Here is a 144,179-nt window from a genome sequence, read left to right on the forward strand (position 1 = left end):
GCTTTAATATAGTGACTGTATGCATTCTCAATCTACTTCCAGAGCACTTACTTGGTACTACATAAAATATTGAGCTAAAAGAGAACTATTGATGTAGATGTAATGGATGTATAAGCAAACTTGCTTTTTGTGTACATCTTAAAAGTAATTTAAAGTCTCATATGTCAGGAATTGCTGAGTCTAATTTTCAGCCTGGAGCAAATTTTTATAGCCAAGTAACAAACACTAATGATAAGGATTTCTAATGGTCAGACTTAACTGCTCTTCTGTAGCTAGGTATTCTAATGGCACACCCTAGCTTTGATAGCATTGGTTCCACAAAACAGTCCATTCACCCACTTCGCATAAACTGTAAGTTTCTGCAACTTGAAATTAGGCATTATTTGGATACCTTTAAAATCTCATCAGTTTTAATGGAGAGCTCATTTTCTTTCAAGCTACCTTTGAGAGCATCATGAAAAAGCAATTAAAAATGGTTCTCTAAACTTTTAGTTGACGTTTCAGTTCCCAATAGCTATGACTAGGTTAAAATTGTTCTCTTTAAATGAGACAGACATATTTAAAACAAACAATTGTGAGTTATTAAAGGATCTTAAAAAAACTGAAATCCCGAGTGCTCTTCATTTCATTCACACAAGAATAACTTCTCTAGACCTCTAAGTTTAAAACAACCACTTTTCTGCAGTTGTTGTAAACCAAACTGCCAAAGCCTTTGTGCTTTTTACCAAATGAAGGCAGAAATCCAAATACAATTTCTCAGTATTCACACTTTCTGATGACCAGCTCAGAATGAAAATACTGCAATTCCACAGTGTCATTAATTCAAAGAAAGGACTAATTCAGACATCATTCTATGAAAATGTTATTAGAAACTTGTTGCTTATTCCACACAGAACTGTATTCTTCTAATCTTGCACAGGTCACCAGAATTGGTAATAAATCAGAGAGAGCCCAGAAGCAGCGACCTGCTGTACCATAGGGACAAAAAAAATCAGGGAAAGACAATGTTGCAGGATGCAAGGTTTCCACAAATGGTGAATCATGGTTCTTTCCTCATCAGTAACCTAGCCAATGCCTCAGATTAGGGACAGAAATGCAGATAAATTCAATATTTCCTAACTTTCTACTGTGTCATACACAGCTAACGTCCACAGAGCTGCCAACTGATGAAGATATTCTCTGAGAGAACTTCCCAAGACATAAGTTGATGAAAAATATGATGCCAGTCCAAATGCTCAGCTGACATAATTTAGAATAGAAGTCCTGGATGCAGGTCCAATTTTTAATACCTTTTTAATCTAATCCAAAATATGAAGCACACAGACAGTAGATATTCCTGCCTCATTTTTTCCATTAACTACTGTTGACTAATTGAGTAGTAATTTGGTTTGATAATCAATGGAATGTACTAAGCTTAGCAACAGTATGACAGTGTACTGTTATGCCTTAACACCTAATAAGGAATGAAAAATAACAAAACCTAACCTCCCTCTAAATTGTCAGAGGATTAAAAGAATTACATTTTTTTAAAAAAATGTAAATGCTTAAAATGATAAATAGAACTGGAATCCAGCACTGGCTAAACAAATAGAATTATTTCAGGGAAGTAAGTATGATGATTGCAGAATTAATTGTGTTTGCATAGTGATGTTCAAGCACTGGAAACTGCAAAAGGAAAACTTCTGAATATCAATTATCATAATTATGATTACAGACTATTGAGAGAAAAAAGATCAGTCTTTTTTTCCTTTATTTTTCTTTAGTATGTGTTTTTCTGTGCACAGTGGTAGGATGAGAGCTCCAGTTCCTGTAAAAACTTAACTCTTTATTATAATCAACAGTGATCTAAATTTAATTGCCTTTCTGCCCTTATAAACTGATAAAATAAACAGCAATTGTGTGGATTCCATAAATCTTGTTACTAAAAAACTATGCAAAATCTCAAAACAAGCTGGAGTATACTTACACATTCGAATTAGTCTGAAGTTGTCCTTCACTTCCTTGCTATGGCAATGTACAACTCAAAATGCTTTACTTTGTTCACAAGCACATGTGCCATGGGACAGCTATCCTCTGATGAAATCTAAAACTAAAAATAAAACAGAATTAAAATAATGTATGAAACAGCAAATTAAAATAATACTGTTAAATGTTAAAATATTTTTTCTGATTGTACAAGTATCCCCACTCCATACAAAAGAAATCTTACTTAGGTCAGCAACAATAGTTAAACTGGTCATAAAAAATAATGAAAACGCTTGAGTGGAGAGTGATTAGAAGACCCAAGGTACTTCAAAAATCTAGTGATACAGAGAGATTAATTTTACTACAAAGATTATTACAATCTATATCACAAACCATAAAAATTTATATTCATTGCCTCAATAATGTTTTCTTTCTGTAATCAACAAAATCATATTTGAAAATGGGAAAGATGTTAGCATTCTTCACAAATGCTCTAATTCCTGTCCTGTGGGATCAGAATAAAATTAAGTCTTGCCATTTACCCATGAATTACGATGCTGATATGTACTAACAGGCGTTGTATGTGACACCATAAACAAACAATCACAGAAGAAAAACAGAACTATAATATCAGTATCAAATACTTCAAAGTTAAACAGAAAATTAAAAGGCCTGCTATATATGGTACAGAAAGGAAAGAAATGATGCAGCATCAATTCAGATAACTGATTCTTTCTCAACAAAAAGAATGTAGGACCAAAACATATTTAAGGTAATGTACATTCTTAGTCAGTGTTCTTCCCTCATGCCCTGCATCTTTTTTATATTCTGGGAACTTGCAAATACTGCAGCAAGAGCTCATAACAATACTCAGAACAGAGCGGGACAGCCTGAGTTGCAGCTGTGCATTACCTCATTTTCATTTATGCAGAAATCTCAGAAAACTAGTTAAATGCAATACTGGAAGCTAAAGCTACAAATGAGCTGGCCAGACCAATTACAAATGGACGGACAGTACAAATGATTCTGCCAGAGCCAAAAGTTTTGGCAAATTATTAACCTCAAAGATTTTAAAGATACAGGAGGTGCGTAAGAAAAATCATAAAGCTGGAATTACATAGTTTTCAAACTATAGTTGCAGCTACAGACAAGCCCTAACACAGAAAGGGGCAGTCTGCTGCCTACGGATCAGTTTACCTGTTCTTTTCTTCTTTGCTAATGCTTTCTTCATGGCAGAGCAAGCGGCGCAAAGAGCAGTCTGTGGCGAGGCCATGTGCTACACCAGCCTCCTCCTGTCACACTCTCTCCTTCAACTGCCTCGTGCCCTGCCATGCCGCGATGGACACCTTCTCATATGCCTCCCTATGCAGCTATTGCAACCACCGAGCTCAAAGGCTGGTTTTTAGGACCCTAGTCAAACAGCAGTCTTGATTATGTGCAAAGGAACTGTAATTTCAACAGTACTATGAAAAATACAAATCACATATATTAGACCTAAAACAATAATAATAATATTGAATCCACTAAGTCATGCTGTTTCCTGTTGAATGATGCCTGTTTTCAGACTTAACCTACTAATGTATTGTATGTTGTTCGTCCATCTGTTATTTACTGCTGATTAATACATTACACATAAACATAGCAAATCATAAAATATTAGCTCAGTATAAGCATTAGGTCAGGAAAGAGAAAAATCAAATCCTCCAATCCTATCACACTGTAGAATAATCAAAACTATACTGGTATTTTATGTATTTTTAAGCTTTTTATCTGTCTTTTTTTTCTATTTCATTTAATGCTCAGAATAATTCTAATGAAGATTTACATGCTAAAAATCATACGAAGACATCAGAATTTAGCCAAGAAGTCAGTACATTCTAAAAAAGATTGTGCTAAATTTTTTGACAGCAATTACTTAGTAGTTTTATCATAAATCAATAATTCTAAAGCATAATCATAAAATAAGAACAACTGATAGTCTTTCATAAGGCCCAGCATTGCAGAATACGCTGCATACTGAAGAAACAGAATAAGCTTTGACTTCAGTTCTAAAAGTAGCATTTCATAACTGAGCAAAAAAAGCTTGCTTTTGATCTTAGTTTATTAGATCCAGATCAGAGAATAGAATGAACTATTTATCTTTAAAAAGTAGTATCTTTTTTGATTATATGTCATAGCAAAAAATCTTATCTTTGTCTTAGAAGCCTGAGACTAATGACGACAACATTAGGAGTCTTGTGAACCTTGACAGCAGTTCAGCCAATTATGTGATGAACAATGAAGAGGGACTCTTCTCCACTCCTTTGCAACACTTCTAGAAAACATAATTCTGAAAATCTAAATGGAGTCATTGCTTTTCACTCCTGTGGGCAGAGATATAATTCTGCAGATATGCATTCTAACTGGGTTTTCTAATGACTCCATTCATTTCTCAATCTTTTTAATAGGATTGCCAGAGAGGACAGCTCTCATCTCTGGCATATTTCTCTTCCAAAAGGACAAACTCATCTGCGCTATTATTCAAGCCTTCCAACACCGCATTTTGGTCATCGCAACTTGTCAAATTAAATAAACTAATACTGCAATTTAAAAACAAAAAAGACAAAGACAAAGAAGACACTGTGTGATTCCTGAATTTCCACAGCACAATTTGTGAAGTCAAACCTGTTTTTAAAAGTAACTCCTCACCTCCAAAACATAGAAGGATACATACTAATCTCAGGCCAGTAACTGTCACTTACTCTGGAGACAATTTTGCATTTGATTTAGGAGGGTAAGGAAATAATGAAGTACCACCACACATAGTATTTCTGAAATACAGATATTTTCTATTGAATGAGTAAAATCAGTTTTTGAGCAGGTCACACACGTATTCATGCAAAAAAATATGCCAAATGATTTAGCAAATTCTTAGTTTTAGAGGTTGTAAACAGGCTTTTAACAACAAGAGGAGTATAAGGAAAAGAAAAACAGCATGAGAATAAATGGATTTTCTATCAGTTTAAGGGAAATCTCTTCTTGATTACCAATGATATATCACCACGGTGCACAAAACTGTAACTAAGAATAACAACATGAAATTGCTACTAAACTTTATTTTTTTAAAAAAAAAGCACAGCTAGTGAGAAGTTTAATTTCTTTGCATATATGTGAAATATGTATGCGAGTTCTTATCTGAAAGAAAATGGCAGGTTTGCTCCCTCCCAGAACTTAGATTAAGGAGTAACCAGTGGATTACAAAGAGACTCCCGAAACAAAGGAGTCTGCTTGAGAAGAACTATGAAAGAAGCATGAAAATTTGTTATGGGTAAAGGCCTTTGAGTAAAAGAACATAGTCAAAACCTGGTCTGGCATTTCCAAAAGTCGCCTTGTCAGCAGCTTCAGGGACTTGTTAAATGTTGTGACTCACATGGCTAACAAGTGTTTGGACAAACAGCAGGGGCTTTGTGTTCAAATGCTGTCACTCGTATCGATAGGTGAAAACTGTAATGTGCGAAGCCTCACACAACTCTTACGTTCAACTCTGTGTGCCAGTGCAAGATTCACGTTTCACTTAATTATTCTAGCAGCAATAGACATGAACAATAAACATAGACTGATAAACAGAACTACATCTCTTCATAGCAGTAAAAAAGTTATTAGAATTCTCAAGCTCTACAACTGCGTGAATTCAAAGGCTAACGAATAGACCTTATATATAAAGGATCTGCATACAGTTTTTCTATTACTCAGTCAATAAATACGTATCCCTCTATGAATTAAGACATTCCGAGCCGATTCATTTGATCATAATTGCCTCAAATGTGAGAAGTGAAATTATTAAAGCTAAAGGAACATATTTCACCGCTGTAGTGATTTCTTCTTAAAGTCTTCATCTGCCACCGTTTCCAAAGTGTCTCCATTTTAACAAACTCTTGAGGAAACAGAACAGCATTATAAATGTAATCTGCCACCTGCTCCTACAATAGAAAATTTAATTGTCTCACAGCTTAAAGAAGAAAAGAAATGGCCAGATTCATTATTCATTTGTAAAGAGCAAGTGGAAAAAAAAAACCTGAAGACAGGGCTTGGACTTTGATAGAGTCAACTTTCTTTAAACAAGAGAAAATATCAGAAAGAGTGAAAATACTTCAGTGAGTGAAAACAGGGTCCATATCACAAAGAACACTTGTTATTTGATAGAAAGCCTTCCTTTGAACACTTAGTAAACAAAATCAAAAGCTTAGATTTTGTCTACAGATATCATTGGTACTAATCCAAACCATCCAATTCTTTTAACACACTAATTTCAAATTCATTGGACTCAGAGGCAGTGAGTGCAGTTCATTTGCATGACATTTTCTGACAAGCTACAAAATGAGAACTAAATCCATTTACCAATGGGTTTAGTAACAATGTCCATTGAACATGATTATTCAGCGATCCTACTGAACATCATCATCTATCGATAACTGAGTGCACAAAGCCAAGGGACCAGATAGTCATGGAAGGAGAGTGAACAAACAGGTCACAGCCCCTTTACTAATTTACTTAACATATTATCTATTGATTTCAACTGAGTGATTTGTCTTAATGTGGATTTCTTATTTAGGGAAATATTGATTAAAAAATACCAACAAACTGACCCATTTCTTCTTGAGGAAGAAACAGTTATTCCCCAAATTCATAAAAAACCCCTATTCTTAATATAAAACAACTTTCCTGGGACTCATAGAATGAATCCATCTGAACATACCTTTTTTCTGTCATGCACTATTTGCATCACTCTCAACACTATACATACATACTTCTTGGGCAGCTTCGTATCTAATGATGACAGCTTTGCAGATTGTGAACAGGCAGCAAACATTCAAAATCAGTTTTAATGAAAAATAATAAACTTAATCTAAAATCATTAATTGAAAAATGTTAATCAACATACCTCAGTTCAGAATTTATTCTGAACAGCATATGACACTGTTTGTGGTCTTTTATTGGGTACCTCATTAAATTGGTCCACCCAGGCAAAGTCATGATTTTTAATATTACAAATATTTGTCTTGGGCTAATTTTTCATAATTTGAGATTAAATATTCACCTCACTAAATTCATCCTAGGAAAACTGAACCCTTCATATATTAGCCAGTATATACAGAATCATAAGAACAGACACATGAAAAATTTCCTTACAAGTCCAAACACATATTTGAATGGCAAATATATTGATTATCTGAAGCTAACAAAACTCCTCCTTTTGTTTCCCTCCCTATGTGTCTCTCAGTGCTTTTGTATAGGTACTTGACAGCTATTTGCATAATATTTTTTATTACACACAAAATACTTCAAAGAAAAGCTAGCCACACTTCAACTTTGCAGTTTCCTTTGTTCTGCTGAAGTAATACCAGAAACTATATACCTCTATCAACACCTTTTGTGAGATGCAAACACGTGGTTATTTGAAAGTTTTCACCATCAGCAGCGCTGGCCTCAAATGACTAAATTTAAGCTTTTGGTACCATTTGGCTCTTCCGTTGGCTTGCATTGCCACCAAAGGTAAGCACATGCAGAAAGAACTGTGGGACAACAGAAGTGAGAGCACCTGCCCAAGAAGAGCAAACTGTAACTCTCCTTTAGTCTTGAAAGATAAAGGATGATTCAGACCTCTTTTATATTGGCATTGATCAGAAGAAAATTAGCTCAAAAATAAATGGATATACAGCAAGAATCAGACCTCCTGAGCTATAAACCACATTCTCTTTCAAAATGAAGATACATTTCTCTTAAAGCCCTCTTAATTTTCACATCTTTTTCACAACGAACCACATTGACTATGAATTTAAGTGTTGTATACAACAAATGCAGCAAACAGCAAAGCAGTGGTAGAGTGGTAGAACCCAGACGGCTTATCTTTGGTCCCTTCCTGCCATTCAGCCAACAAAAAGTATCAAAAAAGCCATTTATAACATGATATTCCCCAGAATAGTTGGAATAATAATACCTCTAGTATCTTTAGTTCCAAGGTGAAGCAGCCAGTTAACAAAAATACTGTTGAACTGCTTTGATTCTTGCACCTTGTGCTTCATGTTATATTTGGCAAGAAAAGCAAAGACTGTATTTCACCTATTACATTATTCTTTTACATGTGATACATTTTTTCATCCACAATGGTTTACTGAAGTATAGAAATCTATTAGTATTTCCTATTCCCACTATAAAAAAAAAAATCCCTCAAATCTTAAATTACATTGTTTCCACCTAATGCATACTAAAACTAGGTTAAGTAAGATTAGTACCAAAAACAAGTTAAAAATAGATTTATTGACAAGAGAGAGATGGATTTAAATGTTATATATTCTGGAGGTTGGGTAGGGGAAGAAGAGACTAAGAGGTCTCACAAGGGGATTAGACTTCGCTACTTAAAATATTAAGTGACAATCAATCAAACAAGAATGTGTGGGAAGCACAGTTTTGCACGACTGCTCTTTTAGGATTTGTTTTCTTCAAAATTTGCATTCCTTCCTGCATGCATTCCAGATATACGTATGTTGGCTTTTTAATGATTAGAAATGGCTTTGATCTTGACTACTTGAAGAAACATAAAGATATAAACAGTGTGAGCGGATATGATTAATCCTAGTAATGACAAACATAACAAAAATCCAAGATAAGCTTTTCTGAATTTTTCAAACATACCTTCGAATATTCAGTCTTTAGTTCATGCCAGTCAAATAAGAATGATATACAGAAGAATTCAGAAATGTAGGAGCATTCAAGGTCCCCAAATACCACTAGTGCCAACTTATCAAAGATAAAAAGCTAGGAAATCAGAAATATCAGCTTTCTGCTTGCATAGCTGCCACTCTCCTTGTAGATAGAAGAAAGAGCAAGAAAACATCATTCCTGCTGCAAAATGACTGTCAAAATAATGAAATAATATGCAATGGCCAGGTACAATAATGAAAATACTGAACTGTTTTAAGCAATTGTCACCAGTAGATAATAAGAACTGCCTTATAGCCATGTTTTGATGGCTCATTATAAGGTATGAAAATATAACTCTTTTAGAGGAATTTTTAATAGGACACCTTAGAAATGTGGTCCTAAGTCTTCATCAAGAGGAACCAATTTTCTGTATGTGTGTGAACAGGGAGATAAAGGGAAACAAGAGAAATAGCTGTTACAGTTAAAAGAAGAATTTTATAAATGCTTTAAAGGCAAAAGAAGAAACGCCCAAGACATCACCAACATCTTATCTTTAGACCTCAACCTCTAAGAAGCCAGCAACTCCAAGAGATATCTGACACACAAAATAGTAACTTTTAAGGTCCTGAGTATTTTAGGGGAGCACTGCAGAAACCTGAGCTCTCATCTCCTCATGCACATAAAATACATCATATATGCATATATATGTAATCTGACCTAAACGCCTAACCTTTTTTTCAAAAGCAGCTTGGCTACCTTCTATTTAATCTATCCATTTGATTCTTTATAGCCAAACTAAAGAAAACTAAATGGAGTATCAGAGTAAAAAGGAAAAGTATGGCCTCATTGCTCCAACAAGTAATATTTCAGAGAATTCTGTAGCATTTTTCAGTACTCAACGGGCTTCTTAAAATCCTGGAAGACAAATTTCCTTTCCTGCCATTACCGGTCATCCAATACTTTTCACAGGCTTTTTGCATTCTTCACTGGCTGTTCAACTATAAGGAAAACTAACTTAAAAAATAAAAAGGCAGTATAGCAAAAGAGAATAAAGATTTAGGACTAAACAATTAAACACATGTACACTTTTCAATAAAAATGTCAAATTCATGGAGGCAAGACTGTATAATGTCACAGGGAAGAAAGTTTCCAAAATTATTTATTTTAGTAGTTTCATAATGAAACACATGAACACAAAGCAGTTCATTAGTTACTTTACTTCCTCCCTTTCCACTTATTTTTTTCTTCCTCTCCACCAGTATTTGTCCTGACTTCTCATCAAAAATACAAAAAACCCCAAATACATACACTCCACCATTCATAAGCACATGTGTGGACTGAAACAATTTCATTTCTTCCAAAATACAGTTTTCTATTTTGATCGGCTATACAAGCTATTCATGAGAAAAGTACTTCCACTAATTGCACAAAATAACTATACTACGTCTTGTTACTCAGTGAAGCCTGTATTTCAGTAATAATCTTCTGATACTAATGATGTTTCTACTCAGTGGAGGAGTAAAAACACCTCATTAAGTTAACCATGTAATTCTTAGATATTTCCAATAAATTGTTAAGCTTTGATCTTCTGAAAAGCACAGCAAATAGTAACTATATGATTGTTATTTTCAAAACATTTGACAAAACTTTTATCCACACAGAGTGCATATACAGTAGAAAAATTGACACATATATAAAAATACATACTTCAGCATCCCATTGTGACTGAGAAAATGCACAGAATGTTAGTACCAGTGCTTGACCCCTAGACTGGTCAAAAATAAGGTAAGTAATGCTCTGAAGTTTTGCTTTAAAAGCTGCATGTATCTGGAGAAGGGGAGGCAGGCAGGTTTGTCCTTAACATGATTTATCTTCAGCTACCTCCTTGTTACACAAGCCTAATTATTTTTCCATCTATCTTCCTGACTCTGACATTTTGAACTGAAGAGACACTGGATAATAAAACTTAGAAGGACAAAAAAACAAGCTGATCTCTAAGCTCCAAACTAAACAAGTGTGCATGCACACACAGAAAAATATAAAATTGAACAGCCAGCAAAAAAAGCAAAATATTCTAACAGGTTTTTTTAGTTTTATTTTAGCAGTTTCTTACTTGGGTCAACACACGGAGACCATCTGGAAACTTCAAACAGCACAGCAACACACCCAGCTATCAGCTCCATGGTCTCCAACACAGCAAGACCTCTGTCAGCCTTTTAGCCTGTTTACAACATTAGTATTGCTAATTCTCATCTCAGATCTGGCAGTTGATACTTTTTACTAGCTTCCAGATCAGATTCTCTCTCTATCTGAAACTGTCAGAACTTTTGCAACTGGACCTTATATAGAGAGTAATTAAAAACATTCCTTTTGAGACAGAAGTACCATGAGGGACCAGGATGAAGGCGAAACCTTCCTGCAAGACATGTTTGTAGGCAGAATCAGCACTGGCACTGAGCACCCCACGCTTTAAACAGCCGAGGTACTAACTGTGCCTAACAACAAGGAAAACTCTAAATGAGGTATACACCGTTCACCACTGCAACACTGGAGTTTGCTGACCCACAGATGCTCCTAATTAGTTCCGCAGACCTATTTATTTAATTAAGTAAATGGGAGTGCAGCTGAACGTTGTTTGAACATACTGTGCCAGTACAAAAAAAAAAAGAAGAAGAAGAAGAAGAAAAAACACCCCCTGTATTTATCTAAGAGGATGACATACATATGCAGTTTGTCTCCTGGAAAATTTGAACAAATCTGAAAGAATTACTGAAATAAATGTATTTATAAAGAAAGCTTAACAAACCACACAAAAAAAGGCAGAAGATATAAATCTGCATTTTTTTTTTCTCTTAAGGCATGTATTAAAACCCTGATGAGGAGGTAGCAGAGCGATTTCCAGCTGACAGCTGACACAGCTTGGTGTCTCCATGGTCACCTTTGGGCCAGCAGCAAAAGGGACCTGTGCCATTGGCCTGAATATGCTTTTAATACGTGTGCTTTGTAGCTTTCAAAACCCAAATATGGACTTAGAAAGTTAAAGATTACCTCAGCCACCTGCAGAAGGAGGGGTCAGCATACAGATGATATAAAGACAGCACGTAGCGTGCACATGGTGGCTCTCTAACATTAGGAGAAAGCTTGAAAATCATATCCATTCTTGTTTGCACTCACAGGGTTTGGGACTTCAACTATCTTTTGCAATTAAATCTATCAAACTTCAAGCTCCCAATTAAAAATTTTCAAATGCATCATGCTCCAGGGTGTCTGAAATTAAAAACCACTTTACATGTTTGTCAAGTCCTCTTTTGTAATTTTGTTTTACAGCGTTGCTCTTTCTGCTGTGGTAAGTGCTGCCAACCCCTGAAGAAGGAGGAAAAAAGCCTCTCAGCCGGCTCCCTCCGCAGGGCGCCGCTCCTGCCCGCGGCGTCGCACTGCCCTGTCACGGGCGCCCGCTCCGGGCGGGGGGAAGGGGCAGGGCGGGCGTCGCCTCGCCGCCCCTCCCAAGCGACGAGCCGAGGAGGCCGCGGCGCAGCACCGCCTTCGCGCCCTGTCTGTGGGCGCGGGCGCTCGCGCCAGTAACGGCTCGCGCCAGTAACGGCTGCGGCCGCACCGCCCGCGGCGCCGCGGCTGTGGAGCAGCCCCGGATTGTAATTCCTCTTGTCTTTCAAGTCTCGGCTGAATTTTCAGCGTTAATTTCTTTCAGTGAAAAAAACAGCATGTTCAGCCAGGCAAAGACATTTCATCACCTCCCTCCTGAAGTGGGACTTACGGGGCATGGGCTGGTGGCACCCCTTTTCAACCATGGTTAGCTAACCATAAAACCTGAAAATACCTTTGTAAGCTTTGTAAGCTCACTTTTAAATATTTTCAATGAAAAAATCAATTTATTGTCAGTTTTTCATTCTGTGTCCCTTAGTTTATGTATGCAGATTTGAAATGAAACTTTTCAGGTTGCTGAAAAATAAACAAAAAGTTTCCGAATTATCGGAAGACAGGAAAAATAATTATCTGTAGAGCTGAGAAGCAAGCAAAGAATATGCCGTACTCTTGTGGGCCTGTATATAGCCACTTCAGAAATACACTTTTCCCACATCTTCACATTTTGCTTTCAGTTGGCTCAACTGTGATAAGCAACGCCACTGTTTTATGTTATGCCTTTTTCCAATTTATATTCGTATAAGTTACAAACTATGTATTTCACTATATTTATCTCTCCTATAGTATTCTGAAAGAAACCGCATGCTTTTTATTACTAGCTGTGGCATCAGTTGTGAAGAGACAGGGAGCAACACCCAGCAGGTACTTCCATCTTCAGAGCGGGACTGACGCTTCCTTTCGGAGTAGGATTTATACTTCTTTCATTAAGAAACCTCTTTCATCCATAGTAAATATTTACTTGGACCCTCATAGGGGAGGCATTCATGCCTAGAAGAAGGGTTTGTTTGGGAAACAAACTGTAAATGTTTACTGGCCACTCAGATTATTAGAACCGGTCATTTTGTTTCTTTCAGGTGCTTAGGAAAAATTAGCCACTGACCCCAGCCCCATGCTAAATTCAAAGACAGTTGTTCATTTTTTCCCACTTTTAATAATGAAAAATGGGAGAAACAGAACAGCTGATTTGTTTTATTTAGTCTCGAGCTGCCGATGAAACTGTAATTCCTTTTTCCTCCCCAGTGGCTTCATTAGCCTATAGAGAAAGGCAAAAGCTATGAAACAACCTACATTTCAAATACAAATGTGCTGAGGTTGAGAGAGAGAAAATGTCCTACCCCAAGCCTTCCTTTGCCATATACCGATACTGTAGGTCACTATTTAAATTAACAGCTGCCATTTTAGTTAACTTGAATTCCTGTTTTATCTTTCAAAGGAGGACCCAGGGACTACAGACAATGCCATACTAGCTTTTCTCTATAAATGTAATCCATTTAAAATATATATTTAGGACTCAAATAGAAGTTAAAACAGAAGCATGAATGCAGTTCACAATAAAATTGTACAGTACAAGTCAAAGTCACATAGTAGGCATAAAAGTAATATGTAGAACCTTCAGTACGAGTTACATTTGACTGGTGCAATGATAGGGGCAGATCAGAATCCTGTGCTTTTCTGTTTCCATCAGTTATGTAAGGGACGATTTTTTTTTTCCATTCAACATCAATTCTGCAATCAACGCTTATAATATGGGTAGTATTTTATTTACTTAGTTTTGCAAAACATCATGTTTTGATATTATATTCCTTCTGCAGGCCCTTGAAAATTAAAACGTGTTCAGAGAGAAACGTAAATACTTGACATTGATCTGTTAACTTTGTAAGTGCTCACTCTTACCCTGAACCCAGCATCAATACTAATACTTAAATTTCACAAACTGCGTACTATCTTGAGAACAAGACAGAACCATGTCTGGTTGTTGTGTTAGCTTTTATACTTTGTAAAATAAAATCTGCATTCTTTGATGAGACAAAGGTAAAGTTTCTGGGAATACTCTGGATTTATTCTACCAGAACAGGGACTATGAAGACATCTGGAAGACAAATAGGAATCTACCCTAACCAAACTCAGGTTAGCACCCAGGGAGATATTTCTAATGCTTCCTTTGAAGAAGCATAAGCATTATTCTGCGCAAATAAATAGTTGAAGGGAATAATCTGAATCACCATTGAAGAAAATGTAACGAATTCCTCCTCTTCAAGAAGTTATGAAATATTTCTTTGTGTGTTTTCCTGTATTTTTCCTCAGGGTAAAAATTATTAATTCACTTTCTACCTAGAAAAAGTTCCCAGGCAGGCTTGTGGAAGGCACTCTAGCAACAGTCAGGTCCCCAAAATCAGGTGATCAAGCGTTTGGTTTGGTTTTGGTAAACCTATGTCAATTTTGTAATACCTGCCATACACTATGGAGTTTTTACATAAAGTGCAAACTCATGAAATAATAGAACAAGTTTAGTCATAAAATAGAACAGGTTTCATTATTGCTTTTCCATATTTAAACAGGTTCCATATTTTCAGAATTGCCTTGGAAACAGTCATATCAGGCGCATGATAATCATGTTTTAAAAAACATATAATTTTAGGAAAATTTCAAGATAAATTAACTGTATAGGCAATACACTCAAAGTATTTATAATCAAGAATACTCCGTTACAAAATTAACATAAAATTATTAATCTTTAAAAAAAATTATCATCACAAATGACACCACCACTTTTTGTCACTGACAAAAACTCCTAAGTAACTTCTAAGAGTCTCACTGCAGTTAGGTACTGAGATACATTTTCAGATCTGGCCATAAGTTTACCAGTGGGCATGAAAAGAATCACGAGGGATGACAGGAAGAAATGACCTCTCACTTGCCAGTAAAGAACTAAATAAACTAAGTCATGCGCTTGCTATGCTTATTATGACAAGTCAGTATCTCCTTTGGGTTTCGGGAATTTCTTTTTTTCTTTTGCTGCCATCAAACTATACACTTTACATTTTAATGCTACTACACTTCTTAACACAACACTCTTTAACTAGTAAGTAATTTCATTTCCTGAATGCAAACTAGATTGCAGAAGAGGTTAATAAGTAGAACACAGAATTATATATTTCACATAGGCAAAAAAATTAACAATGTGCTTTTGTTTTTCTTTTTGGCTTGTATCCAGTTACTCATCTTTGTACATACAGCCTTGGTCCCTAGCATACCAGTATTTTTTTTTTTTCTAACAAAAAAAATGTTCTGGAACCTCTTAAAAAGAGAGAAAAGCCACAACAATTAAAAACATATATTGAGCTATTTCATATACAACTGTTTCTCACAGAGCTGATTTGATTGCACTTCAAAAATGACTCAGTCAAGTACAAAAAGACAAGTCAGTGCAGTAAATAGTGTTCATGGCATATATTTAAGCCAACTAATTTAAGACAACCCATTCTACTTTTGTATCAATATCCTACCTACGTCAGGATTAGTAAAGAGGCCGTCAGCCTCATGTTTTCTCCTGAAAGTTAGCTTAAATGCTACCAATGTATATCTACAGATCTCAAGTACAACCAGTCTGTCTTGGTTTATTATTTTCAACACATACTTTGTATGTATCTAACTTTGATCAGAGTAACAAAAAGTCTTAATAGTAGTATATACCTGCTGTAAAACAAAGATCCATAACGGAGCAGGGCGATTTTAACTTTGAACTGCCTACAGACAGTCCACTTCAAACTGGAAATGCAGTAAAGTGCATCAGTCTGCACCCAAGGACCATAGGTCAAGTCACAGCATGTGATGGGACCAAGGCAAACATGGTATAGAAAAAAGTCATGAGTGCACACTACTCAGCTGAACTCAGTTCAAGCATCTTCTCAGGTTTTTATGTCCTTTCCTTTTCCTTTTTTATACGGCGTATTACCATGGATCTGAACTGGAAGCCCAGAGGAAGAAGATATATTCCCCCCAGCCCGCCTCCGTTTCCTCACTAAAGGTAGAGAAAAAAACCCAGTAACACGTATCTATGGTCCTCACATGCTGTGTATCGAAAAATACAAAGGAACAAACACTTCACTTCTCCCTTTCCCTTTCTCTCCTCAAAAAGACTCAAAACAGGTCCCCTTTTCAAACAACACTCATTTTTTTCTTTTCATTCAAGACAGTTCTTAGAGATAAAACAACAGCTTTTTAAAAACTATAAACATAGTGGGAAACACTGGGGAACTGAAGAACTCCATATCCTTGAGGAATGCAAATACAATATAAATCCAAAGCTTAGGAAGAAGGGGAGATCAAGATGAGGATGGCTGTTTAACTCACGTACAGTAGCTTCTTTTAGTTCTACCACAGAAACACTGAAAGTCAGTTTTTGAAATGCTGATTGACTTTCAGTTATTTTATTTTAAACTCTATCCACAGTTTTTAAATCTTACCTCTTCAGCTTCTTATTTGGGGTTTTGACACAGCAGGGCAGCCAAGTTTAGATGAACATGAGAACAAATGCTTTCAGGAGCTCCTGTTCTGCTTGACTTACTCACTTGGAGAAAATTCAAACCAATAAAAGAGAACAAAAGGGTATGTTTTTCCCAGGCTACAGTTTCTCTGTTTGACTGATTCCTGACCATCCTATTAAGAAAACTTCCAAGCTTACCAGCAAATGCACTAAATGTTAGACACACTACTACTTCAAGAAGTTCTACAAAGTTTCTCCCTTAAAAGTTTATTGATTGTCTCTGTGTTGGGAGGCCAGGGGGAAGCTTGGTTTTGTTTTAATTTCACATTTCTTGGTGGTGAATTGCGTTAAAAAGGTATTTGGCGTGCAATTATTTATTACTAGTTACAGTTTTGTCTGTATATTTGCAGCTTTCTTGAACTTCAGACTCACTTATTAGCTGGCTACTGTCAATGCTTACTTTCAAACCTTCCATTAAAGGCTTTAACCCTTTCTTCATGCAAAATCCAGAAGCACAGCCTATTTCAGCCAGGTCTTGCAAGGCTGCCCATGCTTTAATGAACAAGAAATAGTTATCCTGGTCAGGTCCACTAACTGATTTGATCATATACAATATGCATGCAACATGTTTTATAAAATTATTTTCTAATAGTTCTCATCAGATTTCTCTGCAAGAGCACACTCTTCTGTTAGGCGAGTAGAATTCAGGAAGAGTAACAATAGTCTGATGGCTAACCTGCTAGCAGAGACAATTTCCATATACTGCTTGATATGCAAGGAGTTTTGTAGATATATTGTTAAGAATGAGGTGTTAATGGTCCTCCTCTATGGGAGTTGGAAGCAAATATGTTAACTGATCTCATTTAAATAAATGAATACTAAGCACTCAGATTAAATTTCTATAGTAGTATCACAAAAGAGGATACTGAGGCCTGGTACTACCACCTGAAAGAAGGTAGTGAGAGAGGCATATGGAGCTGGCAGGTGCAATTTCTACCTTTTAAACATGTACAGAGGAGAAAAACTCTCCCACAAATCTGGGCAGGATCCTCCCAAGGAGCCTGAGCCCAGAGCGTAGTACAGAGCCCTTCCAGGAAAGAGGAAGAGGAACGTTGTTTCTTGCTGCTTGCATAATTTGTTCCTGCTTCTCCAAGAAAATAGAAAACATACCTTTTTCCTGACTAAATGAATCACAGTAAGAAAATCCCCCAACTTACTGTCACTATTTCTCAACCAAAAACAACCAGCGGACACTTGAATTTGGCTGCTGTTGGGCCAAGCAGACTCAAATATCTCTATTTGACAACTGATTTGAGCCCTGAGACCCTCTTAAGACCCAGTTACCTTGTGGTTGTGACTTCCAGCAGGTTCTTCATTGAAGGAAACAAATTTCCTTGCAGCAGCTATTCATCTTAAAGAGCATTAAGGAATTCTAGTGTTCAGGCTAAAAAGTGACATTTGACAAGTTACTCCTCAGTGAAGCATGACTGGCAGGGTTAGTCAGTCAGCAGTGAGGTTGTTCCCTAATTGCATAGGAGAGGAGGTTTATGCTTCTTGAGTGACAATATTGCCAGGCTCTCCAAGACAATCCCTTTATTAGGGTATTTTTCTACCCTGAAGAAACCATAAGTAAAAGTACAGTACCTGATGCACAGAAATCTTGGGATACTGAGTAGATTAAACTGACCTAAAAATACATGGTTTTGAAACCCAGTGTTATTGTTTAGTATCATCAGTGAAGTATGTGAAAGCTAAAATTCTTACAAATAGAATTATTTCCTTCATTTTTCTGACAAAATAAATTCTTTTAGCATAACAGAGTCTTGCTAAATAAGCTCTCAAGAGAGGACTAACTTGTTTTTTGCAAAGGTTTTTTTCTGGTATAGAGAAATATCTCAGGCTGTTCTCATCATACTTTGCAATATTTGCCCTCATTTTTCACCAGAAACCCACCACATATTAGAGTTCTTCACTTAGACACAGCTTTTGTAGGCTAATGACATAGCTAGCATAGCTGATCAGAATATTGCAACATCAAATAGATGTTGTCCTTTTCGTTATTACTTTACATTCAAAGGTCTTCATACATAATTTTCATCATTTGAAGAAAAATGGCTTCTCTGGGTGCTAAGTCGGCTGTCGCTACCTTTGAAGTTCCTCATGAAGAATAACAGTTTGAGTTTTGTCTGACTGTATCAGATAGACTTTTCGCCATAGCTATGTCAAGAAACACACCTTGCAGTATATCAGTGCTGTGTGTGATGAGGGTACGGTCACAGAGCAGACAGAACAGATGAGTTTCTTAGCATAGTTCAGAGATGCTCTGCGTCATGGCTTGCTGAGAGACTTGCCAGCTGAACACTAAGGTAATCCTAAAAATAATATGGATTATTATTCTTCACTCTTCCTCACACATACAGTATTGAATAGGCCAGGAAGCTGGAGACGCGTAACCCAAGCATTCAGCATACTCAGATGATCTTACACCTAGCTCTCCTGCAGCTGCTGCCTGCTCCTTAGGAGTTTAGGATGTATTTTTAACCAAAGGGATGAAAATGCCAAGATCACAGGAAGAAAACCGGGGGGGGGGGGGGGGGGGAGGGGGGGGGAATCTACAAGGATGAAGCTATTAGCATCAGAAAGCATTAAGCATTAATAAGTATATAGGGTGATTTAGAAGGTGTCTCTGAAATCCCTCATGTTCTCCCTTTCTTGTAACAAACAAATGACTAAAGCTGAACAAATAAAATCTTACGTGAATTTTTAATTAAAATTAGGGCAAGAAACATTCAATGCAAAGCAACCTTTTCTTTGAACATTTTAACATTAAAAACTTCCTAGTAGTTAATCTATCTGGATCATGATAACAAGTGATGCACTCAGCATTGAATAGCACAACTAGTAAAAAACCAAAAAGCCTGCACTCGAAAAAGGAGCCCCCACCAAACGCACACACAGACAAATATATTTTCCCTAAGCACCATTTCTAAGATATGCCTCTGGGGAGAAGTTTCTCACCAATTTCAGAAAGCTGCAATTTTCCAGCAAACCTGTTGTCAAAAGAAAGAAAACATTTATATACCTAAGATTTATTTATTCTGCTCTACATTTAACATATTTGTTTGTACACACTCCTTTGAGCTTAAGAATATGCAAAAGAGATCCTCCTAATATTTAATACAATGTTTCCTCATGGTTAAAAAGTGCTTTTGAGTGTACAAGGCTGATGATGAGTTATTAAATGAAGTATTATGTGACATTGCAGAGACCCACAGCAGAAAGGACAAGGGCCATAATACAGAAGTTCAAAAAAGGAGTGAAAAAAATCCCATTTTTCTCTTTTTTTCTGGCTTTAATAAGCTTAGGGGGCAGCTATACACTGCACAGATAAGGACAGTTCCTTGTATTATCAAAAAAATGGCAAAGCAGAGAAAACAGCTTCCTTTAAGAAGGTAAGCTGAGAAGGGAGTAGCTATGATGTCCAGTCTATAGCTGAACAAATGCATGATAAGACAAAAGAGGAGTCTTTTGCTCCCTCTTTTGCATATCGTCATGCAAAAGCCATTTCGCATTCTTCTTTAACCATCTCTCACACTATAGAGCCATCTCAGACCTTAACTGCAGAATCCTTGGTTAAAGCCTGCAGTCTAGCAGTAAAAGATCACCTTCTCTCATTAATATAGCATATCAAAACGATATATGAGTCTTAATTCCTGTACAGGAAGGATATAACAAAAGATAGAGAATATTCATAGCTTGCTGTTTGTGCACCTTGTGCTGACCTTGTTTAGTATGCACATTTTGCCCGAAAAGTGTATAAAAGTATATGAAGAAAATAAATCACAGAATTGAAAAAAGAGTCATTTTTATAATAAGCAACATCTGATTTTCCTAATTACATCTTAGACTAATCTGGTCCTTCTATTATATATAAAGGTTTGAAAGGTCCTTGAATGATGATCAGAGGCAGAACTTTTGAAAAGATAAAATATCTATGTAGTTCATCTGGTAGCAGAAATGAAGGGATACAGAATGAAAATTTCCATCACAGCTTTTTAAAAAAGTTTATTCTAAATGTACCAAGGCCACCTATGTGCCACATTTGTCACAAATTGTTCAGGTTTTATAATACTCCTAAACTTCACAAGTAAGCTGGCTTATTGCAAGAGCAGTAACCCCTTTTTAACTTTGTACTTCATGTAATAAGAGTATTATCTGCAATCTATTTTTGATTGAATTCCAAGTTTTCTGTTATAAGAGCTTTACAAAGCCAAATCATGTATTATCAGCATTCTTCTGACCCTTATTGCCCTTTTATTCTGAAGAACATTCACTAGAATTTCCCAAATAATTTTATGACATTTAGCAAGTCATCTCAGCACTGAAGTGAAGGTTTTTAAGAGAGTAGTTGAAGAAAATGATAATTTAAGGGTTATTATAAAAGAAAAAAAAAGTGATTTCAATATCCAAGAGTATACAAACAATTCAATACCAACAACCTAAAATACTGAGATATAAGATGTCAGGTTTCATGTTAAAGAAAATTGGAAGAAAACATTTGGATGAAGAGGAGGAAGAAATTCTAAGAAAGAAGGCTTTTCTGAGGCATTTGGGGGAGGCCCAAGGAAGACTGCAAACTTTTTATACCAAGAAATAAACTACTTTTTGTGAGGGATTTTCCCAGTTTTACACTGGAGTTTGTGAAATCATCCTGTTGCAGGACTGAGGAAAGCAGCCTTCGGTGAAAGCTGTTTCTCCCACACTGCCCTTGCAGGCAGCTCTGGAGCCACCATCTCCACCAGATCGTCCTCATCCAGGCCTTGCCTAGCTGAAAAGAAAGAAAGTGAAGAGTTCACACATAAAGAGAGATGATTCTTAGTTGATGGGGAAAGAGTGAAGCAGTGCTGCAGCTGGGGTAGATGGAGGTCTGTGCTACAATGGTAGACCATCTGCTTCTATTTTTGGTTTGCAGCGTGTTAAATAATGCTGTCCCAGGCTCTCTGCTTCAACACAGAGCTAAAAATCAACTCAAAATGGCTGAAAGAGAGAGAATGGTTCCTGCCTTCTCTCTCATGTTGATCTTATATTAGTTCCTTATTAGTTTTTCCCCCTTTCTCTCCTTTAATCTCAAATAAAAGCAATTCTGAGAGAAAGAGTGTTTGCTCAGCGTAAACCTTGTACCAGAAACTTGGGTTATTCAGGAGCTGAAAGAAATGATGGCTGATAGGAAGTGAAAACAATAATAATTCATTCAATATGTGCTCCAGATCCTCTGCACAGTGCATTAATATGAACCTTTTAAAATGCAAGCAATAATTTTGTATGGCTTTTTCCTTCTAGCCTGTGTGAATCACCACCCTCTCTTGGACTAAGAAAAGAAGGTAATATTATCCACGCTTTATGGATGAAGTACGGAAGATTAAGTGTCATGCCACAAATCAAACAAAAGTCTTGAGGAGAGCTCCTGAACCAAAGTCTGGTACTTTAACCATATGATAATTTTCTTCTGCCAAGTATTTAAATTTTACCCCAGTAGTTCAGGAGTTCCCATTAGCACAGAATTCATTCCAGCACCTGTCATCAATGAAAGTGAAAGAGATTAGAGTTCATGAAGAGGATCCCATCTGTCTCCTCATTATCATATTTTCCCCTTACTAAAGATGGGACACGACTACAGACTGCTGCCGAAGGAACTGAAAATGCGAGCCGAAGGGAAAGAGCAAACAACACATTGCAGAGGCTAGAGCAATTTTCATAAAACAATGCTGACACACAGAAAGTCTTTGTAGTTTTGCTTGGCTCTGTGTAGCCACTTGTACTTTCTGGACCCAAGAGATAATAAATATGAAAGACCTGAAGGTAAAGATATCACAGGACTGGTTTCTGGAGAATTGCCATGCTGTCCTGGCATACATTCATTAGGGTTTAAACCAAGGTGACAGAAAGGATTAATCTATTTCTAATATTTTTTGTAAATAATATTTCATTACTATCCTCATGCACTGAATTTTACACTTTACAGTTGATTTGCAGTTACTGACTTTGCTTTCCATGCTTGCATTGACACTGTTTAAGGTACTATACTTGCCCTCTCCTTAACCCTTAAGGAGAGAACATGGGCTGATTTAACCCAGATAAGAATCTCTCACGTATCAGAAAGTAGCAGCATAAAATGTGATATTTGAGAGGAAACCTGATAAAATACTACAGGGAAACCACAGGTCCCAGAATACCTTGCTTCATCTTGATCAGAGGCTTTTCTCTGTACAGGCATAATAGTATCACAGCAATGTGGATTATCTAGGCTGTTTGCTATGCTGCCTCAATACAATGGCAAAGGTTGTCAAGGTATAAACAGTGACTCCTAAGATATCCAATGCCTGTGGACTACACCTTAGAATTACATGAGAAGGAAGTTATTTTGAATCTGACTTTGTTATTAGTATTATATTGTTACCTGCTAGTCAAATAATGCTTAGCATGTTAAACATAGAGAGCACATGGTGCTTCTGCATTTTCCAAAAATAAATACCAGAAACAAGGATGTACAATGTACATGTATGGATATACACAGACGTATTCATGCACCTTACTACACTCAGTACAGAATTACTAGAACTACATAGTTGATATTTTCCCTTCTTTCAAGTCCTATTTCCAGTTTTAATCTGTGGATATTGATAATATCTGCCCAGTAAAACCTATTCAAAATCAAAATAGTTTCTTGAGTAAATACAGATAAGATTTGATACTATATAGATACATACCAAGCATTTCTGCTAGCAAATAATATGCATTCCATTAAGTCCACTTTTTGTTCATTTAAACTGATCATTAACATGTTCCTAACGAGATCCTAGGAACAGGATTCCTTCTGTGGGAGCCCACAGAAGGAATAAAACTTTCATCACCTTAGTCTGGAAACACCTTTAGCTGTACTGGGTTTACAATCCTCAGGTATGAAGCCTAAGTTTTAGTGTTCTGAAGACTCGTGAATTCTGATCTTTCACTGGCCAGTCCAGTAGGGTCATGCATGGAAGATGTGACCAACTAAATTTAATCTCAAACTGGAAGATGCTCTAATACCAAGTAAGCATTGAGGAGAAGCTGACTACTCAAAAAAGTCCTGGTGACCTTTGGGGCAGTAAAAAACCTGTATCTTCTGTGACCATATAAGCCTGGATAGTTTGTCTTTATTACAGGAATGGGATAAGCACCTTGAAAGCCTACAATCTGGAAAACTGAAAGCCTATATGAACACATGACTCCACTGAAATTAATTTCAAAACTCCTAGTGACTTCAGTGGGGCCATGATTTCATCCTGGAATTTTCAACAAATGCATGCAAATAGGTCAAGCCAATGCTTTGCAGAAGAAGGCTTTTCTCAACACGACCCATTTATGCCCTGACCAAGCTAGCAACAGCTTAGCTTCCTAGCACAAGAGGAGTGTGGTGCATTCCTATCAAAGAATGAGCTATAGATCAGTAGGACAGGAAGGTTCAGTGTTCAGGAATTAAATAATCACTGTTTTCTGAAAATTCTATTTCAGCATTAAATATCAGTTGCCAATCTCTGCTGAATCAGCAACATATAGCACAAAGTTAAGCCATGAGAAGGAAAAAGAAAGAATAAATGACTGGTATCAAGACCAAAAGCAAATGGCATGATCTACATCTTATGCCCAGAAAAAAAAAAAGTCAGTCAGAAGTTAATGCTGCAAGAGTCATTCCAACAGAAGTATTTTTTCATTTCACAGCTTAGTTTTAATATTTGACAATACATTAATAATTCTCACATAGCTTACACATTATGATAGACAATTAATTCCTTGACTATGTAGGTGGTCATCCCTCTGATCATTTCCATGCTGAAGTAATAACATTAGTGTATATAGATGCTCAGCCACAGGAGTTAATTTTATATTGTAAGCAAAAGATATTTTTAAGTGCTGATTTATAGACTCCCTTAGAAATAAATTACTTGTAAAATGCATCCATATATCCAAAAAAGATGATTAAAAACAATAATCAGAACTTCAGAATTACAGTAGAGTAATGCAGTTAAAAGTCCAGGATTCAGAAAAGTTTTATGCTGCCTTCAAAATCTATAAGGCTGTATTGCAATCCTTTGCATATTATGAATTACCAAATAAGCTTTTAAAATGTAACATCAGCATAGCGAGGGGCAGACAGAGTCAATTTCATTCTTTAGTAATATTTGGGCTTGAAACTTTGAGGTCTTTTGGTTTATTGTTGTTATTTTTACTGCAAGACTTTAAGGTCAGAAATGACTATTATCTCGTCTAATCTGACTTCCTGTCTATCACAAGTAGGTAAGTCTCACATCTCAGCCAGAGAATCTTCTCTGTGAAGAGCTCTAAGAGCAGCATTACAGTCCTCAAGAAAATGTCAGTGATCGAGCTGCCAGATATGCCAGGAACTCCTACAGTGGAAGAAGGTACTGATCAAGTGATGAACTCACAAATACCACATGCTGTGTGCCATGAAGGGAAGGAAGTAAACTTCCTATTAACCTGGAAAAATGCTTCACAGGCCTTACCCTTCTTTATTTGTTTTTTCTGTATGTCCACAAGCATTCCAAATACAAATAACATTTATATACAGAGCTCTGCATCACGTGTTTAAGGAGCACATTCATGTTTTAATCCCCTCCTCCCTCAATCCATTAAAATTTAAAATAAGTCTCTCAGGAATCTAGTACAAAAATAATATTGAGAGCCATCTCACACCATTCTGGTCACAACAGCAAGTGAAGTTCCTGCCAGCAATAGGGAGTGTATGAAAAAGTGAGGTCGAAATTTAAGTGTATGTCTAGTGAAGCCACAAGGCAGCAGCATGGTGGGAGGCCGAAGGCACTGACTCCCCCTCACGGAGCGAGTGACTGTGGCCGTGTAGGGCCTTACTTCCCCCAGCAGCGCAGTATCACTCAGGCAGATGTTACCATCCCCGCACCAGAAAACTCAGAATGAAACATGTGACCTCACCTTCTAGCTTTCAGTGCTATTATTTGACATTTTGGCACAAAGTTACTCTGACTGACAACTAAAGCAGTTGGACTATGAATGAAACACAGACCCCCATTTCCTTATGCTAACTATTACAGAGATGTTAACCTTGAGCAAACGGATAGACCAGAACACCGGGCATGCTAAGTCACATTATCTGAACCAGATTTACCATCAATCCACTTGAATCTGGTTGCATTTGCAATAGTAGAGTCTTTTCTACTCCAAGTTCAGCCACACACAGATAACAGGGTGTAGTGAGAGCACCTGCAGAAGATCTGGCAAGGAGTCAGTGACTGGCAGAGTACGTGACAGCAGGCCCAGTGTGTGAAACTGCACACTGCCCGAATTCCCGTCAGGGCCAGGCATGCATATTCCGTTTTGTCAGCAATGTCTAGCTGCTTCCCGGACAGGAGCTACTCCAGGTTAGCACAGCTGAGATACGGAAATAGTTCTAGTAGATTTAAGGGGCCCTTAGGATACAACAAATGGAGTCCTGCCTGGACATCCAACCCGTATGTCCGACCCATGCCTCCAGCAGCCTCCCATTGTCGACCCCTCCGCGCGGTTCCCAGGGCTCCCCATGCATCTTGTAGTGTAAATAAGTCCTTTATTAAATCTATCCTGTTTTACCCCTTATGACCCTTGAGTGTCTCCGCTGGTATCCGACGTTCTCTTGCCCACCTTGCGATCACACAGGGTAACAATTTTTTACCTGTAGGAGAGCTAGCTGCTAACTATATTAAAGCTAGGAGAACTCATGAACATAATTTTGACAGATTGCTCAGAAAATCCCAGTCTATCTGGCTTTCCTTAAATTGGTGTGCATTGCATGGCTTCCCAGCATGACACTGGTCTATGATAGTCACTGCTGACTTTAATCCGCTTCAATCAATTTTTGTGCCTACACTGGAGTCTAAGTAAGGTGAGCAGACAGTTGAAGCCTTACAGTAGCATGATACTGCTTTACTACTTGCTATGATGTCTGAGGGTCTTTGGGATCTGAATTATAACAATCTAATTTTTCTCTACTCCAACTAATAAATGGGCCTTTGTAAAGATAAGACAAGACTGGTGTTACGTGAACTTTTACAGATGTTAGTTGTTTTAATATCAGTCTCCACAGACAGGAGGAATTAGATATTCCAAGATCAAAGAGTTCTTTTTTATCTAGCAATTAATCATCTTCTCAGCATATTCACAAATAAGAAGCATGGTTAAAATCTTAATGCTAAGGTATTACAAAATACGCCTACGTATATCTTTACTGCTCTCCCCTTACAATCTCAGTCTTGGAAATTGCTTCATCCAAAGACTTAGTGATACTGGTACCAGTAATACTGTGATACCTGATATAGCCTAATTAATGTAGACTTCTGGTCCAAGATACTATTCAATATTCAATAGCAGCAACAAAATCAGAACCCTATCAAGATATCTGAAAGAGAGAAGTGCACAAATCTTACTGGCTATAAACTGATCTAACTGCTTTGCCTTTCAAAGGAACGATGCTGATTTACCCTTACAAAGAAAATGGACCCAAATCTCTTCAAATGTTTTCTGTAGATTTCACCCTTCACCTATCCTTCCTGACTCTCACGATAACATTCTCTCTCCACTTACAATATTTCCCTCTTCTCTTTACTGTATGTTTTCCACCACTGGATTTCCTTCCTCCTAGACTCTGTCTTATTTTCTCATCCCTACACCTCTTTGCTAGAGCTTCAGTGTACATGTTTATGTTCACTTTTTTTTCCAGAAAGGTCTCTACCTCAATCAGAAAGGATTTCTTTTCCTTCTTCCACCCCTCCATACATTTTTCTCCCTTTTTCCCCTGATTTCAGCTTCTTTGTCATTTTCTTCTTTATATAAATATCTCTAATCTTTCCATCAGAAGTCTTACTTTCTCTCCTCCATTCAATCTTTCCTGCCTTAGGACTCTCAGTCATATTTCTTCCATAATCTCTCCACTCCTTGAAGCTATTTACACCCCCACCTCCACCCCTGACCTTTGACCTTTCCATGCATCACTGGCACAGTGCAGTAGTGTAGCCACTGCAGGAGTAAATAAATTATTCATCAAATAATCAAGAATTCCTATACACTTTCTGATACTGCTAAGCAAAAAAGCCTTTCCCCAGTCTATACAGCAATGAATAGAAAGTTTGTCTTCATTGAAGCCATCAGTCTCTCTTCAGATCTGATGATGAAGATGCATAAGATTTGTAAATTGTAGGAAACGTGAGAAATTTAAGGCAGAAAAGAGAAAATTGGCAGCAACATAATAAAAAACAATTTTCTTGCAAATGAGATGAGGGATAAGGACAAACAGAAATCAATTTACATCCTTGTTCATGGCAGTAAAGCCTGCCCCCCTTTTAAGGGGTTTGTTACAACCTCAATAAAAGCTTAGGTGACCTCTAAAAGGATTCAGCAGAGAACTAAGCACCCAAGCCAAGGATTATGGTAGAGTGTTTCAAGAATCATCCAAGGCTCAGATGCAACTTTCATCTCTTCAATCTGCCCATGCACAGTCACTGAGTACTGCCAATCTGGACGTGTGTCACAGAACAAGCTGCAGGACAGATTTATATCTGGAGTTCATAGATGAGCACATAGATGAGTGTTGGTATAAGGGAGCTTGTCAAAAGTAGGAGAATGAAGTGCAACAACAGATGTAGGAACAAAGCACTTACAATGTTTGTGTATAAAAAGCAGGAACAACCAACCAACCTCTACATGAAAAGTGCAGTGTGGTAGATGGGAATGAGGTGCTCATTAACTGTTTCTGTTCCAGAAGAATACATTTTTGCATCTATTCATACATAGAAAGGGTACAGGCTATAAATGGTTTGGACTTAGTTTGCATTTACCAGCTTTATCTACCAAATATTAATGAAGCTTCCCCTCCTTCAAACGGAATAAGACTTTTCATGGAGAGGATGGTACACAAGAAGAATAAAGATTATGTATTATTTAAAAAATAACAGCGAGGGCTCCTACAAAGTCAGAGGAAAAATAATTGCTTTTAGTTATGAATAGTCAAGAGCAGTGGTCAGTGAATACATATAGATACCAACATGCACACCATGAGCATGACACTGTGCATAAGGCATGGATAGGGTGGCTGAGAGCAGAAAAAAAGAAAAGTACTGCTTGATCTGTCCCAGGCATATTAGAAGATGAAACTAGAAGAGGACTGCAAAAAATATATATATTGCTATATACATCCACAGGCAATTGTTCCAGTATATCAGTTTAACACAGAAAATGTCAGCAACATCTGAAGTTTTCCAGATAGCCACAGAAAATTGCTCAAAGGATATCCTGAAATACTGTAATGAAGAATAACAACATCTTCATTGCTGGCAGAAGTGATGCTGAATATTTGCTATCCAGCTTGGAGTGGAAATATTAGAATCCCATTTTTCACCTGGCCATAATTTTTGCTGTTGTTAACATAATTTTTATATACAAATAAAATTTTAAGAAAAAAAAATCAGGTCACTTAGAATTATTTTTCATTCCTTTTTGCTACCTAAAATCTTGCTCAATATATTTCCCTGTGAGAAGGAATGTGCTTGGAGGTTCTGAAGCAAGGGGACCTCAAGTAAGACAAAGCACATTATTTTTGGAGACCAGAACTAGCCTATACCACAGGTAAGGATGAAATTCCCCCTGCAGCAGACAAGCTGAACATGCCCAGGTCCCTCAAAGATTCTCTGAATATGCCCATAATTCTATTAAGTTACAATTGTAGGATTCACCAAAGTATTTTAACTCCTTTTAGAGACTTCCACCAACAGCAACATTTTCAGGAGCTGAAAGAGCTATTTAACTTTTAATAGCCTTTTAGTCATTTTTACCCCATCTGCCATCCATGCAGCTGCTGTGCTGTTTGATGCCGCTACACTGGGAATGGCTGGGACAGAAAAGGTTCCACTCACACACGGACCCAATGGCTACATGTATACTATCGAATTTAACAGCACAAAGGAACAAACAATTACTGGGACCGGAATTCAATTGCCTATACTATGAAATTGCTAAAAATGTTCTGGTACAGTTACAGTTTAGGCCAACAAGAACATTCTCAAAAACATCCTGTATCCTTTAGCTCAGGCCAGGGACTATTTCCAATAGATTTTGCAACTCTTCTGCACCTGTTCTGCAAGCTCATTGAGGCTGATGGTATGAACACAGTCTGTTCCACGCCACTGACTTACCAGTATAGAAACAGCCTATAGGTCTATAAATTACAGTGGTGGTGTAGAGGGAATCAATCACAGCAAATGAACATTCAGAATGCTAAACATGCATGCATACATTTTACTTTACTATACACAGCCTTTCTGAGCAGGATACAGTATATTCAAAGTTAGAATGTAGCAACTGCAATTGTCCCAGTAGGAAGAGCTAGTGGACTCTTTAAAGAAGCAACAAAGTCGAATTAACAGAAGAAGGAAATGTGAGGCTATCACAGAGGAACAATATTTTGCAACAGGAATAGAGTTGGAAAGACTGCATAAAGTCTTGGATACACTGAAATGGTCATCACGAACTGATTTGGTTAATGCAAACTATTAATAAAATGTAGTTACATGCCATCTTTCATTAGTTTCTGCTTTTTTAAGGGAAAAAATCTTCTAACTCTAGGATAAAGTGGTAATTTCCTGACTAAAAGTCTAAGAATAAAAAGCTTGTTTTTGTTGAACTGAGTAGTCTTTAAAAAAAAAAAATCACACTTCATCATTCTACAGCAATTCCACATCACATTTTTCTAATCATCCTTTTATTGCAATACACTAATCTCTTCTTAGCTCCACATGAAGAGAAATTACCAATAGATACATTCTGAGTCACACTGCTTCCTCTTCCCAACTTCTCCATTTTTTGCCAGAGTCGAGCAGGCTTGGCTGAGGAAGAAGCCCTTGCAACCAAGAATGGAATAAGAAATCAAACAGAATTATTATTTGGATAAATACAGGATCTCTTGTCCTTCTGAAAAATTTTCAGAAAACAAAGTTACTATGAGGGTCTTCATCATATGTTTAGTTCAAAATGAAGGTGAGATAGGGGCATACGCTGCTTTCAATACCTCCTGAAAAAGTTAATTAAAACTATCACATAAAAATACACTTGTCAACTAAATCAGCATTAAAATAGTTTCTAGGAGATAAATAATTTACAGATTTTCACAGTTAACAATCTGCTTTCTGGAAATAAACTTCACAGTTTACTATAAAATGATCAAAGAGGGATTAGGTAGCTATTCAATTTACTGGAAAAATGTTACAGTATATCACTGAGATTGAGAAAATGACTAGGGAGCTGAACATGTTAGAGTAGATGTAATGAATCTAAACAGTGATAGAAATTCACTGGGTATGGAATCATTAATGTTAATTTTATGAATATTAAAATCACCAAGGGGAACAAATTTGCTGGCATTAAAGCTGATAACAGCTAAACAGTCCAAAAGATCGCATTTCTAAAAAGTTTAACAGATGCATTTTCACCTCTGAATTTGGAGATTCTTTGCAACACATGATATAGAAAGCGTAACTTACACAAGTTCCCTTCACTTTCTACAGATTTTTCTACACAGTCAAAATAATTTCAGGCACGACTGTGTCTCCTTTGACAGTAGCGTGTAAGCAATAAAAGGCAGTGAGGGTAGAATATAGACTAAGGTCTTTGAACTGGACAGGCTACTGAAATCCCATAGATTGGTGCCACTCAGAAAGTGCAAAGGACCTACTAACTACAGTGGAAAAGTCATTTGTCAGTGGAAATATCTGTCTGGCATTTTAGTTTTTTTCTCTAATCCTGGGCCTGTTGCCAGAATTATGCGCCCCCCCCCCCCCATTCTTTGGGTAGAGGACATGGTAGGAACATTTCATGAGAGCAACCTCATCTGTACCTATACATTGATATGCTGCATACGGCACACAAATATAAAAAGGTTTCTATAAAAGAAAGATTGCCATGGAACTGATGTCGCATGGGAATAACAACGTTCAGTTTTAAATTATTGCAATTTATTATGAAAAATTCTGTACATTCTCTAACTGCCTCAGGACATGGTCTTATTTATAACCTTATTTGAACCCTACTAGTGATTCCAGGAAGATTCGAGACAGCAAAATTATGCATGTGAGCATGCCACATGCACAGAAACATCAACTGGGAAGTGAGTGAGCATGGCTAACTCTGCACTGAAGCAGCTGAGTAAAGTTCATATAGGCAAGAATTAAAAATCCATCCCATCTCCTTCCAGCAATCTTAGTGTTACCCTCTGAAACAACAACTACTTTGGCCAGTAAGAATCATCTCTCTTTTCTTCCTGTACTTTAATTCTCCATTTTGGACCTCTTGGAAGATAATACACAGCAAGAGCTTTTGTGTGCAAACAATTCATAATAGAACTTTTATATCTTCGGTTTCAATATTACTTTGAAAGTTCTTTTTAATATGAGCGTTCTTTTCTTTTCAGTTGTGGATCTTGACAATAATTTACCATGGTAACATTGTCTCACATTCTGAAAAGTATGTTTTTATCTCCAATTGTCTCTAGCTTCTTTAGGAAGAATGTAATTTCTAGGATAGGTGATCACTAAAATCTTGCTTATCATGGTGAGGGAAATTTGCTTCTTGGTTATGTAAGTAGAAAGGAAGTTATATCAAATTTATTAATATATATTCAAGACATACTTGACAACCCATCTTACACTGAGAAAATGATTACTTGAGAATCTCAGAGGTCATAAAAACCAAATTTCCAGCTCTAAGTTGAAAGCTGAAAGCATGAAATAAGCACAACATAAAGATACAAAACCTGAATATATTATATATCCAAACTAATATATATTTAAGAATGTGTGAATCATGAATCTTGTCTGCCTAATTTCAAAATGACAGCTAGGAAACAATCCTATTAGAATAAGCCGCAGTAGTTACAAATTTCTGCCTACTGATGAAAATAGACTTTGCCCACTCTGAAAAATGCCCCTCACCTCTCCTGTGATTTCATGCTGGACACCACAGTGACATTGCCGGTCTACTTCCTTATTTAATTTTCTGTTACAACAGCTGCCCTCATCTGTGATCTGAAAATACTGCAGGAATTCAATACTTCAAAATACTGAAGAATCCAATTTCTGATCACAAGTCAAAACTTTTTAATACAGTTTGCAAATGGATGGCTGGGAACCAGTCTCCTAATGTTTGCTTGACACTCAGATTTATGAACCTGATTCTCTAGAGAAATGTATTTCCAGTTTCCATAATGCATTTCTCTCCATCAGCTCTAATCACCTTTTACCTCTCTTCCCAAAGAAGTTTTTGCTGTCTCCATTTACTACCATTAGCAAGCAAGAAAGAAAAATTCTTACTGTTATCTTCTGAATTGAGATATTTGAAAATTGTTTTTCTTGTTCTATTTAATACTTTTTAAAGCTGTTATCACTCAACAGTACGAAATGTACTGAAGCTGAAAAGAATGCCCACCAAAGTGCATCCCAACATCCTGAAAGTTTCTTGTTAAAACTTAATTTTAATTTCTAAATTTATGCCACTAAAGTGTCTGCCTGCTTTCATTTTCTTCCTCTTCTACTTGAAGACAAATGTGGGAGCAGAATAATTAGTTTCTATTGTAATGAACTGTAAAATTTATAGTAGATTATTAAATTGAGAAGCATAGAACAATATTATCATTAAGGATTTATAGGTTATAAAATTCAAATTATATATATTTCATAAATTCTCTCTAATCTTCATAGCTATTATGACTTTCCCAAATATCCTTCATGTTTCTTACTTCCATCTGGCATACTCTCACAGTTTAAGAGAATCTTACAAAAGTTGCACAGAGTTAAAAAAAATGGAAGAGTTTTTAGGTGGATCATGAGTAAGAAGTAGGCCCTTTTTGATTAATCCATATGCTTTTTGTGGCCTTCTGTGTAGCTTTATGTGAGAACTACAATGGAGAAAAACATCTGTCCTGGCTACAGTATGTTCTTAAAATGCCCTATTTAAGATATGTTCTTCACAGTACTTAAAATTATAATAATCTTTTAGCATAGTATAACATGTTATTTTATCCTAGAGAGAACTAAGCATGTCCTTTAGAGTACTGTCAGCTTATATGTTTCTTCTGGATCAGCTGTGCAAGCAGCTGTATTGTAAAAATGGAATTTAGCTTGCCCCCCCTTTCCAACCCGAACTCTTCTCCACCTTTTGTCCTCTTGAGATGCAAAAGGCAGACTGGTTCCATCCCAAGAGCTTAGTGGCAGCGATACCAGCCCCTTGCTGAGGTGGCAGGTATCTTTCTAGTGATCTCCTAAATCGCTGTTCTTCCTATTCAACTGTCTGTACTATATATCTTTTTCATAGAAAACTACCAGATGAAGTGCTTCTGAAGTGAAAAAGTTCACTTCCGATATTTTGGAGGTTTTTCCCCTTTTTTTCTTAAATTTATGACTCTAAAAAACACTGACAGTTTTGATGGAAGAGACTGCTAGCAAAAAAAAAAACATGCAAAATTGAGGAAAACGTGTGAAATGCTAAGAAGAATAAATCAACACTTCAGTGTCAGAGTCACTGTTTCATTATTCAGATGCAGTAGGCTAAGCAAAAAAGATGAAACATGTCAATAGTAAGAAAGAGGTTATTACTGAAGTTCACTGAGAAACCTCAGCACCCAAGACTTCTGCTTTGTAATATTTGTAATTGCCTTGCAAAAGCCTTGTGCTTCTCTATCTGACTCTCGTAATTTTTAGCATATCTAAGCATATGAATCTGAATCGGGCCCAATGCAACTACTTACTTAAGTATATAAAATATAACAGAGAATGTAATTTATTATGGGAAAGTTGGAAGAAATTAAAATCCTTTTAGAACAACATCTTGACTACATTAGGATTGGATCTCACTCGTTGGAGTGACCGTCCATAAGTTAGACCCCATGGGGCTGAATGCAGATACAGTTGCCTGATTATTGGTGTAGGAGAAAAGCACATACATGTGCTCATATTTTTAAAGTAACAGCATTATCATTAGTTTCTCCTCTTAACAGAAATAATCTTCATAACACAAAATAATGGCTAACCTGAGGAGCAGAGCTCTAACAACAGTAACACGCTATAATGCAAACTAAAGTCCTCATTCCAGGATACATCATCACTGTCAGAACTCAGCACCATCACAATCATTATGTCATATTAGAGCTACAATTCATTTTAATCTAATTCATTTTAATCAAATGTTCTCCACTTTACTGTTTCCAGCAAGTAATTCTTCAGAGGGAAAAAGAGAGTAAACTATAATCTATCTATAATCTACCCTTTGAAGTTCATTTCATGTTCACAATGAACAAAATCTAACAAAAATTCTCTTATAAAAATCACAAAACATTTTATTTTAATCTTTTCAAATTACTTTGTTACTACATTTTATCAGCTTTTCATTTTCAACTTGAGAAAAAAAAAGTTTTTATTTAAAAAAAAAACCCTTATGTAAAAAAAAATTTAAAAGTAAAATTAGTTTGGTAACAGACTTCAAAGTTTTATTTTTTAACTTGCCAAAAAACAGAAAAAATAATAATGAGTTATTTAGCTATTCATGAATCCTTAACCTTTCTTATACTTCATGGGCTAGTTGCCCAAATACCTCTATCAACTTACATCTGTCCCATATTTTCAACAGCAGCCTCAGATTTAACAATTTGGTTTTACAGACCTGCTCAGGATTCTCAGAAGTAGCCATCAATTTTGAAGGGCGTCCATATTCAGAGAAGAAACAGACACTGTAAAAAAAGGCAATATCCTCTACACAGTGCTACTTCAGTTTTGCATGATTGAGAGGAACAATAGGATTATGAAGAGCTAGCCCGGAGACGATCTTGCTACTTAACTAAGCATAATAGCAGTTAATGACTGATTTCTACCCACACATTTTCCTTAAATAAGGTTTCTCATTAGTGTCAGCTATCATTGTTTGTAATTTTTATTCAGCATTCCTTGTTTTGCTTCTCATCCAACCAACACATTAAAGGAGAAAGCCTGTAGCATCATTTTTGAATGATGCCTTTTCTAGGCCTTAGTGGCAAGTCTCACAAATCAACAAATTTCATCTGTAAAACTAAATGCATTTTCAAGTATCTCTCCTATGAAGTATGAAGAGTTGAGACAGCAACTAGAGAACACATTTTGAAAGTCCTTGTAGCTACTCCTTCCCAAATAAGCCTTGGTTATCCTGCAAGATTTTCGCCCTGATAGTAATCTCTCAATCTCACAAGGGAACATATTGCTTATTTCTTGTGAATTAATATTTTATAGCTTCTATTGCGCATTACTATTTTCCAAGCTTCACTCTAGATGAAAGAGGTCCACTTATTACTTCCAAGAACAACAGTTTTTATTCATATTGTGTGGGAAAGAAGAAAAAAAAAAACATCATAAAATGAGCAAATGTCTAGTGAATGAAGGTAGGTTTACAAGAAATATAAAAATGAAATTTTTATGACTTTTGTTCTTACCCCCTTCATCTATTTCTTTTCTCAGGGTGGCACTTTTTTTAACAAACAAGGTCTATTTGGCAAAACCAACATTCCACCAACTGCATTTGCAAATACAACAACAGACTTTCTACAGCAGAAAACACGGTTTTTCAGATACCCCAGCAGATACATTTTTCAAACAGAACAGACTAAGCCTAAATGCAGTTTTATCCTCGTTGCTGGACAGCAGGTTTTTTTTTACAGCAGAAAGTGGAAATACTACATTTCAAATTAAAACTCAACCTCCTGTCATGACCAGATGAAAGCAGCAAGGTTTTAGAAAGAAAAACACATGCAAAACATCAGGGGTTAGCAGCACCAGCATAAATCAATACCAGCACACTTGCTTGCAGAGAGCACAAAAGGGTTAAGAAAAATTTGTTTCCTTCCCCAGACAGTTCTGAAAGCTGTTCTGGAGATGGTGTATCATTAGGTTTACATAAAGATGCTGGCAAATCTCTCCTATATTTTAGCTTTTTCTTGGAGTGATTTTTGTTTAATATATAACCAGAATAAACATTGTGTGGAAAGCTGTAGTGTGTTTTGATTGTCAATAGATGCTGCAAATAATTTAACAAGCACCCTCATGATGTTTCTTGCTGTAGGCAAAACATTTATTTTCTTCTGCTTAAAAGTAATGATTTTTTTATTATTTCCTTTTTACAACAATTTAGGAAAATACTAAAAGGAATGCTTCTAGTATAATCTTTTATGAAACAGACAGTGCAACAAAATTCACGCCAGATCTCATTCTATTAAAATGAAGCTATGCCAGACTCTTGGCCACCACGGATTGCAAGTTCTAATAAATGTTAAAAAAATCTTTTGAGATTTTTGGCTATTACAAAAGTCTTCAGTGAGGAAAATTCCCTACACAGAAATATGTAAAAGATTTCAGCTACTTAATTAACATTTTTGTTCTAATTAACAGTCACTGAGTACCCTATTTACGATACTTTTCTTCCATCTGATATGCCCTTTCCCTCCTAAGACACAGCATCAAACACAGATTCAGAATATTAGTTTTCTGAGCGCTTTGCTACATTTGCCCAACATATGACAAAACAAGTCACAGTATCACAGTGAAAGTACTCACACATACTTTCCACACAGGAAAGAACTTCTGGTCTCTAAAGCTCTAAAGGATTAGCAGTCCCAAAGGATGCTAGAAAAACAACTTAGTTATGCAAGCTGGAATATGCAGAATCCTGTTAAGGGACAATCCATAGTATCCCAAAGAGGTTTAGTTGTCTTGGGCACAATAAAATTAAATTATTTTTGGAAACATTACTTTCCACACATTCCTACCTTTATTAAAACAAACGTATGTCACAGTACTGGGAACACTGAAATTAAAAGACACAGAAAAAAACGTACCTTAAAAACATGTGTTTCTTAAGTCTGAGCACTCCAGAGGTGTAAATCAGTAAATCCATTCAATTGTTAGGAATTATTCAGTACCGAAGCTAAATCCTGATGACAAGTGTAACGATATAAATCTGTGGTAATGATAGTGATTTATATGGCTGTTATTCATTCTTATTATTCTCACCTTAAAAAATATATTGTTTTTACACTGACTTTTGTTTATAACTTTTAAAATTAGTTTTTATTGACAATTCATATCTAAAGCTTTGGAAAGTCAGCTACAGGATGGGGAAACTACTGGTTGTACATAAACACATAAATTAAAAATGAAATAAATAAAATATATGTAAGTTAAGTAGGACTTTGAGTTCAGCTTCAGATCCAGCATAATAACACATGTAATAACACAGCCTGCATTCTCTAATTTCTGTGTTTCTGGGGTTATATTCCCTCACCTGAGGCCAGACTGTTTTGTAGAGCAAGGGGAGGGTAGTTTAGTCCCAGATAAGCAGTTCCCAGTGACTCTCACTGGAACAGAGTGAGCACGCTAAGGGACAGTCCAAGCAAATAAATTCAGCTGGACCATCTTTGTGGAATGATGGCAAGATGGCAAAAACCGTGCAGTCAAAGCAAAAGACCAATAATTTGATTATTAGTAGCAGAATAAAACACAAGGAGTTTTACAGTAGTTCCCAAGTTATCTGTGGCTAAGATGCACTTGAAAAGCTGGCAATTAGTAAGGAAATGCGCTCCTTAAAAGCCTCTAAAAAGTCCCATCCAGTCTGTATTTATTTACCATTTTCTCTGTCTCCACTATTGGAAATGAGGCAGCAGTAGATTCAAGGAAAGTAGAAAGAGAATAAACACCTACCTGATGTTCTAGTGCAACCAAAAGAAGGGCTCAAATTCTACAATGCCCAAATTAAAACTGGATAAACTTAATAACAGACATGAGTGTTCAACCACAGAATAGATCTCTAGGTTAAATTCAATACCACATTCGTTCTGAAGAGATATTAATTGTAGACAATAAAATCTATGAATATGTGAATTATTTCAAAATCTTGGGACAGCGGAAGAGCAGCAAGATTTCAGTGCCCAACTCTGTGCTGTTCTTTACAGTGATGCAGGAGCAATAGATTCAAGTCAAAAAACATGCACAGATTTAGCTATACAGCTCTCACTGATGTAAAACCATAAAGTCACCTAGAAGTATTTGAAAATGCAGGACTGTAACTTCAGACCAAAGCACAGTAATCCTGTTTTCAAAGTTCCCTGATAACAGCTGCAGTCTTTTGAATTTGCCTTGAGTTTCAGCTTGAAGATCTACAAAAAGATATCTATCTGTAAAAAACTCTGCTCAAGAAATGTCAAATGCAAACAGACTTTGAAGGAGTTAAACAACTGTTTCCAGAGGAGCAATAATCAATTTTAAGCTTATTTATCATTTTAGTTTGATTTAAAAACATAGAAAGGAGACCTCAACACAAAGCAATAACATGCAATGATGCAGTAGGTTGCAGCGGGATTAGGTATTGCTGGGCACCAGTATTAATGCTGTGATAAAGTATATACATGCACCAGTTTGCAGCTGCCTCCGCTGTAATATGCATACGGTGCACACTGACAGCTGGGCGTCGAAACGGGAGCCTGCCTCTCCCTGACATGATCGAGAGGCAACCCTCAAAGGGGTTATCTTTCTCCACAAACAGGTATTACGCAGGTAGTTAGTGTGAAAGAGAGACCTTCTGTTAGAGAGAACCAAAGGAAAAAAAACAAGAAACTAAAAGAGCTGCTTTTATTTAAAAAGCAGCAGGACAGGGGAAAACAGCTCTTTAAAGAAGAACTTTTCATCTCACAGCATAGACTTAGAAGATAAAAACGCTTCCCAATTTTAATATGTGAATATCTAAATTCAATCTACAGACAGAAATTGAAAAAGGAGTGCCCTGATTTCCACGTATACTGAACAGTCGCAGTTCTCATGGTCTCTTATTTTTTGCATCATGCTGGCTTTTAAGGTATCTCTACATTGCATATTGCAACCCATGCCAGTCTGCTGTGCCCAGCGTCCAAACCGGCCAAATGTGAGCCAGCTCTAAACAAGACACTGGCTAATCAATAGCTGATAGATATATTAGCTAGGACTCAGTGCTGTACTAATTGCATGGAAAGGTGAATTGTCTTCTTCAGGTGAACTAGGTCATAAGATTCAGAACGGTGCCCACATATATATACTCAGGTACATTGCTCCCTGAATTCAGCAAGAACGTGCCTTGCAGCTTTGAAAGCTGAGATTGTTCACATTTCAGTTAAATAATGGATTTAGACGGCATCTACAATGGAAAATTGTTGTCCTCAAATGCAACGTAATGTGAACTAGTGGCTATTTAATACCTAAGTGGATATTTAAGCATTTTTTTAAATAACAAAGGCAAAATACATTCTACTGCAGACATGCATGCATGCATGCATACCCACCCCCCACCCCAAGATTAAGATGTCTGAATTATAATTTAATGGAAATTTAGACCTTAAAAATTGTGAAAGCCACAAACCTTTGAACACACTTAAATTCGGGGGGATCTGGGGGGAGAGTGGATGCCAGACTTCTCCAATTGCTTGTAATTTTTCTGATCACACTCACATCTCACATGTTGATAAGACTCCACACAGACTGCAGGAGAGACCATGCCACTTCTTTCTCCACCCCTCCTATTGGAACTGCTCCATTTAGTGAAATGGAGAGAGAGACCAGGGTAAAGGCTGATTGTGCAGCTATCCAAGTAGAAAGGCAGTTATGGGAAAATGGCATGTGTTTAGCATAGCAATAACTGGCTAAAACATATGACCACGCAGGGACTGGGTCCAGAGACCAGGCTGATCCCAAGCCAGGCAAGCGCTCTAATCACAACATTATACATACACAGCTCCTACACCGAGTAACCCCCTTGGACACACAGCTACCTGATACGCAAAAACCCTCACCACAAAATGGTCTAGCTTTTCTTCTATCCACCAACACGTAAATCGAAGGATGTCTGGGGAAATCAGGAGGTGTTGCAGCCTAAGCGAAATCATTGCTGTTCCCACGTCTCCCTGGTCCAGTGACTGACACGAGTCCAGTCCATCCACGAGCGAGGCCTGAGGACAAAACCCCACTGTCTGGTGGGCAGAACCTACCCCAAAGGAAAAGTAAGTTTGAAAAACCTTCAGCTTTCACCCCAAAAAATTCATATCCTGGTGAGACTTTTAAATGACAAAGGTGTTGCAGCTAAAACACAGGGGTAACAGTAAACATCAGGAGACACATTTTAAGTATACTTAAAAAATCTAATTCAAGGGAAATAATGAACATTTACTTCATGAACCCCAATAATACTTAAGTGTGAGATACACGAAGCAACTTAGCACTGTCAGGGCAGAGATAATGCTATGATTGTCCTGAAGCCAAGCTCTCAACATTAGGTTGCATTAATTTAGAAAAACAATTTATTAAGAGACGGACTCCAGCTATCCAGTGGTTTAGGCTGAATGAGAACTGACTCAGAATGAACGACTGGTGGGAAGTATAGACTTCTTTCCTATTTTCCCTTTTGAAGCAACCATATGCCATCCTAAATGTTTTCCAAGTGTTCTGAAACGATTATTTTCTGCTAACAGGCTGACATTCAAGAGCACTGCTAGAATTGCTTTCCTCCTTTCTTCATTATTCCCATTTACAACTATAATCTACAAATTGTAAGTATTTGTTCTCTGGGATCATTAGTTCACCTTAACTTTCCTGTTAACTGTGGTCACACCAGACTGAATGCAGTTAATATTGATAGACATTAGAAAACAAAACCCCCTAGATGTGTATGGAAAAATCGCTAAAAAATCTTTTATACTCGAATCTCAGCCTAAGGAATCATGACTGAACTAGCGTCATTCACATCACTGCAGAAAACAACTGTTAAAAAACATCCTGAAACTCTATTTGGCATTCTTATCATTACTGACTTGAGAAATGGGAAGAGTAATTATTTAATGATCAGTTACCTTTAAAGAAAACAGATATTAACATTTCAAGTACAAATATAAAAGAAATCTCGTAACATCTCATCCCTCATAGGAGGGAATTAATGCAGGAGTTATCTGAAGGTTTTAAGAGCTTATTCATGGAGTTCGTCTCTTGGTACCTCAACAGCAACCTTTGGGAAAACTGGCTATTCACAACAGAAACAGCTTATAAATTCACCCAACATTTTTTGATCATCGGTGTGGTGATGTTCCTACGCTTTCCTGAGATGTTGTTAGAAGGAACACACTGAACAAAATAGATGGTAGACGTGGTATAGAGAGAGTCTTCTTCATAGCACTGGTGACAATTTCTTCTGTTAATTCCCCATGGTATTCATGGATAGGACCCTTAGCTTTACACTGAGATACAATATGCAGTTACTCAGTTTGGATTTGGAAGAATATCCATCTCTAACACTTAATACCTTTTTCTCCTTTTTTCTCCTGAAAAAATAATATCTGTCCCAAGTCTGATCCACAGACAATCAAGTTTTATATTTATTGATAAGCAATATTTCCATAATGATAAGCTATCTCAAAAGAAAGACACAACAAAATCCACAGTATACATTACTTAAGAAGAAAAGGTATTCTACAAATACACATGATTACTACTATAAAAAAAAGCATTCTGTACAAATCAATGCTACAGAACATTCACCTCACACAGAAGGTAAAACCTTCCCTTCTTAAAAATAAAAAAATAAAAAAGTCCTTTCCAGAACAAAGAAGTCTTTTTGTGCATATATTATTTCAAACCAGATAGACATGAATTCCCAATTCATTGTCTTTAATGCGAATTTATAGTATGTCGAATGGCTCTTTCTCTGGACTAATCCCATTTCTCCTTGTAAGCAGTTCTTCAAGAAGAAAAAAAAAAAGGCCAACTGTTGTGTTTTTTTGAAGTATGCTGACCTAAGAGCTCAGATCAATATTAAGCTGGCACTGTGCAAAAAGCCCAGTGCGCAGAAGGCAGTCTGCTGCTCACTGCCTGCACTCGCTGTCCCGGAGGCATCCCTTCAAAGTGGCCTCACCCACACCCATCCCACTGCAGCTCCCTACCCTGAATGGGAGACGGCCTGCAGGATGCCAGGACACCCTGCTCACACGTTTGGTTGAACTTTTCATAAGCTCCTCTGTCATCACCCTGACTTCCCACCCCAACACACACCTTGTTAGTTAACACATCTTATTACCACTCTCAACTAATCTGCAGTTATGGGTCCTGTTAGCACCCAAATCTTTATCCAGAAGAGCACATTTTCAACTTTCAGGGGTCCCAGCTGGTCATCAGCAAGACTTCTAACTTAGATGCAATGGTGCCAGTAAAACTTACTAACTAAATAGCCTTTTCATGAAAAGGGCAACCAGCAGTCTTCCTAAAGAGGAAAAATATAATCAATGTCAGAATACCCATCAAGATCACTATCTATTAGGAAATCAGCTAAGGTTGTCATGGCATTACACTGTTCTTTACACTGGACGAAGAATACCAAGTACAAATCTTTTTTATTTAAATCTGCCAAGCTCATACAAAAGACCACTTTGTCCAAGGCAAAAAGCAGGACTTGTTTTTCAACTGACAAATGACTGATTATTATTAGACATTTTGTACTAGATGAAATCTAATCCATAACATCAAACCTCCCCTTTGAGAAACTCCAAGGACCTTGCCCACAGTTCCTGAGAGACTTTTATGGATTGCATATGGCTTTTTAAAGAAACTGCACCTCAGAATCTTGTTTCTATGACAAGAAATAAGATTTCAACTCTATCTAGTTTCAGTAGACATACCGAAGGTCAATATGGTCTGCATATTTAGACCTCTAGAAGAGGTATAAAGTGAAAAGGCAAGTAATTCATCTTAAAAATATAAGAGCCCAGCTGTAAAAATCTACTGTTTATCCTTTACAGTGATGGTATTTTATTTTCCAGGTAAAAGTCCCAATCCTCCAATGAACGGGATTATTGAAGTAACATTGTACTACACACTGTTTTAATTTCAGGTATTTGAAACAATGATACCATAAAATGATCTAGAGTATTGTTGTCGTATAAATCTCAAAACACTTTCTGTGTCCCTAATGTTCAAGCCTAAAATTGTTTCATTCTTCAGCTGACAGTGCACATTGTAAAACTTGCAGTTCATCACTTTTCTTTCATTCTTTTTCAGCAGCTACATTACCACATTCTTTTTTATTACTACTATTGCAGGATGTCACTATATAAGTGACATCATAAGGGAAGAACGAGGATTTGCCAGTAATAGCCAGAACTGGTCTGCAGTGCTACGGAGCTCTGCATTTCGGAGAAAGAGGACAGTCCTGCATGTTCAGCATGCCAAACATGTGCGCTATCAAATCTATTGCCTGTCGCCACAGTCCCCCGGACTGGATAAATTATATCCCACAGTTGGGTAGTACAAAGGTAATTCTGTTGCCATATGTTGTGCCAAAGAGCTCATGCCGTGACAGGGTGCATTATAGATTATGCTTTCGTATGTGATGCCCATTTTCTCCCTCGCCTCTAAGGAAGAAACCTTGCCTCCTTAAAGATATTAAACAATTTCAAATAAAACAATTTCAAATAAAACAGCAAATCCAACATGCTGGATATTGAAATTCTGCTAAAAAAAAGAAAAATGAATGTGCATGTAAGAGAGAGAAAGAAAGAGAGAAAGCCCAATAATTCTTCAGATTTTGGAAATTACTTGTATTGTCCCAGTATATGCCCAGAATTCACTGCAACTCAATCCTGTGGATTTGAGCCCCAGCCCTGAGCAAATAAGTCAGGGAAAAATGGAGTCAAGAACGTTATGATCACCTTCAGACGTTTTATTTACAAATGCTCTGCAGTGTTTTTGGGTTTCTTTGGTTGGATGATTTCAAATGCTGGCACTGGTGGCAGCTGACACATGGAGATAAGTACCACAAAGAGTAGAAATAAAATAGGGGTCTGTAAGTAGAGCACTCCAGACCATGTTTAAGAGATCTTGCTTGCCTGTTTAATTTATTACCGGATTTCATTATTTAGCAGAAGTGAATCCTGGTAATTGATAATGTCCCATAAATTATTTCACCCATCGGCACCCAGTTCAGTTCAGGAATAATCGAAAGCCACTGCTACATGACTAGAGTTGGGCAGAGGAGAGAAGGGAGGTCTATTTGAAGTCCCGTTCCTGGTAAGGAAATGACCATATCATAAAATTCACCTCAGCAAGTGCACAGGCTTCATCTTATGGAGCATAAATGAAGAGAACTACATTTTAGGCATAACTACAAGATATGATATGCAAGAGGAAAGAAATTCTTATTCTTGACGATTTAAACAAGATACACTTCCAAATACATACAGCCATATGTGCTCATGGCCCATTTGCTTCAGTAATTTTGTTTAAACTCTCAGAAGTGAGAGAGGACATGGCATTCAGAAAGGGCAATATGTACTTTTGCCTCCTAACAGGCTCTAGAAAACAGGCCTGCTACACAGGAACGTTTAGGGTCCAAGGGTAAGAAAAATCTTTTCTGGAAATGTGTTCAGGGAAATAGCGTCATAATCACACTATTTTCTTTTCCAGGCATCCATCAAGAAAGAGACTGAGATATGCTTTCAAGGAATCACGCAAGAGTACAAGTCTCAGCCCACGCTATGCTCACCCGCTATGCTGCTCGTCGAGCAGGAGCCAAGGAATACACATACTGCCTGCCAAAGTCAAGCCTAGGCCAGGCAGAACACCTACGCTCACGGCAATTTTCTTCTCTTATTTTTTAATCAATGAGTTTAGAAATTTGTTTTGCCAGTAGGCAGTCTGTAATCTTCACCCCAATTTCAAGGTTACTAGAACATACTCCTTTTGATTTAAGGCCTTTTGCCTTCAGCTAAAATAGTTTACTATAATTATCCTCATTATAACATCCATAGTTTTGGGCTCCCATGGGCACTAAGGGTGTAACAAGGATGGAATAAAATTTTACATCCACTGACCTCTAAATTAGTGCAAGCTTATATCACTGGAAGTGGGTACAAAGTAGGAGAAATCCTTTGCTTTTCACTTGCTCCTGAAATGTATGGAAGGAACTTTGTGGGTGGGTATGTGAGTCTGCCACCTGCATTCCTGTTTCTCAGTCATACGTAGAGCTTATGGTCCAGATGCTACATGCATTTAGGATGTTTTATGAACTATTTTCATGGCCAAGTGGTCATAAAAACCACCAAGGTTTGTGGCTGCATTAAGAACATTCTCACATCAAGCCATCCAATGGCTTACTCACTGTATAAAAGCTCCTGGACATCACCTCCATCTGTAAACTTTATAGGAGATATTCACAATACGAGAAGGACCAAAAGCATCAGCTGCTCCTTTGTGAGAAAACATTGTGAAAATGTCCTCAGCTTTGGAAGGGGCTCTCCATTTACCCTAGTGTTTCCAAAACAAACGAGTAGATGTGAGACTGGCTAACGGAAAGAGTGATGGAGGTGGGGTGATTACAGAATTATTATTCCTTCTCTTCGGCTGTGAGGACTGTACCTGAAAAGGTGTAAGCAGAGTCCCTAGATGCGCTGTCTTTTCTAAGAAACACACCCCACGTGGTTGCACAGATTCGGTTACCACAGCAAAACAGTGAAAAAACTGACACAACAGCATGTCAGCTAGCGGGCCGGTATTATCTGTTTTGCTGTTAGAACCAAGTTATTTAACATGAAAAATAACCAATGAAATCACAGTCTCTTTGTGCAAGATACCATACAAATCCACTAGCCCCTTTCTCACAAGCTATAGAAAGTTCAAGACAAAAGTAGATAAAATAAACAAACAGCATTAACTGAGAAGCAAAGGTAATGGCAGTACAGACACCAGAAGGATAAGAACCACTCACAGTATGTTCAGTTAACGTTACGCTTAAGAGGGATTGACATATACCTATCAACTAACCTCCCACTAGTTATTTAATATGAATATTTACTATCTAGAACCTGGACAGAGGTTGTTACACTTATTTCACATATTCCATCAAGACACGTCAGACCACCTAGTGTTAAGAAAATGCTATAAGTGAAATCTGATAGGATTTATTATTTCAGTATTTCTCTTCTTCATTTCAGCATGCCCTACTAGTTGGCAATTACTTCCTACTGTACAATCTATTAAATATTCATGTCAGGTATCATTTGCATAGTGCAGCTTTGTCTGATAAAAAATATGTTATTCGTTCACTGCTTAGAAGATTGACCTAAGGTCCCTACTTTAAACACACAGTTATATTGATTGTGAAAATACACTAGGAAAATTATGTAGTTTATATGCATGCATTGCTTCTACTGAGTCATTCTGAAGCTTATAATTTAAGCCTCAGTGTTTCAGGTAAAATGAAATTGCTTCACTAAGTAAGGCTGCTTTGATTTCAGCTTTGCTCCAAGCTTTGCCAGGCAAGCAGAAAATCTTCATAGTATGAAAGGTCTCGTTCATATGGAATGTATAGTCATGCATTGATAAAACTGCACTCATGCAAAACACACCATGCTGCTGTCCAAAGATTGTTTTACAAAACCCCTTTTTTATCTTATGTAAATAATCCCATATCCTATACTAATGGAAGATCATCATAAATGAACAATGAATTTAGACTTCCAAAGCACTGCTGTGACTATTGCATTATACATAGCATACAGAGGACAAAGAAAACTCAGGGGATTCCTTCAAACAGGAATAAAATCCCCAAACCAAAGTGAAAGAACCCCAAGCAACAACAGAAAGATAAGTTAACAGGATTTAAACTAAACAGAAGTTTGTTTCCCATGGGTATCTGCTTGAGGAAGGAACTCTGGAACAGCCTATTTTTTAAAATCTTATCTGCATATTACTTTTCTACCCCTCCCACTATATGGAACAGTTTAAGAGCCTAAACAGACAAAAAAATCCACCACCACAACAAAAAAACAACCAATAGACAGGTTCTTTGACTTCCTCACTCTTTTGTCTTCATTTTGCTATTTTCTTACATCCAGCCACCTGCCATCTTCCCTAGGTGCTCTTGACCCCATATTTCTCTCACCTCCTCGCCCCTCTCTCAAGCCCTTCCTGCTCTTTGCTCCCCACCTCGGTGATGGTCTCCTTTTCAAGGCATCATCATCTCTGCTGTGGTACTTCATCCTAAAACACCAAAACAATGAGGAAAAACAAAGTTCAGCAGCTAGAGGAATGACATTACCCTGTCAGGGTGGCTCACGATGACAAGAAATCCGTGTCACTGTGAAGCCTGTTCACCTCTTTTGGGCCACTACTTACAGCAGATTTTAGGTTGTGTGTATGTGGGCCTTTCACTGCTGTGTTCAGGTCAGCCTGCAACTGCAATTTCATTTCAGGACTTACACGTCACATTATTGCAGGTGCAATTAAAAGATGCAGCTAAACAATACAGTTGAAGAAGGGACTGCCTTCTAAAACCTTGGAATGGGCTTAATAGGATTCGTATAGAGCCAGAATAAAAAGCCGGGATACGGTATTCTCCTAAATCTTAAGGCCAGGAACAAATTCACTGAAAGGAGTTGAAGCTGGTACCCTGAGGTATACAATAGTCTACATGTTAGCTCGATGAGTGCACTTCTGTTTTTTACCTGATGTCCTCATCCTGCTGAATACAGAAAGTGAAAAGTGTAGCCTCAGTCCAATCACTAGCAAATTCCTGCTGAGCTCTATTACCTGAGAAACTCGCCCATGGTATTCCTGGGCTACTGAGGCTGCCTTCCTTATTTTCCTTTCATTTATCAACTGCAAAGTACCAGGCCAACAATGAAGTTCAGGTGCAGATACTAAGCACGTTTTTCTTCCTCTCCAAATCCAGCCCTTTTCAGCTCTAATATTGAGTATATCTTTCTTTATACCTATATACCTTTGTTTTCCTTTTCCCCTAGTGATTATTCCATTTCATTAAAAAGATGAATAACCTGGGAAACAAATAGCCAAATTTCAATCCATCTCTATAAATGCAGGCAACACACTAAAGATTGGCCATCATTTGTACCTGCTGTGAAAGGGTAGAGAGTCAAGTGCTGTTTACTGGACTAGAACACAGATGCAGAGGCTCTTGAAGGACTGTATAGTATACTAGAGGTAAGAATAACAAGCAGCAGATCCTTTGTCCATTGACTTATTTTGCCATATGCGATAAAGGCTTATAATACTGGCTTTTAAATTTTGTTTCAACACTTCTTTTCTTACTGAAAGAAGAGCAGAGGGAAATAAACCAGCCTTTATTTTCAATTAGAAGTTTGCAGAATAATGACAAAAATTACAGTTCCTGTATGCAGCAATATCGGGAATTTAGTTAGTCTGGGCTGCAGACAATCATAAATCCAGCCAGTGGAGATATACTGTGGAACCACTTTGATGACCCAGGCTACCTGCTATGCATGCTACTGTTTTCCTATAATTTCCTTATATTCCAAAGGAAGACACATAAGGTGTCTCAAAGATCAGAGGTTTATGTAGCTTTATTAAATCTGTAGCACTAGGCAAATCACAAGCTATGTGGTAGCTTATCCATTTGCAAATTTAGACCAACATATTATATTGTATTGTTTCTCAGTATACTTAACAGAATTATATTCTAGTATTTTACCTTTGGTGTCCCAACACAGCAAAGCACATACTTTTGTGAATACCCCTCCAAGGAATAAGATTCCTCTCAGTGTGGAAAAATCACCCTGTCCCCCAACATGGGCATGGCATTTTCAAGAAGTGAAAAGTGTTCTATACAAACAAATCAATTTTATTACTATTGTATTTTCCATAACATCTGGAAATGTTCAAGAATGAAACCAATCTTATGTTACTTTTTGTATAGATTTTCACTTTCTGCCAGAAAAAGGCTCTTTTCTCCAGAAATTGTTCGTTAAAATGATTCAGCAGAAATGTTTCCTGAATGTGGTCATTCAACAAAAAGGTCTGTGAGACCTCTTTACCCTAGAGCTGGAATACTGTTTCTATAATGCTTCTCCAGCTGGATCCAAGGCTTTCGCCTCCATGTACACAAGCACATTTTTACAGTGAGAACGGATGTTTTTGCAAGATAAGAGTGCATCCCAACAATATATACTAGAAACACATCTGTAAGAACAATTCACATCTCATGTCAGTGAAAATCAAGAATAATTCCACTGATGTCTCTGAAATTATCCTAGTGTACAGAATTAGGTAAAAGAATATACAGACCCTTTAGTCTGCAAGGTCTATGGCTATACAAATAATTAATTAGTGTAGCTTGTGTGGTGCGGGCCTGTCTGTCTGACCACTGAAAAATTAAAGAAAGCAATTCAAGGAGCTGTAATCAGCTGTTTCTGGAAAACATACCATCCTCCAAAACAAGAGGGAAAGTATTCTTTAGTAATTCTATTATTACACAATTATAACTGAATCCATTCTGTATAGACTTTTTGGCATCACTAGTCTCACGTTGTTATAGTAATTCATAATTCAGCCTAGCAATAACAGTCTTAACAACAAAGTTTGGACACATTCCAGGCATGGGGCAAGGGACAATTTCTACCAGAAACATTAGACGTGCATTTTACCGTTACTTAATATTGCATGTAAGAGATATACATATATAGAGAGAGAAAATTTCACTTTAGATTTTCCTTGGAGAAAACTCATAGGCCCTAGAATCATTAACTAAATGTCCACCAACTGCATTAGGGAATACATCTTCATTTTGATTTCCCCGAAAAGCACAAAAGTCATAAAAATAGTAATATACTATTCTTATTTATGCTCTGCCAAGAGAATAATGTAGAATTGTAATACAACAGCACACAAATAGAAAACACCACAAGACAATATGTTATCAAGCAATTTGGAGCCTTACCGAAAAACCTCCTTCAGTATTAGATGAGAAAACTCTAATCAGAGTCGCTGATGGGAGGTTATGAGAAATGAGATAATTCAGCACCCTAAGGCCTCCATAACTTTCACCGAGGACTCGACAGGGCTTGCACGGATGACTCGGAGCTATCATCAGCACATGCTAGTGACCATCTTACCCTTGTCTCAAGCGCAGGAACAGAGTAACACGGCATGAGCCTTGGGGGCGAGGCTTGAAACAAAAAGAAAGGACTGCTTTCGCAAAGTGTTTGTTAGCAGTATTTAAAAAATAAATAAATAAATCTGAGCACTTGGAAAGTCATTACCTATTTGCTTGAAACTGGTGTTCCAAAAGGAAAAGTTTTTTGTCTCAGGTGGACTCCTTTAATTAAAAAACACATTAACTATATGACTAAATGTAGCAACATGCTTACTAAAAATCCTATGGTACTATATAAATAGTACCATAGCATAAATAGCCTTTTTTAACTTTCCAAAAGCAGTGATATTACTGACAAAAGATCTATAATATAATAGCTTATATGCTGGGAGTTCATAGAAATATAACATTGCCCCAGGGCTGCGACACCGTTTGAAGGGAAGCTTCCCCGTCCCCACTGCCGTTTGATTCAATGAGCTCTTTTAGCTGCAACGACCCCCCTGCCACCGCCCCAGCCAGTTACAGAGTGGAAACACACAGGTAGATAACAGCCGACAAAACTTCTGCCAAGGAACATGGTATTTGGTTCCCTTTGTATGACCTTCACCTGCAGAGGCAGTGGGGAGGCCTGGCGGGAGGACTGCCATCCCCAGAGCGCCCAGGGACGGCTGCTGGCTCCCTTGCACCCGGAGCGCCCCTCCCCTTGGTCTCTGGGCTGTTGGAGGAGACATTATCGTCTGCAGCAGCCGAAACACTGAATGGCAATATAAACTCACGTGCAGGCCTTGCAATGCTAGTAAGAAGTTACATCATTTTGTAGGGAGCTTAGCGGTTGGTCTGAGGTATAAAACTGAGGGGACGGTTAATTATCGTGACAGGTTTGTTTTGCAACCGCTGTTCGAGTAGGGGTTCATCAATTTTGTGCATATGAAGTTCGGAAACTACCCTCCTCACTGGGGAGCATTTAGTGCAACTAGACAAACACAGATGCTTCCCAGTAGTCCCTAAACACTCCTGTGTTCAAAGATCCACATTTTTCAAACCGGCTACGCTATGCTATGCCTTCCAGTAGGGCATATCTTGCCTTCAGCTGCGTTTTATGTTTAGGTGTAATTGAAAATTATGGTCATCTCCCATATTTTTCTGTTATTGAACTCAAGTCATTTCTAAATAAAAGGTTGGAAATTGTTAAAGGAGCAGTGTTGACTGAAAAAAAAATTGAAAATGTGTCAGGGGAGAGAGAAGCATATTTTTCTCCATTCACTCCTTCTTATAACTATTACCCAAACTTCTCCTGCTATTTAATCCATATAGGTTGTAATTATCATTCCTTATCTTCACTAAGGCATTTTCATCAACATTTACCTTAGGTAAGCTCTATCCTTCTACCTGTTTGTGACCTAGGGATTTTCAAAGATCCTTGAGATGTCAAGGAAATAAAAACTTGCCCAATTTTTCCTTTGACCAGCTGAAGCTTGAAAGAAATTTTATGGCAACACTGAGGAGTTGCCATTCTTGGCCTATGCAGAGGGCAATATAAATTAAATAATTTAGCTAGGAACACTCAAAAGCATGCACTATCATTTTTGGATATCTCAGAGACTTTTGTCTCAATTTACTAGGACATCTGTCAATAAAAAAAAAAAAAAAAATCAACAGATACAGAATTCAAGTAGCATCGAATGAATGTGTTTTTAGGGTTGTTAAGCCAAATCCTACAGAGGTCCACCAGAAGAAAACCATTAATCTGGGTAAGACTGAAACAGGCCCTAAGCAGCGACAATCCCTTCTCGCCCATAGGTATTATCCCTAACCATGAGCTTAGAGAGGTCATACATTGGGGTTTTTCATCTGTCTTCAGCTAGAAGTTGAACTGCCTCTCTCACTTTTTAGAAAACCAAACAAACAAAAACCCCACCATTTTGTGTGGATTGTCTGTACATTATAATGTTGAATGACTTTCTCTGGCTTTGAAGGTTGCTATGGGCATATAAGGTAAGTCTGAATATTCTGAGAGAAGTGGTGCCTATGGTGATGACTGGCAAATTACTGAGAATTAAAACCAGTTCTAAACCGCAGCCACCCCGGAACAGTATAAGTTCTGCCTTTCCATGACATTCAAGTTGACTTTTCTTTCTGTGATGAACATGATCTTAGTTGCCTTGTTGTGACTTCTTTTCCCACCTTCGTATAAGGTACCATTAGTCATCTCTAATTGTAACGAGACACTGGATAATAATAACAGCTGCTCTGATGCAATAGAAATTCGTTTGTAATTTAACTGGGGCTTTGTGATCTTTATTCACTTTCAACTCTTATTCATCGTGTTTCCTTAGGTAACACCAAAGAAATCAAATGACTCTTTGGGGATATATTTTGTAGGTCAGATTTTTCTCATCAAAATGTAATCATCTGAACATAACATTAAGAATAAACAGATGAAATAACTGCTAAAACCTACATCTGAGGAGAGAGATAAATAGTGAAACCTGAGTCTTAGGTCAACCCTTTTTATTCAGTTTTTCAAAAAATTCTTTCTTGATCAAAGCTGTTCATTCATTATTACCTACACTTTAAAGTATATCCAGAGATTTCAGACCTGCGAGTTCATTCACAGTCTGCACACTAACTGATATGACATGGTGGCAGGAGTTTGTAACCTATTTACTCCATTCTGTTAAAAGATATTAATTGTATCTGTATTGATTTTTCTCCCCTTTTAATAGCTCCCACTTTTATCTTCACTCTCTTAACCTCGGTTTGAGTGAAACAGTTTAAGAAAGCTATTTGAAGCCCAGTGTGGGCACTGCACGGAGAAGCACACCCCAGCACACTGACTAGCAAAAGAAGAACAGCAAGGTCAGGGAACAAATGCTACCCATGGAAGACAGGGATCACCAGAGGAGAGAGGATGATTTGATAACACAGCTATCTCCCAGCAGCATCCCAAAAGAGGAACTGGTGTCTGCTCTAAGTACCTTGTGGAGCTTCTCCTTTGACTTTGCAGTGGAACAGAGCAGAGGAGGAGACTCACGCACTGGTCACTGGCATGAACAGGTGAAGTAAACCACTCTGTTAGCGCTGTTCCACAATGGAGACCTTCTGTGAATTACTAGCAACCTGTGAATGTGCCACACCAGATCTGCGGGCAAACAGAGCCTGCGATAATCCTACTCTAAGTATCTCAATCAACTTAAATGAATGCCTGAAGAGCTGTAGAAATTCTGAATTGCTGAGTCCCAAGTACTCCCAACTTCAAGCCTGCCCTTTGAATCCCCAAAAGCATAGTGTACTCTGAAAGAATTTTGAGTAGGTATGAAAAGAAGGCTGTGATGTCAGGAAAAATGCAGCAGAAAACTCATTTATTACTGGCTACTCTATAGTCATGCCTCATACAAACAAAGGAACGGCCCAGTATTACTTGTAAGGATCACAGAATCCATCATGATATGTTTTGGCTTGAGGCATGTGTTTGTGGTTTCAAGCTAATCCCTTAATCAGTGATGTGAGAATTGCTAGGGATACACACAAACAGGATAGCTATGATCCTCAACACAGTGTCATCGTCTTTTACTTCAAAGAACAAACACAGTCTGAAGGGTAAACAATTAGCATCTGATGTAATATACTTAATTTAATCTTAGGATAACAGTGTGATTTCTTTATAAGATACTTAATGAAAGTGGGAAAAAATGGATGTGAAACAGAATAGGATATATTCAACTTAACACAGAAAATACAGTCACTACATATAAGCTATAAAATGAATAGCAGGAGAGCCACTAAAAGAAGAGCTATACCAGTTCTTCTTCTCTTGTAAGAGGAATCTGATCTCTTCTACTGCAGCGTTAATTAGGAGTACCTTCACTGAAACTAATTGTTTGAGCGGTACCAGAATAACATCAGAATGAATGAAATTAAAAATCAAGCTAACATCGTAGAAAAGAACATATTCACTATAAGAGGCATGCATGAAAGACTGAAAATGCCGTAAGCCAGCAACAGAGAAGAACTATATTATGAGTTTTTGGCAACATGCCATGCTGAGAATGTCTTCAGCTCACCAACATGAATATTCCCCAAATTTCACAAATATTGGAATCCAGCTAATTTATAGCTGTAACTTGATAAAGAGAATTTCAGTAAGTATCATATCTAGCCAGATAAAACTACTTTGATTATTTAGGAGTTCTTGTTGTAAAATATATGCAATGTTATACTGTATTGCTCTTCTGTGTTGAGCTCTTCTCAGGCCAACTGCATGACATTCACCCAAGGGTCGTGGGGAACCTTTTCATGTATGAAATCACCAATTCTCACAACCCAAACAGAAAATGAAAAGTAGTATATGTATTTAAGCTTACTTAGGAAGAAAGTGTGCCCAGGGAGAGTCTGTCAGATGAGAAGAAGGAATTGTATCACACTTACAGGATAAACTCTCCATTACATCTAAGGGAGGTTTCTACCCTAAAAAGGGACTGCACTCGCCGGCCTCGCAGGACTGCTGCAGCGGGAAGGGGCCTCGGGGGAGCACCCAGTCCCCCATCCCTGCGCGGAGCAGGGGCAGCTGCAGCAGGTTGCTCAGGGCCATGTCCAGGCGGGTTTTGAATGGATGGAGGCTCCACAACCTCACTGGGCAACTTGTACCGGGGTTCGATCAGCCTTACAGTAAAAAAGGTTTTTTTCTTATGTTTAATTAACCACAGCTTGAGTAACGACAACACCACCTGGTTGATGAAACACAGCTCACTTCTTAAACACTTTCTTTCTTTAAAAACTTTCTTGCCTGCAATATGCTTAGTGAATGTGGAAACCATTTCAGAGCAACATATGCTGTTTCTTTCTAAACTAACATTTTCTGCAAATTGCCATTTCATAGAAGTTTAGGGAAAAATGGTTTTGTTCTTATTTGGACCAAAAGTCATTTAAAAAGACAAAGAAATTCCAACAAAAACATAATTTCTGAGTTTTGGTTAACTGCAGCAAGGAGATAAACCAGGCAGTCAAGATAAGAACCATTCTGTACTAATATATCACAGCTAAAGCATATTTTGGAACATCTATGCTTAAAAGTATAATGTCCCTTGGAGATTCATCATTTACGTTATACCATAAATAAGCTCTTCTTTTGTGAATGGATATCTTCAGGATTTCTCTCCTGAGAAAATGTACTGTAAAGGGATATTCTCTGAAGAAATTTTTGTTTCACTGTGCCCCTTTCATAGGGCTTTTAAACCTGGCAGCCACAGATGAATTAAACCAGTTCATAATTTCAGGTTATTTGATTACTGAATGGAATGAAGTAATGGACTGAATTCAAGCCATACAAATTCTATTGAGATGCAAGTTTAAATTCTATGATAACATTTGTGACCACGATATACAGCCTGATTTCCAGTGGCACCAATGCACTCGGATTAAGCATCCCATTCACTGCAAGTGGATCTGCAAGCGTTCAGCACTTAAGAAAGGCAGGTCCAGCTGCCTTAGTAACAGCAGCCTTGCGACAAAGCAGCAAGAATAGAACAAGAAGAGCAGGAAAACAGTAAAAGGGAAAAGGATCAAAAATCATACCATGTGGAAGCCTTATATAACCCATGACAGCATTTGGCTATAGTTCCTGTATTGTATTTAATAAAATACTTCTATGGACATTTTTTTTTTCTTCAAAGGTAGCAAAGCTCTGAGTTACAGAGAAAGAGAATCCCCCAAGAGCTACTGCCTTATTCAGTTTGTGGCAAATGGATGTGTTATCTATCTTGTTCTTTCATTAATGGAGGATAATATTTTGGGCCATAATAATGCTGTGGTGGTATCTTTTTTCCCCCCTGAAGAGCAGATGAATCCTTTAGCTCTCCTTCACATATTAATCAGCACAGAACAAAAGAGCATGAAGCAAATCATGTTCAAAAATCAAATGAAAGCTAGTACGAACATTTTACCACAGTTAAAACAGCCTGGCAATTTTAGAGCATATCTGAGGGAACAATTCACCTTCTTCTATTTCAGGTTTACTTATGCCCTATGGCTTTAATTTCCAAAACTTTGCTGAAGTTCAAACTATCCAGAAAAAGAATTCTTCATGAACCAACTTCACCCTCCAAACTAAATTAGATTTAATTAAATTAAGGCCAAATCAGTCTCTGAAAAGTCCATTTTAAGGAGCTCAGGACCTGGTGATAGCAGCCGTAAGCACATCAGATATGAGATAGGAAAGGCCCTGCAAACACAAGGGTCACCAGTGCGCAAGGGATACTTGTATCTGTAATGTTATTCATGTGTTCAGATGAAAGATCAAGGCTTTAATTATGTTAAGTGTTACATCCTAGTAAAATGCTGCGTAAAATACCTAAAAATAATTATTGCACCAGAAAGCCCTTGCTCTTTTGAAGTTCTACACAAATCAACCATTCAGGTGTCATATGGGGAGAAAACAAAACAAAACAAGACAAAAAAACCCTGCTTTAAAAAGCCCTTAAATCTAATTGCATATTTTAGTTTCTCAAATTTACCAGTTAGTTAGATTTTTTTCCGCTTACCCTCAGGATTTCATTTACTGTCTCTTCACTTCTATAGTGATCTCCTTTCTATTGTTACGTTTTCTTTAAATCCATGAGAATGCTATATATTCTCCACCTGAATGTTAAATGCTCAGTTTCTAAAGTGCCCTTTCATACTCAAGCCTGCAAATAAGTTTTTTTTTTCTTTAATTGCTGGATTAATCTAGGTCGATGTGCTTTAGTTTTTGCATTGCATTGAATTAAAATATTCTCAACAGCAAAAATAAAGATTTTCTCCTGTGGACAACTGGTAGGACACCTGTTACTGCTCCAGGCAGGACTGAAGGCTGTGGGTATGGGAAGGCCCATTTCTAGCCTCCAGCACTTTCCTTGTTTGTGTGCCTATTTTACTCATGACATTTCCCATGGTATTTTAGAATTGAAATAGAAATTTATTCATAACAGATTTATGTCAAGGTGGAGGGTTTTTTCTTTCATATAAATCCAATTCACTTTGATCAGATTGATTTCCCTCTCTACACATAATTGAAATCTCTTCACAAGTCAGTTTTTATCATTATGTACTTCCACTTTTTCAAATTTACCCCTTTTCTCTCTTTCTAGGTTTCTGATATTGTTAGTCCTGATTCTTCAGATTCTCTGGAATTAATTTAAAGCCTCAATCGCCAAGCATATTCTAACAGCATACTTTTGTCAATAAATTTCTCTTCACTCAATAATCTCCATTCTTTTATATGGTTTTATAGACTGTGTTAAGACGTTAAGGCCTGTATAAAAAGAGAAATATGTTTCTTCAGAAGAGATAATCAGGACTTTTGTCTTAATATTTAGAGGATAGTGAAGCATATCTTCAGAAGCATTATAGATGAATATCTTTTGTTGGTCTTTCCCTATGAGTAAACAGGATAATGTTTTGTTCTAATCCTATATTAACATTCACAAATGTTCCTAAAATATTAAGAGCATGTCTTCTTAGAAACAGGAACAGCAACCAATTTTCTTCTGTATGTCTGGATGCTGGCACCCATTACCTGATCTCACTCTTTCATACTTTATATTGACAATAGGCAATAATGCCAAGAAGGAGCAGACACTCCCGAAATGGCTACCGTCCTGAAACTGGGACAGCTCATCATTACCAACCATGAGTTTACCTACATCTGTTAACATTTAAGAAACTCTGCTATCAACACCCACTTTTTTCGTATCTTGTGTGTTTTCAGAGTTATATTAAAATCTGAAAAAGCAATTAGCATGGAGAAGCCATCCAAGAGTCTTGAACAGCGGCTACCTCTACATAGTCATCACTTGCATAAATTCTATTTCCAATTTTTACCCCCTTAACGGATCTCGAGAAAAGGACTTAGATACAAGGTCAAATACACATCTAATGGTAGTAGATTCTTGCAGTCTATACTTCTCATAAAGTTTTATAAAATTTGAAAATGACTAGAAATAAAACTAGGCAGTGTTTTACAAGCTCTATTATGCGTTACTTGTGTCAAATTGGCACTATATCACATAAGCACCATAGCTGATATGACTAATAAATTCTAATATGATGAATTGATAATTTAATGTCAGAACTAAAATGGCCAGATCTGTATTCATTAACTCATAGATTCTGAACATTTGTCTTTCATTTGGTTGACATCTCAATCGTTTCTTAAAAAAACCCTTATATTCTTTCATGAGAGAGTATTCTACAGTAAATAATTCTCTTATTTTTATTCATTTTTTGCAATCTTGGAAATGGAACTTTTAAAAAGCAATCCAGTACTTTCATTTGATATAATACTTAGTAGATAATATGAAGAATCGCTAAAATGACTGTCCCTTTCCTTGATCTGTTGGTAAGTTACTATTTTTCAGAAAATGGGAATGTATATAATCTCTATTATAAAATTCAACAAAACAGGAGACACACAGAAAAACTGAGTTATATTCTGAGACAATCCACACTGTTCTTCAGTTCTCTATGCTCTTAACATATCTACAATGAATTGGAAAATGGCGTCTGCTGAGAGGAGACTTTGAAGACTGATTCAAATGTTTGGTGGGACGAAGATGTATTTTGATAGCAGATGAATTTTGTTTGCTTTCTTAATCACTTTTTAATTGCACTGCATTTCTCTCTTTGATAGATACATTTGCATTATGGAACACAGTAGAACAAGAAACATGAATGTCATTAGTTTTCTTTGAATTAAGATACTTTGCTTTTAATTCCACTCAACTGCTCAGAATCCTCAAAAATCTTAGTTGCTACTTACTCACCCTACTCGTACAAGTAGACCCAGTGAGGTAAAAAAGACGAACAGGATTCAGACCTTGCACTGAAATACATGTTTATTAATTTTACTATTTAAACAGTTTGACATAAGAGGAAGCATCCTTCATTGCTCTCAGTTGATAAGAAAATTGCAGTACACATTTTTGTGTGGACTCTACCAGAGCATCAAGTAGATACTCATTTCAATATTTGCTTGCTTTGGATTATTCCAGATTTTTCTTTTTAGTTGTTATTCACTTACCAAACCTGCAAAATCAACAGTGATTTTCAGGTGATAAGTGTGGAATATTCAAGCTCAAGGTTTTCATCACAGAGTCAGTTGCCCTCAGGCAAATCTTTCTCTAATGGAAGAAATGCTGTTTTTCTTTAAACTGTGATTGTTCCAAGTATCTTGCTGTTTTCATATAACATGATTTCTTTAGTCCAAAGGAAAAGCAAATGTGCTGGGAGTTTCGTGTCATTTACAGGCTGAGTCATTAAGGCTGCCGAGGACACTACATACCCCGCTCTGCAGACAGCAATAAAACAGGGAATTAAGGATCTGACAAGGTAGACGTGGACTTGATCTTGACAGTTACCACCTAAGAACAGTTATCCATCAAATATGAATTTTTGCTAAATACCAGTAAACAGCTTGCCTCTCTATGAAGAATGTGGAAAAAACGCAATTTCCATTTCCATATTTGTAAGTATGAACTGTGTTCTATTGACTGTGCTCTTACAGGATGCCTTTTGAATAGGAGAATAATGGCTAGGAGAATGCCTCACATCTCTTGGTAGAAGAGTACAAAATGTCATCTGTTACGATTTCATGAATAATAAAAGCCTATATTATAAACTTTTGCTACAGTATTTGCATTCACATGATTCTTTTGTTTTGAGGTACTGTCTTTTGATTTTATAAAAAGTCTTACTTTACCTCAGCTGAATGTCTTTCAGAGTGTAAAGGAAGGTCAATACTTTTATAAGCTTTCTTCCTCTCTAAGCCTGTAATACTCTTAAGTCATTAATGTATGTACTTAAAGAGTTGATTGTTGGCTTTCATTTACTTAATATTTTGGCTAGTTTGCAGTACTATCACAAAATCTGTTTAGCAGTAAAGCACACAACTGTTCTGCTTTTTAAGATAGGCTTATTTATATAAATTTATTCCATAGCCTGCTCATCTTATTTTAATGGCCAGATGTTCTTTTCCCTTTACTTCTTAATAAACAAATACCCTTAAATAACCAGACATTCTCAAACGCCTTCAATCTAATGACTTTGATATTTCCACCATTACTTTTTTCCTTTTTGGCTACTTTCTTCTTCTGCTAACAGTTAAAGGCACTAGTTTTTTCCAACATAAAAATATGCATGGGAAAGAGATGGACAGAAGCATATCAAAACTCTGCTCTCAGAGAAAGTTCACTTCAGTATCTAACTCTGCAAGCTCACCACTTTTTCTAAAGTGATCCTGACATCTGTTTTTGTTTACTATTTGGTAATGACATGTGTTCATGCTAAGAGGATGAAATAAAATTCAAATATAAGTACTCCTTTAGATGCACTGGATGGAAAATATACCATTGTCAGGATTCTATATGCATCTCCTTACAGTTAGCACAGAGGCTAGATAGTGGCTTAGTTACTAAGAACAACATTTGTTTTTGCTGCTTGGTTTACAAGAACAATTCTGTGGAGAACATTTCATACAAGAAACAGAACAAAACACAAACACAAAGCAAAACCTTTCCACTTCTAATGTAGTATATTTGACCAGTTTTACTTCTGAAAGTAAACAGTCTTTTAAAGAGAAGTGGCTATGTTCTTTACCAAACTTAGGTGAAATCCCACTATTAAACATGGAAAGAAAAGAGGTGAGGTAAAAGCAAAAGATGATGAAAAGAGAACAGACTCATGGCATCGAATTAACATTATAAACCTTTTTATGCAAAGGTAGGTTAGGCAAAATTCAAACTAAAATACATTAGAAATGTTTCAATTCAGACTGTAGGATTAGATCCTACATTACATGTCTGTATAACCCAGGATATGTTCTCCCTTTCTCTGAATTATCTGGTACTACACGATGCCCGAGCAGACTGGCGGCTGGGGCTAACCCAGTTTCGCAAAGGCCATCTTCCCAGCCTTGTCCTGCTGCCTCTGAAAAGCCTACAGACATCCATTCATCATCAGGATGAAAAATATCTGTATTCTAAGAGCAAAAGCAAATAAAACCTGCAGTTTAGTCTAAATGGCATTGTCAAAAATAGTTTATACTTAGTAAAAGATTTTGCCAAATTATGGAAATATACTGCTGAAAACACATTTGTAAAGTTTGTTATTTAAGACTTTTGTTGCATATTTGTTGCTCTATTATACGTTTATTTGATGTAAAGTTAAAGTGAAAAACTAAAGCATCAATACCAAATGATTTTATTTAGCAATATTTTTCCCATCCTGTTTTACTTGTGCATCTACTTTGGATATTTTAAAAAATAGTTGACAACGACATCTAGACAGAGCTGTGCTCAATCTGTTCTAATCTTGCAGGACCACAACTCATTTCAGGCTTATAAAGTGTGGTTTATACAAATCGCTCATGCACACAGCGGCCCAGAGGCAGCAGCAGTGCACAGTGCCAACTGCAAGGCCTAGATTTAACAGTTTAGGCAAAATCCCAGACACAATAGAAGCTGAGGCTGCTGAACTGCTCAGTCTTTGCGGTGGGACACTGCCAACCGCCGGGGCACTAACATTCGCAGTGCTCCAGTCACTCGTGTGGCAAAGCTGATAGCCACAAGATGCCACTCACCATTCGTTTCAGCCCTTTGCAACGGTTTTGGCTGCAATGAGAAGTAAAAGGGAGGGAAGCACAGAGGCATGTGCAAAAACAGCAAGAACGATTTACTCCTGTTCTAATAGATTTCACATCAGAAAAGGAGGGCATTGTGCGGTGTTCCCAAAGGCGCTGATCGCAGAGCGCTGGCTATCAGAGTCACTGACACACTTGAAAGGTGTCAGGCACCCAGTCAAGAGAGTTTCCAAATATCTTTTGGTATCTGGGCAACAGGCAGTACGGACTGAGGTAGGGATTGGGACCTGGCAATTAGTAACATTCACTAACCATAAAATCGCAGTGTTACGTATCCTGATCTATGTTTCTGGAACTGACAATTCAGCAAGTTTGTCATTCAGCTCAGAAGTGGCTTAGATTCCCAGTCTGTTTTACTCAGGGAGCACGGAGGGTCTGCATTGCCCACCACCAGCAAAGGGAGGGTTTGCATTGCCTGTGACCAGCAAAGCGAGGGTTTGCATTGCCCACCACCAGCAAAGGGAGGGTCTGCATTGCCCACCACCAGCAAAGGGAGGGTTTGCATTGCCTGTGACCAGCAAAGCGAGGGTTTGCATTGCCCACCACCAGCAAAGGGAGGGTCTGCATTGCCCACCACCAGCAAAGGGAGGGTCTGCATTGCCCACCACCAGCAAAAGAGCCATCGTGATAGCGCTTCGCGATGAGGGCAGCAGAACATCTGGTCTGGGGCTCTCCTTGGACCTCCTGATAGGCAGGTATGCAGCCCATTCCTTTTGACCTGAGATACAGTATTATTTAATTGGTTAGCATATCATAATACATGCCTGGGAGCCCACATTATAGAAACCTCGTGAAGTATGTTCAAGAATAAATAATCATGCACTTGAAAACGGGCAAAAAATGGGATTTAAAGCTCAACAGAAAATCTTAAAGGAAGACACAGAGATTTTGCACACCACCTAACAATGATCCTAATCATATATATTCTTTAAGACTTTCACTAAAGATAGGTTCATCACAAAACTGAAGGACAAGAACAGGTGGAGCAATATGCCCAAAGTGAGCTATCATCACACAGTATCAATCCACTTCTACTTCTCATGCCAGGTTCTGCCTGTCAGCTTTCTAACTAGCAGATCCACATTCTCTGCATAAAATAAGTATTTTTGTTTAACATTAAATAGTTGATATATAAACTCATACTGTTTTGCTTATTTACAGAGCAAAGAGATTTGCTAAATCACAATCACTCTTTAAACTTTTCAGTCAGAGAGGAGACAATTACAAAGACCCCTAATCTCACCTTCTATATCAAGAGGAAAAGATCAGGGAAGATGGAAATAAGAAATTAATCAATTAGAATTTTTTTCTTTCTTTTGGACAGCCATATTTAAGGAAAGAAAAGAGTAATCTGAATATTATGCAAAAATGTAAGAGAAGAATAATGCAATCATAGAGGACCTCGAGCACTGATTTAATCCTCAACATTTTAATTACAGATTTTATAAATTAATTTTGATTCCTTCTGAAAAGTTCTTCATGGACTGTGTTCTGAGGTAATAAATCTGATATAATTTATAGTGTTAGGGAAATTCTATTACAACTCACATATGATTGCCTTCTGTGATAGTAATTATTCCCTTCTTAAATTTTGATTTACATGTCTCATTTCAAACTAAGGCTTCGCAGACAGGGGTAAGATGGTTCTGTCCTTCTAGGACACTACAGAAATGCTCCTTTAACCTTCCAGAAACAACCCTAAAAGCTCGTGGGGGGAGGGAGTCATTTCCAAATCAGCTTTTATAATTCCCTGACTTTGATTTAGAAGAAATGACTTTTCACAATTTTCTAGGGTCTCCCAAACTTTGAATTGCTAAAACCAATAATTACATTGTGATTATAAGAAGAGAAGGACAAAAATGTTTGATACATGAGACTTCAGAGAAGGCTGACCAGTCCTTGGTAAAGCGACCACCCTACTAAGATCAGTGGAGACCTTTCCTCCTTTGACCCTCGGAGATGCCAGGTACCTTGCCTATTGCCACTTACAGTGGAATTCCTGCATTTTAGCAATACGCACTAGCCTGCTGTATTTTGTGTGTTATTTCTGAAAAGTGAGAGTTCAAGAGGATAGAGTATTTGGCCCTTTACCTTCAAGCTCAGAGCTGATTCTCCACTTACACAAATTACACTTTTTGTTCTACTGCATCTAATTGATATGAATGTAATTAACCCCATTAACTTTAATAGTTACATTTCTTCTCTGTTTTCCTTTTTTTTGTTTGTTTGTTTGCTTGTTTTTTGGCATCAACACAAGTGAAAAAAATGTAGACCCCCACCTTCTGAAATTAGTGCTGTGGAGAAAAAGGGTAGAGAAGCCAGCTACACCAGAAATAGTCTGACAGGTATCCACACCACAGGAGCTTCTTAGACACTCACCCATTAGGTAATACAGAGTGCATTTTAATTTGGATGAACACTTGTTTTTAGAACGATTCAGACTATCTTAATAATTGCTGATTGACATAAAACGAAAAGGGAGAAAAAGTAGCTTTGAAAGTGGTTGTGCATATATTTAACTTGGTGATGTACTGAGGGAATGAATGGACTGCCTCTCATGACCTATATGGAAAGAGAGTGGAATAAAAATGTGATTCTGCACTTAGCCTTTCCTTTTTAATACCTGTCACGTCTCAGATTTGCCACCTTCAGATGAATTGCTGCTCCTCCCTTGCATAGCGTGAATTGTTTGATATATCTCTGAAGCAGCTGTTAAATCTGAGCTACAGTAAAATCCAATAATTTATCCTGATTCAGGGGTGGCATGCATCTCTGCTGCACCAACAGCAGAACAGACAGACTGAGGATTTCCAGTTTTACCCATTATTGGGAGGAAGCAAGTTAATTCACCCGTTTGGTAAGAAAAAATTCCCAGGCTATGTCCAACCATTTATTTCGGTCAGCAAAATGAAAAAACAAAAGGTAAAGTCAGAATACCCACAAACCACTTACTGGCTCTTAAGGACAAATACATAATCCCCGCCCTGGATTCATTCTCCACACAGAGCTATATGAGAAGGTACTACAATGCTGCTGTCCTTGAGAAAAGGTTCCTATAGAGTAGAAAACACAACGTCTTTATAACAAATGCCATTTTTGCCTTGCTTTAGTGCCTCCTCCTTCTGGATTTCTTACCACCTGAGAGCCACAACATTCTCCTGTAGGACAAAGGTATCTTCTGCTAAAAATAGCCACTTTCATGGTAATTTTGTTTTAAACTGCATTTCAGAAACTGTACTTCTTGAACTGACAGTCCTTATATAAAAATTTGATAATAGAATTTAGAATATTGTACTGAATTATCAATTTTTTCTCTAATATCTGTTAAATACTGTATTTCCTAATAAAATAAATCTTCTGATATTAGGAATAGATTGGATATTGTCTGTATCCCTAGTTCTTATTTCTTAGAGGTGAAATAACATATTGCAGTTAGTTAGTCAGCCAAAATGAAAAAAGTCTGGAAATTTCACAACGGCCCATAATGGATAACTAAAGTTTATAAATAAGTGAAGTGTACTGGCACCTGGCTGAACTATTTTTTCCTTTCCATGAAAGCAGCTGAGGCAGAAAAGAAGAGGGCTTTTTTCCTAATTCAGAACATTGATATATAAGAAAGATAGATGCTGCAGGAGACTTTCTTTGAAAGCTATCACACTCTATAAAAAAGCCAAAAATTCAGCTGAAGGAAGGCTATCCAGTGATTTCAGGGGAAGAATTAGCACATGGAGGGATTGTACCGGTCCACGTTCAAAGGAGTGCTGCTCAGTCCCCTGCAGTTCTGTCCTGAGAGACGGGACCGGGTTTGTCTAGGCGGAGGCGAGAAAGCCCGCCGTGCCGAGGACCCCCCAGGCCGCCCCCAGACCCCCCCACGAAGCCGCCAGTCCTGCACCGCTGCCCTGCTGCGGCCCCGCTATGCAGCACACTGGAAGCGACTTCCACAGCGCACGTTCAAACCCTGACTAGGCGTCTAAATAACACTCACTTTCTTAGTATAACGTGCTACTCTGACACACTTTTTCTGAAAACCTCAAAGTAAAAAATGCAGGATGTAGCAATCCCTTCAATGGTGAAAGCTTCAGTTCTGAGCTTTTCATTAGTATACAGAAGGTGAGTCTCTAATTACTAATCTTTCACAGTCTGTAGCACCCTAGGGCTTCCAAACATCCTGGTGAAGGCAGGAAGGATATTTAAAACTTCATTTCAATTCCCTTAAACTTTTGTAAACAGCCTCATTTCCAATGGAAACTGCTCGGTGCTGCTCAGCTCCGCTGTCTCAGCTTCCAAGCTAGCCCAGTCCCGAAAAAAAATGCCCTCATTAAAAGAGACGGACATGAAATAAGACTCAGCTTCAAAAACCTCTAAACTACTGCAACATTGAAAGATGAATATAAACTTTGGGGGCATTTCTATATCATAAAGACATTTGGCCATAAAAATATTTTATATACACAGTGGATGGCAAACAGGAGGAAAACACAGATTTGGTAGATAGGTATGAGGCTCGTACTGCAGCTGGCTTCTAGTCCTTTGCAGCGCTGCTATCGCACATCTGCCCCAGGCAGCTGCCTTGGGACTTGCTAAGAGCTGCAGGGAGCCTTTCTGAAGTGCAGAGCTGTGCCATCAAACGGAAATCCGTCTCAAAACATAACAAATCACAACACAATTTCCCATTTTGCAGACTGGCAGAAAGTATTCCCCAGCTCTTTACCCTTGTGATGTGGAAAGCCTTCTGCTTTCATCCATTTCATCTTAAATTCTTTAAAGTTGGCTTTTGGACACCATCACAAATGCCCCCATGACAGTTCAGTCTAGGTTCCGGCATACTTACAGGTAATCCTCCATAACCCAGTTCATATTTCACTGGCCAACTGATGTGTGAACTACATACATATAATTGATGGTTATTCCTGTGACAGACACCTTGGATGATTAAATGGTCTTTCCACTTTTTCTTAATTCAAAACTGATTATTATACGTGGAGTTACTTATGTTATCCTCCCCAATTAGAAACTGAAGGTAGCAAGGGCTAGAAAATCTCTCTTTAAAAATGCCAAGGAAGAGAAACACGTAGATATGGCACTGAACCATGGAGAAGGCGTCCGTTCTGATCCTTACGTTTTAAACTGAATGTTCAAAGCCTCTCCTGTAGTTCCTGTTGACTTTCAGGAAGAGTTCTCCAGATCTAACAGCATTGTAGCCATTCAGGAGAGACAACCCTTGTCTTGAAAGAGTAACGATATAGTACCGTTTTGCTGAGCTACATCAGAAATGCAAGACACCTTGTATGGCTGGTATACTCTCTCTTTACTCTTTCTGAAAACATGTTAATTGCTACTGCATGATATTTCAAAATCTGCAATTTTTTGAACTGCTGAATTTTATCTTGCTATCAAAGCCTTAGTTTTGTATTCCACAGGTGTCCATCATATAAGATGATACTTACTTTTAAAAAAAGTGGAGCACATTTTTTATTATTTAATGGAAAAGCAAAATTTAAGTTAGAATGGATGTTCTCTAACTTCCATGATCTGTGTATTAAAGCACCATTGACGCTGATGATACAAGCGAGCCACAATACTGCACTATACTTCATATTTAGCATTCAGGGAAAGCATGATCTGTAGCAGCTCTACAGCGTAATTCTGATCTGTAGCAGCTCTACAGCGTAATTCTGATCTCTAGAGAAGAGTCTCAATGATCCCATTAACATTGATCACGTTTGAAGGAGTCTCAGGCATAATACATTATTAATATCACCTCTGTTTTTTTAATGGTTTGAAAAAAAACAAAGGAAATTAGATAGAAATGTCTCCATTAAAATAACATAAGTGGTCAGACTCAAACCCGCCAAAGACAGGAAATCCAGAATTAAATGTTGCTACTCCCACCGAGTGTCTCTAGATATTAGCTGAACTTGTGTGCTATACTTTCCAATATTGAGTCCTGGCATAAGTTCAAAACAAGGTGACTAAAGGATGAGTCACCTCCTTCCTGCAGGTTTATGTCCAAACCTTAATGCATTTTTTGTGTATCATACCAGTAACTGTCTTGTAGTTCTCACTCCTTTAACACATGTGATTGTTCACAGGAATTTTATCTTCCATGAAAGACAAAATCAGGTTAAGAGGAAAAAAAAAAGGGAATTCCAAGGGATTTGACAGGATGACTTTGCTCAGAAAGCTCACTTCACGAGATAGATGTAAAAAAGCCCATTCAAAAACCTGAAAAACAGACACTATAGTATTGACTACCCCTTATTTTTTGAAAGAGTGGACAAGAACTGTAAAGGAACATGCCCACTATTACTATAAACATGTTTAAAGCTAGCTTCAGGGACCAAAGTCAATTTTCACCTCAAACAAGGCCAATTTCAAACTTCCCATCACAATATTTCTTAGGTATTAAAAATAAAAACATAATTACCAGTCTTCTTACATGGACATCTTTACAGCATGTAGGAATCTGAGCCTGAGGTGGACCCGCGATGCGGGGCTGGGCTGCCAGCTAGGCCTTGGGCACCTCAAGCAGTCGGAGCGAGGATCCCGTTGCCCTGCGGCTACGGGGCCTCTCTGTGCTGGACCAGAGGGGCAGGGCCCTGCCTGGTGCAAGAGCGACGTGTGTGAGCATCACACAGTAGAAACCGTGGAATAGAGGCTGAAGGACTGAACTTGCTACCCACTCACTACAGCCATCCCACCTAGCCACCGAATTTCAGATCTCGTGTCACTGCGTGGCGTGGCTCCAGTCCTGTGGCTCTCCCACCCTGCGTTCCTCATGGCACCACTTTCTCACCCACAGACTGATGTGAAGAGCTATCTTATCACCCTGTAAATACAGCAATGAGCCTTGCACATTTCTCTAAGAACGATACATGCCATTTGGTATGCGTGTTTTTAAAAAAAGTTGTGCATCTCCACCACATAGAGATTCAAGAACAAATAAACAGAAAGCTCCTATGTTTACAAAACTAACAATTGTACATAATCGACTGTATCAACATCTGACATATAAATAATTATACATAAATTTCTGTTCCTGTAATTATACAGAAATTCCTAAGTTGTGAATCAAGAATTTCACTGATCTTTAGCATACATATGCATGAGAGCAGTGGACTGTGCGGCCAGGGGAGCGCTCAGATGGGAATGAAGTATTTGCGGTGCCGAGACAGGAGAGCAGGGGAATCTTGCGCAGAGGCTGAATGCGATGGCAGAGAGCAAGACTGCTTTTACAAATGCCCATCTCCTCAGACTGCTTTGGAGACAGACAAGGATTGTATGGGTCTCTTCAGAACAAAGATACACGATGTGCTCTGACTGAACTGACTAGTATTATTCAGGAGAGACAGGTCTCATAGTAGGGCTTATAAACCCTTCTTTGAATAAAAAGCAGAAGGCTCAGGAAATCCTACATGGTTCTCTCCAAATGCTCTTTCCTTTCCAAAACCTAATATAACAAGGGAATTGCAGTCCATGGACAAACTATGCTGCCCATGTTGCCCTCGATAGGACATTTTTATGTCCTAAGCAGCATATACCCCGTCATACTAGGACAGAGATTTGCAGGCTGAGCTCACAAAGCAGAACTGCAAAACAGACCGCAAAACTTTGCAAGCAGTCCATGGTAAGAGAGCTCACTGGCATCGATAATAAGTTTACTAAGACAGTTTACTTAGCTGCCAAAACCCATATAAAAACAGCAAAAAGAACCATTCTTTTCCCCCTTCACCAACAGAAAACCTTCCTAGCGGGAATGCTATTAGTCACAGAACTATACTGGCGTAGTTTTCCAGCACATAAAAGTCTTTCGTTCCCTCTTCAAAAATGATATTATAGGGAGAAGCATTCCCAATCTGTTTTAACAGATTTCCCTCTTTTTGATGTGAACTCTTCAAAAGATTACCACATAGCACTTACGTATGAACACATTCAAGTTTTTCTAGCTGGTTGATAGTTCCTTGTTATATTAGGTACAGGAAAATCTTACTTAATTTCAAACCAACATCAATGATTTTCCATTCATTTTGTCTGTACCTTTTGTCTGATGACACAGATTTTACTTAGGAAATTATATGGGTATGCTCTTTGATTTCATATAAAAATTTATATATATTTATAAGCACATACACATGCATAACTCCATACACAGAAATACATATAATGTCAGAGAGAGGTGATGGCTGAAGTTTTCTTCCAGAGAGCAATAGCAAAAACAGCAGGGGGCAAGCAGCGGCAAAGAAACAGGGAGAGATTGTGAATGAACAGCATAAAAAGATCCAAAACAAATTACAAATAGACTTTTGTAATCGTATTTCAGCACTAGGAAATATCTAGTTATGTTGCCTCGTTAAAGTACATCCAAAAGCAGTTAATATCAATTACCATAAGCAGGTAAAATTCCGGTTTTCTCTTTGTGTCTTGGTGAAGCAGATTTCATTTGTTAGGGAAGCTGCTTTCTATTTGCACCCACACAAAACGCAAGAGAGATGGATTTGTTTCCTAACATTTATACTGCTTTGAAAGACATGGTTCAAAACCAAATACTTCTATTGATAAAGTAAATGAAATATTTTTGTATTTGTTCCATGGATACTGAATTAAATACTAGACATAATAGGTACTTCCTGGCAGGAAAACATAGCCTCCTGGTCAGCAGAAGCCCACCAGGCATTATAAAAGTAGAGAGAGCCACTAAATTCCTGCTACTAGAGGACATTACTAGGGATTTGTACGCATGTTCTCTTCAATTTGATTATTAAAAAAGGCATTTATCCCCAAAACAGGACTAATTTTCTCCTACCAAATCTTAAAGCTTTTTGCTCTACCCTGCTCCAGCTATTGCCAAGTTTATGGTATAGCTGGTTACAGTACACAACTGCCTGTTGCTAGTCAATGACGCATAGAGGCAGAGCCAGAGACTCAGCTACGCCTAAAGCCCTTGGCAGCTGCAGACATAGCCCAGGAAAAGCCGCTTGATGTCTCTCGTGATAAGAGAAAGGAGGAAGGAGGGAAGAGGTGGCACAGACCTCAGGTGTCCCCGTGTCTTTTTCTGGCTCCGGATAGATGTATCAGTTCAAAGGAAGATAAGAACTATTCTGCGCTAGCCAGCCAGACTGAGCAGCAGATCACGCATTCACGTGGGAGGTCTTCACCCTTCTCTACTCTTTTATTTCTCTGCCACCCAACCAGAGAACCTTGAATAACTTCCTCTTACCACTTCTGTGTGCATTACAGTTGAGGGACAGCTCTGCTAATAAGTTGTAAACCCCTTTCTGTTTAAAGGTAGACTAATTTAAGTACTCAAAGTCCACACATCTATTTGGATTTTCCTGACATTTGATATTTGTTCTGGAGTTAAGTAAGATTAACATTTCAAGGTTAAAGCCATTCAAGGACTCAGAAAATAATGCTTGTTAATGAAATCCATGTCTTTAAGTTGGCAGATGTTAATTCCTCCCACCCTTCTACAACCTCATGTATCAGATCAGAACTAGCCTTTTGTAAAAAGGTCTTCCTCATTCTACATTTACCTAATTCCTTTTAAATATTGAAAATAACACTTTAAAAGGACTTTGGTTTCCTAGATAACATCTATGGTCCAGGCAAGCCTGGCTCTCCCACCTTCCTTCTGTTAAAGTGGTTCTTGCTAGTTTATGATGAAGAACATAATCTGAGTATTAAAAAAAATCCTACTTTAGCATCAAAAGCACTTGCTTTACTTGGCAGTGGAGTGGGTGCATGTATCTGTTCCCTTGTGCTGAATTTGCCCCAGGACATAAGAGAGGGAGAAACAGAGGGTACTAAAATACCTGCAGCAAGATTTTCCAAAAACTCTCCACTAGAAATGTACTCCTCCCGGGAGCGGAGGGTGGGAGGGTGCTGCTCTGCAGAAGCTTCAGCTGCTCCAGGGCAGAGAGGGTCTCGTTTTTTTCCCCCACCCTCGTCCGTGAAGCCCCTGCCCTGGCCTAGTGCTGACACCGGTATGCCTGTGACTGAGTCATTAACTGATTCAGGGAGCTGAATAGCTAAATATAACCCTAAAAAAAAGTGATAGAGGAGGCAGGTCAACTGTCTGAGCCAGATCAAGGTTAACAGAAGAGAGGGAACAGGACCGCAGCATCCCTGGCCGGCCTTGAGCTGAGCTGGGTTTGTCTTTTGCAGTGCCCCCCTCCAGCCCTGACAACAATCACAACACTGCTGGAGCCTGGAACAGACTGCTGACCTTTGGACATTTGGTAGATACACAGCTTGTGCTACTTTAATTAAATACAGGGCCAACGGCCTGGACCAGTGGTCAGAAACTCATTTAAAGTAATGAGAATGCCTTTGCAGCTATCTTCCAGGCTACTTCTGTAAACTCTTCAGGCAGTATTAGAGATTGCAGGGTTGAGAACGGGTCCAAAAATCTACCAGAGGAATAAACGATGATGGAGGTTTGTTATGAGATGAGAGAAATGAATCCAGATGGCTAGGAGCATGGATAGGGAAAGTTCAGCCTCCTCCTTTGTTTATTTCGGCTAAAATTCCTCCATCCTGGGCCTATCGGTGAATGAGATAACATCTGCATGAAATTCGTATTTGTATTACACTTCTGAAGTGTCCAGGGAAAACATTTGATGCTCAGATACTGAGTTTTAATTAATTTAAATTAAAATTCAGTTAATAAGATGGATGAGTTTGAAAGATTAGATACGAATCTACATCTGAACTTTTCACAAATCCGCTCTACTAAAGTAGCTGTAACCAGAGGTTCCCTCAGGACTAACTTCTGGAGTATCCCCTCCCTCACATTCTCTGTCAAATCCCTGTGCAAAACCTCCAAAAACAAAGCAAAGCCACAGAGCCATAGCTAAGATTCCTGCCATCAAAATCTAAGAAGATGTCTCTGCAGGATTGCTACATGACACACAGTAGGAACGCTTGTTAAACTCACAACGGAACAGGATTTATTAGAGTAAATTGTGAACAATCTCACAAAAGCTTTTGCATTAACATTTTAAACTCTGGATTGGCAAAAAGGCTTCTGGAGTTTGTAGTGACTTAAATTTTCCAAACAGGGCATTCAGCTCACCAGTCTAAATGTAAAAGCTTCCCCAGTTGGTTTTATTTCCCTTGGCATTTTTCCTTTTTTCTTGATAGAAGACAGCTCCATTGCTATACTGATAAAAGAGCAGGAAAGCCATATGATACTGCCACCTCTGTAAAAAAAATCACTTCCTTGTCAAAAATCTCTATATTAACTGTTGTAGCTGAAAAGTGGCTTCAGTGTAGATTCAAGCATATGCCACTGAGACACACTATGTGTGTTTGCATTACGGTTTTTCTCTGGTCTGACTAGTAATTGTTTCAGTCAGAGAACCTTTTTTTAGTCTGTGCTGTACTTCTGAACTTCTTAGTGGGCAGGCTGTTGGGAAAACCGAAGCTTTCAGAAGCCTGTTTTCAAGGTAATTAAAAGTAAAGATTTTTCCTCTTGTTTTTTTGCTGCCCCAGGATTTTTGCTCTTGAGCAGAAACTCCCTACTGAAGCGAGCAGAGCTTTCAAGGATGACATCTTTGGTCAGTACAGCTGCACTTGTGCAGTGATTTTATTATGCAGTGCTGTGTTTAGCCATCTGCGGACGAGAAGACAATTAAAATAAAGCTCTTCTAGAGTACCTGCATTCAGACAGACATATTATGCACTTATCGGAGATAATATGCCTCAGAGAATAAGAGGGCAAAATTCAGCTAAGATGTAAGCTCTTTTGAAAAATACCCTTGTCACTGGTTAAACTATGCCTATGTATGCCAGAGCTGTTCTCAGCTAAATAATTCCACAGTGAGTCATGACAATAAAGCAAAATTCCTATAGCAGAGGAACACAAAAAGAATAATATTTCATGACTCTTTTTGGAAAGATCTTTTACACAGGCCTATTTTCCATGATGCTATCATTTCTAGCTGGATCTGACTTATTACCAAGATGAAAAAAATCTCAGGAAACCTGAATTTAAAATGTTAATGAAGAAGGAAATCGTAATCTTCACCCTACACATTTCCTTCCAGGTTTCCTTGCACTTAATTATTTTCTTTTCCTTTTTCTTTTTTTTCTATTTTAATCAGTGAAAAGCTGAAAAAAGAAAAGTAGGTGTTAAAAGAAAAGAAAGGGAAAAAACAAAAATAGTAGACAAATCAGTATGTTTTTGTCCATAAGCTCTCTATAGAAATGGGAAAATATGGTGAAAATCACTGCTATCAGAGAAGTAAAATAAGGGCTGTAGCAAGGCCAGGACAGCATATTGCAGGAGCTGCAGACATCATCTGGGACTGTTCAGGGCCTAACTTCAAATAGGTTCATTATTTAGAGTCTGCTTAGGCATTTTAGAGCCCAGCGCACCACAGAAAAGAAAAAGGGTGGTAAAGCTTTTGGGAGACAGGGCTGTATGAGAAGTTCATACGGAGCTTCATCTTTGAACAAAGAGGAAGCAGAGAAACAGACTTGTGGACCTCATTTTTTGGCCAATTTGGGGAGCCCATTCACCTGCTGGCTGTATTTGCACTTATTCAGTGGTACAGAAAGAACACAGGGGCCTCGTTTCTGCTATGATTAATCTACTTACATTTGGGCCGAATTACGAAGCTTGTGAAGTAATACAGAACAAGAACCATATTCAGACACGAAACATGACTCTCTCATGATTTTCACTGATGAAGACTAGGAAAAACTCCACTGAAAAGAGTTGTCCCTGTTTAAGAAGGAGAAGATTCGGCTCCATGACGTATGACTGCAGACCATGTCGTACGTCAGCCTTTCAGCCATCTATCAAAACACACCGTGACAAACGAGTGATAATCCAGTAGCTAAGGTAAAAAATAGATTCCGCTCCAAATTTGCTTCATTTGTAAATTTGGGAAATCAGAACAGATTTTTCAAATTCAGAGACTAATTTTCAAACACCTAGTCTCCAAATGGTAGTAAGATTTTCCAAAGCTCCCACTATGACACTAAGTCATACAGGCTCAATGATCTCAGATCATATGCTCAAATATAAGAATGAAAACCGTCTCGGCCCCATTTGGGGTCATGAATGGATTTGTATAAATTTACACATTATGGAAAACATCAACATATTGACAATTTGCTTTGTTCAGCACAAAAAAAGAAGAAAAGTATGTTGAGTATTTTCAGCTATACTCCAGTTACAGAAAATGACCGCAGAAAAGTTTCACTTTCAAATTTCATCCCCTAATTTCAACATTTTTATTTTTTCTTTTTTTTTAAAGTGCCGAGTTATTTCATAGCAATACAAATATGAACACTGAATTAAAGGTCAAACTATTTCATTACAACCACCCATTAAGAGCAGCAAGAAGGAAATATCTTTCAAATATCTTTCAAAATATCTTTCAAGCTGTTCTATACTGCAGCTGCCCTCTGTTAAACCTAGTCAAGCTTTGTTAGGTTTACAGAAAGTAGCAGATAATTTCTGGAGTTTGTCTGACAAAAATGGTACATAGATCTACAAAAACTGGTACTATTTATTAAATTCTAACATTTACCTGTTAAATTTTGTTTTGGTCAATAAGCCATCTATTATGCATATAAAAAACAGCACTGATTGACACTGTATAATAATCTGAACAACTCTGACTAGCTCATCAAGGGACTTGGATAACAAATCCTTTCAGGAGTTCTGTTGCCTTAGGACCAGACTTGCAATTAACTCTATAGTTAATGACACCTTTTCTGAGAAGACTGCTTTGTATTGCCACATGGTGTCAGACACTTGATTTGGCTGAGAAGTAGTAAGGGATTCTGTAAGTAGTAATTAATTAAGAACTCTGTTGGGGCAGGCCAGAATGTAGAATTCTCCAATTTGAATTTTTACTTTATTCCAAATTGGAATACAAATCCTCAGAAATGTTAACATTTTTTGTCAAACAAAATTCCAATATATCTTTTCATGGCATTTCAGAACAAAAATAATTTCAGTGTTAATCTTCAATGTTCAATCTCTTTCTTTTCAGCTCCCAAATCCAACCCTCCACTAAGGTCCATTTAGCCTCACTCATCCCAAAATACTACCACACTCTGTGAGACACTTCTATTCCTTTATAATTCATTTCAGTTCAAGCTGAAATTGGTCAATTGGATAGTCACTATCCAAAGCAGAGATTTTTCTATATAACCATTTCTATTCCCACTCCATCTTTGCCTTCAGCAGCTCAGGAGGAATGGCAGTCCACAGAGCTCCCACATTTGTAGAGTGTGGGTAGCATGCTCAGTCTTTGAGAATGGTGCAACATGCATGTACCCATATTGCACATACTCATAAATCATAATATGTTTTGAGGGCTTGAAGCAGGTTCAGGCTGGATATGGTTCAAGAATTTAGTGGCTAGATACGAAGAAGTCTGTACAGAACATCTGATAAATGAAAAATTTCAAAAGCCTAAAAATGTAAACAGTTTAAGGAAACAACAAAGAGTCTATTTCTGAGACAAACACTTGCCTCTACCAAATACCAATTTCTACTGCAAGGACTAGCAGTTGCCGATGCTTCTCAAAGGATAGGACGCCAGTGCGTTCTTCCTGACCTTGTTCCTGTATGCGTGCAAACCATCTTAGATGACATTTTGAAAGTAAAATAATATGAAGGAAAGATTTTCTTAACCCAGATACTCAGTATCGAGAATTGCAATCCAAACTGTCAGGTTTTTGCAAAGTCAGAATACATGAAAACTGACACTACGAATGAACTGGCAATTCTTCGTCCTGCCTATAGTAACACAGTACAATTCAAACACTTCATACTCCACAAGCTGGTAAATAAGATCATGGTTTGACATTTTAATCAATACTCATTTTGGTTTTCAGTCTGTTTTTTGTTTTGCAAATGGCTAAATATAATGGGGCGTGCAGACAGAAGCAGCTGTACATTAAGAGGCATGTGCTGCAACCTAGGCAGAAATATAGGTGGAGTTTTGAGCCTCATCTTAAACTCCCTATTCAAGCAATATTCCTAATGCCATCTGTTGTTGCATTTGAATGTTGTTAGTCTCCTAACATTAGCTGATTAGTCTTTCCTTGTGCATCTGAAATAATGAAAATGTCTCAAAATACGTTTTCACAGTAGAGAGTGTACTAAACGGAGAAAAAATGGCACAGGAACAGTTCATTCTAACAAATGGCAAAGGAGAGAAAATAGCTATTTTTGATTTCTTAATTATGAAAAATGTTATTAAATATTTGTACCTCAAAATTTAATAAATCTCATTTAAATCTTTACAGTGTAAGCTTATATATACATCGTATCTATATTTATATATCTTAGAGATCTATATTGATCTATTTATCTATATATATCTGGGGACAAATCAGGTATTATGGACAAAAATAAAATGCGATTGTACCTAGAAATACACTACCAAAGAGAACACGTTATTAATCTGCCCCAAGCCAGCTCCATTTCGGCTTGCCGGACACTACAGTCAAAGAGGGCTCCCCGGTGGGAAAGGCCGCCCTTCCCCAGCCTCCGAGCCTCGTGCGCACCTCTGCGTGGGCGCACCGCCTCGCTACCCGCACGATGCTCGAGCTGCGCTGGCTGTAATTATCCCTCCTGAGGGACAGGACACGCTAGCCTGAGAAAAGCACGGTATTTATGATTTTGCTGTACCACTATTACTCTCCTTTGAGAAAGGCTAAAGGGCCTGAGGAGCGGCGGTGGGGAGCCCGCGTGCCGTGACAGCCGCGCTGGCCGCGGGGAAGCATGCCAGCTCCCTCCCTGCCCGGAGCCGGGCAACGCCGGCAGCTCCCGCGCTGCAGCGACAGCAGTGCTGGGGAACTAGCTGCGCGCCCAGGAGCTAGAAGCGGGCCCAAGGGAAAGAAAGGGTATCTATGCGCATACACCGTAAATGAAACGGCAAGGATAACAGGGACATATTCTTGGCCTAAGTTTCCTTAAAAAGGACAGTGGCATCTGGGAGATGTGACCCTGGCACAAAGAGACTGGAAATGGAGTACAGAAGACCTGATAAAAAGAGACCTACAGGATAATTACGAGAAATTCAATCCAACATGGCACTAAAAAGGAACAGACGGAAGTTACTAATCCAAGCTGACTGGTTGCTGAGTCAATATCTCAACAGTTTTTAACCAAATGTGCCCTGATCACACATTTGGGTAACACGGCCTGCTGTTTTGATCCGGTTCTACATATCTTGAAGCCTTTTACACACGTAGAAATAGCTCAGCAAATAAAAAATTAATCGCTTTCTGCTGGGTTAACAAATCGAATTGGCTCAGAAATGGTCCAAAGAGCATCAGAGCCAGCACAGAGGAAGGGGTGGGAGGAGATGGATTTCCCCTTTCACGTGCAGTAAGCTCTTAGGCTCAGCTGTAATGTGCAGCTTTACTCTTACAGTATCAATTTTTTTTGCTTTAAAAATGAGTAGAGACAGTTTCCTGATATCCAGTCACTAGAGCAGTATATACAGCAGCACTAGGCAAAAATTGATAAGGAGAATACCTACTTACCAGCTATAGCCAAGAGGGAAGAGTAACTGTTTGCAATGTGGCAAGAACACTAAGCTTAAAGTACTCATTTTACATAAAAAATGGGTAACATGACATCAACATTAAGTGTCTCATCTGAAATACAGAAAACAGAGACAGTGTCCATTAATATTATGCTATTAATAACAATGAAAAAAGAAGAGCTGCTGTGGTAACATCCTCCTCGAAGTCCTGACTCTGTTCCCGTACTGTCACTAAAGCTGCTCAGCACGTTTCTAACGGTGATCACCTGCAAGCTCTGCCGTGTCCTCACACACCCCTAAACTTCAGCCCACGTAGACGAAAACATCAGCTCTGCCTTGATTATTAAGACTCTCTGTTACCTTCTCATGAAAATGGGACTTTGGGGACCATGGCTTTTCCCCCTAAAGCAGAACCTCTTGCTACAACTGTCATTCCCGGCTCCTGTAAATCTCTGGCGTTCCTGAGAACTACAGATGAGGAAGGAGCTCGGGAAGATTTTTCTTTACCCATAGTATTTTGAAAGTTTTAATTTTGTCTTGGATCATAATTGGTAGTATCTCCTCTGGTGCAGAAATCTCAGTGTTTGGCTATCTCTAATTATGAATGATTTGTGTTGTAGTAGCACTGGATGCCTTGGTAAGAATTGGTGCTCCACACTGTTACACTATCAACCTTCATAGATGCCTGTAGTGCTAGGAGTTTCCAGCTCTGTATCATTTCCAGTAAACATAAATACCTAACCTTATCACCTGAAAGTAAAACAGATAGGAAGAGTCAAACTTACATGGCAAAACAGATGACATCTCTGTAAACTATATGCAATAATATCTGTTACCTTATTAACAAGACTATCATTATTTTCCAGCAGTACAAGTGAGATGTGGAATTCCTTTAAATATAGCATATTTGTTTTCCTGCTTTAAAACAACCTAGAATGTATTCACATGGTAGAGCTTATTCAAGGATAATGCAAACTACACACACTTTCCTAAAAAGTCCATTTCAGCATACTGCATACACATGCATATGAAACCTCCATGTAAAAACATCTGAAAAAAATATTGCTATCCAAGCACTTTCTCCTGTTTCCAAAACTAACTGAATCTGCAGATGCACAGGATACTTACACTAGAAGCAGGAATAATGTATGCATTATTCCTTTTACTAGCTACTTCCCCTCCTAGCTCTCAGCATACAGGTCTGATACTATGCATAAGAATGAGAGCGAAGAAAGAACTTTACAAATTGTGCCAAATAACACTAATCTATCGAAAAGGGCATAAATTAATCCTCTCTTTTCTAGGACTGAAAGCTAGAGATCTGTGAACCAGTATCCTAAGAGCTCTTATTTCATTCCTGAATTGAGCAACCTTCATTAATTTGGACCATTAATTGTGGAGATTCATTACTGGCATATTTTCATCACTTTAGTTTCCTTTTAATGCATTCTTAATGAAATGCTTCTATTTTCACACCGGCCTTCTATATCAGAATTAACTTGGGCAGCCTTGCAAAAGCGACACCATAAAAAAGGCAGATGAATGAGCCATGTGCTTATCATAAAATACTGTGATTTACTAATAATGCTAAGTGCACTTTAGCATCAGGCACTACATAAGAAAGGCTTTGCATATTTATTGTTTGTGATGCAGTGATGATTTTGCCCTTTAAGAACAACTCGGCGCATCTGTGGAATGCTGTCGTACAAGCATGCTCATTTGTCTGTTTGGTGGTAAATGTTAATTTCAGGTGTTTTTTCCTCAGCTCTATTTTCCTTCCAAACTCGCACATAACTTCCAGTGACATTAATGGCACCCACAATGTGTGCAAGACGGAGAGGTAAAAGGACTCCTGCAGTGTAAGGTAAGATATCTCTGAAAATCCAGATAAGCTGTAAGTTAATGATCTACCAGGTGCAACCTTTCATAAAATAAGAAATAAATAATAGGAAAACAGTGCTGGCAAATGTATAAATGTGGGGAAAACATGCTTAGACTGAAAAAGTGCACAACTTTAGGATTCAGAGATATAAACCTCCTGGAGTTAGTTGGACTGAAAACCCTGTGGCCAAACGATCTACATTTTCTTTCCCATTCTCTGGACCTTTCACTCAATGCCTTTGTTAGCAAGAAAAGAAAAAGACATTCAGATCCTACTGATAGAGATCTCATATAAAATTCATGATTGCAGGATATAACATTACTCACCCTTTGTCGTAATATACTCATTTTCGGTGACAGATATCTATCGATTGGTTCTCCTATGACAAGCTTAATAATAGTTTTCAATTAACAATTTTTTTTTAGAAATTAACGTTGTTTCATTTACATCACTTTCATCATTTTATTTTCCAATTCTTAGTTTTAGTTTAAAATTAGAGGAAGATATATAGATTCTCAAAGAAAATACTTTTGACATTCCATCACGGTATATTTTATAGATATTTGTTTCCTTTGACAGGCAGTGTAACACATTTTTTGGCATCTGATAGTTTCTTAATTGAATATAATTAAAAATTGTTTTCAAATCTGCTTCTCCAAAATATTACTCTCAACTCACATTGGTGGAAGACCACGGAAACTAAGTGCAGCTATACACATGCTGTGACATCGTGTTAGTATTTGGATCTGCAGTTAGTCGTCCAGTTCTAATCAGTGTAGTTTTTAAACATTTTGCTAAAGGCTCACTAGTATCAATGACTTATTCACAACCTTAACATAAATTATATATTAATTAGCCAGTGGAGCAGCCTCCACTTCAGTTTTGACCAAATGCTTTGTGAATATTAAAAGACTGACCAAAGAGGCAGATTGCTTCAGTTCACCCAAATTGAATTTCATTTCATAGCCAGAAATATGCAGTTTGCTGTTACTGTAACCTAGATTGCATGCAAAGAACAAACAAGAAATAAGACTGGCAGAAAAGAACAAAACACAACGTTTTCTGTTAAAGAAAAGCACTTTACGAGTTTTGTTTTGTTTCACCTTTCATAATGCTGTGTTCTTTTTAGCACAAATGCCATTAAATGTCACTGGCTCATTAATGCAAGTATACTTCCGTTTATAATTATAGATTACTTATGATTAATGTGCATTTTTGAAATGGTACCTGCTCCACTGAGGATTATTAAAAACGGATAATTAGAAGCATCTCCTTGAGAAGAGGAGTTAAATATTCTAGTACTTAACCTACATAAGTATTTGCACATAATCACAGAGTTTAAATGAACAATTCTTAATTATTTGAAATGCAACTTAAGGTAAGTCCAGTTTTCCTAATCCTTCATATCAGCTTTTGGCAGAAAAAGATTCAAACATAAAAAGGAGAAACAAAACCAAACTAAGATATAATATATGTACTGGTGTATTTTAATACTAACAAGCTTTTGCTCAAAGCCCAGGTCTCAATCCTGGAAGATGGAAGCACTTTGGTTTCTTTTCAGAAACCATAAAAACAGCCTGCACACAACATGGCACAAAGGCAGCCTGTCCCAAAAAGACCAAGGCGGCCACCCCTGTGGATGCAGCACCAGGCTGTTGCCTCCCGAGGGTCCCGGGGGCTCTGCTCGGTCGGACATCCTCCACGGCCTCATATCAGCAAAAAACAGAAGCCCTCACAGCATGAAAAGCTTCTATTTTACAAGAAAAGAGAAGACCAGAGTGTTCCCAAGAGAGAAGATCATTTGCAGCTTGCTTTGCAAGGACAGTCATCTTGTGCCACTTTACAGAAAGCGCACAAATTTAGGACTATTTACTGTGCTACTTCCAATGATTTCACGGGACCTCTGGGTGAGGCCCATCAGCAGTGATCTGAAGTTTTTATTTTCTGAAATTCTTATTTAACATGTTTATTCAATATATATGATACATATATGACCAATCTAAACATTCTGCAACGAATGAAATGACTACCGGCAGCTTCCCCGACTGCACTCGAGACGTGGCTCTGAGAGCACGTTCCCTGGACTGCAACGTGACGCCAGCGAGCCCTGCTCTTCCTCTGTGGACAGGGCTGCTTGTGGCACTCCGCAGGTACAGGCCTTGGGTCCCAGTCTACATTCACCTGCTCCCATTAAGTGGTGTCATTGAAGACATTTTGACAGCTCTCTCAGCACTCTGTGAATGTTTGTGACATTAAAACTTGAATGTCTTCAAATTTCCTACAGCTAAATGTTGACAAGCTTGCTTTCTGATTTATTGGTTCCCCGCGGTATTCATCTATGATGGTTCCCTTCACGACGAGCTCTGTCCATGAAAGGCTGCTGTTTCGAAACCACATTTGAGCAAACTCTCCCTTTTTAAGGGCCAAATTTATTACAGCACTAAGAATAACTGATAAATACTAAAGGAGGTAGTATGACATTTAAATGTGTTGCTGAACCGTACGCACTTCCTTCAATCAAGCAAGTTCCATCTAGGAAAGAGTCTGTTGCTCTTGCTTCAGCGGGGGCTGACGGGAGAAGCAGGCACTCTGCAAGATCTCCTGACGCTTCATCCACAGTCCCAGTTCCTCTGAAAGACAAGGCTCCCACAGCCATAAATCAGCAGATGCAGATCAGGATTTTATATCGGTCTCCAACTCCTATGTGCACCACAGAGGAGTAAGCTCAGCACTTTCAAAATGGATTAATTTGCTTGCTTCTTCCTTTTAGATAGGTTTCATTAAATGTTAAATAAACATGTCCAATAGAAAAGCTGAGTTTATATAGGTGTTTTCCCCTTTTAGTCTTCTTTAGTCGGAAAGCTTACTTGAAAAATTCAGACTGGATTCCTTTTTAAACAATATATGTAGACTTTTACACTTAAAGATAATTATCCTGTTCACTGTGAGATGTGCTTAGTTTATTTATGGTACCATCTACAGAAATTGTAACTAATTTAGATCAAGACTCTTCTCTGTGAGTAACACATGAAGCTTCATTTAGATCTTCTAGAATAATTTTCACTCTCACATAGATTAGAGAGAGTTTGCTCTTAGGTATCATATTATTTATGTATTATAAAGGAATCACTGTCTTATTGTTTTGATAAATTCCAAAATGAAAAAAAAATGGATCACTATATCAGGGTCTGAAAATTTGGGAGATATTTATAGAATATCTAAATAAATGTGGCTTCTCTATTTTTTACTTCATTAGAATGCAATAAATAAATGAGCAGAATTTTCACCACAATGACGTTTGTTCAAGCCTGCATTCAGAATACCTACTATGAATGCAATAGACAAAATATCCGTTTTCCATTAAGCTGATTATCTTAACACAGAAAGGAGCAGAGTAGCAATTTATTTTATTCATCTGAAGGAGACTAAGAAAAGGTTAATCTAAAGCCTTAGGGTGAGCTAAAAATTGTATTATCAAAAAGAAATAAAACAAAGTCCAAGTTATCATAAATTCAGAATCTCAGTATCACTTTAAGCCAATATATAGTCAAAAAAGCCAAATATACAGAAACGTCAATGTACCCTAAGCAGGTCTTCAGAAACTATCCTTGAGATTTTTAATATAACCAGTGTATTAAGAATATTTATTTACAGAGGGCCTACAAATTCTATATATATGAGGACATAAAAGTTTAATGATATTGCAGTCCATACTGTATACTAGAAATGTCTACACATGGAGTAAAAGAAAAAGATAATCAAATGATAGTACAAAAACTTTCTTCTAGACTCATCCATCCTTTGAACACGGTAGGCATGAAGAACTTTGTTTCCCATGCCTACCCACCCCCTTATGCCTTGAGCTGCTCTACTCAGTATTCAAACCTGGGCAACATTTTACAGTGGAAATGTAAATCATTAAATCTACAGATGGCAAGGGCAAGAAACAAGCCACCCAGAACCCAAAATAAATAATTCACAAAAGCCATAAGGCCAAGATAGGAATGTGTTCTCATTTTCTGTGCTGAAATACTTTTCCAAATGTTTAGAAATAGGTATTTACAAACAAGAGTCAAGTGACTCGACTCTGGAAGTCATTTTTCCCCCCCGCTATCAGCAGGATTACATTGATTATATATGGGGACAAGTTCAAGCCCAGCATTTGTTCTTCGCAGACTGTCTCTCAAAAGGTGAAACTCATAGTTCAAAGCTTATATACCAAATAAATTCCACTTAAATCTACTTTGATGGCTTAATTGGGGTGTATGGCTTGTGTTGGCCTCCTGCTGTGTTGGATTTCACTCTATATTATTTGACCTTATTGTGAGAATAGAGTTGCATCTTTTACTATTTGTTTTATTCATGATCCTGAGGTGAATACAATAAATAAAAGCTTGAAAAAGCATTCTTGAAGCAATTCCAATGTTAGAGGCGAACACTGTTTACCTTACTCATGGGTAAACAACGGGACTACGAGTGCCAGCAGTGCTCAGGTTAACTGTTCGGTCTAGAAATATTGTTTGTCTTCCTTTACGATTTTACAAGCCCCCGAAAATCCCAGGCTCAGTTATTAAAGTGGTATGAGATGCATATAACGTAAGATCCTCATAAAGGCTTTTTTGCTCTTTACTGAACAAATCTGCCTGTACCGTGGGAAATGGTTACACCTAAGCCACGCACGGGGAATACCTTCCTCGCTGATGACTGAGCAGCATTTTCAGATATGCCTGCGAAGTGCGTTATTTGCAGCACACACACCACCTTTCGCGTGCTCCGGCTATGCTCCAGTACCTTGCCAAGTGAACCCGTGTGGCTCTAGACACCGCACTGCTTCGTTAGCACGGCAGCACGCTCACATCAGCCAAGGTCAGTATTACTAACTGAGGCTTATTTTCCAGACCCGGTGTCATGTTAGTATGTTTACCTGCCTTTCAGATAGAGCTCACTCAGTCGCATCTTGGACCATTTTCATTTGCCAGGTAAATATGCCCTTTCGGCGTTTCGCCCTCCATCGGCCGCAGACTCCAGGGAAGTTTATAAGTGTCCCCAGAGACAGGAGAAAAGGAAAGGGAGACAGAGCGCAGCGTGGGAAACGGCATCTGCCCCGCACTAGCAAACACCCACGGCGGGCTGGCTCCGGCGGGACGCTCCCTGCCTCCGCAATTCGGCGTTTTTCCGAGCAGCACAGGAATCGGAGCAGCTTCCTGCGCGCTGCTCGCCGGGACACCTCGGGGTGCCGCGCAGCCGCCGCGGGAGCGCAGCGACATGCGGGACGTCGGAGGCAGCGGCCCGCGAGTGTCCACAGGCCACGTGGAGAACTGCGGTGGCCTGGGGCCGCCAGCGCCTGGTGCATCCAAACGCAGGGCAGTTTGCTACTGAGATGCCACCAGCGCTCTGCCTTAGCTGGAAAAGCATCAGAACCTCAGCTTGAGAAAACCAGTTTGTTTTCAGAGGGAAACAAGTGGGCTTAGAGACACCAGTACAAACGGTTGTATTAGCCTATGGGTTTCATGCTTTCAGCACGTCTTCCACCGGGCAGAAAGGAGCAGCTGTGCCGACCTGCATCCCAGGTGTGCGGGGCAGATCGGGAATGACCATCACCTTCAGCACCGCTGATCACAGACTTGCAGTCCTGTAGCACCAAACCGAACGCAACAAAGAAACGAGGAGGCTCTTGGAAAACACGTGGCATGTTCTTCATGTAAGCAATGCAGCAAATGGCTATGAAAACTAGAGCGGAAACGACTTGCCTGGGTATTCCCCATCCCCTGCAGTCCCCAGCAGCCCCTCTGCAGGGAAGGCATAACCTTGGAGGAGGAGCGAGAGAGGCTGCAATTCCCCCGTAAAACAAGCGCTCCTGCCCTTTAGAGGGAATGACAGCCCATGACCTCATGTTCCAGGAGCTTTTTGTGCCTGTTACATTTTTAAGATACAGACACTGACTCCAGTGTAAAATGTCAGACATATATACACTTCTACAGTTTAAGGAGGAGAACTAGTGTAAGAAGGAAAAAAAATCCCCTAACCTTGCAATTTTTCTCTATTTCTAGACACTGTACTGAAGCTTGTAACACCCACTTCACCAAGAGGAGAGAGGCGACAGGGGCAATCACTAGGCACAATCAAGGATGTATTAGGAACAATGCTTGAAATTAATTTACGAATAGATTTAGGTGAATTCTTTTGTCTCAAATTTTTAAGGGATTTACATTTTAAATATTAGTTTCACTGACTATTCAGTACTTCATAGTATTTAACATGCCACATCAAAAGATCGTTAAAATCTCCAAAAAACAGTGATCTTGACAAGATTAACAAATTCTGTTCAATTGTTTTATTTCAAAAAAATTACAAATTCTCAGAATTTAAACAGTCCATTTGGCTCAACAGTTCATGTGAAAAAAGCAACAACAACAACAAAACCCCAAAACACCCAGTATGATAACTTCCAGAAATGTCTTTTTTCCTTTTCAGGTTGACCTGAAATGTCTTTCTTTCACTTTTTTTCCTTCCTGATCTCTTTTTTTTTATTATTTATTTTCAGGTGGAGAGGGATGAGGGACAAGGAGACAGAACAGAATTACAGCCAGAGAACATAAAAATATTTCTACCGTGTAATACAGAAGAAAGAAAGAAAGAAAAAGCTTCCTTACCAGTAATTGGGAGTTCTCCGGATGAACGTACTCATGTCCTACTGGTCTGGACTTGAAAACCCCTCCTCTTTGCAGAGCTTCTAGGTCGCACGTGTGTGCCTTTGCTCCGTCGTGCTCATCCCGCAGGTACACGAGGAGGAACACGCCCAGGACCCTTTACGTTTTCTTTCTGCCACAGATATGCAATCTCAAATCCTGAAAAATTCTGTAGGAAAAAGGAGAAAATAAATAGTGTTATGTGACACATCTGGAAGAAATCCAGTTACAGCCAGTTAGCTAAATTCAGTCTTCCTGTCTTTGAGAATTAATCCAATTAACATTCATACTGTGGATAGCTCCAGAGAGCCACCTCCCTTCAGTGTCATCTGCTGTCCCACCGGCAAGCGAAGGGTGCTGCCATGCACCACAGCAGCTCCCAAGGCCTCTGAGACGACACGGTGCACGGTGAAGGTGCGAACGCAACCCTTGCTGCCACCTAACAGACGTCACATTCAAAGATGGTTCTCAACAGAGCACTAAAACGCATTCTGTTTTGGTCCCGAAATTTCCTGAGCTTAGAGACTCTAATATATCATGGTTAACACCCAGCAGTCACCTGCTTCCTGGAAAGTCTACTCCAAAGTGTCACAGTAAGTCATATATAAACACATTAAATTCTAACAAGTAGATGCAGAACCACTGAAATCACTGTACCTCAAAATCACTTATTAGTCATACTAATTTAAGGTAACACGCTAAAAATAAACCTCTGCTTCGTAAGACTAAGCTGTGAATCACCGTAACATATGAATCACAACTTCAAATGCAGTAATGAAAAGACATGGCAAAATAATACGGTTTGTTCAGGAGAGTGCTGATTATTCCATTTCACAGAAGACTGAAAAAACCCAAGTTTCATTATTTTTATATAATCATTCTAAATTGCAAAGCCCTCCACACATCCAACCTATTTAAATACCATTTTAACAATGTAATTGCTAGAGATATTTCTTTCTGTCTTCTTTTAAAAAACTTAACCAGTAACAACACCTTAATTTATTTTCATATTCATTATTCTGAGGGGCTGACACCTGGAGGAAACTGTTTTGTTTACGTTCACTCATATCAGGGTACTCAGCTGGAGAAGGCCCAAGTGAATAATTAAGTAATCATCGGTACAGCACTGCACTTCACCGCACAGAGGAGATCCTGGAATTTCCACTCGGTGACAAAGATAAATTCCTATCCTTTCCAGAAGGAAAGTCAAAATTTGCGATCTTTAAGGATGAAACAATGAAATACTTGAACAAAACTTTGACTATCGTTGTCAATCTTTCATCCAGTTAAGGACAAAGAGTCAGCCAATAAGATCATGCTCATCTGAAAATATTTTGAAGCAGAGGCATATTGGTACAGGGAATTTATTAAAGTCTATTTAAGGTTGTATATTGCTTCCAAGCCTACGGCAGTGCCGGCTGCTGAAGATACATTAGCCTCTTCACAGAAGTTAGTGGAATTACCCTTACACAAGGGAGGCTATGCACTTAAGCTCTACTATTATCCCTGTTTTCACTGTGTTCCTCTGGAGTTTGAAAAGCTTTGTGTACATGCTTGATTCAATCTCCAATTCCTACACAGAGGAACAGAACACAAAATCTCCTGAATTCTAATCTCTGCTTTCAGATATAAAGTGAATAAAGAATCTGGTGACTGCAATCAAGAGTGTTGAACCTGATTTGCTTAGATACAGCCTAACCATCCCCAGGTGCTATATAGAGATCCTACACCTTAATATACAGGGTATTGGGCTTTCAATCCAGGGCTAAGCACTTAGAAGAGAGACATCCAATTTTTAGGTTCCCAAATCTTACTGACCCAGCCATCATTTTCATAAGGAGGCTGCATGTTTATACGTCAATACTCGTACTCCAATATTGTACTTCAATAACTGTAGGGAAAAGTACAGCACAAGACTGTGCATTTGCTCTTGGGCAACGGATCCCTCCAAGACAAAGAACTTTTTGCACGTTAGATTTGTACCCCCATGACATTTTGATTAAAAATGTAACTAATCTTACACGAAGTCTTGCTCAAATGCAATCAATTATACTTTGTCTAAAATGAACCTGTAGCACCTCCGTGGAAGAAAAATGAGAGGAGATGCTGGTTTGTTGAGGTTCTCTTTTGATGAATGGACAGAGAACGGTGAACATACCAACTTCATTACCATTACAGACAAATTAAAACTAATGCACTTCTGTGTATTGTATCAGTTACACTTTTCACCTCAGAGACTGGCTAAATTGGACTTGAAGTCTTCTGAATCATGCCAGAGATGGACTAATGAGCCAGGAAATCTCTGTCATGTATTTTCCGACCCTTTTATAATATATTAACTATATAATAATTGGAACTTTGAGGAACAGGACTCAGTCAACATTTACTAGGTGCTTATAACCAAAGGTTTTAGTTTTTCAGAGTACTGTACTATCTTACGTGAAGTTAAAGCTGATTAAATGACTTTAGGCTAGTTTTCACAACTCATAGAGTTCGAAAGCACAGTCAAGCTCTCTGCCTGTCAGAAATTACATTGAACAGGTGGTAACAGGTTGCATCTGAGATTTGTGCTCATTTCTTCGTAAGGTATAGAGAAATTCCACGTCCTCTAAAGCTATACTCTGCAAAAGCTAGAGCAAAAAAATAGTAGAAATGAACAAACAAACAAAAAAACCCAGAAGAGACTAGAGGTGGTCACCTGCTTTTCTGGTCTGATATGTTGTAAATGTAATGTTCTTTTTAAAGGTACCTCAATATATAAAGAAACCTGTATAGTCCTATTGTCATTGATGAGGTGACAGTTACTTACACTAATTAAATTAATAGCTCCCTAAAGATATAAAAGCAGTAGAAAATTGCAAACATACACACCATACAGAAGATGAGAAAAAGATGTATTCCAGACTAAACAGTGGAAACACACAGAGAGTTTGATGATCTGGAGGAAACTTAAATGCTAACAGTACTACAGGAAGTATTGACTAATTTAAAATCATAAAAAATGTGTGCAAGCTTCAAATAAGGTACTACTCTTTTCTTATATTAGCTTCCAGGACATCCCACTACATTAAATAGATACTCTATTTGTGTCTGTTATTGTAATACTATGCTACATAGACAGACGTTTTAATACATTTCCTTTAACAGTGCATTTTTTGTGTTGTCTGGTTGAATGTCGAAAAACGTATTACTGCAATATCTGTCTATTTTGACAGTGCATGCTTTTAGCTAGTTTTTCTCAGGAAGAAATGCAAAGAAATCCATTAGCTTTACATGAAAGTACCACAGATGTGGTATTACAAAAACAAGATATTACAAATTTAGTTACCTAAATTAGAATACTACATTGCAAAGCTTCAGGAAGTCTACATATTTTTCACACATACATATATATAAATATACACACATACACAAAATATATATATTTACATATACACACACCCACAAACACATGCATAAGCATCCAGTCTTTGCCATCCAAGTGCAGCACAGAAATCATATGGGGAAAAAAAGAGGTATGCTCTGAATACTTTTAAACTATAGATAACCTCAGAATCATCTATGATCTAGGTGCCATATGTAGGTGATATGCAAGGTTTTCTCTGCCTTATAACCACTGAAATGAATTCCAACTAAAGATCTGAAAAGTTGGCTCTTCCGTATCCCATACTGAGCTGAAGGGAATTAGAGAGAGGTGATGCATATTAGATTTGAAAAACATCCAGGATACAAAATGCGGATCTTTCAGAGAACATGATCTCTCTTTCTCTAAATTTAGAGTAAGAGTTTGTCTCTGTCTGTAATTCCTCTCCATACTGGGATGCTTAGAGTATAAACATTTCTTTTTCTGTTTGTAGCAAGACTATTAAGCTAAGCATCGTTTCAAACATAAAATGTTGTAAGTAGTCTGAGGACAATTTAACCAAAATCTAAGACAGGTTAATTTGACAAACGATTGGTTTCTGGACACAATTTGATCACTTTTGAGTAATTCTGGCTGTCTGTAACTAACAGTTATGGTTGCTGTCTCTACAATTGACGCATATAATGGAAGTATAATAAAAACACCAACATAAATTCTATGAATATAAGAGCTGAGGAGGCTTCAAAGCTTCAGATTATTTTAAAGAAAGGTAAAAACATGTGTGTTGATAAATACAGTACAGTACCAGACCCAAGGAAGCCCACGTCTGGGCTTCAGTATCAATTAGAAATTCTGATAGCTCACAACAGTGTGTATTCCTACAGATTATAATTCCATCTATAATCTAATGCTTACTGCTCAAACAACAAAAAGGAAGCTTTTATAATTGCATGTTCAGAAAGTGGAAATTCTTAAAATTAAAATGTTCCCTGGATCTTCTGTGAATATATTTACATATGTACTCCTTATTAAGCTCTCATTAGAATATGCTAATGATTGAGACCTAATGATTAATTACTTGGTAGTATTCTTAAGGGAAAGCAATTTATTATTTTAAGCTCTCTTTCCAAATGAAGTTTATCAACATGATCAGTTTGGCTAAAAGGAATACAATCAGGAAAATTCAAATCGGGTACTTATAGGACAAAAATGCTCCTCTAACTCTTTACTTTCGTCTAATATCAGTTAGCTAAGCTACGTCATTATACCATATATATTTCATTATTTATACAGCCAGCACTGGCCTATTACAATTATTGAGTTACTTACAGCAGTATACATTACCCTCTATTTTCAACCTCTAGAATGACTGAAAATGGTTCATGGTTGAAGCTATAAAAGATAACGATCTAAAGATTCCCTCTATAAAAGCATTTTGCAGACATTTCTGTCCACGGAGCTGCTGATTCAGTTTGCCCAGTCTCTGCTTTAGAGAATGCAAAGAAACACAAAACATTTCTGGACCCTATCTGCACTATTTTTGAAGTTTTGGGGTGTAAAGGATTATTCTTTGGTACAAATGCAAGGACTGTTATCATGTCACGATATGAATGAGAAAGAGGGAGAACCTTCTACAGCTGACTACCGAAGAAGGTAGCTGAGAATACTTTTAAGTCATAGGAAAGATATTCATAGTACCTAGCAATATATCTAATACCATGCTTTCTTCAGGGACTACGTCTAAATTGCAGAATGTGGCACCCACGTCTGGATGCAGACTCCTCTGTGAACCAATTCCAAATGAAGATGGAAACTATATTTCCCTGTCGTTTTCCATAGGAAAGTCATCCGTGCACGTCGGCTGGAAGAGAGCCAGACGCTCCACCTTCGCAGTCAGACCAAGGGGCCAGCAGCAGGGCAGGCAGCACAGCTCAGCTGGAGCCCGAGTCATATTCCGCAGCACCCACCTCTCCGTATTTACTGCAGAGGGAGTTTAAGCTTAAAATTCAAAGCGGGTGCTCTGAATTGTACCTCTGTTAAATGCCTAAATAAGCCAAAATAAACAGTGTGAATAACACCTAAGTAGTATGTGTGCGTACATAAGAAATCAAATGATTTGAGCATAAAAGACGTATATACTCAAAAGCTAGATTTTGAAAGGAGTCAAAGCACATGAAGTATAAATAAAAACCTTCTGCAATTTTATTACCTTAGCAAGGTAATAAAGCAACAAACTTCTTGTAAAAAGTAAAAACTGTGATACAGAAAATACAGGATACTTGCCTTTTAATACATTTTCTTTTCAGGATTTATTTACCTGAGAGGAATCGGGTAAAGCTTAAGCAGCACAGCTTAAGCAGACCGTGTTTTGCAATCTGCGGATGAGAATCAGGCTGCAAGAGCAGGTATAATTGAAAATTCCCAAACTGGAATATAGTTCACATACAACTGATATCTATCAGGTTGCCCTTGGCAGGGGTTTCTAGTTAATATTTAATAAAAACCATAACAAACAAACTATAATTATGATGCTCTTCCACAGGTTTACGAAAATAGCTATGACCTCAAAAAAGCTGCAGGTCTTCAGATTCACCAAGCTGCAGTTTCCTGACCCAGCGAGCACACTGCTGGGTAGCTATGAAGCACGCGGGGCTCAGACCGGCGTCCGGGCATCCGCGGTTAGGTGAGCTGCCCCCAGCAAACCTGGCGACGGAGCAGGCAGCGACACGCGGGAACAGCGGGAAGCACGGTGCAGCGAGAGCGAGGCACGGAAGGAGCTGAAGCACGCGCCTGGAGGGGAGCTCACGGGATGCCTCTCTCTTTCACTGCCATTAAAAGCGGAGTGAAAAAAAGAGTGAAAAATTGGGGGGGGGGGTGCAAACTTGGGAAAGTAAAATGAACATTTTACAGTCATTTTAACTGTAAATTTCTCCCTAAAAAGAAGAAAAGGGTGAAGAAATGGGTAAGTGGGGAACTCCTTAGGAACTTTTCCAATTTTTTATAACTTCTGTAAGGCTTTTTTTTCTTTTAATACTAATCAGCAACTCCCCTTGTGAAGTTATTTACACTTCTGTAGCAGTTATGAATAAAAAGGAAAAATAAAATTAAGACTCAGCTCTGAAACATATTTCTCTTAGATCAGTATCTCAACAGAAAACATTGTTATTCTTTACCTGAGCTATTTCCAATTCAGATTAAAGTGAAAGTCTATCCAGTCCTCACTAGCAATTTAAAAATCCTCCACTCATGTGCCAGGTTTCATATGTTTTAGAACATATGCTGAAAAGTGGCTGCTTAAGATAGGCTGCTCTAGGCGAGGGAACAATCTCAGAAAGAAAATGAATAAAACAATAAACAATCACAAAAATATTTTATTCTTCTGATTGAATTTTTATCTCATCTCGTTATCATGCATTTGTTTATTTTTTCTACAGCCAGTGATACTGAATGCCGATAAGACGATGTTGATGCAGCTCCAGCCCATCACATAATTCAAGAAACTCGCAGGCACCAACGCTTTAAATAAATAAACCTGTCCTATCTCGAGAGCCTTGCAGAACTGGGCTAAAGAACTAATCTGATTTCTATTAAACATTATGGGAAAAGATGATCCCTGCCAGATAATAATTAATTGTTATCGAAATCCTTCACATTTCTTCTTGGCATGTTTTGCTTGGTGTTTTCAATCTGCTGCAAGAAGCAGACATTTGTTAGCTGTGGCCCTATGGCAAGAGCTAGCAAATTCAAAACCAACACCTTAAAAGTAGTAATTGCAGGTAAGTTTGCTGTGCGTAACAGTGCAACAAGGATAGGAGAACTAGTCCACAAAGAGATTTTCTTACAACTCGGTGACAAAAGCTCTCATTTTCACCGTTAAAGGTTATCAACAGCGTCCTGTCCTGGAAAGCCACGCTCGCTGCCTCCGGAGCATCCAGAACACACCGAGCGAAGAACCGAGCACTCCCAAGGGGCATGCCCCAGGAGCCGGGAGCTGGCGGCGAGGGCAACACGACGGCCGCCGCCTCCGCGCAGCCCCCAGCGGCCCCCCGCTCCCCGGGCAGCACCTCGCCCCTGCCGCCTGCCCCGCGAAGGGAGCGCGCCGAAGGAGGCACAGCGAGGCAGCCCGCGAAACACCGGGAAAGAAAACCCAGCCCTTCCTCCTCTTGCTAATCCGATTTTTGACATAGGTGTGCCAACTTCATTGCTTTTATAAATATTTAAAAAGTATATATACTTACACTACAAATAATTTTGGCCATATTACTATCCTGGGCATCATATCTATCCACACATAAACACGAAATGAAAATGCTAAGTAGAGATATGAAAAGGTCTACCAAGAAAGCATACCGTGTTTCCCACTGTTGACTGCAGAAATCAACAGTGACGTTAAATGAACTGTATTGCTTCTGCTGTGAACTGTAAATCCAACACATTCATCTCCTTTCAAAGACAGTACAGCTATTAAAGTTAATACTGTTAGGAAAGCTGCCTAAAGTAAGAACAGGGAGACATTGATTCAAATAATCATGCGTTTCCACAAAAACTATGCATATAATTGCTCAAAATGGCTGAACACACAGAAAAACAGTGGGTTCTTTTATTTTATGAGAACAGATGAGGGTTTAGGTATTCAGCCAAAACATCCTCCTGTAATTAAAGCAAAACACTAAGTGATAGCCACACTACTTCCTTTTCTGCTTTCTCCATATTTTCTGCATTTAATTTTCATGTGTCCTACAAAGCTCTTTTAAAAAGGAACAGTTTCTGTATTTGAAAGGGATATAAATCTCACGGGTGAAGAGTCCCTAACAAACATGCTGGGGTGCGTTATCGTCATGTCACTTCTCCTTATAATGACAAGTCAATGATGAAAGTCTGAGGCACTTCCCCAGTTCTGATCTACTGCAGCTTTCTAAATCAGATACATGAAAGACAGCTCCATACCAGACATAAGTCAAGGTGTGCCAAGACCTCTGAGAGTTCAGTGAACAAAGGCTTCCTCTAATTCTTAGGTATTATTGGGACAATTCTGCTTCATATTGAGGCACATGCTATACCATCTGATAAAGTTGTATTACACAGGGCTAAATCCTAAAGCTTTTTCTGAATAAAACTTGTAAGAACTTTTTTTAGAATAATTTGAGGATACTACACGCTTTAATTGAATTATTGGCACAAAAACCAAGAGTCACTGAGGAGACGAGCTCCAGATCTATTGGAAGACGGGACAATTTCCATCCCAAACTAAACTGGTCTGAAGGCTGTTCTATTTACAACAGTCTATGCTTGGCTCAGGGGTATTTATCGGCTACTAGCTGATAAGTCTTGGAAAGAACACCACACATCAGAAAAATGATGGGAATCATAAAGAAATTAATGCAAGACTGGAGAAAGTGAACATGACTTTTCAGTAGGCACAATTTCCATAGATGGTAGGATGCATTTTTAAGTCTACTTGATTAAGTACAAAGTAATTTAAAAGGATAGTTAAAATGAAAACAAGAAGCAATATATTCAATTGTAGGACTCGTGCCACAAACAAATAGGAGCTTTTCCAAAGACTTGAGGGGCCTATATCTGTAATTGTATCCCTCGGTGATCAGTGCTTCTGCACATCTCTCCTTTCCATGCCCCAGCTGTTAACTGTGGCCTACGTGATGGTGGGATCCCGTCAGGATCCCTAATAAGCTGGGAGTCTCAGTACTGGAAACCGAGATTCACATGTTATTAATAATTCTTTAACTGGAATCTTACCTTCAAAGCAACTCAGTGTTCAAGGCCACCAAATGATAACTTTTGCTGCTGGAAGATTTAGACTTTGAGATGAATTCCATGAGAAGGGTCTGACCACTTATGAACGTTACACATTTCATTTTTGATCAATTTCAATTTTATTTTGGCATGAGATAATAAAATCCAGGGAGCTGACCCAGCTCGAAATGATCACTACCAAAATTGGTCCCACAGCTTCAATTGGAAAACATTTTCCTCTTCAATTCCTGCCTTAAACTACTGTGCTGCATGGATGCATTCCAATGGTGACTGAAATAATCCCAAATAAAGTGCAAGAGTTGAAGAATTAATTCTTTGCAAAGATCTCAATTTTTTCCTGCTAATGAAATATTCACTGATTATGCTTTGTTTGTAGTTTTTACTCGCATCCACTTTGATAATTAATCACTTGCAATCCTCAGATGACACAGTATGGTTTACTTCCACTTTTAGGGACTGATCATCGTCCAAAAGTTAATGAATATTTTGCCATTAACAGAAAAATTGTAAGTATTGCCAAGATGAGGACTTAAAAAATAGTTTACTTTTAAAGACTTTGGAAAGGTTTATCTAAACAGAATTAGGACGTTTAAAAGAGATTCTAAAATACCTTTCTGTGCTTTACTTCTCTGGACTGCCATTTTTTCCAGGAAAAAAAAATGGTGAAAAAAGTCTTGAGAGTGTTGGGTTGATTTAGCATGCAAAGTATTTCCATATTGTCCAAGAAAAAGAAGCATCATTTCACTGAAGAATTACCGGTCAGGAAATTTCTGAAATCTGCATAATGTGCAACTTTCCAGTTTGCTGTTAGCTAAGGTAGTGAGGTAGTGAGACAACAAGTGGGGAACATTTATAAGCACAAGGCAGATCGACTAGTTGTTTTTTATCCCAAAACCTGGATGATTATTTCTCTAAAATAAAATCTTTAAAAAGGAGGATGACTTAGCTATGCAAGAAGGAACATTTGAACATCACATGCTGTATCACAGCCAGAGCATTTGGTCTGTAGGTCACAAAAGAAGAAAATTACAGAAAGAGCCTGCTGACAAGACATTTTCTTATACAGGCACAAAGTGTGAAGACATTATTAAAAATGTGCTTGCCATGGACCAAAGAATCTTTTGCACATCATAGTTCTTTCTGAACATAATAATTCCCAAACTCTATTGAAAAAAACTGCTGAGCTTCACCAAAGATCCTGATGAGACTGCAGAAATAATTTCTTAACAGATTCTGGAAATTGCTAAAGAAGATGGGTTAGAAACAAAAGTAAAAAGTCAGTCTACAGTATCAGTACGCACTGGAAGACTCTTAAAAGGAAGGATTGAAAATATCCTGACTAATATAAAGATGGACTTGCGATAAAATAGCTTCTGGCTGTAACACCCATACAATCCATAGCTGGGTGGAGACAGCTTTAGACTCCTTTCCAGAAAATGCAGGAAGGCTCCCCACAACAGTGTCCATGTATATCTCTATCTAAGCAGACTCGAGGAGTTCTGTCATTTCATCTGAACAAACGTTGGACTACTAAAATCTTCCCCGGATCTCACTGAGGTCTGCTTTGAAGATGGTACTAAAATTGCTTGCAGATAGATTGTTTGCAATTGTTGAATTTCAATTGTTTTTCTATCCAGATATACAGAGTTCAATGGTGCTAGGAAAGCCACTTGAAGATCCACTACAGAAGAGTACCTTGGCACAGCTCAGCCTCAGTGTTTTCCCATGCTGATCTTTCCATGATACTATAAAGCCTGTAATGGGTTTCAAAACATGATAATATATTGTTCAGCTGCGCCAGAGCTACTGAATAAACTAACTATTGGAAGAAATAACAGAGATACAGGTTAGAGATGGTTGAAGAGCTGTTGAAGGAATTGGAAGAGAACCATACAATTATTTCCATGTGCCAAGTCCTTTTACTGATGCAGCTGTGAATCATTTGAAATCACAGCACCAGGACACAAAGGACCTTCACAATCCAAACTACCTGTTTCTTAGAATGAACCCAGGTATAGAGAAGTTACAGGATGTTATGAACAATATTAATATCAATGGCTTTTTTGGGGGATAAATTCTCCTATTTCAGTGAATTCATCATTTAAATAAGGATAAGTAAACTCATGGACAGAAGAGGGTGCAAAGTTACCTATTAAGCAGAAAGGATTCTACCCCCCGAATCCAACATGAACAACAAAGAGGAAATTATTGTGTGCTCAACAGATGGAAAAAAATAGCTGAAAGATCTTTTCCACTGAGGAACGTGGTTTTGGCTAACAAAAAAGCAAAATCAGGACCAGAAAAATGTCAACACGGCAAACAAGGCTCACACTGAAGATAAAATTTTTAATGAACTCTGAAATTTTCAGTGCAAGTCACATGAACCACCTCTCCCCTCTCTATCAAAATTTGCAGGCTGCATAAAAGCCATTTTTGCTGTGCTACTAATTTATCTTTCAGGGTATGATGTTTTGGGTATATTGATAATCCATATTTTCTTCTCTTTGTTGTTTTATAGCAATGAAGTATACAGTGCATTCAAAATCCTTTTCCACATCAGTCCCAGTGAACAACCTTTTCATTCCTCTAAGATGGTTCTCCTCTCAGCCTTCAGAATACAGGAGGTCATAAGCAGCTTTCAATTTCCAAAAAAACTGTTAACATTTTTTGGCAGCAGTCTTCATTAAATAGTTTCTATCTTGAGTAAAGTGTGGTCCAAGGAAGCTGAACTGCATTGCTGAGTAGTCTGTCCCACAATACAGACTCCTTTTTTGGCTCTGAAGAAGATAAAGAACTGTTTTCCTGCCTCTGATTCCTTCGCACAAATCATCTGGGATTTTTTTTGGCAAGCCGTATTGGAATGGTATTTTGGCAAGGATACAAGATATATTGGAATGCTCATTCACTCTGAACAGACATAGAGATGAACAGTATCCATCTCCCTAGGAAGTCTTTATTATTAATATAAAGATATATTTGGCAAAAGTTCTCAGTTTACTTTAAAGGCAAGGAAGGCTAGAACGTAATTGAGCTCAGGAAGAAATTAGCTGAGAAACAGCAATTTTTTCTCAGTTGTAAGCATTTAATTCATAAAGCTATGGCTTAACTGATTTTTTGAAGGTTCTGGCTCTATCACTGAGACAAGCAGAATGAAGACGGAGAGATAGAAATTGCTTGATTGCCCAAGGGAGCTCTTCAGAAGGAAAACTAAGTTCACCTAGAAAATTTCTATGCCACAACTCAAGATGAGATGGTTATTAAAAAAAAGAAAAAAAAATCCTCAAATAACAGGAGCCTGACCTTCCAGGTATTCTAGAGGTGGAAAGGAAAGTTCATTCCAAAGGCCTGAACAGGAGAGAGAATAATAAGCATGGCCATCTCTCCAGTGGATTTGGTGCAAAAATGATGTACATCATTTCATTTGAAAAAGCCCAGCTGAATCTAACAATATTTTATTTTTGGCTTGTTTTTTAAACTAATTTAATCTCATTTTGTTTTAGCATGTGTGGTGCTGTGTTTTTAGCCTATTTATCTTGGCTAAAGAGTAACATAATTTTAGATCTAGTTACTATTTTATCCTTTTTAGTTTCATTGTAGAGAGACCTCAGCTGACACAAGAGCTGCCCTGTCCAATAGATTTCATACATACATAAGCTGGGGTAGTTCTCACCGCCGAGAGCCGGCCCTGCTAGGTAGAGAGGAGAAACAAAGGTGGAGGAAGGAGACAAATACACTGTGAAGAAGACACAAGCAGACCCCATCTCCTCAATTCTAACTTGATGGAATCAGTCTGAAACAGCAAAGCTTTCTTTGTCCAGAAAATTTGCTTAAATGGCACTATATTTCATGTAAAATGCCTGTAAGCCATACACTGCTTTATTCTTAAAGGTCTACAGATTATGTTCCCTGTTAAAATTTCATCTCAGCAATGAAACATTTCTCTCCTGATTTCCAGCACAAAAATAATTCCTTTTGGTAGTGATGCGAAATAAAGGAAAAGCTCTGTATCAGGTCAGAGATGCACCGGTCCTGCAGCACTGCTGTTGGTTTGTGTTGGTCTGCCCATGGAGCCACACATATTCCATGAATCGAAATGAAGGGCCTCCTCGTGCTTCACCATTTTTGTAACACTGTCCTTTCAATGAGAGGCTGCATGGATCTGTCCATTTGCTGGAAATAGCGCCAGCACCATTATTTCGCTTTCTCAATTTTTGTCAACACATGTCAACTCCTTTCTTGAAAAGACAGCTCTGTTTTCAAGGTGCTTTTGGAAATAGCATCTTACAGACTCTGTAGACAGTTTCAATCTCTTTGCTTGTTTTGAAATACATTTTTGATGCTTAAGCAATGTTTTAAAAGAGTATTTAATTAAAACTATTTTGGGAAAAGTTGATCAAAATAGAATATAAAAGTTAACGGTTTCTGTATTTTACAAAGAAAACATCCAGTTAAGATGAAGAAAATGCTTTGCTTTGTAAGCTTGACAATAAAATAACCTTTCCTTCTTCCATTAGCGCACCACGGCAGTGTACTTTTTCCTAACACTTTTTAACTTTAAATTTTTTATGAAAAGAATTTTATAAATGTCAGGGACTGATAGGACCTGCTGAAAGCGGGTATAATGAGAGATTGGTACTGCTACAGAAGCTCTCCCATCTAGCTCTGCTCATGTAGCTTTAGCATGACCTACGGCACCTCTGCTACCGAGTTCTGGGCTTCCAAAATACAAGACAACAAAAGAAAGTGTTATTTTCAATTTAAAATCTCTCTTCACAGTACTGACCACTACAAACACAAAAAGGGTGGCTGGTGACCTATGGATGTGCTGCAAAGCTAATCTGTCACAAGCAGAGCTGAACAAAGCAATCAGCAGACCGCAGCAAAAAATTATATCCTATGCTTTGTACACCGCTGCAGACACAATAACAGCTGTCCTTAACAGAATAAGACTGCCGGGAAAGATCGCCATTTGTTTCTTGACGTTAGTGTCTCCTTCAACAAAAATAAACAGCAATAACAGAGGCAGAAGCTTTGTTGCTGAAAAGTGCACAGGCTCTCAGGAGGATTTGGGAATTAAGATGTCTTCAGGAGGTCTTCTTAAAACACAGTGGCTCTTGAAGCCTCAACAGTTTTTCAATATATGAGAACTCACAAGTGAAGGAGAGAAATTTCTTCCAAATGTCCTATAAAAATTCCTTACAGAAATAGGACTACACTCAGTAGGAAGAAGCTGCTGTTCCCCTCCTTTTTAATACTATTGTCACAATGTCTCAACAGTCTCCACCTGAAATTGTCAATAAACACTACTCCCACCAAAGAAGAAAATAATGCAGACACAGAAGTAATATGAAGCAATACATTTTAAGTTGAAGTTTTCTAAAACTGTAACCATTAAAATTTGTAGCTTTAGAATTTTTAAGAATTTACTTTGTTGTTACAAAAGATATCAAGTCTGCACCAGCTCCGGAAACCCTCCTAAGAATTGCTAATAAGTACAAACTAAGAATGCTCAACCGGAGGCAAGGCAAGAGAAATTCAGAAGCAGACCCAAGGACTCTGGCGCGAGCGGAGGAGGAGCTCACTGGTAAAGCGCTTGGCTCCCGCTGGCAGCACAGAGTAGCTGCACCGTCCAGAGACGGCTGCTTCAGTTCTGGTGCATGAGATTGGAGCTGGGAAAGCAGAGGAGGGAAACAAATGTGGGAGGTGGTGGTGGTTACGCAGATGCCCAAGCAAAGCTCCATGCGCGGGACACCACCTCCCTGGCGGCGAAGGCAGCACGGCACGAACCCTCCACATAGAGTCATACCAGGTGGGAAGTGAAAGTGTTTTGGTTTTTTATATGGACTTTTGATCAAAACGGCATCTTAAGTTAAAACTATCACGTCTAATATACAAAGGGTGATCTTGGCATTGGCAATTTCTCCTTAGTGTCAAAACAGTGCCCTTCACAAAATGATGGGTAGAGATGTTCAAAAAGGGTCCAGAGCGATACCAAATTTATTTGATGTGCTCATTGTATTATTTTGCTATCACTGGAAAACTAACAGAATTACAGCTCCCGCTTGTTTGATCACCCAACCAGATACCATGGAGCATAACTGATAAATGTCAGATCCACTTTGTACATGAAGAGTTTTTACTGTGAAACATTGCTCTTTGAGCTCAGGACAAGAGTTAATTAAAAAGTTGGTACCAAAGATAACACCCTCAGCAGGCATCCTCTATTGATCTCTTCAGCAGCAAAAGAGAGACTGATACAAGATCATAAAATGTTCACATAAACCAGGCTGATTGCCACAACTTCTCCCCATCTTGCACACTCCAGATTGGACACCACAAACTATTACGCAGCAAAAAGAGCTGCAAACCACCAAGAAACAAAACCACACCAACACTGTTATTTCCCCTTGCTTTTCATTCCCTTTCAAACTGTATATAAACATTTCAACTTCTTTAATATGTAAATCCTCAAATTTCCTCCTATTGGCTATTAATTGCATTTAGAGATTGGAAAATTGTCAAAGGCTTCCTCCCTCCTGTGAAGCCTTACACTTCTCCACATACCTAACACTTGGAGTTCTGACACACCATTGCATACCTGAGCTTTTCTTCACTTCTTGCCCTTTCTCAGCATCCATACAAAACAGCAGAATGGGATATGAGGACACACTGACCAAGCCTTCTCGAGGCGATGCTATTTTATTTTGGAGATCAATTTCCTGGCATTTTTTTGCTCATGAATATTTTTTGTAAAATATTGCATGGATAGCTTAACTAACATTAACTTATTGGAGAGCACCTTGAAGATAACAGAAAAATATTACATAAATAAAGATGATGTTTTGCTGCAATTCTGGGATGGCAAGGTCTGAGTGAAATGGTTAGATCATTTTTTAAATTTAAAAACAGTAACTAAATTTTGGTGTCACTGTTCCTGTGATTAGAACAGTTTGAAAGATCTGCAGAACTATTCCAGTGGATCTTTTAAAAGGCTGGATCATCTGATTAAGCTTGATCATTCCTTTTTTTAAATGACCAAAATCTTGCATGTTGTTCTGAGTGAAAAAGCTACTCTTGCCTCATGACCTCTTACTGGATTCACTGCTGCTGCATTACACTCGGGAGTCTTCAGGACTGCTGTGGCTTTAATTCCTTTGCTCACTCTTCCCTCCTTCCCACTAGCACTGGCCTGGACATCGCATGCAGCCTCACCAGGAGCCACCAGTTCTTCCTCTCCCCTCACCACCTCAGTTTCCATGAAGGTTATATTTGGTGCCGCTAGGACACGGGGCTCTACTGCCACCGAGCAACTTGAGGTTCAAAGCCTAAGCCATGTACGTTTTATTGAAAATACCTTTTTTAAACACACAGTGCCAGCTTATTCCATTGTCTCGGCCTCTTTACTTAATGAAGCTCAGTTTGATAGCAGTCTTTGACATTCGCTTTTAGATTTTTTTTAAATTTCATTTTATTGTTATTATCATCCAGCTATAAGCCGTACACTTTAGGAGGATGTAAGGAACACAGTAACTTCACAGTAGGTCATGTTTACATAAGACTGGCAAAGAAAATCTTCCTAGAGAAGGTCATCTGCTATATGTGTATGAATTTCTATAGCTTTGTAATAAATTCTTTTTCTTTCTGGGTCACATAAGTAAAGATACAACTTTACTTGAATGAAGGGGATCAGGGTTGAAAATAAAACCACTAATAGGCAGAGCAAACAGTACGTTTTGTTAGGTTTCTATTGTTTGCTTCTGTTTTAAAAACCTGTTGTTTAAAAACATGTTGGTATCTTTTCAAAAATACGGTGAGACCTTCCATTTGTGAGACCTTCTTGTCTATACAAGCCCTTTCTGTGATGACCTGGGTGGTGCTCCATTACTCTGCTCTGGTTGAAAAATGCTGCTAAAAGCCTGTCTTTTTATAGCATGTTGCAATTATTTTACATGGCAGGATCTTGGAGCAGCAGCATGGCAGCTTAGTACTTATATTAATCTAAATTAAATTAACTATTGAGCCTTCCAGCTGGAAATCCTTTATTATCAGCGACTTCCTGTTGGAATTATTGCACAAGTCAGAAGAACAACCAACCCCGAGCCCAAAGCACTAAGCTTGTTGGGTGTATCAAGGCCACATCAGAGTATGGAAGAAGTGATCAGCCATGAAGAAAAAGGCTAGAGGATAAAATATAGCCAAATTGATCTTTCTTATGCCTTAGTCGTTGCATATTCATGGAATCAGGGGACAAGGGATCAGCACTTTTTAGGATCAAGACTCTTAGGCAAGCTGAATTAAGTACTTTTCATATGGCTTAACTCTTTCCCGTGGTTAATTTCAAGTTGAAGAAAAAAACCCAAAAGATATAAGAAACCATATATACAAAGCAATGAAAATGGACTGATTGCTGCATCAGAAGATAAGCAGACAAAAAATGTTTTTAGAACATGGAAAACATCTACGGGTGTCTGATGGCCTTCGGACAGGGTAGAAAAAATCCCACAAGATACACGAAACAGGCAAAACTTGGACAGCAGCAGAGGGAGACAGAAGCGCTGTTGGGAGACTATTTGCCCAGTTATGGCTTGAAATACCTGACTACCTCCCTCTGCATAGAGGACAAACATCGAAGGTCAGCGCTTCACTACTGCATCCAGCCTAGGTTACAAGTGAAGGTCAGTGGCAGCAAAATCCGACAACTTAAAATACTCCACGCAGGGGAACATCATGTCCTAAAGAAGTAACTACCTACAAGTAGTTAATTGAATTCAGTAAGTCTGATTATAAAAATTAGTATTCAAAAAGAAAAGTTATATCAGAATTTATCTCTTAAGTTTTTGTTATCTCCTGTTATTACTACTACTACTACTAATAAAAAAGATGATTAAGTGATTTCAAAGGATGTAACCCACTGACTGTGGGTTATGTGAGAATACGGTGGTCTTTGCTACATCTTCAATGCCCACTCAGGCAAATGAGCTCTTTTAGTGGTGACTCTCTTGGAAGAATTTTCAACAAAATACTATCTTTATTGTATTTTTTAGGATTTTTCTTGGTTTCTTTAGTACCCCGTCAATGCTCTCAATTAGTGACCATAAATAATTTCATTTTTATTATCTTCCTTGTGCATTTTTGAATTCCCTAAGGCTCTGTTTTGAGTTCTAAGCTTTTGTGTATTTACATGCATCCCAGGGGTGTTATTTTCCATCAACCTTGCTTCAGTTTTCATTGTTATGCAAATGATGTTAAAATTTTTTTTGGCATTTCCTCTGATCATTCAAAAGCTATCTGTGCTCACACTTCTAGCTTTCAAGCTCTGCCATGCAGCACTTTTTTTTTCTTAAACTCTGATAAGACGAAAACCCTTTCTAGGCGCTTTCTTTAGCTCATAAAGTCCATTTACTTCTCTCCTATTTTTTACTTCTTGTGATTTAATATCATCTTAAATAGCACCTCTGTCTGTGAATGTTGTGGTTTTTGGTTCCTTTTTATTTTTTTAAGTGAAGTATATTACATTGTGACATCTCAGCAATATCTTTAAATAACTGTCTGACACACAGTTGAAGATGCTATTGCCCTCTTTCTATTATAAGACGTAAAATTAACTTGATTACTTATATTCTCAGTTTTTGGCAGCAGAACAGATCCATTGATTACCACAGATCAGCAACACATTTTAGTAATACTGAAATCCATTAAAATGATTTCAGCATATGCTATCTAGAATTTCATCAGCCTATGCCTTTACTTTAAGTAATATCTGGATAGATACATCAAAAGCTGATGGAAACAAACAATTTCTAATTGTCACAGAAACATCAGTTAATCATTTTACTCTCTCATTAAAGGTTTAATCCTACCAAAAATAATGCAATACTGTAAGAAAAGGTAAATATGTTCTCATTAATAATATGTACAGTGTCATTTTTCACCCATCTATTAAAAAAAATCTACATAGATTCAGCACCTATATAAAAAGCTGGTCCTAATGAATACATAGGGTACTTTTATAAATGAAAACATGCAAATGTTTTCATGTATAAATTTCTAATAATAAAGGGCAAGATCCAGTTTTATGGAAGAAAGTAGCATAGTAATATTAATACAATGTGAGAAACCAAACATAGTATTTACCTGCATGATATGCAGCTCAATTCTTAACGAGTATAAGAAGGAAATACAAAACCAGGTTGAAGCATATTGAGGCCAAAGATGATTATATAACTGTAATGGCTAGCCAAGATAGCAGATACTTTGATGGTTAATATCATGGTGATATTACCAGCTATTTTATAACAGAAGATAGCACCTTTGTCTCTAAAATAGATAACCCAAAGAAAAATGGAAAAATATTGTATCATTATCTTCAGTTTCCTTTTCTTGCATTCCTACGTTGGACACCAAGCTCTAAACCCCATCTTGATTTTAATTCTGTTTCATTGTTAGCATGAAATTGGACTAAATGATGAGCTTTACGAGGAAGGTGTATATGATTGTATATAGCAGTGCAGTACCCTTCTGGACACAACAGAAACAACAAATATGTTAATTTTGATACAAACTGCTCATTTCATAAAGCATAAAAAAAAAAAAAAAAAAAAACCTTGATGCTAAACTGCTGCATCAATCTTTTGGCCTCCCTCCAGTGATTGTGCTGCAATCAGTTTGATACCTGACACGCACACCCTACGCAAGGCACTGCATGGTAATCATGCCTTGCATTTCCAGCACTGGCAAATATTTGAATTCTGGAAATAACTCATGTTGATTTAGTTGCTTTTTATATTTTCATAAAAAGTAATTCTGCACCACTGAAATCTGCCAGGTTACAAACTCTAAAATACAAATGACACTCTCTTCTAAAAATGACTATAGGAAAGTAGCACTTTACATACAGGCATCCCATTGTTTTCACTGCTTTTTATTCCTGTAAACTCTGCAAAGCCAAAATACCAGTGGGAAAAGGGAGCTGGATTCTGGCTCACACATTTGCAGAACTGTTAATTATGCTCTAAAAGCAAAATTTTTTATTATTGATGGACTGTGAGCCAGAAAGAACCTATCTGACTTTGGGCTTGCAAGGCTGCCAATAAAAATCTTTTTTTTTTCTTCTTCTTCTCAGACGAGAAAATATGATCTGCAAATTACTGAATTACAATAAACTTGGAACACAATGATACAGTTTTTAGAGTGTTTCCATCACAATATTATTTAAATGTATTTCTTTACCCAGGAAACGAGCCTATAGGCACTGTGTCTAGAAACCAGTGCTTCTCAAGCTGAGCATACTTCAGCCTGTATGCCCTCTCCGTTCAAAAATTCACAGCTGAAATGGGAATCTCATTCCTGTTCTTAATAAAGAGATCAAAATGTAAAGTTAGCAATCTTAACTCTATACAGGTACCACAGTGAGATATTTTTATTCACATCTCAATTTGTTTAGATAATCCCCTTGCAGGCAAAAAGACCACAAGCTTAAACAAACAGGCCAGACTCTCACAGGTGTAAAACGAAGCAACTCCCACGCACGGTATGAAACTATATTCTGATTTTCACTTGTCAAGACGCCTGTTCAACTTGTAGGATCATTCACACGGGTTAAAAGAAATTTTTTTAAATATGTTTTATTTTAAAATCTGGACAAGTTATACACTGCATGCAGACATACTGATTGCTGCTAAGTCCTGGATATATTTTCCTCACCTTTTAAGGGACTGCAATAATTATCCTTCAGAAAATGACAGGGAAATACAGCACTTTCCTCATTTCTTCTATCTGTTCTATGGTTCTATCAGTATTTCCCTCTGTCTACCACTGATTAAGTGCTAATGATAAAAGAAAAAGCTTAACACAATAGGAAACTAGAGTAGCCTATTCTGCTCTGTGTGTAGAGTTGAAAAAACCACAAAAGGATAATATGCAAATGCATCTATTACGACAAATCCATTTCATAGAATAAAATTCTCTACCAGAAACTATTACAATGGATGTTCAGAGATGCAATAACATTTTAACACCAGGATATACCATAAAACATTTCAGAGAAATTTAATTCAGGCATAACATATAAATGCATATGAAAAGCTAACTGTGCATATATAATCAATATTGTGGTATGTGCCAGTTTAATAGGATATATAAATGCTTTATATTCTCTTCCAATATCCCATTTCAAAAAAAAAAAAAAATCAGAAAACACCACTCTTCCTAAGCTTACCAAAGTGACCATTAAACATTTTAAACTTAGAAAGATGCCATATTTTACATAACACAAAATAATTATTGCACATTATTCTATTTTTCAGAACTTTTTTCCCCCACATATTTGATTAAGCATTATTGTATAACAGTTTTTGCAATTACATTGTTTACTGCAACTAAAGTAGTAACTTTTAAAGGCTGATCAAAATACGCAAGCATTTGAGCTTTTGCTTTTCCTAAATTGCATTCATCGCACAGTTCTGGTTATTATCTGAGAAAGCCCCAAAACTTTCCATCTCTTGTTATATATGAATTATTACATGGAAAATCTAAGTACTTAAAACACTCTTTTATAGGACCTTCCTCCCAAGAAGATATACCTTCAGAGTCCCACAGCAGCAGCAGTAAAGCAGGAGAGACTGCTGACCTCCCAGGGCCTGGCAGCGTTACCTACCTCCCTACACCGTCACTACTGAGATGAAGAGCTTTTCCATTAGCAAACTGCAAGGCTCCATCCCCAGGCGGCAAGCTGAGTGCCCTGAAGTCCATGAGCTCCATCAGCTCCTTCCCCAAGAGGAAGAGTGGCTGTAGCTAGCACCTCCCTTCTCTTGATGACTCCACTCCTGCCTGATAACTGTCCTGCCCGGGAGATATACTCCTCCCAAAAAGCCCAAATCAGAGATGTCACTGAATGGCTCTGATGCTCATCTGTCCTGCTAACCCCCAAGTAACCCTTGTTGGTCTACAAATAGTGCCTATAGGGAAAGTAATAATAGTTTAGGAATGTCCCTAAGTCGGAGAAAAATGTTGACAGAGGTCTAGTAGCAAGGCTAAGGGGATTTAAGGATTAGTGCAATCCGCGTCAATTCTTTTCGATTTCCTCAGCAAACAGTTCATGCTATGTGCTGTTGGACAGGAACGAAGTCTACTATACAAAAAGGCGAAGAGCACCTTTATGCACCACTGTGTTAACCTGGTGACCATTCTCTGAAGTAAGGTCAAGACAGTATTTGACACAATCCAACGATTAATCATAAATCCAAGCAACCCATGCAAGAAGTAACAGGGTTATTCATAACAGGGTTTTAGGAGTGGAAAATGAGCTGTGGCTCAGTTTTCTGAGTACCTTTGACATCTGCATAATAACAATAAAAGGAAGACCTAGGGAAGTGTTAGTAATATCAATAAAGAAGTTTAAAGATTTAACATCTTCCAGTATTGGTCTTTGCTCAAAAAAAAAAAAAAAAAAAAGAAAACCCTAAAAAAAACTGGTGACATTTATACTCATGAAAAAGGTTTAATAGCGTATCCCTCAGTTTAAAGTATTGGGGAAAAAACAGATTTAGAGAGTCTTTATTTAGATAAAGGGAATGGCTGAAGACTGCCATGACCCCAATAATTTCATCCTAGGATACTTCAAAATCTCATTTAGTCATTTCAGAAATAAGAGGGATTATGACTGAAAGCTAGTGGAGGAAAAGTAAGTAGTACAAGGTTAAAAGTCCGAATAGATTGCCTACCCCTAAAAGTGGAAAAGAAAGCTCAGCCTCACCTTAATTTAAATTGGACATGACAGGTTCATTGCTCTAAACTGAAGGGGAAAGGCATTATTTTTTTGGTGGAAAGAGGAGCGAAGCCCTGGAGCAGATGGTCTGCAGAAGCCCTAGATCTCCATCCCGAGCCCCTATGCGGGACTGCGAGCGGACAGGCAATCATCCAGGCTGTTAATTGTTCACACAACCCCTACACGGTTTGGCCAAGGCTGATCAGGATTTTCCCATAAAATGCTTGGGCATGGTTTAGGAGATCACAAGGAGTAAGAACCATACACAGTTGGAAATATGAGTCAGGCAACCCTGTTTGGGGAGGAAGAGACTATGGCCATCTGGACAAAAGCCACACAGTAACACTTCATTTCAGAGCCAGAGAACAGAGGCTGGTTTATTTTACACAGAAATACAAAAGCTCAATTTTCCAACAGTTCCGTAAAATTTTCTATGCTGTTCACTAAGATACAGTCATAAAGCAACATTAACAAGAAATCCGTTACATGAGTTTTGAAAAGAAATTATTTGGTTGCTCAAAGGAGCAGAAATTGTTAAATTGTTAAAGACAATTAGGCAGAACAAGTAATAGAGTAACTTATTTCACCTTTAGGTGACCAATTTAAACTTGATCCAGTTCAGTGGTGACTAGAACTCATTACCTTCCAAAAGCTTTGTGAGATAAATCACTTGTCTTTGTCAACAGCTTCTCATGGGGAAATGTTAGCATCACTAGATCTGGTATTTTCTGCTCTTATTAATGTTAATATAATCAGTGTAGAAGCCAAAGATTTGTTTTTATACTAATCTAACTATCCTGTTCACACCTGCATCTTCTGACAACAAAATAATCTGAGGTCACCTCTAATGAGGGGATGCCACCTCTCCTTATTTCCAGGCACAGTTTACACATACAGAGATGAGATTCTCACCCTTGTCTTGAGTAGAGGCTTGAACTACTGCACCCTTTTAATGATGGTCCCTCCAGGTTCCAAGGACACATGAGGCACAAAGAAGGGGCAACCAATGAAGAGCCCACAAAACAGCTACTTTTCTGCTACTATTTGCTAGCACCAAATTCACTTAAAAGTTAGCTTAACCTAAGGAGACATTCAGAGAGGAAGGAGGTCAAATTCAGAAGGCAGTAACGGTGCCAGTGAAGACTCTTCAAAAGTTGCGGAGCAGTTTTAGAGTGGTGAAATGACGGGTAAGGTATTAGGGAAACTAGTGGGATTTCATTTCCTGAATACGGAGAAGAGTCTGGCTATCTGAATACTCCACTAACTTATCAGCAGGATTTCAAGATGATAAAAAAAGGAAACAGCAGTAACTGAGGTGGGTAGTGGCTGAGGCAAGAAGGAAGATCAGAACAGAGATGGAGTGCAGGTAAAGACAATGCAAACTTGTTTGTGTTTGAAAGGAGTTAATATGAAGTAAGAGTTACTTATAAACATACCCTGATTTCTTTTGAATTCCTTCCTTCTTTCCTCTATAGCTCAACCAAAGTTCCTGTTGCTGTCGTTTATTCAGAACCAAAGTACATTACACAATTTCCTTCTGTATACTTTGAGGTTTTGTAAATACATCAGTAAATATACTGTTAAATGTTAAAACATTAACAGAAGATGGAACCTATGTCTAGCACTGATTGTACCAAGTGAGTCTAATACTGTTATAAATGGAATAATCAGAACAGCAGGTCACAATATCTTTAACATGGGCTCCTTAAAATCTGTGTTTTTATTCTCTTAATGATCTGTAATATTTTCTCTGAATCATGCCTGCAGTTATGGACAAATCATGACACTGAATCCAGTGTTGAAAAAAATGTCATCAGTCTGAGAAGTTTAGTTTAAACAGAAAAGAGAGAAGAAGAAGAAAAACCCCTCAGATTAATGAATATCTCTGAAGGGGCCTGTGGGTTACATCGTATTGTCTGAGTCACCTTTCCTTCCAAGGCCATAAGCCAGTGGCTGAAGGAAAGGCACTTTAATTTAAACCTCCCTGCTTTTGTTCAGCTGGGCCAGACTGTCGTGTGGTTGCAGAGTAGCTTTGAGTGATACATGACTATATTTCCTAACGTTATGAATAGCAACATGGCAGCAGCAAATTCCTCTCACTCACTTTATTATGCCTTACACATTTTAAAGGATTATAAAGGAGGAAACCGTATCTAGCTGAATGTCCTGGAAAAGTTTGTCCTCCAGAGATTCCTACACTGAAATACAAAGCACACTGTGTTACAGCAGACTGTATGAGGATAAGAAGGCACCAAGAACAAGGGCATAAGTGATGCTGTAGAAAAAGCAGCCTCAGGCAAGAGTCTTGCAGTGAAAAAGACATAATTGCCAGGAGTCAAAAGTACTATCCCTAAAATGCTACAGAAAAATGCAAAAGTTCCCATTAAATCAGAGCTAGCAACATGGCTTTTGTTAATGGCTTTACTCTAAAAGGGAGCTGCGCAGCTTTGCACCCTTTGTTTGGGACTAGGATGAATCCTGTGCGAGTGTACTCACTAGGAAGCACATTTTAGTTTAAGTTCCTGTGTTTCCTGGCAAGTTAACTCCAAGTGATGGTTCTGACTACAGGGCTGAACTTCTCAAGAGGACTGTGAAAGACTGGAATCCCACTCTGGCCCCTCTCTGCAGACAGGCTGTTTAAGGAGAGCGGCAGTACACATCACTTCCATCTGACAGAGACCAAGGGTGGGAGAGGAAGGGAAGCTGGGCAATTGCATGGCAATGCAGTCTACATGGGAGCCAGGACCAAACAGGTCAACAATAAAGGCTGGGATAAAAGCCAGACACCTTCTGTTTTCACACCATGCAAAGAAAGGGCTACTGGAGTAAGTTTTAAGTACAATACTTCCTGGTGTTACTACTAAACCGCTGGTAGGCTTCTTTCAGCTACAGCACTGATTGACGCGCTGTAGTCAAGCCAGAAACCTGCACTGTTACCTTTTACTTTCACAAATGTCCTCTGTATAAATGATCTTATACTGGACTCAATAGACTTTTAACAGCAAACATCACGTATTCTTCTCAAGGAGGTGATTTTCTTTCATATGCAATCTCCTAAGAGATTTCCAGTCATTGACTGTATAAAAAAAAAGGAAGTGACAAAAATCAATAACATGCTATAAAATAGGGCTGCAAACTGCCAAAGTCTCTGAACAACTCTTGATTTTGCTTCTGTATTCCGAAAGGAAGATACACCTACATTCAGCAGGAGGAAGATGTCTTACAGATGCTTTTTGGTGTATTTCCACCTATTCAAGTATTCTCAATTCACAGAGTTAGTCAGAAAAAGCATGAGAAAGAGCAGTAAAGGGGATATTTGGTTTTCCTTTCAAGATCATAAACAGGGATAATGTTCCATTATCAGAATATTGCTAAGTCTCCACTACAAAAAATGTATGAGAAAATAAAACATTTCTTTTCTGCAGGATTATCTGGTTTTTCTTTATAGACAAATCCCTACTGTATGTAGCTTTGTGTTCTCTAGCAGGTTGTATTGTTCATCTTCCACACAATAACAGCAAAATATATTGAAGCTTGTTGTTCCCCTCAGAATCAAGAAAAGCTAGAAACCTTTATGTACTTCATTATGCAAGTTGGGTCCAAATAAAGACTAAATTTTTATTCCTGCTAAAATAGTAAAATGGTTTCCTTCCATCTACTCCCTTAAAGGTTTTGGGGTTTCTTTTATCAGTTTCAGATTCTGGCAGGAACAGCGTGAAGGGTTCCCCATAAGGCAGAATGAAGTGCCTACTGTCAGGTGGACCTACTGAAGCACCAGATATGATCTGGAGAAGATCAACCACAGCGAAACTTGAAAAAAATAGCCAGTGGGGCCACTGATAATTCTGCAAACTTGAAAGTACAATTTTTTCTTCCCCACAAAGTTTCTTTTAAGAGTGTTAAGCTCCAGCAAAGACTTAAGCTCTGCAGAGCCAATCCAGTCTTCAGGGAGATCGGTTAAACTATAGAAAGCAAAAGCTCTGATGTATTATTTATCAACTACAGCAAACACAAAAGAAGAGCACTAAATTCATGTCACCTACAAATGGACCAGATGACTGTCCTAAATAATCTGACTAACAGGGAAGGACATAGAATAAGATTTAGCACTTCCACAGATGAATTTAGTCTTTATGAATTGAGACTGTAATATAACTGGGCAGATCTAGGCAAAAATGCAGCCATGCACAAAGTTTCTTCCCAGCTCCTTGCCACTGATCCTCACTCCTGACCCGCACACACCAGTCTTCCAGATCCCATCCAGCAAAATTCCCAGGTCCCCATCCAGCAAATTACTACTTCAACTAGACCATGTAAAACTGCGTGGCAGTTCTGCAAGTTAAACCAAACTAAAATGGTACTAAATACGTTTTAACTTAAGCAAGGATTTGATAATAGCTTTCCATAAATAAAACGCTAGAACACAACCCACCCATTTTACTGCCTGTGCTGAAACAAAAAAAGAAAAAACATAATGAAAAGCAGGAAAAGATACATATGGCCTAATGTTCTGAAATCAGAGGTTGCCTTTGCAGGAAATTTGATGGGCTATTCTTGATACCACCCACCTCATTTCTGAGGCTTAATTATCTGCCTTATCATATAGCAATCTGAGTCACACTCATTCAAGCAGAGAGCAGCAAGCTATGCCTCAGCCTAATCTAAAAAATTAAACAAAAATAGCTGAACTTCTATCCTACTATTTACTTTTTTCTAGTACAGGCACAAGAGTGGGACAAGTACAGTTCCAAACACCCTTAATGGCCAACTACACTTAGAGAGAAGCTTGCAGACAGAAAGATAACTAAGCTTAAAATCTAACAATCTGTAAACTGTATAATACATAGCAGGATTATACATAAGGTGTCAGTAAGTCCTTGTTGGTAACAAGGAGAAATTCTCTTCCATGAGTCAAGAACTCGCAGTGGAAGCCAACCACACAAGCATGCCCACATGCACAGGTGCCTGCTGGTGGCCCTGGCAAGCCAGGCCAACACGGGTCCGTAGCGGTTCCCCACCTGGGTACCTGCAGTTGAAAAGGCCTCGTCAGCACAAACGGAGCACATGGAAAGGAAAAGCTCGGCTCAGCCCGCCTTCTGCAAAGAGGCTGGCTTACAGCTGGGAGACGTTACCACCTCGAAATCATGTCATTGCAGGACTGTGGTGAAAGTACTTACCCCAGGCACACGGTCCAGCCCACAGGTATTTCTTGTCCTGTCCTCTCCTCATGTCTTCTTTCTTTTCGCTTGCCATATGTCCTCCATCGCACTTTTCCTTTTGTTATCTTCCCCATACATCTGCTAGGGCTTTCAGGCAGAAGCATATACTCAGTAAGGCTGTTGGCAAGCCTAGACAAAAAAAAAGCAGCAAAATACTGATCACACAGAAGTCAATGTCTAAATCCCATTGCTTTGAATAAGGGTATTTCTTCACCCAAGGTCTTTTTGATACTCTGAACTAATGCAATGTCCTTTCAAATGATAAAGAGCAAGACCTGCAAATTATTACACAGAAAAGTGTTTCTTTTTGGCATATAGCATATCCTTTATATCACAGTAAGGTAACACTGATATCATGTTTAAATGTTATACCAAAGTAAGCAGCAGTGGATGATCCTAGTTGTCACTGTGAACAAATTTTTTAAATTTTGTTTTATTCATCTTAAAATACGACCACATGTGGATTGTGCCCTTTAACAGCCTATGAGCTTTCAAAGTGAGTGATATCATATCACAGTGTATAAAAACCAAAGTCTCATCATTGTTTGTTCATACTAAATTAATCTTTTGGATTAATTCATAAACTCAGAAAAAGTATTGTTAAAGTTCAGTTTCCTTAATACCAGCTCAGTGTTATTCTTCACATATTCAGTTTGAAGTTAAACTCTATGTTTGTAGAAAAATACTGCAAAATTAAATAAAGCATTTTTTAAAATAATATTCCTATTAAATTAAAGCAAGTCTTCATTCTAGAGTTTAATTGCCAGTTTTCTTTTGGGATTGTGCACCTTTAATTTCAACATTACAAATTATGTTTAATATAATTACTGCACATCCAAAGTTTTTCATACCACATAACTTTTTCCCCCACCACAACAAAATTTAATAGCAGTTTGTATTAACTTTTTTAATGACACATTGTGCATTAAAGATTTAAATGAGCACTGTTAAATTACAAGTCTAATATACAAAAAGCTCTGAAACAATTATACCCTACACCAAAAAATTACCAGTAGCTAAGTAGGTTCTTTATTTAAAGCAAGTATTAAAAAAAAAGAAAGTGTGTATTATTATTATGCTGTCTATGTCATGTCCTAACATAACCCAAGTTAAAGTGAGATACATAAACTAAAAAAAAAAAAAATCACTCGGAGACTTTTTCTGATAATTTGAATTCTTTTTCAATTCAGCCAAGCTCACACATTTTTCACTGAAGTTAAATATTCATTCCTGTCCCTCACTCAGAGGGAAGATGTGAAAATAGGATTCTCGGAGCCACAGAAGGCTTTCTGCAGTAGCCTCTCCTTTTCAGCTGCAAAGATACTTAAGGCTGGTAAACATAAAATCAAAAGCGGTATTTGTACCCCCCAAACCCAGAACAGGAGTATGCACCAAACTGCACATGAGGATGGAGCATCAGGGCACCCAAAACTGAAACCATTTTTCCCCAAGTATTACAGTGCATAAGCCTCATTATAGCTTTAACACTTAGTCTCCTAATTTTCTAAAGGTTTTTCTTTCTATCATATACGCAAAGAAATGCTATTACAACCTCGGACCGAAACATTTTTATTATTAAATAGGATTTTAAGTAGGATGCCAGTAGCCATCTTCAGGGGAAAAAACATTGATCATTCATTTAACTTCTCTCATTAATAAGGCTTCTTCTTTATTTTCTTAGTCTCGTCTCCTGAACTTTACCTATCAAAGCCACAGGCTATAGCGTGACATTGACTTATAAGCGGAGCTGTCCAGTGAAAGCAAGGAGGAGTTTCATTTCTAAGCCTCCGAATTTTATAAAAACAATGGAATTTCTTATTCTGTCCGAATTTGCCTCTGCAGTACGGAGTGGACGCAAAGCACTGAAGGAGGCTGCGGAGTCCTTTGACCCTCCTCCCAGCCCCGGCGAGAGCGGTTTCTGGAGCGCTTTGATTAAGTCAACTTACCAATTTCACAGGCCGCTGCACAGGGGCGAGTCGCGCTCCTCGCCGGCGGCCGGCCGCACGCAGCCGCACCGGCGCTCCCAGCTCCACCGCTCTGGCTCCACGACCCGCAGCGCCAGGGCAGTGGGCAACACGCGGCCCCTCCGACTTGGCAGAGCGATAAAAGCTATACGGGGTGCTAATCTTACGTGTGCGACTGGGACAGGGCAAGTAGGGTCTATCAGAAGCAAAACAAAGAGATGGAGCTACGATCGACTGAAGCATAAAATTCTGCTGTAATCAACGCTCCAGCAAAATCATCTTGATTGCACTACACTGATGCGTAGGGAGAAATACCGAATACATTCAGACCTGCAAAGTCAACTAGTTTTCATTTTCCTGTCAGCCAACATCTACAGTCCAGAGCAGCTGCTAATCCAGTCTATGACTAGATAAATTGAATCAAGCCCAACATTTCCAAGCTCAGTGGAATGATCTATGTATCTTTTTTTTGTTGAGAACATCAAAAATTTCAGTTTGTCTAACTGGAACCAAAACAGTTTTTGAATGGCAATAACCATTTGAGAAGTTAACTTTTATATCTCATAAAGGTCCAGAAGAAAGATCAGTTCTCAGAAAAATAGTGAACTGAAAGGAGAATCTCAGAAAAGCAGCAGCGTGGCACTCACTGAACGCATACTGTACCGTTTCAGCCTTTGCTGCTGAACTATTTGCATTTTAGCACCTTGCTGTCCTTAATAAGGAGGAAACCTCACATCAAGCCTCTTTGGAGACCACCACAATCCCGAGTTTCATCACTAGTCCTGGGGAGGAAAGGGCAAACCTGCACTCAATCACAGTTGCTCCCTCCCTGAAATATATTGTTTTAGGCTTTCTTCTGACACTGAAAATCGTATTAGATCTAGGAAGAAGAGGAAGAGGCAGGAAAGGGAAGAAAAACAGCCTTCAATATTCCATGCTGAGGAAAAAGGAACTATATAAATCAAAAGGCTGACTTATCAGTATAGAGATTTTTAATAGCAAAAATATCAAGAGGAGCATACCATATGGATCAAAGTGCTTTTCACATATGTTGGGGTCTTTTTTCATTGAAAAGTAGCATATGTGAGAAGATGCATAAAAAGTGATTCCTGAAGATCTCATCTGGCTTATTTTTAATTGGAATAACGTTAGATTTTCTATCTAACTGGCTAGCAACTTACTGCTGACAACAACTAACAGCTGACTGCTGCTGCTTCAGTATCGCTGGCAATTATAGGTGGATAGCTTTGGATTCTGGAGTCAGACTATATCTTAAATACCTGTAATAAAAGGAGATTGAGGACTACACAGTATGAAATACATACAAATATGTAGTTTTTCATGGCATGTATATCATATTCGTGCATTTGTAATTTTACTGGGCCTTCAGATTCAAAGGATTTCACAACTTCAGCAAGGCCAAAAGATGTTTCATTGAAGATACCACTCACATCTCTATATATCCAAATAATACACTTACTCAAAATAATTTTTATACCGTTTTATTTCTCCATTAGAGATTGTATTATAATGTGCCCGAAATGTAGCCAACTCTTGGAAAATCATGACTTAATTAAAATCACAAAATCAAGTGATCTTATTCAGTAAAATAAGTATCTTCAGGGATGAAGTTCAGATACTACTGGTAGTATTTTGACAAAATTCAAAAATACAACTATATAGTATGGCTTTGGCATGTACACACTTTCTGTGTAGTGGTTTCTACTATACAAAGCAATTGCAAGACTGAAAATGAGCAACATAGGAACAATCAACTTATCAATAAGTAAAAACCAAAAAGAGCAGACAGTTATTAACATTATCAGATTATTAAAACAGAATATTGCTTTAATTATACATAGCTTTTAGATAGTTTATAGGTATATAACTAATCTGAAATGAATGAAAGCTTAATGCTAAGGAATCTACCAGGATCCTTCAGCTTCCAGACCTGAAAAATGGATGCTCCTGTCCATCTGCTTAGACCTTTATTTCACTCGTATCTATAAATAAATGTTTATTCTCATTATAAGACACTTGTCATTTACAAGTGCATAATCTGGTAGGTTCTATCAATGGAAGGTACTTTTTATATTTTAAATTATACCAAAGACTTTTATTGCTGCTGTTAAACAACTTGAAACAAGCCCTGTATGTATCAGTACAGCTGGTCCACCCTGAGAGGTCATGGATCTATGAAGTGATTTGGGTGCTTATGCAGAACTCAGAGATATAACTCAGGCAGATGTGAAAATCTATCGTAAGCAACAAATCAATTATTTTGATTTCTGAAGAAAATGCAAAAGATTCATTTGTAAACAAAACAATACACATAAGCATTATGCTATATGAAACTTCTGAATGATCCTAAGTCAGGTGCTAAGCCGAAACCCTAACAAGAACTGACACAGTGTTAAGAACGATGCCAAGCCACTGCATAACAAGTGGCTGGTTTCTACGAGCAAATGTCTGGGCCAGCTCAGTTCCATTAATGTTTTACTCCATTATCTGAGAGCTGACATCTTTTCAGTAATTACTGCAGATGATACCACCTCTAGTGTAATTAAAGAACGATTATTTAGAGCGAAGTGAGCCAAGATCATCCCTATTCTCTGTTTAGGCCAACGCCAAAGAAGAGGTTGTCAAATAAAATGGATGTTTTGCATTAGGGAGCAAAAAAAGGGTGATGTAAAGAGTCAAGTAATTTGATGGGCAATGCTGCAGTGGAATTAATTCAATATGTTCAATATGGTCAGTTCCATGTGTAGTAATATTGGACAGATGGGTATGATATCTATGTACTTTCACTGCCTTTGCATTAGTGATTCAGTACTTACAAAGCAAACCTCAGACAGCTCCTGGCTCGGTGCCCAGCGAGAGAAAGACTGGAAGCAAAACACATTAAATGCTCCTACAAATCTACATACTCTGCAACCCTCCTGGAATGAGCCTTTTTCAGAATGACCCCTTGGACACCAACCAAAAAAATAATCACCGTCATAACATGAGCCTATAAACTTTTTGGATTAACAGTTAAATAATAATGAGTGGGAACTGAAAGGAGCAATTCACTTTGAATGAATGCTAATGAGAGAGAGTTTGATGCATTCTTTATTTTTGATGGTAACTAGGTGTAAGAACTAATTACGTCTCTTACTTAAAACATAAATTGCATGTTTTAAAGAAGTATTTAACAGAAGAATGGACGTAATGAATGCACTCTAATCAGACCCAGGAAGGTAAAAGATCACAGCTGACCAAAACATACGTTTCCTAATGCATCGGAGTTCAGCTTTTATACAGCAAAGGTCACATTTGGTCAGCTGGAAATAACGACTTCTCCTTTCAGGAGCTGAGAGAAAGACAGAGATTCTCAGACACGTAGGGAATTATTTAGGAGCAGTCGCAGCACGTTTAGCCCCGCTGACAGAATAGTCATCTTGTCAGGCGTTCGCACATGACTCCCATAAACGTCAGCCGCAGAAAATGGTTAAGTTCCCACATCCTGAAAATAAGCATGTCATCATAAACATTTAAACAACAGACGCAAGAAGAAAATGGATGCTGTCTGGAAGGCTGAGCGCTGCCGGCCGTGCTGGAACAGTAAGCTGCCCACTTCTGCCCACACAAAGCACCGGGCTCAAACGATTTACACCCTGCCCGGTTCAGCTGCCCGGCACTGCTAGAGAGAAGCAAGAGCTCGGACACGGCGTTATCATTTGACTATTAGATTTTGGAGTTTGCTAGATTTCAGACTCAGTTCCACATCATACTATTTTTTTTGGCGGATTAATTTTTGTTTTCCAGCTTCCCGTGAGGGGAGCACTCTGTGACGGGGAGCATGGTACGTTAAGCTGTCGCAGTTGCTTCTTTCTTGTAACAAAACACTGGAAAACGCGGCAGCTTTGCAATTGAGCTTCCTGAATAGGAGGTTGGGCTTCTATTTAGTTATGGGACAGGAATGTTTTAGAAGTTGAGTGAAAAATTAAAATTATGAAGAATTGGAAGATACCAAGGACTAAAGGTGGTGCAGTCTAATGAACAACTACGGACTTTGAAAGAGAGTTCTGAATATTGAGGAGTATCTGGCTGATTATTAGCAGGTTTTCTTTACTTCCTGAGAGACATCTTTCTTTCATCCATATGACAGGTTGCAACTGTAACTCTGAGAAAGCCCTGAGATTTGAGACTGACAAATGACAAGAACTTTTTCCTGAAAAATTAGCAACCATGTCTGTCTTTTATCAGCCCAAGACAAAAACGCTAATACTGACATGTTCTCTCTGAACACAGAGCAGAAGCTTTCTTGGCGCTGAGACAGGAAGATCTCCTGCACCCGCCTTCCTCAAACCACTGCATGGTCACTCTCACCATTTCTCCCCGGTTCTGTGACCACGCAATACTTTCACCCAAGCTGTATCAGCTCCAACAGGACTGACAGAAAGCAGCACATCCCAATGGCCCTCCAGCTTTGGGGCTGCCACCAGGGGAGGTGCTAGTTCCTACCCCTCTCACGCAGAAGGAAGAACTGAATCAGTGCGTCTCAGGTCATTTTCCCCGAGCTGCTTCAGAAGGAGACAGGGAGGAGTCTTCTTTCTGAAGTTCCTTCTGCTTCATTTGTGTTAGGAACGGGCATCGGACTAAGCGAAACAGAGAGCGGAGCACCTAGACCACAGATCTTCATGAGATAGGGCCCTACTCTGTTCAACTGTGTTGCTACTTATACTGTCCTGGGTGTCTTACAGGCGAGGAAAGGACTTTAAATAGTGACGCTGCAGATAACTAATGAGTTTAGGCAAGAGCTGAAGATTATAAGTGTCTAAATTCTGGCTTTGATGCTTATGTCCAACTATATCTCTACAGCACAAGTAGACTGACTCTTGCATTGCCTGGATTAGCAGGCACGTACCCTTATTCAACATTTCACACATATAAGCTGTGAATAGTGATGATAATTCTTTATGAGATCTATGAAAAGTGTTAAGAAAAGTGCTACATAAAGCCTAGTCATTATTATCAGCTATGGAAGCTGCAAAATAACCTGAAACTCAGTATCAAAACCTCTGTTGTATAGTTGGTGTCCTGCACATTTGAAAACTGCTTTTTTAGCATATACATGTGGAAATATAAGAGAGAAGGAAGCATTTCCCATCTTGTGCTGCAGCAGTCTGCATGGCATGGGCTTCTGCAAGACATGATGCAGTCCTGCCCACGATCTCGAGACCACAGCCGAACAAAACACGTTTCCTAAAGCATCAGAGTTCAGTGTTTATACAGCAAAAGCTGTATTTGGTCAGCTGGAAATAACAATTTGTCCCTTCAGAAGCTGATAGAAAGACAGATTCTCAGACATGCAAGCAATTATTTAGAAATAGTTGCAGCAAGCGCACTGCAGTATTTTTCTTTTTTCCTTCCCCTCTTCTGTAGAGTTGTAATAGCCATTTTATGGGTTATCCCTAACCCCACATGTAAGAACTTGACCTCATGAAGCTGTTCAGATACTGTATGGATTACCTCCATGAACAGCACTTTACTGGCTATACACTTCAGATATGCAGAAGGCCTGTAGAAGTATCTGTTGGGTAGGAATGACTTTTTAAGCCTTGAATGTGTCTTTCAAACTGCCCAGCACAAACTGGGCAGTTTCTAAGAAAAGTCTGAGCTAAGCTAAGACAACCTATTAAGTTCCAGCACGTTTGCACAAAGCATTTTAATAAATAACATTCATCTATTGCTGCTGCTTTCAGTGAGTACACACAGGGCAAAGAAATGAGAACTTCTGGCTGAAGAATAGGCAACGATAAAGCCCAAGGAAGCAGTTCACAGGCACATTTGTTTTGTCTTGCAGCCAAGCTAGATACGGGATATATTTTGCATGAGAAAGTCTCGGAGCAACATTTGCAACCATTCCACAGTCTACATACATGCTCTGTATTACGCAGTTCAAAGCCTAGTGTGAACGCTCCCTACATAATGCACATAAATAGAATGCAGCATCTTCACAAATAACATCCAATACATGTTTCTGATATTCTTAATATAATTTTAGTGTAGCATTTACATCTATTTCAAGAAACATCATATATTTGATTTCTAGCTCAGCAACCTCCAGAGCACAAGAAAAAGAAATGTACGAACTCAGGGGGAAGAAGAAAAAAAAAACCACCACAGTATTTTTACTAAAAGTGCTTAAAGTTTCTTGACTGTTTTGAGACTGTTCACAGTTTTCAGTACTGCGACAAGGAGAGAAGGTACGTACTCCAGAATTTCAATTCAACCAAACACATTGTCTAGTAATGAGGAGACAGAGCCAAGAGCAAATCAGGCAGGTATCATCAAAAAACATCGAGCATTTGCAGCTGGGAGCATCACTGTGCTTGCAATGAAATACTTGTAAAACACTGTTCTGTCCACTGTCCAGCGTGCACTTGCCTTGGCAAATGCCACTGTAAGTGCCTAGACCTCATGTCTGTCCTGTGTGTCACCTGCATTATTCAGAACACATAACTAGTCTCAAACCTAAAGAAAGCAACCCATCCAAGCATATTCTACATTTGATAAGCCACTTCTTTTCTTCTTGTAGTTAAGCAAGCTTTCTCCCCCCAAATTACCTATAAGCTGATGTCCCTAATACTACTGGCGAGTGTTTTCAGAACTGCAGATATAAAGAAACAGGTATACATATGGCAATGCTTTAAAGAATTTCCCATGCACAGGATGCGGTTCGTGTTACATAGCTATACTGTTCCAACACTTATTAGCTATTCTATCAATCATCCGAGCAGACAATGTTCTTTACACAAAAAAGCTCAAAAAATTAATTCGACCAAAGTTCTTGCAATACTGCACAAAATTGTCTTTGATTTTTTTTGTCTGCTGTTTTTGAAAGCTCTAACTCACTCACTGATCTGCGTACTAAGATTTATGTCACGATCATTAGCAACCTCTGTATCCGTATCTTAGGAAGACTTCATGTGGTTATAGCAACTCATTTTTAGTTTACAGTAGCTATGGACTGCAACTGAAATCTATGCTGCAGACTTATATACTTACTTACCTGCTCTAAAATCTTCTAAATTAGACCTGTTGCTTTGTCATATTAATCAGATTTCAGGACAAACAAAAAAAAACCAACAAAAAACAGAAAAAACCCCAAGGAAACGTACATGGGCTAAATCTTGAGACAGCTGCTACAGGTCATCTTACTGGGTCTTGTTTTTATTGATACTGATGTTGCTAAATTTTCATTTTGTTAAATGAAAATATTTAATAACCAAACACTCCTCATGTGTGCAGAAGAAACACTTTCTATCCTGCATAGGAAAGAAATCTGGGGACTGTTACTAGTTAGGTATCATTAAGAAGTTAAGGTTTACAGTCTGAAAACCAGGATGTGGCATTCCCGAAACATAAAGAGCTAAATCTCTCCAATTCATTTTTCTGTATTCCTTAACATCACATTCAAAAGTTAAAAAAAAGAAATACATCTAGCCAAATGAGAGAAAAGTACACCATCGAAGCTTCCGCTGTTCAAAGAACATTTGCAGAGAGAAAAATCAATATACAGTGTTTTATTGCAAATATGATATGGAGTATTGGGATGCTACCGGCTTCTCGGAATGGAAGTACGCCATGTATTTTTAAAAGACAGAAGTAGTCCTGCAGACAAAAATCCCATGAGTTGAGAGCTGCAGAATCCAAAAGCCTTTCAAGCTTCAACGTTACGGCACAATAAAAAAAAATTAAAAAATAAAAAAAGCAGCACGGGTGTTAAAATACTCCTTGAACTTCAAAAGGACTGAGCGAAGCCTGATAAACCAACTCTTGAAAATAGCAATGCCCGAAGCACTGGTAAAATTCCATTCCTGTATTTTTGTCTGTCCCTTCGGCTGCGTTACATTAAGGGGCAGGGAGGGAGAGCGGCAGCGCTGGATTTTTAACTTGTCATAGATAAGTTCTCACAGCATTTTATGTCCCTTTGTATTTGAACTTATTTTGGTCTAATATTCTGCATAATCTTTTATACATGTGTACTGGCAGTTTACTCCTCGTTTCTGAAGAAATTCACATTCAGTGCTTTTCTATTCTACACTGCCCTAATTACTTAAGGAAGGGGATGAAATAGTTTTAAAACTCAGCTGCATGTGCATAAGCACATAAAACATGAATGTAAATGAATGCACAACTTAAGATATTCTCTCTGAGGAAGTTTTACGGTAACATGTTCTGCTCCAGGAGTCCTGATGGACTTGGTTCTGGCTGGCCAAAAAAAGGTCAGACAATTTAAGGACAAAATAAAAAACAGGGTGAACGATAAATGAAACAGTCCTATTCATATATTTAAAAAGATATGATTTGAATTTTTAATTGAAGTATGCTTCAGGATCCCTCGCTTTAGGATCCAAAGCAGCACTTCTTCTAGGGCGATATGAACAACAGAGCAGGTCATTTTCTAGCTGTGCATTACTAGCAGAACTTACTTGCAAAATAAAGAGAAATTCTCATTTTTTAGAGCACGTGTCATAAAAAAAGAATACCATTCCTAAAACTTCCTTAAAATCTTAGGCTTATCAATAGGTCTCTATAAGCAGAAAAAAAATGAGTAACTGCCTAAAGTAATTCAAACATGTACAGACTTGCTATAAGAATGACAAGGAAAGGTAAGCCACAAAACAAAATACTGACAATAACTCTAAAGCCATTTTCATCACAGGATAAAAAGTTGTGAATTTTTTGGCAAAAGGCTTTTCATCAGAAAGCATTCATATACACAATTTGTTTTTCATGTCTTAGATAGAATTCTTCGCTAAAATAAGGAAGTGAGAAAGTATGAGACAGTTTATCCCACCAAAATTTGCCCATAATAATCCATCAATTAGAATCCTAATATATGATACAATAGCCCTGACTTGTGCGCATCTTTTTCTGGTCCAATTAATACTTAATAAATCCCAGCACTATACAAGTAAGACAGGGAATTTCAATTTTTTTGCCTCCTATCTATATACTTTTGGCTTCTGGATTATCAGCTCCCCTACTCTCTTCTCTTGCTCAAAGATTTTTGTAAAGCTGCAGTGAAAGGTGTTCTTGCAAGTAGGGGACCAAAATCCAGACTTCAGGGTATTTGAAAGCCTTACCTTCTTGCCAGTTCTTTCCCCACAAATTAACACGAGTAAATTGTAATATATATTATAGAAATATGCTTGAAATGGAACGTCAAATCTGAACATTGTTAAAATTAATAAAGTTTAAATCTTATACTATAATTAATTTCCCAATGTTTTAGCTCTGTGACCTTAACTGTCAAGGCTACCATAAATGATAAGATAAATGATTATCATAACCAAATGAAGCACAAAGGAGGGCAAAATTCAGTACTGAATCAGGCAAAATCTACTATAAACCCTTCAAAGCTCAGTTGTCTTCACAATTCTCTAGTCTTTAAATATGGCAACAATACAATAATAATATAGCTTCACTTGGAGGTACTCACCTTCACAGAATCTTTTCCTAGATGAAAAGAAAAGATGTCCCTAATATGCACAATAGCATCTGGGATTATCATGGAATTCCTCACTGGGAATACTACTGGAGTAGGATTTAGAAAGGATTATCATCCCCCCTGCATACACTGAAAACTGATGTACAGATGGGATTAAGTGTTGTAAGTCATACAGAAGAATCTGCAGTTGAAGGCCAGTTGTCCACCCATGTGCCTGGCTACTGAACGGAAGGGCCCTGCCACATCTCTCCACTTCGCATCTACACAGCCCTCAAGGGGGGCCTACAGCCCAGCCGATGCCACTGCTTCCTACTGCAATAAAAAAACACTTTTAATGTCCAGATCTCCATTACTTATCATTTTAAATCTTTACCTCATTTTAAATTGCCAAACCGTTGATTGCTTGCTGATAGTATTTCCAAACCATGTTTTAATTATTTACTTTGAGAGGTTTTTAATCAGGAAACTGCATCATACGTATGCAGAGCGGCACGTGCGTTCTGGCAGGTAGCTGGCTAGAACTCTATGACAAAACATATTTCTTTCTTCGAGGTCTATTGGAGACCAGATATCACCAATATCACTTCCGTATATCCCTAATTTGCAGGACAGCTATGATCCAAATGACAGTAAATGAGCTAGTAGAAAACTTCTCGCAGTGAATGTGCAGCATAGCAATCAAAGCACTGATGATTTCTCTTTCTAGTAACAAAAAATGCATCTTCCCCCTTTGTTTCCTTATTGAAAAGGTATTTTGCTGATTTTTCATTCCTCTTCAGCTCTCTTCAGAGCATTTTTGAGCCTTCCATTCTACAATTACCCATCATACTGTGACCATATTTTTGGTATTGCAAAGAAAGCAGGCAATACAGAGAAAGCTACACAAATTAAAAGCCTATCATGAAAGACTGGCATGGGACCTGGGAAGAGAACGCTATGGACGATACTTTCAGGAGTGGCAGAGCTACCGGGGGCCTTGGTGCTACCCCTCGCCTGCACTGTCTGCCTTCAGCAGGTGAGCAGGAGCTCCGCAGAGCACTGCGGTACAGCTACGCATCTGTCTGGGGACCTCGGCTGCCATTTTGTAGTCAGTTAACTGATGAGGATTAGAAAATTTCAGAAATGTTGCTTATTATTGAAGTTTTGAAGCTAGGAAGTTCTGTCTCTCAGATGTTTTAATTTCACTCAATCTGCAAGTCAAAAATCACATCCAAACTTGGTTAGATGCTGACCTAGACGTTTCCCTGCCTGGGGATGGATGGGGATTGGAAAGCTTATTTAAAGCCTTCTTTTAAGGTTATGAAATGGAAGAACCACTAGCATTTTAAATACGAGCCTTCAACAGCAATATCATCTTCCAGAAGCAAATTTCTGCTTTATATAATGTGAAGAGTGAATGTTCCCTAAGGCTGTGCTTCTTATTTAAGTTCCTGCAGGACTACACCCTAGAAGGAAGCTCCTTCTCCGAAATGTCAGAATGCAAACACTAGGATAAGGAGATGACTTATTTTCCTTCTGATGCCATCTGATTCTGAATTTAAATGAGCAAAACCTCAGGAAACTGGTATTTTTCCTGGAGAATCTTGCAGTGTTTCCAATGAGAAAACATTCACAAGTGAAAATCCAGTTGCGAAAGACTGATGTTAAATGCTAGTGTCATTAGCACTGCTTAGATTTGTTCAAACAGTTGTGCAAGTCCAAAATCATTATTTCTCCAACTTTGCTGATTTTTTCTGAATACTGTATGAGGAAGTGCATACAACAAGCAACTGAAAACAATGCTTAAATATATTGTAACAGAAGTGTAAGTCTTCCTTACAAAAATAACTTCAGTGTTTTAAAACCTTTATCAGAATCAATGCAATCACCAGGAAGGAAGACGAAGTATCTGAAGACTCACTGAGATGCATAAATGACATGCAGACTTCAAGATGCCTGTTTAGATACCAATTTCTGCATCAGATTCCTACGTCAATAATTTCCTTACTGCTTGCCTGAGCAGAAGGGAGCGTAATCAAGCGACGGAGTGCCGGAGGTTCAGTTGGCATCGCTTAAGAGCATTCACTGCAATACCTTGCCTGGGCTTCTGTCAAAATTGGGGTTAGAAAATGAAGACGGGTACTAGCTACCTAGTAATTCCCTGCTCAATTTTCTATCATAGAGTTTTGAATCCAACAACATGAATTTTGGTAAATTTTCAGAATTGCATATGTTATAGAAAGATAAGTTTAACAGACTTCCTTAGCTCCTACAGACAAGGCTAAGTTCTTTCGTAAGGATCTTGAACATTTACTTTATTAAAAATTAGAACCCTGCCCAAAGGCCATATCATCCCTAATTGCATTTTAGCAATCCATTTTAACATCAATTGTAACTATATACATATCAATGTACATTTATAAACACATACTAATATGAACATGGAGGCACATTTTTGGCTATTACTGGATATCATATTTCTGGGAAGAGAAAAGGGAATATACAAACTCAGCACAAAGAATAAATCACTGCAGTCCTCTGGAAAATTTTCAGTTTAAAATAATGTCTTTTCTCTTGCTCCGAGACAGATACAAATTCACATCTTTAGTGGCCAATAATTAGGAAATTCAAAAACTTATCACAGAAAAAAAAAAAAAAGTCATCCTAGCAGCAGCAACAACAAGAAAAGGTGAATGCAACATCGGGAGAATTAACCTTTAATTTACAATCTCAGTAGGAAAATTCTCCAAACTTTTATATCAGTCTGTAGGTTAATAAATATATACAGCACAAACAACTACTTGAGGTAAATGCATGAAAAAAACTATACTGAATTTTAAGTATAAAAGCAATACTTCTCATATCTTGTGCGTGACGCAACGTCACTTACTAAGTACAAGGCAAGTCTAAGCAGCTGAATTGCAGTTGTGGTCAGATAGTTTTTAGGGGAAAAAGACATTGCCCAAATTCATTTTTCTCCTGTTTGAGTTGTGCCTTCCTACGTAAGGAAGACAAGCGCAGACCCTTCCCTTTGGCAGCCACTTAGCACCGTCGAGGTAGACGTTCGGGGGAGGATTTCTAGGCTGTCTCCCGTATTGGCAGCACAATTTATCAGCTCAACCTCGATTCCAGCGTGGTATTTCATCAAAGAGGGAGAACGCTGGTAGATCTGCGTGAGCCGGGATGCTGGCGTCCCCCCCGGCTGCGCGCGGCCGGCGTCCCCGCGGCGGCAGAGGGCAGAAGCGCTGTCGCCCCTCGCCTGGCCGAGGCGGCCCTCCGGCCCTCCAGCGACCAGGTCACTGCTCGTAACGCCCCCCGACTCCTAACCCAACAGCAGTCCCGGCCGGCTGGGAGAGCCGCTCGTGACCGTGAGACACCACCGCAGGCTGTCCGCAGCCCGCTAACCAGCCTCTCATTTTATGCTTGTTAAATGCTGTCTTAAAAAAGCAATAGGTTTCCCTTTCAATGAAAAGTACAATCTCCAGCACTGAACTGCAAGCGAGCTGCGGAGAGCGAGAGCGCGACGCGGCTTTCGTCTCCCATCGGAAACCGTCTGCTGTCCAGACCAGTGGCCTTAACGCTACTCCTGCTAGGTTTAAAATTCTGCTATAGCAACCAAGCATAAGTACGCTTCACAAGAAGCTTCAGAGCAGTTCCAATCATTAAATACATTTTTTTTAAAAAAACATTTCCCTGTTGTGCAACTCTTCCAACTATTAAATATTAAAACATCACTTTGCTAGCTACTTTGCCTCTCAGGTCAGGCTCAGAAATTAAGTAAACTCTGTGGAACATATCTTACAGGCTTTTCTGGTAGAGCAGAAGTCTGACAGGAGAACTGAGTAGGAGGAGAGGGGTCAGGAGCAGGCAGATGTTACTTGGATGGCGTTTCAGGTTGCTAACGGAATACTAATACAACACATACATGGGCCTACAGCGTTTTGGATGCACCTCAATATCACTAAGGAAAGATGCAAAGGAAAAAATACAACAAATAGGTAGTAGTAGCATTATGATTTCAAAAATCAGCACTCATCTGAAATCAGGCAGCAATCAACCACAGGAACGATTATGGTTATTTTACAGCTCTCATCAGGGCACATTAGCTCAAGCGCAGACCGTTTCAGCACAGCTGCACAGCTCCTGGCCGTGCACGAGCAGCGCAGAATACGGACCCGTCCGCGTCCCTCTGTGCCAATAAAGCCCACCTCTGCCCGGGAGACGATGTGGATGCTCTGCTATGAGGATGTACATTTGAAGTATACCAACTTGCACGGCAGAAGATTTTAAAAATGGTGATATAGGCCTTCAAAACTGAACATTCAATACCTGGTGTAAAAATCTAAAATGTTTTTTATATAATAACTAGATACAGTAAGAAGTTAGAAAACAGAGACTAGTGACTACACAGCGACCCTAACAACTTTATTCAACTTTTTTTAAGTTCTAATTTCTTTAATCATTCTGACATCATTGTTATCATCATTTTCAGTCATATGGTCATATTTGTGAGAAAAAAAAGCCATTAAACAGCGTAACTTCTGCATCTGTAGACTACTTTTAAGAAAAAGTTTAAGAAGTTAAAATACTAGCACAGTTCTTTTTTAAAAAAACATAGCCTATTGGTATGTATTTCCATTTTCTTTCTATCCCTCTGTTGATAGGGTATTCCCGCGCTGTATGTGTAAGAAAAAATAAGTAACAGCATCAGTGGTTGACCAGGGCAATAAAGTTTATTACAACTGTGGGGTTCTGCTGTTATTAGTAACCTATTTAGTTCCTCTGTGGGGCCCTCCAAGTCCCCGGGCCAATTACAGTCCCATATTCAAATGTCTAATCATACCACACATTTCCTCTCCACATTTTGTCTCCATTATCTTCAAGTTTGCACTACTACTGTGTTTTAAACAAGATATCGCAGCTTTGGTTTCTTCTGTGAGCTTAAATCCAAAAATAAGCAGTATGATTTTCTTAATGAATATATTTGGCGTATTTAATCTAGATTGATACCAACTTCCAAAGTAAATCAATGGAAAAGCATCAAAGGGGCACTGTCAGATATAATTCAAATTATACTATTTCAGAGCCAGAATCTGTCATCTATATTGCACAAATATATACAAATGTATTATTCCACAAATATACTGTACAAATCAACTAACGGAGTAAGAACTTAATCAGTAAAAATTCTCAATTTAATTATTTTTAAAATCGGAAGCTCTTTTCAAATGAAAGAGGGTGCTTTCTTCCTGCTATAATCAGGATGTTATACAGAAGGCTTTTTTGATATAGCTACTTCAGAGTAAACTCCAGCACTTTACATTGTTCTGAATGGAAAGGACCATTCATACCTTCTGTAATACTTCTTTGACTTTTTAAATCAAAATGAAGAGTTTAACCATTCCCAAATCAAAACACTTCATTACAACTCAATTTAGCAGTGACCTATCTTGACAAGCCGCCACACTGCCTTGTAAGAGCTATAATTTATTTGCCTTCTCCTCCTGTCTGAAATGGGCTCTTTGGCCTTTGGTAATGAACTGCGGCGATCCTTCGACTCTCCCAGGGCATCCTCCAGCTCGACAGCAGCGGCAACAGAAGCAGCCGCGCACCACTGGAATTCAGCTCACAACCAAGTTCAATACAGAGACGAAATCAAAGGATGTGGCAAAGTACAAGTCTAAAGCCAAGAATTAGGGACCCATTTGAAAAGCAATTGTCTCCCATACAAGTTAGCTACAATCTGCCAATAATACATCGAGGCAGTGATCGGTACCTCCAGATTATTAAGACCCAAACTACTGAGTGATTCCAATCAAAGAAAACACTTTGGGTGATGCACAGAAAGTTAATACCAAGTAGTTGTTTAGTCAAAGCAGAAGTAATTTTCTAAATGTATTCTAGGCAAAGAAGATAAATGTTAAAAATTGTACAAGCCCTGCATAAAGCCATTAAAAAAATCACTAAGAAGTGAATCTGACTGAATTGCTCTAATTTTACTTGCAATTGTATGCCCAGTAGAAATAAGATATTAGTAAAAAATTCTAAAAAGTTCATAGGTGATATCTGAAGACTATAGCAAACCTAAAATAAGATCTAAAAGAGGCCTAATCAACTCTGACAGATAACCATTAAAAGAGGAGAGCATCAGTTTTTAAAAAAAATAAACATAGATTTTAGACCTATTTATTATTTAATCCATCTGGATTTGCACTATGCATTACAGCATACAGAAAATACAAACTAGCTCTTTCCCGAATAAGTGTGTTTCTCTATGACTCTCACCTGTGATGATAATCTGCCAGTTCCAATTAACTTCAGCACAGAAAGATGCTGGGCTGAGGTTGTTTAAAATGCATAGCTACAGGTGCATAAAACCCTACCCTTGGATAACAATTTTACATTCACTAAGACTCTGTTAGAGTACAATAAACCTGTTAGCAGGAGACAGATTTTTGGGAGACATCATCCATGCCAGATCCCTGAGTCGTGCCTAATCAAGATCTAACAGCAAACACAATAAAGGAGCGGCTGATCTGCAACCCGACAGATTATTAACCTAGGGAAATATAATTAGTCCTGCATACTCCAAGTAACTAGAAAGAATAATATAAAAAAGGCAAAAACTAAATCGAATAAATTTAACTAATGGAAGGGTCTTTAGGTATAACCTTAAAAGTAGAATTCTCCTCAGTGCTTCCTCCTAGCAAGACCCCAAAAGTATAGATTAAGTTAATTAAGTCGTTAAGGTGTTCTTTTTCAACCAACCAAATAAAAGTGAAACATCAAATCCACTCTCTGGTACACGTTGTGGATACCACAAGGATCAAAGAAGTCTGAACTACGAAGAGGACAGTCCCTGAATACAAAGCAATCTGGACTGTGTGGGGACACACAATTAAATAATGTTTATGTTGATACAGCCAAATGTAAAGGCATACTTTTAATATCAAAGAACGATGATTATGCTACAGCTTCTCTCCTGCAAAGCAACAGTTTTGAAAAAGGTATTGAAATTCTGTGGATAATCACCTGGGACGTGAGATTTTAGCAGAGTCCAGAAGGCCTAATACTTAGACAGAAAAAAAAATCTCAAGTAAGTGTTAAAGATATAATTCTATCTTTTCATTTGGTAAACATACTCAGAATGCTGTATCCAGTTTTGGCCAAGCACTAAAAAAAAGTTAAAGTGAAGAAGGTTCAGATACGTCCCACGAGATTGGTTAAAGGCCTGGACAATACATATGGGAGGATACAGTAGCTCAGCAGGCTTTATTTATCAAACAGATTAAGGTCAAGCCTTAAGATCAGCTATTATTCTGTAGATCAGAAGTTTGACAATTGGCTTAGTCTACCTCTGTCTACCAGAAATGTAAGATTAAATGGCTGGAAGTTAAATTAGAGACAGTCAGAAATAAAGTTCAATTCTGTAACAGTGCCAGCACAGGAGCAAGGAGAACATTTTGAAACAGCAGCTCTCTTAAACAAAGACCAGGTGGTTCCCCCCACCCTGAAGATCTGCACCGATTCAAACCAAAATTAATTCATGAAGTCAGACTAGATGACAACAATTCTCCCTTCCGGCTGCACAATCTATTATCTAAATCTTCACAGCTATCGGTCTTGGCATCTTACATGAACACATATTTCACTTAATGGGATTTTTAAAATTGAGAGCTAGTTTCAGAAAAATAACTTAGAATAATTTTCTCTAATAAAAAAAAGAATTTTTCTCTGCACTGTGACTTATTTGAAAATACTTATTTATATATTTTTTCCACTTAGAAAATATAATAAGCTACTATTACAACCATAATACTTTCAACATTTATTTTTACTGCTAAAGTCATCTTTTTTATACTTACATTTTTCATCAAAATATCACCTATCATTTTTGACATGACATATAAAATATCAGCAATGCAAACTCTCATTCCCAAACACAGACAATTTCTTATTGTGATCCAATTTTTATTTTATTTAAATGAAAAATACATTATTAAAAACTAAATAAAAATGATATAGTAAGAGTATTTCAGGTAGCATTAGCCTGATGACAACACTCTTAGATTGAATTACCTGCCATTCTTCCATGCCATCTTCACATATTACGCTGCCTTATCTTCTCCTTTCTTTTCATATGCTACTATTAATATTTAACTATTGAATGCCTATGACTAGATGTTCCAAGGTTGGGTGACTAGGAATAACTATTCACCGAGTATTCTGAATCACAAAGCGCTTCGATCTAAATAGTAAATCTACCGATGTCTTTGCCAGCCGTAGCATTTATTGGCGCTTGGGTTTAGATATTCCCTTAAACAGCTCAATTCCATACCATGTAACAATATTTAAGAAGTTAGGTATGAATAGTCTTATTGATTTCATGGGCTTAATATTAAATATGTGCTTAAATACTGTGCTGCAATGCAAGCTTTTCCCAGTTTTCCCGCCTGACTGCGACACGCTCAGACGCCTCCGTTCCCCGAGCCCCCGCTCTCAGCCTGCTCTGGGCCTTCCCCGTCGTTAGCGCTGAGCAAACACCCACTACGGAAACCACCGTCCTCTCCGTAAGCGCCGCCGCCGCCTCAGCCGAGGAGAGCACTCCCTCCGGCACGCCGGCGCTCCCAGGCCTCCTGCATCCGCCAAAACCTGCCGGCCTCACACCCCCAGCACACGACAAGACCAAGGGGACTACGGCCAGCCTAGGCAAGGTGCCGACCATCGCTGGATCCCTTCGAGGAGGTCTGCTGCCAGCTCCTCAAAGGCTGTTTTTAAAAGTAGTGACTTCCGAACGGCAGGTCACTTGAAATGGGCGCCCTTGGTCCCCAGCCCCTCTGAAGCCCTCCTCCATCCCCTCGGCTCTGCTCCAGTAAACCCGAGCAGGACTTACGCTGGTTACCACACTGGCAGTCAAAAACTAAGCCACTTTTCTTACCGTAGCATATACAGCCCACGTAAGGCCTGTTCGTGGGTGAAATTGTGTCTTTACCTGAGGGCAGGGTAGCATGTGATACAAAATCCCTTGAAAACAGCAAACAAAAGGAGGATACGGCGGCGCCAAACGAAAGGGCACGCATACATCCCAACTGCGAGAGCAAAGCGGCCCGTTCACGGAATTACATCTAAAGCTAGCTAAACAGACAACTGAACAAGCTTCCAGGGCAACTAGCACTCAGACAACCACGCGATACAAAAGTTGTTCGGAAAACACTTTCCTGTCATTTGGCTATGGGATTTTTTTATTGGAATTCTTTTTACAGTACCAGGCATAAATACTTGCACTTGGCCTAAAATTGATGAGAAAGCATGTTGCCTGAAGGTTTAGGGAACCATCTGCTCCCTAGGATTTAAAAACACTTACGTTTCCTAGCTATGCAATCCTATAAGGTCTTGGAGATTCATGCTGGAGAAATATAGTAGTAAAAAGGCTTTTCTCTCTTCTCCCAAATAAACATTTAAACCAAGCGGCATGACAGAAGGTGCATATTAGACAATGCTTCCACTGCTGAGGAAAAGCTATTGAAATAACAAGATCCAGATGTTAGAGAAACTGAAGTTTATCACCATCAGAAACCCCCAAATTGTGCCTGGCATGTTTCATACAAAGATTGCTTAATTTGCAAACATGTGTTTTCTTGCTATGTAATAGAAAAAAAAAAGCACGCTTGGCAAGAAACCTGTTTTCCAGATGCCCTGGGATGACATCTGTAGCAACTAAGTATCAGGGAAATCCAGACACCATTAAATTATTTTGAACATGCTTTGCTTTGTACAGCTTTCCCTGGGAATCACCAAGGTGCATAGAAGAAATAGGCTTTTTTTTTTTTTTTTTTTTTAACAGTGTCTATAGTTACAGTGAGGGAGGGAAATGGCAGAGGAATCTCTGTAAATAATAAATTTGTAGGTTGTCTTATAAATTTTAAGTTTTCATCCTCATTTAGTAGAAACTAAATTCCCAGGTAGAGCCACAGAAACAGATATCCTTCTTCAACAAATCAAGTTCAGTAACATTTATGGTATCCTACAACATTTTTGGGACAACATCTTTAGAGTCTTCCCAGTGAAAACTAATTTTGCTGTCATCTTACAAAGTCCTGCAACAGAAATCTAATCCTCCATTAAATTTGACAGTGTAGTTCTGAGAACTTATTGATGGGTCCTAATTTTTCTGTGGAAACCTGTCTTATTTCAGGTGAACTTTTTCAGTGACTTTTTGCAATCTTTAATTTTAAGGCTTGAGAACATATGGAGGAGGAAAAGAGAAAGTTAAAGACTTAGTTATGATTAGTCAAAAGCATACCTAGGAGTCAGGTGGAATACCAAGTACTGCAGAACCTGGTTCTAATTAAACTTTTTATGAATTGTGTTTTTAATCACTTTTATTGCGTCTTCTACACATTGCAACTAAACCCATGATCCATTGCAGACACAGTAATGAACAGCTTGTGCCCCCAGAGAGCCCATGCTGCAAGGGCACAGACAAAAGATCACAGAAAACGAGCCAGGCACAGATTGATGAAGGCCCTGATTCAACAAGGCATTTTAGCCTGTGCCTAATGTTAAATGATTGAGTAATCCTACTGCTCTCAGAAAAGACTACTCTTGTGCTTAAAGTTAGGAACCGTCTTAAGTATCTTGCTGAATCAGACTACATTAATTTTAAAGGTCATACAAAGTGTCTGCAAACTAAAGCATTTCTCCTCAATTGCAGTCTAATGCCTTCAGCTGGACAACTTACTTTCTTGCTCTTTATACACAGATCACTAAGACCACCTTCCAAAACATTTCTTTGATATCAGAATCTTTTCTAAACACATAACTGTTAGATAAAGATAAATCATCTGCACCTGTACAAGCCTGAAAAACATACATATAACATATTCTAAAGAAAGATCTTACGGCATTTGTAATGCACATCTATTTTTATGCACAAAATACCTCTGGGCTAAAGGATATGGGCAGAAAATTATCACTGGCCAGGGATCTCAAACAGTAACAACTGAAATTTTTTTACTTTCCCTGACTCATCTAGGAGGGATACAGAAGGGCTGAAACAATAGCAATAACATCAAGACATTTCAAGACATTTCAGTCATATATTCCTAGGAATGAGCTTTTGGTTGAAAATTACACGAGAACAGTTTTGAGCCTCCTTACAAGCTAGTCCATGATGGATATTTGGATTGAGGATGGCTACCATGCTTACCATGCAATGTAATCAAGAAACAACATTCGGAACAGACTTCTGGAGAGCAAATGAAATGTGATGTTAACTGAGGCTTAAAAAATATATAATTAAGAGTCCAAACACTAAGAATTTAGATAAAGACCCCTGAATTCATTGCAAAAAACCCCAAACTCATATTAATTTCTATCAGTCTTCCCTATGAGCCTTATAGTGTTTAGTTTATTTCTGTGACTGCTGAAGGACTCTCCTACTCCTGTTTCAGTACATTCAAGAATACATAGAGTACAGTATTCAAGAATACTGAAAATGAAATACTCACTCCCAAAACTAATGGAAGACTATCACTTCCATAAATTGCAGGATATCTGAAAATGGTAACAATTTCAATAGATCACAAATATTTATGAATGAAGGAAGTCTGATCTGTAAGACCTGGGGTTCGTTTCAGGAAATCTGGATTCATTTTCATTGTCATCTTCTGATACCTTGCACAAGATACTCAGACCATATTCTCAAAAGTAGAATGACTTCTACTTCTAAAATTTAAGATGTTACAAAATATTGAAATACTTCATATTCAACAGCTAACCATCAGTTTTGCCCATAATTAAGGTTGAGTGCTGTTGGGGCATGAACTAATCTCACCTAAATTTAACTAGCTAGAAGTTACGTGTCTAAAATAAAGTTGTCCTTTAGGCTCTTTCCATAATCAGGGGAAAAAAAAATCACTGACTATAGGCCACTAGAGCCATTCCTCTTACCTTAGCTAAACTCATGATGGGATGGGATGAGATCAGATGATATAAAAGGTTGTCTTAGAGTGCCATTTCCCATTGACTATAGAGGGAACTGACATGCTAGATCAAAATAGATACAATTTTAAGAATGTTAAAATTTAAGAATGTTTAAAAAAAAGAGGAGGTGAATCCAGTCTTTATTGCTTCCATAGTGAATGGTTCCATGTTCTTTAAAATCCACAAGTTAAAACATTGCCTTTAGGATTTCAGATTTCAAAACTCTGTTTCAGCCTCCTTATATCTGTAAAATGGCAGCAATACTGCCTTCCTAATGGACTAAAGAAATAGAGTCACTAAGTCAGATCTGGAAAAATCTTATTTCATGATTGCTACAAGTAGATACAGCAATAATAGAAAACAGCAATAATAGAAAACTGCTCCAGACTGGAGCAGTGACACTTTCAGAACCTCCTTCTCATAGTGGCTGTGTTACAGACTTATTTTTTACTTTAACATCAGAAGGAATATTTCTGCCAAGATTGCATCTGATGACTGGCACCTGCTTTTGTGAAGGGCTTCTCAGCAAGGTTCATACATTTTTTTGTCACTGAGATCTGCACTGAACTTGGTTTCTTTCAGCCACCACAAAACTTTGTAGTAGAAGGATTCTGAACGAGCAAGTTGATAAAATGCTGGAGGTTAAGCACATCTTCTAATTATCACAGACTATATGATTTGCCATATTAATCCTTTTCTTCTCATAAAAACTGCTAAGATGTTAAACTTTAAAATGCAATGCAGGTCTTACACAAGTGAATTACTTTACCTTATTTTCCATATATTATAGCCAAATAGCAGTTCCACTATAGTTATGGTTGAAAATCGCTTACTATTTAATATATGACTATTCTAAACTCTCTGAAATCCACCTGCTGACTCAAATACTTTGAAACTGTTATGCTTCATGGTGGTGGCCAAAATATAGGGTAATATGGAAAACAGGTTCTTAAGATATGGGTCAGCTCCCCCCAAAATGAGTTAGCATCACCTTTTTCTAACTTTTTGCACAAATTCGGAACTTAAATGATGGCATACAGCAGGTAAGATGAGACAAGAAAGGATGAAAATAGAGAGGTAGGTTTGCTATTATAAACCAAAACTCTATAACAATTCTACAATATTCCATAAGATTTTCTTTAATTATTCAATATCTATACACTAGACAACCACAATGGAGCACTCTTTTCCAGAAAATGCTGTCTATGGGAACTTACATCTTGTCAGTTGGACCCTCCTAATGTAGTTTGCGTGATCAGCTTCTGCAGTTGCACTGACACTCGTTGTCAGGTAAAGGTATTATAGCTATGCATACAGAATAGAAAAACACTAGGTTTATCCATTTTATTTCTCTAATCTTCAGAGCTCTCCTTCTATCATACACTATTGATGCTGTGATCATAACAAAAACCTACGAATGATTGCACTGGATCAAAGCACAGGTCCCATCCAGCCCAGGGGCCTGTCTTTGTCAGTGGCCAAAAATCAGTGTTCATGGAACAGTGTTACCTACCTGAATACTCTTCCACAAGACCTACCGAATTATCTCAAGGAAAGACTAGGTCACTATCTGGCTGGCTTGCAAACTTGCAAGAACATGGCAGCTTGCCCTGGCACTTGCTATGGTTACTCTTCCTGGACGATGCTGCCTTCTAGATCGCGTGCCCTTGTTCTTAGTAGGAAGTGGAACTCGAGCAGAACAAAGCACGCTCCATAGTACGTCTTCACTGCCTGTGATGAAACCATTTCTACTTTATTTGCACTTCTCAATGTTCCCTTCTCTAATAAGGAGATTTACAGAAGAAAGGCAAACACCAGCCCAGGTATGATCCTTGCACAGAGACTCGAGCCCAGGTTCTCAGTAAAACCTCGTGGGGCTTCTGCATGACCCTCTTTGGGACATGCTGCTGATGACTGAGCTAAAAGGTGCTCTGAAAGCTAGAGATGGGCATTAGAAGTTTGCAGTTTTATGACTAGGTTTTTATGACTTTTTAAAGACTCAGATTTTGCTTTCTTCAAGATCCATGTATCTTTTGCTTGTCACGTACTATGATTCTAGGTGCGTATTTTAGTCATATTAATGAGTGTAGCCAACTGCACAGTATCATCCAAAAAAACCAAGCAAAATTTGCTTGTTGCTTTGGTTGTAACAGAATACTATTACAGTAACTTCAGAGTGATTAAGGGTAATTCACAAAGTGTTGTATTAAAGCAGTGTCTCAGCTGCACAACAGCGAAAGCATTGCAAAATGCTTCTGCGTTCCTGATACTCTAATTAGAAATTTCTGGGCCAGACTCTTAGCTTCTCTGTACTAGTATTGAGCTCAGTAGAGAGGCACCATTTTACACCATTTAAGAATTTGGCACATTCTTCTTCAAAACTCTGCATAAGATCTCATAGGATTTCATCCCCTCTCCATTTCCATTATTTATGTGATCTCTTGCTGGCTTGAGAGCAATTGGATGAATAAATGACAATTATCTGTCCATGTCTACATATTATTTAGATAGCCACAACTGCAGTACTGCAGTCAAGAGGCAGTAATCCAATTGTATTACATATCTCTTCCATTAACTACTGTTTTTGCAAAACAGCTAGTAGGAGCATTAAATTACTTGCTGTAGATCAAGAGGTTAAGTATCACAGAACAAAGGGATGAATTTCTACACCTCAGCACTTACAAGGAATGAGTGGAGAGGGGAAAAAAAAACCCCACCACCTTTAATCTGATGCAAGGACTTGATAGGGCTGTTCATTTTCAACAGCTGCTCCTTTTTGGATTTAAAAAAGAGAGAGAGAGAGAGAGAGAGAGAGAGAGAGAGAGACTGAACCAAATCTGAACATGTATTAACGAGAGATCTATACAAGAACCAATCTTACACCTTTACTCCTGTTTTTCAGCTTCCTATACCACAAAAAGCAGTATGAAGTTCATAGTGCAACTCAGTCTTATAGTCTTTCTCATAATAAATATGGCAAATATGCAGTAACAACTTGGTATTTTAGCTCTGTATTCTGCAGTACCTTCATTTCATTTTCAAAAAAGCAAACAAATCATATCCTGACACATAACATTTCTGAACAGTTATTGTTAGCTGACCCTGTTTGAGCAGGAGGTTGGACTAAACGACCTCCCGAGGTCCCTTTCAACCTGACGATTCTAAGATTTAGTAGCTATTAGGAAAAACTTGTTTCTCCTACTACGCAATACAATGTGAAATGAATTTACAAGACTTTGAACATAAAAATAGATACACTTTGATATTACTGCATTTAACAATGGCCAAGCTGATTCTCTTTGTTACTCCAGTGTTATCTCTGCTAACTGCAGAATCAACAGCCACAGTGATAACTCCGTTAGACATGATGAAAGCAGTAGTAGATTATGCTCAAACTTACAAAATTTAAGTTAATAGTACTTAACAGGCTTCAATTAGGCCATCTTCACATGCTGGCAAAATTAACAAGTAACATGATTTTTCTGTAACTAGTTTTTGAATAAGTTTGCATTGCAAGAGTCTTTTTCTAAAAATATGCAATGTTATTGATCCAGAAGCATAGCTTTCAAGAAGACAGAGAATGAAAGAGCGTGGAGAATGTAAGGCAGGAAAGAATAACTTGTTAAAGACAGTAATTGTAAAGGCTACCGACAGGAAATGGGTGCGTGTGGGGGCAAAAGTGCTAAGAGAATTGAAGCTATCCTATGAAATAAGCATGGCGAGCAATCTCATAAATTGTTACCGTAATCTGCTTATAGAATGACCCAAGATAGAATAAAATAATAATGACTAGTTCCTGGGGACTGAAGTGATAGAAGGAGATAGAATGAATATAGCGTAACACAGTAGGGTTACAGGATCTTTATAACCATGAAGCTGAGAAATCTTCATTTAGAGGTTCCACAGCACCGCAACAGAATCATGACTCTCCACTTTAGTGACTTTATGAAACAGGGCGATTCCTGAAGATGTTTTGAACAATGACAACTGATAACATTTATAAAACATTATTTAAGAGTGTTCCGTTTGTCTTGAGTTCATGTACTAAAAAGTTACCTTGATTTCTCTGTAGACACTCAATCAGCTAAATGAACTAACAGCAATTATTTTAAATTATTCATTTGGCCTTAATGTTTCATTACTTTAGAGAATAAACTAGAAATAGAAGGTTTCAACTTATGATGGTCCTCTAAATGATATACAACATGAATTAATGCCACCGGCAATAAAACCTTTTTCCCTACCACGAGCACCTTGAGAGGACAAAGAAGCAGCAGCTCATCCCAGCAGAGAAACATGAGAAAGTTAGACAAAAAAGTGTTAAATTAAAAGAAACATAGGAACTGAAAGTTCAGACTAGATACCACCAGCTGTGAGAACGGTGCAATTGGGAAAGAGGTCAGAATAAATGTATTGAAACCTTTTTAGTGTAAGATGACTTCAAATTAAATTAATTTCACCAGATAATTTATTATACTCAGCACTTCCATCACAGAAGTGTATTGCACCTACTGGCTGATTGCAATGAAGCTTATGCAAGTACAGATTGCAAGTCTCAGATATCAGTAGCACTCATTATTCTGTTTTTGGTAAAATCTCTCACCAGCCCTCTTAACTAACAAATAACAGAAGAGTGACATTACCCTCGCTGCAGAAGGAAGACTTAAAATAAATCGCCATCTGTCCGTTCCAGTACTGTACATATTTTTTGCTTAAGTCCAGTATCTTCTGCTAGCAGTGTATCTGTTTCCCTCTGTCGACTTACGGTGCTGCAGTCATATTTGTGTGGACTGACTTGGGGCTTTTTTCATTACATAACTTTAGGTTCCTTACAGTAGGTACTATAGGATCACTCGCTGGACTCCTGCTGTATTTACTGTTAAGAGATTACGGCTGTGAGAATGACGCAGCTCTCACCACAGCAGCATCTAACGCGTCTCAACGCTAGCAGCCAAGCAGCCGTCCCCAAACAGATGCACGAGGAGTGGCAGAAGCTTCTGCAGAAGAATTCAAAGAATTCAAAAATCTTTTTATACCTGATGTGTTCCATAAAAACACGATATTCATACCTTTTGTCTATAGATGAAAACGTTAGAGATGGAGAAACTTCACGATGTTGTTCTGATATTGTGCTGAACACATTCAAGTGTGAAACCGGTACTGTGAAGTGAGGTGAAGCTAATAAACAGAAAGGCTGCCTAGCACTTGTCTGGAAGGAAAAGTCAGGACTGTTCTACTTTTGCTCAGTCTTTCAGT

General features: G+C 38.2%; 1 long non-coding RNA gene across 1 annotated transcript; it reads right to left on the bottom strand.

Moving 5' to 3' along the window:
• Positions 1-1,972: 1,972 nt before the first annotated feature.
• Positions 1,973-115,608, bottom strand: LOC135329516 (uncharacterized). The gene is made up of 3 exons (XR_010390950.1): positions 115,452-115,608; positions 87,335-87,539; positions 1,973-2,089 (listed from the first exon to the last, which is right to left on the bottom strand). It is a non-coding gene; the product is annotated as an uncharacterized LOC135329516 (long non-coding RNA).
• Between the last annotated feature and the right edge of the window lie 28,571 nt (positions 115,609-144,179).

This window comes from Dromaius novaehollandiae, chromosome 11 (genome assembly GCF_036370855.1).
Source record: "Dromaius novaehollandiae isolate bDroNov1 chromosome 11, bDroNov1.hap1, whole genome shotgun sequence".
Classification (NCBI taxonomy): domain Eukaryota; kingdom Metazoa; phylum Chordata; class Aves; order Casuariiformes; family Dromaiidae; genus Dromaius; species Dromaius novaehollandiae.